Raw genomic sequence first — 144,179 nt, 5'->3', positions numbered from 1 at the left:
AAGGTATTTGCTTCCCACTAAGACGGATGGGACAAGTTACGTGAAGCAAGACATTACACTGGCCTTAGTGTAACCTCAGAGGATTTTGAGACGGAAGGTCTCTATCACTTTGTTGTTTCCATGGTGTTTTCAGCTACTGGGGATTTGTGTCGAATCACAGTAAGCGTCCTGACATTTTTCTTTACATTTTCAACAGCATCCCTGAGTTTGTTGTATTCTCCTCACTTCAGAAATTAGGAAATGGAGGCTCAGAGAGATCCAGTAATTTGCCAAATGTGATGTTGCTTGTGAGCGGAGAGACGGGCTCCAGCCCAGGTCAGTGGGAGTCTGGAGGGGGTTCTTCACTGGCTCTTGAAATGAGAATTCCAGAGACAGGGGCATTCGGGAACTGCCCTCCGAGACTCCACACCCTGGCAAGGGGACAGCTCTTCCTGACTCTGCGCTCTGCTGTACACCTCTTCGCCTGCAACTCCCAGCCTCAGACGCCCGCTGCTCCCCGGGGCTCCACGCTTTCCCACTGCACCCGAAGCCTTTGTGAGAATGGATGTGATCTCCCGGGGAAGACCCATCTCAGGCCCTGACACCCTGTAACCCCATAACCTGGTTATAAAAGTAAGAAAATGAGATCCATGTGGACGACGTGGGGTTTAGCTTGGGCCTGATGAAGGTAATATTCAGATAGCACAAGTACTCCTCAAAACGCCTTGATCCAGCGGCACCTGCAGCTCCTGGGAATCTGTTAGGAATGCATCTTCCCAGGCCCCACCCTGTCCTCCGGGGTGGGCCCAGCACCCTCTGCTTTGACAAGGCCTCCCAGCTCTAGATGGAGAGTCACGGGGTCTGGGTGCACTCAGGACCTCTGACCCGGGAACCGGACCACACGTGATGCCTCAGGGGGACCACAGGTAACTTATGGAAAGTAAGACGTGTCATAAACAAAGCAAGCCCGCAATCACCCTGCCACGCTGGTCCCTCACGTTTGTATGGCGGGTACCTGTAAAGCCGTATTCCTGTGTAACCACCGGCCACCGATGTACCCACGGTTCTCCTGCCCCAGGGAAAACCCAGCCTGGATGGAACAGTTGTTTCCTCCTTAAAACAGAACCATCTGAATAAATCACGCCGGGGATACAAAGACCACGTAAGACAGTGTTATGTTTGTTTAGTTCACATTTAGCACTCCACCCGCACCAATTAAATGATAAATTTGTTCAGATCCTGGGTAAAAGAGTGCGCTCTTTGAAAGTGGTAATAAGCCAACAGGTTTCAGAGCAGTAATGCTTAATACGTGCCTCCAATATGTTCCACGTACAGAATGTGTCTCATGATTAAAGAGGAGCTACAGTTAGTAATAAAAAATATGAAAATGAGTTCATTGAATTGCAGAGTTGAGGTGCATTAATCACAAAAAGTTTCATTTCAGAAAACCATTTGCACCATTTGAACAACCAGTAAGAAATCATTGAGTCAGAGGCGTGGCTTACAGCTTCTGGTACCCAAACGTGTGGGGTCGTGTCAGGGACTATAATTGATCTGTGCGTAAGAGGGATGACAAGGAAGCACGGCGCCCCAGTGAAAGGTCTTTTTCATTTTAGTGAGCTGGAGGGATCTAGCTTTTTTTAAAATGTCTCATTTTATTATTTGTTAAGTAAACTCTTTGATAAGATCTGTGTTTATTCAGCTCGTAATAATGTTTAAGGCTAAGTGTCTCCCTACTCAAGAATCATTTTGCCGATACTAAAAGAAAGAAGCTACAAGCCAAGGGGGAAGGGGAGTGGAGGGAGGGATAGAGTGGGAGTCTGGGGTCTGCAGATGTGAGCTATTACATATAGAATGGATACACAGCAAGGTCCTACTGTAGAGCACAGGGAATTGTATTCAGTATCCTCTGATAAACCATATGGAAAAGAACATGAAAAAGAAGGTATATATTTGTACAACTCAATCACTTTGCTGTACAGCAGAGATTAACACAACATTGTAAAGCAACTATACTTCTAGTAAAAAAAGAAAGAAAGAAAGAAGTTAATGCGGCAGTGTTGTAGTAAATACAGTAAAAGTAAATCCTATGGTCAAGGACCCACAATCCTGCCTGGGATTTTACTTCACGTGTCTATTTAGTAAATAGGATTTTGGAGAAGATAGCCAGCAGAGCTCTGGGAAGAAGCTAAACAGGATCTGACCAGTAGAAGTAAAAAGTGTCTTGTGTCTACAGCTGTGTAACTGCCATTATGTTATCTTCTGCTAAATTCTTTTCTTGCTTTCAGAGTAAACATACGAGAAGTTATCTCATATATAATACCTTCTTTACTCATAGACTTTAGTTTATTGCTTGTGCATTAAAATGCTATAATTTGACACAAATTATTTTTGAAAAGCTTTTGTTTCGTGTTGCCTAGCAGTTAGGAAATGTTCAGAGTGTACATTTTTGACTGGGTAAAAATTAGCCGTCACCATGCACATACTCTTCTTTAAAAATCAGGCATTTAACATGTAGCTTGTTGTATAGCTGTTAAAAACACCTTTTCAAGCAATTTCACAAACGTCCAGAGAACACCTAGTAAATGCAAACATATTCGTCTACTCATCTGAATAATCCTGTAATCAGAATTATGTTGTATTAGAATTCTGTAATTAGAATTATGTTTCCCAAATAAATAGCATGGTGTAACGTAGATAATAACCAGAAATTGAATCTAGGTTCTTTTTTTTTTTGATTAACCATACTTGTTTTACATACTTTGTAAGTTCGTTCAATTTATTCCATAAAGACAGAAAGAAATTTTTCTGCACCACTGGCAAAAGATATCAGCTGTTATGATCTATTGATTTCATGCTGTTTCTTTTCTTTGTGTCTTTTTCTGAAAATGCAGTAAATAATTCGGAGAAAGTCCACTAGGAGGAGTTCTTGCTGCAACTATAAAATAAAAGACAGCTCTTGCTAGCTGCCGACTGAGACCTTTGGTAGCTGTGTTAAATTTTTCTACTTCAATTGGCAAACACAACACACACTCCACAGACATCCGATGCAAATATTAAAACATTCAAGAAAAGAATTTACTAAATCAAAGAAGCAAGGATGGTAATCTAGGATAGTTTTAATAAAAGTTGTATTACTGTTGAAGGCAAAAAAATATGCATATCTGCAGGCAATTAAACATGACAAATACCTTCAAAAGAATAATATTTTTTAACAGCAGCTTATAAAGCTGTGAGTTTCTTAAAACTTCAGTTAAATATTTCTATTTCAAAAACACTCCAAAACACTCCAATTCTCTTTGCTGATGGTTCTTAAACTCTAGTGATCAAATGCACACCTGTCAATGCTTCTACAGAATCCCAAAGCTTACCTGCACCCCCGAGTTATTTTCACTCACACGACCTTGATGATTCTTCGCATTGTGAACGAACTGATTCTCCATCTCTTAAGTGAGAACGATTTTTATCATGAATTTTAGCTTGGCATTTATTTTTAAAAAATAACATGTACAGAAATAAGCTTTCACACACAGAGCTTTAGCGAGCTGTACCTATGGAAGATTTATTTTGAACTGCAGTGTGCGTGTGTGTTGTAACACGTTCCTGGGTGTCTATTAGGACCGTCGTGCTGGCCCACACTGATAGTAATGGGAAGACGGTCCATATTATTTCTTTCTCTCTATGTGAGAATTAGCCAAAGGCTTGGCCTCACCAGCAGGAGAGGTGGCCTTCAGTCCTGCGCGGAAGGATGGATGGGAAGGTGGTCCAGGGCGGCAGGAGAGAACGCGCAGCGGCACCCCCAGCCTGTCCTGGCGTGCGCCTTGCTCCCAGGCCCTGCGAAGGCGCCAGGCCTCCGAGAGCGCGGAGCAGATGGAACGCGCAGTCATTTGAAAATGACTCTACGAAGCCAAGTGGCCTGCGCGGAGTGGAGGGGCAGGCTGAGGCGACAGCAGCTCCTGACTTTCAGATTGTTCGGCAGGTGGCAAATGCGACCGAACGATGCTGGGATTCGAACCGCCGGGCCGGGGCTGCCGGGGGAGCGCGCGAGAGGACCAGATGCTCGGGCTCCCACCCGGGGCTGCCCGCGCGTCCTGGCCGCCTCTGCACACACAGCCGTTTGTTTTCCGCTCGGATCCCCGGCCAAAAGCTGCGGCGGGTCCGGCCCAGCCAAAGGCAGGAGCATCCGGAACGCACACGAGATGCTGTTCGGGCCGCACACGCAGGCGAGCATCCAGATCGTCCTCGTGCCCTGCGCGGCTCACAGTCAGGCCCAGCCACGTGCGCCCCCTTCACTTCCCGCAGCCCTGCCCCCCGGTGCCCTCAGCATTTCTGCTCCTGCGCTGCCGCCGCCCTGCGCCCTCCGTGCCCTTCCTGTCCACCTGTCAGGGCCTCCCAGGCGCCTCTGGAGGCCACGTCCTGGGAAGGCTCCTCCAGGCCAGATGCCCCAACTGCGCTGGATCATTCCTTCCTTACATCATTTGGGTAGGTGCTCAGGTGTAGCTGTTTGTCTCCCCTACCAGGGGTCCTCAGGGGCCGGCTGGCCGCCTGCTGGCTGGGGCAGCCCTGCTGTGGTGCCAGGAGAGACTCTCACCGTGGACACCCACCGCTTGTAGAGCCTCATTTTAACCTGTGCCCCACCCCACCTGCGCAGGCCTGGCTGCCTAGACTACCAACGCCTCGGCGACCCCTGCTCACGGGGCGAGAGTGCGGCACGTGACACAGATGCGTCATCTACAACATACATGACGTGCACTACAGTCGTCCCGCAGTATCCTCGGAGAACTGGTTCCAGGGACGACCCCCCAGCAAACACCAAAATCCTGGATGCTCCAGTCCCTTATGTAACATGGCCTAGTGTTTACGTGTGCTCTGTGCACATCCTCCCAGGCTCTAAATCGTCTCTAAATCATTTAGAATACCTAATACAACATAAGGGCCATGGGAGTGGTTGTCAATGTGGCTAAGTTATGCTTTGCTTTTGGGAACTTTCTGGAATTTTTTTTCCTATTATTGATGCTTCAGTTGGTTGAATCCACGGGTGCGGGACCTGTGGATACGGAGGACCGACTGTGTACATCTGTAACTTACACTGTGTGTCTGTTTCCTGGCCTATAGCACGGGCTCAAAACCCACTAACTGTTGTTTTTATTATTATTACTGCTGCTGTTTACTCAGCACAGTGATACTCTTAACATCGGTATGATCCCAACCTTTGGCCAAAGCCTTCCAGCAGTAAAGGTGGAGTCAGGGTTCACGGTCAGGCCCAACTCAGGAGCCAGTGCAATGCCCTCTCCATATGTTTAATATTGTTTCTTAAATAAAAGAAGAAGAATTTGTAATGTTTATTGAATATGTAAGAAATGAATTAGATTAACTGGCTTTAAATGATTTGTGTTAGGATATCAGAACCAGAAAAGACCTCCAAGATCATTAAATCTAAACTCTATTGTTTATAAATGAGGACATTCAGGCATATTCATGCATTTAGAAAATGTATCGAGCAGCTATTATTATTATTGTTATATGATTATGTAACATATATAACATCATTTTATATCATTACTGTTAGAAAATGTATCGAGCAGCTATTAACCATGTATTACTGTTGTTATATTATTGCATACCATATATAATGTCATTTTGTATTATTATTGTTAGAAAACGGATTGAGCAGCTATTAGTGTGAAACACTGATGTAGTCACTTGGCAGGAGAGCAAAAGATGTGATGCCTGTGTCCTCGAAGAGGTGATGGACAGCAGGAAATCTCCGTCTCCCACACCTGCGAGGGGCGTGACCTGTTGAGCTTGTTAGTAACAGTCTCGACCCCAAACGTCCTGGCTTCTTGCTCCGAACGCCTCCATTCTATCCTTGTGTTACAGTGTGACGATAAAAAAGGCTACTCAGATTAACATGGAAATTTTTCTGCGAAGATGTTTTGCTTTTCACAAGCCTCACATCCCAGGGATTCACCTTTCCCATAGCAACGTTGGTGGCCCTGAGTGTGCCTTGAACGAGGAACATGCCACAGGATTAAACACAACTACCATCTTCTCTCCCAAAGCTTCAAAGGCAAGAAAGACTCCACCGCATGGCTCCAGAAAGGCTGAAATTGCCTATTCCCACCTGCCTTTCCACACAGTTCCTCTTTCTCTGTGTATTGCCTATTCCCACCTGCCTTTCCACACAGTTCCTCTTTCTCTGTGTATTGCCTATTCCCACCTGCCTTTCCACACAGTTCCTCTTTCTCTGTGTATTTTTGTCAGTGAGTTCATATCCATTGCACGGGATCACATGAGGATTAAATAAACCAAACAGCTAATGAAGAAATGCCTGTAAATCAGTGAAGATTTTTAAATTTCTAATGAAGAAATTCTGTAAGTCAGTAATAAATGTTGATTTGCCTAGGAATAAAGGACAGAAGTCTTATAAGGAGATGCACATTAGTGCCCTCACTGAATTGACAGTGGAATACATCTGGGTATAGCCTCAGTCAGATTTTTGTCAGTGGAGTCCCCATGTAAAATGTAAAGTTGGGCACTATGCTGGCTTGTTCAGTGCATGCTAGGATTGACTGTAGGTCAGAAAATGGATACTAAAAGTATAATTTAATGTATCTTTAGAGTGATGTCAGCAAAACTGGCAGAGGAGGGACACCCAGAGGCCATCCCTCCCAAGTAACACTGAGTAACCTGGCAAAAACTGTCAAGATCAACCTTCTCAGAGCTCTGGAGAACAGTCAAGGTTTACGGAAGCTGGGGGGACACACAGCAGTGCTGGCAGACTGACAGGGTGGGAGACCTTCGTGGCATCACCCTAGCCCTCCTCTCCCCCCTGAATTTTGGTGACTCACCGAGATTGTGGTTGGTTTCCAATGTTGACAGAAGGTGTTTAGTCATCTGGTCTTTGTCTTGACACTTGGAAAAGATCCACTGGGTTAAGCAAAATGGAGTTCTGGGCTGAAATAAATAAATCAGTAAATTACAGGTTTCACATTTCTTCGGCATCTGTTGCTTAACTTAATGCTCCTGGTTTGTCATAAGTCTTTGGAAACTGAATACAGTTTTTAAAAAACACTTGGTCTAGACCAAAGTCCCTGCGTTTTGCAATTCAATTCTGACTTCAAATAGAAGTGACTCCTTCATTAAAAAAAAAAATTATACATATATATTTAGTATACTACTAACACTGCCTCCAAGTAGTAACAAAAGTTAATGATTCCTTGCACTTTTTTAGCTCATTTAAACTTATCGAAGATGAATGCCACATGCTGAAATTAGGAGCCCAGCAAATAATCATGAGTAACCATTGGCTTAGAACGTTCCAGGCAGAGGCCGCTGAGCCATAAAGCTCAGGAAGTTTAAGCCTTCCTGTACCTGGGCCCCCTCCTAAGGAAGCCCTGAGAAGGGTCCTAGCCCTGGGCTCACATGGTCATGTTTTCATACAATGTGTGAAATGGGATATTTTAACTGTAATTTATTATGACAACAGTTTGGGGATACAGCTAACTGGAAGTTGAGATTGGTATACATGTATTGGGGCATTAGTGGGATGCACTTATGAAGTCGGCAGTCACTTCTGTGTGTACTTTAGTATTCGTTCTCAAAATTGTATAAGCTTCAGGCTCCCCAAAAACCCGGGTTCTCCCTGGAGACCACTGCCACACGGGCTGTCCCACGTGGTTCAGCAACTCCGTATAAATGTAAAGGAGACAGAGGCTTGCAATGGCCCCAGGTCACCTGCCCCAGGTCACTCGGTCATCTGAGAGGCAGGGCTTGGCTGTGAGCCGGGGTCTAACTCCAAGGCCAGAGCGCTTTGTCACAGGACAGGGGCACTTCTGGGGAAGTGGTCCCCAGAGTGTGTCGGACCTGCCGAGTCAGAGCCTCCACGGCGCCCACCAGCCCTGTGGGTGATTCTGAGGCACTCGGGTCTGAGAAGCAGGCCCACGGCGTATGCTCAGACCTCTGTCTGGAGGCCAGCGGCCCGCCAGCCCCCGGCGTCACAGGCAGCCCTGCGCCATCCATCGGCCGTGACTGCCTCGGCATGAGAGCGGTGACCCGGGGACACTCCGAAATGTTCCTCGTCACTGGAATCATGCCTCTGTTTGCCTGCTGAGGATAAAGAATTACACCAGGGGGCGATCTACTGTGCTGTTTAGGGCTGGCCTCCGCTTCTACCCTTTAACCGCAGCGGGGCGGCCCCCCTCGGCCTCTCCCGCCCAGGATGCCCCCGCCTTTAGGAGCAACTCTGGCGCTACGGCGACGCCTGGTGGACAAAGGTGAGCACTGCATGAAAGTAGCACTGGGGGCAGACAAGGTTTCGAGGGGTTTTGGGGCGGGGGTTTGCTTTATTTGTCCTCCGATCTGTCGCGGACTAAGAATACTTTGGTAAAAGACAATGAAGTTTCAGAGAAATAAAGTGGAGAAAACATAGGTTAAAAACTAAAACTCAGCTGAGTACATTTTGAGATCTTATTGGCTTTATTCAAGGATCCATGGATGGGGCGGCATCCCATCCAGCGGACGGAAAGGCGCTCCGAAGGGCTGCACACAGTGACACTTTACAGGCAGGGAGCAAGGAGGTTACGCCAGCAAACAGCAGGCTAGTTGGGTCAAGGTCACTCCCTTCAGGGCACGCCCGAGGTCTACCAGGCACATGACCTCGCTGGTGCTGGACGGCCATTCCTGATTGACTGCTTTCAGATTCTATATCTGATTAAAAAAAAAAAAAAGAATGAAACTTTGCCATTTGCAGCAACATGGGTGGACTTGGCGGGCATTGTGCTAAGTGACGTAAGTCAGACAGAGAAAGACAAATGCTGTATGATCTCATGTGTATGTGGAATCTAAAACACACAAGAGACTAGTGAATATAACAAAAAAGAAGCGGACTCACAGACAGAGAACAAGCTAGGGGTGACCAGTGGGGAGAGGAGGGAAGGGGGGAGGGAAGGGGGAGGGGCACTAGAGGGATAGGGGGAGTAAGAGGTATAAACTATCAGGTATAAAATAAGCTACAAGGACCTATTGCACAGCACAGGGAATATAGCCAATATTTTAAATAACTGTAAATGGGGTATAACCTTTAAAATTGTGAATCACTATATTGTACACCTGTAACTTATATGATATTGGTACAGCCACTATACTTCAATTTAAAAAAAGAAGAAGAAAGATTCCATTTCTCGGAGAGCAGAGACTGTAATGAAATTAGGTCTCAGTTTGGTGATATGGCGCTCAGTATAATAACTTCATTTGGGGCTTGCTGTCTTGTTTTTTAACATATACAAAATGCACAAAGCATCGAAAGGAGGTTGTTTTTAGATTCCAATCGCTGTACATTTCCTACACCTTCCTCTCACCTCTGTCCTCCTCGCGGGCAGTAAATGATGCAGACCAGCTCCCAGCTGCAGCGTGAGTAGCCCTGCACCACTTAGCGTGCAGTTTTCCTCCTAAGAACCTTTATTTTTGTAGAAAGGGTTTCCTTTTCTAGACGGCTGAAAGAACAAACGTGCACGTCTGAATGCTGCGTCGGTTCTGAACTGACCACCACGGGGCCTCTCACCCATCATCGGGCAGACATAAGACTTCCAGTCTTTATTTACAATTTTTTTTGCTGTTTGCACTTTGTTTTGCTTCATTTCCTCGTATTAACAGAAAGACTTCATATTCTTAGGACAAGTTTCTGCTACGAGTTAACATGAGACTATATTTTTTAAACTCTCTGCGTCTGTTTTTTTTCTTCCCAGTATTTACTTTGCATTTGGCACTTCAGTGCCTTTTACACAATAATGATGAATTCGTGAGGAGTTAAAAATGCAATGCAATGGCTACAAGAAACATAGGTGTTTGGGTCTTTTGAAAAAAAAAAATCTAATTGACCAATCAGCTGGCTGGTTAGAGACAAGTGGCCCAGAAGGTGGGAATTCAGGCTACCTTGTGAAAGGCAGATATAAGTCTTTTTAGCTTCTAGTGGCCCCTGCGTTCCTCGGCTCACGGCCCCTTCTTTGGGTCACTCCAAGGTCGCATCTCCTACTACTTACTCTGATCCTCTTGCCTCCCTGCTTAAGGACTTTTGCAATTACACGTAACCCAGGATAATCTCCGCATCTCAAGATCCTTAACATAGTTAGAAAACAACTTCACAGCAAAACTTAGATTAATATTGGATTGAGTAACTCGGGCCTACGGCCTAGCCAAGCTTCCACGTGTCAGGATCACTCAAACTGGCATTATAGGTAGCATAACACGGTGTGGGGATGGAGGGCAAGTTACTAGGAGAGCAGGTGTCCGTGGCACTGTGGACACAATAGTGGTGGTAAAGGTGGTGGGACCAGGCTACTTCTCCCGATGGCCCTAGAGAGCGAGCGTACCGGGGGAAAGGGGAAGTGAAAAATAAAGCATGAATTCAAATGTGAACATGAATACGAATATGAGAACACGTTGAGAATATTGAGAGAACCAGAAAACCCTCCACACAGCTTTGAGTGGGTCCCCCAACCCCTAGTCACACAGTAGATAGAACTGACACATAACTAAGCCAGGGGCTGGTTACAGGATGAGCGGAGTTATGGCACCAAGGAAATGCTTGACCCCTTCAGGTGTGTTGCACTATTTTAAAATAAGTGAAGTGGGGCTCTGAATCACAGAATGGGAACATTAAGTCAGACATGGATCAAGTTAAAAACTGAGCTTCTAAGTTCACTGAAATCCCATTCTCTCCCTTCACCCCATTCTGAGAAAATCCGTCCTCCTCGGCATACAAGTCTTTCAGTGATACAGTCATAAAAGTTGGCTTCCAAACTAATGCCTGTTCGTCTCAGGACACACACCCACGACCTCCCATTGCCTCTAGGCCCTGATGAGTTAGATCCCCAGATATCCCAGAGGGGGAGGAATAACACCTGCTCTACAGGGAGATTGTCTGTACACTAAAGGGTCCAAAGGCCTGGCTGAGCTTGCTGACAGAGCCTGTGAGCATCGGTGGACGTGGATTCTACAGACGCAAGACCAAGGAGGCTGGAATGGGAGACTCAGCCTCTCTGAATTCACTGACGTGAGTCAATCTCATCTGGGATGTGCGATTCACTGGGTTGGTTTGAGCCCCTCTGAATGGTATGAAAGTCTGTTCCGCTGGCTAACTGAAGCTTGAACTTAGCCATGGACGGCTGTTAAAGAGGTCAGATGCCAGGACATCAGGAGAACGCTGAAGAGGATCCTGAAGGTTCTGAGAAATGGGAATTTTATATGATTCCACTGGGGGCAATCTGCTAGCCACCCCTTATGAGGGCTGTGAAGAAACGCCATTCACCAAGGCAACAAGAAGAGCTTTCCAGCTCTGTAGGCAGAGACTGTGGTGGCGGACACTACAGTGGAGTTAATGTACCTGATCTAGTGGGAATAATGGGATTCTGGAATGGTATGGACCAGGTGTAGAACTCAACCATCAGAGAGAAGCTGGGAAGAATCACCTGCTCTGTGAATGGGTCTGCATGTTACATGGGCTTAAGCCAGAAGTGTCTGGGTTCAGTCCACGGGAAGCAGCTTTTGACCGTCCGGAGCATCAGTTTTTGGGGACAGTCTACATATCTGAAATTGCACACCCATCAGCCAACAGCTTATAACTTCCCATTCCATCCACATCAAACCCATTTCACCACCTCTTGCTTTAGTCAACATACGTGGAACCACGTGGTTCCTTGGTCCAAGGACCCACCCCATTATTAGGAAATACAACCAAAATCCTTGGAATAAGAGATCCTAGCTCCCAAGCACCACAGGCAATACTGTCCAGTACCTGATTCAACAAAACAACTGTGGCTGGAGACATATATCTGGGATCTCATTTCATAGAAGCTTCCAGACACAATATGAATTCCCACCAAAAAGCCCCAGAGAAACCCTGGTTCTGTATAGTTTGGCAAGTTACAGGACATAGGAAGAAAGGAAACACCAGCTCCACGGAGCTCCTCTGAGCAGTAGATCCCACCCAATACATCTGCTCTAGTCCTGTTCACAGACTGTCTCTTAAATGTCCAAACTAAAGGCCCCATAAATCTCTGCTCTCTGCACTTCCTGGACACCAAGCTTCTGTCTCTGCTGTATCCTAGGCTCACATTTAAGGGTGCATGCTTCTGCCTTTTCTGGTGATGACTTTGTCTTTTTTTTTTAAATTGTATTTATTTATTTATTTATGGCTGCACTGGGTCTTCGTTGCTGAGCGCAGGCTTTCTCTAGTTGCGGCGCGCAGGCTTTCTCTAGTTGTGGCTCGCTGGGGCTACTCTTTGCTGCAGTGCGCAGGCTTCTCGCTGCGGTGGCTTCTCTTGTCGCAAAGCACGGGCTCTAAGTGAGCGGGCTCAGTAGTTGTGGCGCACGGGCTTAGTTGTGTCGCGGCCGGTGGGATCTTCCCGGACCAGGGCTCGAACCTGTGTCCCCTGCATTGGCAGGCAGATTCTTAGCCACTGCGCCACCAGGGAAGTCCATGATTTTGGCTTTTGATGTAACTCATCCTCTCTGTCCAAGCTGATTCTTGAGCCCCCCTTCCTGTCAGGTCTGCCCTGCAGACACCAGGACCCAAGCTCCCTTCCATGGACGGCGACACACCCAGTGGGCTCGTGTGACACAACGGGAAGCACTCAGACGCTACGAGTCATGTGGTAACATCCAAAGAATATCAGACTTAGAGTCAGAGAACCCGGGACCAAGTCTTCACTCTGCTACATGTTCTCCACACACACTTGAGGGAGTTATTAAAAACCGTGACGCTTCAGTCCTCTGCCTCTAAAATAAGGCTGAACACTGATGCTCCCTACCTCATAATTTAACTTTATAAGAATGAAATAAACGTGAGAAACAGCTCAGTCTTATCTTTTGCACACAACCCACATTCAAAAATAAATAGTTATTGTCTGTGCTTCACCCTCATACACATGAAATAGTTTCCATTAGAACCCGGTTCAGAACATCTTTAATTTATGGATATTTTCATAGTTAAAGTCATTCCACAAGTGCTTTGGAGCTGATGAACTAAAATTCTAATTTTGGAGGCTGCTATTTTAATAAAATGACAGAACCCCAAACAGTGATGGAGGTAGAGTCTAATTCTTTACAGCAAAGCAAGTACTTTCCATGAATCACTGAAGGCCCTTCTGCACACTGGTGATAAATCAGTGGGGCAGCGGAATTAGCAGAATAAACAGAACTCAGCTCCTTCCTCCTCAGCCCTATTGTAGCTTCTCTTCTTGGCTTTTAGTCAAACAAACGGATTAAAGAGATGTTCAATGTTTCACAGAAGTGAGAAGCTTTGACAGGCTGTTGAAAATATGGAACCACTAGGAGGCAACACAGCCAGTGAGTAGCAGACTGTTTTTCCCCATAAAGAAGCTCACTCAGTAAGTCAGAAAGAGAAAGACAAATACCGTATGCTAACACATATATATGGAATCTAAGGGGAAAAAAAATGTCAGGAAGAACCTAGGGGCAAGATGGGAATAAAGACACAGACCTACTAGAGAATGGACTTGAGGACACGGGGAGGGGGAAGGGTAAGCTGGGATGAAGTGAGAGAGTGGCATGGACATACATACATTAACAAATGTAAAATAGATAACTAGTGGGAAGCAGCCACAGGGAGATCAGTTCGGTGCTTTGTGACCACCTAGAGGGGTGGGATAGGGAGGGTGGGAGGGAGACGCAAGAGGGAGGGGATATGGGGATAGATGTATACGTATAGCTGAGTCACTTTGCTATAAAGCAGAAACTAACACACCATTGTAAAGCAATTATGCTCCAATAAAGATGTTAAAAAAAATAAAGAAAAAAAGATTAAAAAAAAAAAAGCTCACTCTTTGATGTCAGCACAGGGTCCGATCTGGGCTTGTCAGGTCCTCCTTATCAAAAACTTTTAACATTTGAATGGAAAAACATGGAAATTGAGCATTTTAAAAAGCTAAATCTCATCAGTGGCGGTCTTCTCGAGGGCAGTTCCATAAATTCTTTTTTTCAATATCTTCACTGGAGTAGAATGTTTTTAATCATAAATTCTTACTGTTAAGGTCCAGGGCCCCTGGATGCCTGTCTGTCTCAAGGTCAAAGTTGGAACCCATGAGTTACCCTAGTATCCTGCCATAAATGGTCTTTTCTTTGTTTAATCGAAAACTTGTTGTTTCTACAAGGACCTACTGTATAGCGCAGGGAAATCTACTCAGTACTCTGTAATAACCTATATGGGAAAAGAATCTGGAAAAGAATGAATATGTGTATATTATAACTGAATCACTTGGCCATACACCTGAAACTAACACAACATTGTAATTCATCTATACTCCAATATAAGATAAACATTTTAAAAAATAGGGCTTCCCTGGTGGCGCAGTGGTTGAGGGTCTGCCTGCCATGCAGGGGACACGGGTTCGAGCCCTGGTCTGGGAAGATCCCACATGCCGCGGAGCAACTAGGCCCATGAGCCTGCTGAGCCTGCGCGTCTGGAGCCTGTGCTCTGCCACGAGAGAGGCCGCGATAGTGAGAGGCCCGCGCACCACGATGAAGAGTGGCCTCAGCTTGCCACAATTAGAGAAAGCCCTTGCACAGAAACGGGGACCCAACACAGCAAAAATAAATAAATTAATTAATAAACTCCTACCCCCAACATCTTCTTTGAAAAAAGAAAAATATAATAAAAATAAAAAAATAAAATTTGTTGGTTCTGTTATTAGAAAACTAGATAATTTTGAACACATACACAAATATATTGATGAAATAAAAGAAACTAGCACTTATTTGTTTGAAATATTTTGCTGCAAAAATTAGAGATTGTTTCTTTCTGTCTTGGCAAGAAAATCCACGAGTGGGCAGAAAAATTTTCAGCTGAATTTTCTCCAACCCATGAAACGCAAACCACACAACTAATTTATGCTTAGTTTTCAATAGACAGCTAGTTCCATTCCAATTAAACAGAATAGCCATGATTACATTTTTTAGAAGAGAAATAAACTGATTTTGTAAAATAGAGTCTGAGGCTGTATGGTCAGAGCCCCCATCTGTGTATGCTCTTGTGTGCCCAACAGTGGGCTAAAGGGTTTGCAGGCATTATGAGTTAAGGGTTATCATTCCATTTGCAGACTGGAAACCCAGGGTCCAAAGAGGATAAATAGCTACCCAGGGCTACCTGCTGCCGTGGCAGAATTCAAGACCGAACATCGCGAGCCACGTTTTTAAACCACCACTCCACACTGCTTCCTTACAGCTACTGCAGACGTTTATGTGCCCATCTTTTCCCTGAAAAATATCTGTTACTTTGGCTTATAACCTCCATAAAGACAATTGACGAAAGATGAAAGACAACTGAGAAGCAAGTGGGGAAATGTCCCATCCAAGACAGCCAAAGCGCATCACTTTGTAAGTGATAATGACGTGGTGTGCAGTGCTAGGGACAGACCTCATAAACGCAGTGGTGAGCAAACGAAGGCCGAGACAAAACAGGAGGTTCTATGAGATTCTGTGCATAGAAAGTTCAGAAAGAAACAAAGCTAACCTGCAGTGTTAGAAGTCGGGAGAGAGGCTGGTTTTAGGTTGGGTTGGGGACAGATAATTAAGGAACTCAAAAGTCCCCTTAACAAGACTCCACTGCAGTTCTATCGGGGGAGGGTGTCCTTTCCTCTCAATGACCTTAACGGCAGGTGACGGTGTAGCCGGCCGGCTCGGGGGTCTCGGTCTTTAACTACACGCGGACTCCTGGGCTGCAGGCAGCTCTCCGAGCAGTTGACTATCAACGATCTGTTTCTCTCCACCCCACACAGACGAGAGGATGGAGTCCCAGGGCCTGGGGACTCCCCAAGGTCATGCAGCCATTAACAATTCACCTATTCAACACGTGGTCCCCCAAAATGCATACGGCAAATATGTTAACTTCGTTTATTCAAATGTCTACTACGAGCCTCAATTTTTCTTCTTTTGCTCCGGATTCCACCCCCTCCCACCTCCTCTGAAGCCGGGGCTCCTGATCTGTGCTTCTCTCACCGATATTTAAACAGCCCCAAGCATCTGGTATCTTACAAAGATCTCCCTGGACCTGCCCTCCCCTCCCACCTCCGCCGGGCGCCCGAGCTTCGCCCGCAGGCATCGGACTCCTGGCCTGAACGCCTCGTCCCCGTCCACCCCCCAGTCACCACCCTGGACCTCTTCCCCAAACTCACCACGGCCATAGCATCACCGGCATCTCCATCCTCCAAAGGCTGCTCCCCGGGGCTGTCTGAGGTCTTTTCTGCATCTCACACAATCCGTAGATCTCCGGGCTCAAGTCAGTTAAGTCGGCAGTTCTTAGCCTGCACGGGGTCATGCACGAGGACCTCTAAAAGGGTGGGGTTTCCTATTATTTTGTTTAGGTTTCTCATTTTTACATCACTGTTTTTAAACGAAACTGATTAAATGCGTCAGGCGTGTTGTTATTTTCTAAACAGAGCTCCCAGGTGCCCACACATTCTTCTCCCCACCAAGTTCATTTGGACTTCTCCTTATTTAAGGCAATACCATATGCTCCAAGTTCAAAAAGACATAAATGGTCTCAGGATCTCAGCTATCAGTTCAGAAAATGAATATTTACACATGTATACGTATATGGTAATCTTATTTCAATAGTATGAGCTCTGCTACAAATGTCTTTAATTCAAAAAAACACAGCTTTTCATATTTCAGTTTGAACAAAATTCACGTTTCAGATGAATGCAAATAAAAGTAACAAATTCTGAATAAATGTATTAAATATTATTAAATTAGAATTATAAAAGGGGACCGTGTACATGATTATTCAACAAACATGTTACAAAAAATCATATCGAAAATATCATTTCTCTTTGGCATGCTCAGACATAATTTACATAATTAAATATATAATTCATACATCTATGGAATGTTAACCATACAAGAAAATAATATATATAGCAAAAATAAAGTAGAATAGCATAAATTTTAATATTCTATTTGCAATATGTGAATTAAACTTTGTATTAAAAAATTTCAAATTACCATATACACCAAAATAAACCAAGGAAGATCGCATCCTATGCTAGGACACAGCTCACCAGTTATTTCTGAGAAGTCTCTTATTTTACTCATCTTAATACACCATAAAATTAGAAGTTTATCTCTTTTTTACAGTTAGTACGATTCCAGGTACTATTTTTCCTTCGAATTAGATTTACGTTCTTAAGAAATACCTGTGGGAGGGAAGAAGAAAAATGTCATTTATGACCTGGTTTTTAACATATTTAAACATATGCATAGTTTTAATATAGTTATACTTTATTTTATTTTGTTTAAAGAATCTGTGGACTTTTAATTTACAGTCAAATCCTGAGAATGTAGATGAATGTGTATGTGGAGGGGATTGATCGGTACTTTTAGAAAGTTTAAATGATGACTTCCACCGTTAATGTTTTAAGATATCTGCATAAGCCAAAAAGTGAACTTGACATCACCTAAATAACTCAAAAATATTCCTAAAATTTATTCATCTGTAATACTCGAATTCCTTGTTAAATACTTGGAAACAGATACTATCAGAGATGACTCCTCCAGAATAAAACTCACTAAATCTCCAAGCTCTGCAATTTTAAAGGGGCCTGTTTATCAGGTCTGTCCTCTATGAATCTTGTCCCAGGAGAATGTAAGTTTGCGTAAGATATTTTAAATTATAATACAGTACTTGTTTTTTCGAGAAGTTTTCCAGTTATTAGGTTGCTTTTTGGACTTTACGTACATTTACTCATTCGGATAAAATATATCAAAACAAAGAACAAGATAAACGTGGCTTGATTGATTGATTGATTTCCTTTTTAAACATGGCTTGACTTAGGTCACTTCAAGAGCCTAATGAGTTTTCTTGATTTATTCTTGTTTTGCATTATTCAAAAGGTTTGAGATGGGATGAGAGTAACTGATTTGAATATCTTGCCACTGAACACTGAAATGATCTCATTTTCTTAATCTAAAAAAAAAGGGAAAATTTTTAGTTCAGTAAATTTAAATATGCAGAATTGAGTGCCAATTATTATTATGAATTTATAATTGCTTTTTCAATAAGAATAAGAAAAGCAACATCAACAATAGGCCGGAATTGTCTCAGTAATTGTCACAGCAAACCTATCAGATCCTATCACATCCCCATGCAGTTACTGGGATAAATTAAGTTACATTGGCCAGATTGAGATATTCACAGATACTTCCAGACTACAGGTTCTCCAGACTTTGATTTCCACCCTAGAAAGCTGAGGAACTTTAAAAGGGACTTGTCCGGGGTACTGGAACGCTGACGACACCCCCCTTCCCCGCTCCCAGCCCCCAAATGTTGACTCTGTACTACACCAGAAAGAACCCCTGATTAGAAAGGTATTTGCAAAGAAATGAACGCCCTTCAGTCTTTTGTATAGACTCTACTTTTGTAAATAAATGTGAGAATTTGCTTTTGATTTATCTAGGTCATACAAATACTTTATTGCCCTAGGGTTCCAAGGGTCATTTAGCCAGAATGAAAATTCTGACTTAATTTCACTCTGGCAAAATGCTTACATGTTCACTATATGTTTGATTGTTTGCTTTTTCTTCTGTTCTTCTAATACTTCCTCTCTTATTATAGCCTATATAGCATAAATCAAAACTTTAGGGCCCTACTTTTATTATATCTACTTTTATTATACTTTGACCAGTTAAAAAAAAGGTAGACCTTTAAGTAGTTTTGTTCATCTAATGTGTATATGCATACGGTTTCTGCACAATAATGACATAACATCAAATGTTCAAATATTTTAAAAAATCACTGAGGACTCGTAAGGCTGCCAAAAAGCTGTTTCTATTAATTCAATCACTGTTGAGGACTTTTTTTATTAATTCAATAAACCATTTAGACCAAGCTTTAACACTAAGTGGAAAATCCACAGGTTAAATTTATTTGGTGGTGCTAAAATCAGCTTCCTGGGCTTTTTAAATTGTTCAAAATTTCTTAAGAGAGTCAGGCTGTTAAACAGAATAAGAAAAATTAATAAATACATACTCACACGTAGGTCTTCTATGCCTGTGAGCACAGAGGACTCACTGCTAATCTTTTGAGCAATCTAGCACATCTTTTGTAATCTAGGAGAAACATTTAAAAGTAAATTGTGTACATGGTTACTACAAATGTGGGGAAAACCATGTTAAGTTATTGCCGCTAATTCTTAATAATGATAGCCATAATTTAATAAACATCTAATATAGCAAGTACTTAACCTGGATTTTCTCATTGATTCTCCTGATGATGTAAGCAGCTAAGATGTCACTGTCATCTTCACTTCAGAGATGGGAAAACAGCCTCAAAATGTTAAGAGTCTCATAGCTAGTAAGCAGTTTCATTCCAAAGCCCAGAGTTTCTCCACCATATGCTGTGCTACCGCTTAGTCATTCTGCCTAGATGCCAACGAGGTTCATTTTCTCTAGTCATCAAACACAAGTAGTTTTTGAAAAAATCATAACAACTCTGACTGAACATCCCAAGTAAAATTAAATATCCCTCAAGATGACCAATTTAGTTTAAAAAAATACGAAACGTTTAAAGTTCATTTTCTTTGAAAGGAAAGTTTAGATTTCGAAAGGAATTTAAAATTAGCCAACTGAGTTGCCACACTTAATGATGATTTGGGCAGTTTAAAGGGGAGCGTTTAAATATAATGTTAGTTCAGTAACTTCAGAATCCCAACGAATTCTTTAGGCAACCTTTAAAACGCACGCTACCGTTATTCAGAAAAGTCTGTCACTCAGCATAGAAATGATGCGATACGAAACTACTTGTAAAGACTTAGGGGGAAATTTTGACTTACACTTCATGGTCATCTTTTTTTTTTTTCCATTTATATAAGAGAGTGCCTTCTTTATGCCAAGGAATTTGATAAATGATAAAAGGTTTATCATTTATCAAATGATAAATCCTGACAGACATTGTGGTCCTTAAGGAAATGTGGCTATTTTCAGATCTGTCTGAAATAGTCCCAGTTAGAATGTGGTTTCATTCCTCACGGTGTCAACAGAACGCACGCACCTTAAATTTAAGCACCGTCAATATTATAAACAGCACGTCATACAATGTTTAGTCTATTATTTCCCACTCACAGACAGCTGAAGTTTAAAATCACGTGCATTTACTGTTGGATAAAGATTTTTTAAAAAGGACAAAAATGACCCAAGTTACTTACAAGCTGGTGTTGAGCAATCCCTGGTGTTGTGGTAGAGCCTGTGGAAATGTTTGCTACACTCGGCTGAAAACGTGACCGGCCCTATTGGACAGGAAAAGAATGCTTACGATACACATAGGTGTGTTTTCCAATCAAATCTGCCAGCGCTTTATGGATAGAGATAATATAACTGGTTTACATCTTTCCATGCCCTTAAAAGACCTTGCCTGGGGGCACGTCTCCTCCCCCAGACTCTGGGGCAGGCAGTGAGGTGTAACCTGTGAAAAATGATCGAAATTCACTCCACATTCTCAACATCTCACATAATGGAACATAAGTCGATTTCAGGAGAACTCCTCAGAATAAGTAAGAGGGAAAAGCTCTAGACAGAAAAACAAAAAATCTGCAGAGAGCAAATCAAGCGGATGTGAAAGAATAAAAAATAAATATACACGGTCTCCACTTTCTGTTCTTCATTTTATTTAATAGGAATGAATGTTTTTATGCAGAGACATTTATTCCATTTTCTACTTAGAGTGAGTTGTGTCAAGGACCACTGTAAGGTGGACAGGGTCTTGAGACTTCCCTTATTTTCCCCACAAACCCAAGACAGTCCTCACCAAAATTCATCCCTACATCTGGAGTCTGCTTTTTATGGAAGTGGTAGAAGTAGGGGAGCTCACAGTGCCACTACCAGGGTTCTAGAAACATCAGGAAATTTCTTACACTTCCCGGTGCCTCAGGAGGGCCTTCACCCCCTCGTTCCAAAGTTAATTAACAAGGTGGCCCTGGGCTTTGGTCAAGGGGGAACCCACATCTTTCCCAGCTTATTGGCCTGAGATGTAAAACAGGGAAAGGCGGGGGAACGACTAGGAACAGAGTAAAGGTCAGGGTGCACACTTCGAATTAAGTGATTTGCTAGAACATGGGACACAGGATGTAATGATTCACCAAACTGATTCGAAGAACCAAGGAGTGTCGTGGGAGAGAAAGCCACCGGTGCTTACCATGTGACATATGAAGGGAATCTGCTCTGCCCTGTGAGAAACACTTCCTCTGTGTCGCCGGCTGGGAGCACAGCTAAATCCCTAGCACACCACGGAGGACTCATCGCAGTACAACTCCACCTGCCTTCCAGCCACACTCTGCCCAGTGGCCACACACACCCTTGCCTAAACTGGCCGCCCGGTCCTGCCCCAAACCACACCGTGTGTCCAAAGGATTGCTTCTGACCAGGATGCCTCTCTCATCCGGGAAAACCCTATTCATCCTTAGAGCCCAGCTTATATATTGTGTCCACGACAGCCTTTTCTGGTAGTTCTCGGCAAAACCGTCCACTTCCTGTGTCTCCCTAAAATTCTGTTTACACTTCTATCATTCACCCAGATCTGGTTCCCATCACCATTAAAACAAGCTAGTAGCATTTGCCTACCTCCCTGACAGGACTGTGAGCCTCTAACAGACATTTATTTTCATGTCCTCAATGCCTCATGGAGTAATGTGATCCAATCTTTTTAATTGAATCACTGATAAAGTTCATGCCTACCTGTGAAATGCTTTATGAATTTGTCTTTTAAGTTCAAATCTCTTGGGAATATTTCTGAAAAGAAAAAAAAAACTTTAGAATTTCTTGAATGCATTTCCATCATTAAAAAATATTCTTATAAACACTAACTCAGAAGGATATCTGCACCCCCATGTTCACTGCAGCACTATTTACAATAGCCAGGATACGGAAGCAGCCTAAGTGCTTGTTCACTGTTCACTCATGGATGACTGAATGTGGTATATATGTATACAACAGAATAGCACTCAGCCACAAGAAAGAATGATACCCTGCCATTTGTGACAACATGGATGGACCTAGAGGGAATTACGTTAAGTGAAACAAATCAGACAGGAAAGACAAATACTATATGATTCCACTTCCATGTGGAATCTAAGAAACAAAACAAATGAACAAACAAAACTAGGTTCACAGAAACAGAGAACAGAACAGTAGTTGCCAGAGGGGAGGGGCATTGGGGAGGAAGCAGAATAGGTGACGAAGGAGGTCAAGAGGTACCGACCTCTGGTTATAAAATAAATAAGTCATGGGGGTGCGATGGACAGCATGAGGATATAGTCAGTAATACTGTGGAGCACATTAGAATGGTGCCAAGGGTAAACCCTGAAAGTTAACTGTGCGGTGACGGATGGTAACCAGACTTCTCGTGGTGATCATTTTACAACGTATACAAATATCGAATCATTATGTTGTACGCCTGAAACCAAGGTAATGTTGTATGTCAATTTTGCCTCAATAAAAAAGTTTTAGTATCCTTACAGGTAGACTATAATGACAAGCACTAAACACATGAGCTTGTGGTTGTTCATGCAGCTGACTCCAAGTCTGTATGTCCAGCCCTGGCCAGGGTGACAGGGAGAGGTGAAGTGAGGATGCTCACCATCTTTATAAACTTTGTCTAAGGGTGAGGAGAAGGCAAGGATTTTTAGGCAAGGGAGTGATACCATCAAGCTTCATTTTTGAAGATCATCATGTCTGGTACGGAGGGGCGAGAGTAGATGCAGAGATGAGATAAAAGGTTTACAGAGAAGTTATCGTGCATGTGTCGAACAGCGCTGGCCTGTGGAGGGGTTAGCAAACTGCCCTCAGGACTCATCCTGCCCCACGCCTGTTACTGTAAATAAAGTTTTATTGGACCACAGCCATGCTCATTATTTACGTGTGGCCTACGCCTGCTTTCATGCTACGATGCAGGGGCAAGACATTGTTGCAGAGATTGTATGGCCCACCAAGCCCCAAATATTTTAAAAATGTTTGAAATAGAGAAAGGTTGCCAGTGCCTGCTCTGTAGCATCCTATTTGTATTCAGCTAAAATGGTGATTGTCTGCAGAGAGGCAACAGCGACAAGGATTCTGAGGGTGGGAGGGAAGAGAGATTTTTCAGTGCATACTCTTTTCATTAACATTTTTTAAAAAATTAATTTATTTTTGGCTGCGTTGGGTCTTGGTTGCTGCACGCGGGCTTTCTCTAGCTGTGGCGAGCAGGGGCTACTCTTTGTTGCAGTGCACGGGCTTCTCAGTGCAGTGGCTTCTCTTGTTGCAGAGCATGGGCTCTAGAGTGCAGGCTCAGTAGTTGTGGCATGGGGGCTCAGTAGTTGTGGCTCGCGGGCTCAGTAGTTGTGGCTCGTGGGCTCTAGAACGCAAGCTCAGTAGTTGTAGCACACGGGCTTTGTTGCTCTGCGGCATGTGGGATCTTCCCGGACCAGGGCTCCAACCCTTGTCCCCTGCATTGGCAGGCGGATTCTTAATCACTGCACCACCAGAGAAGTCCAACTTTAACTTTTTTCAACGTAAATCTGTTTTCATTTTTCAATAAGCAACTAGTTAATTGAAAATGAATCTGTATTTAGGGATTAGATGCCCTGGTGATAACTTTCGATCAACAAAATATTAAATGAAGAACTGAATAAGAGAGAACTACCCCCAACAAAAAATTAGACGATTGAGCTCTGACGGAAAACAGTCTTAACAATCGGCTTCCATTATAGAAATGGGAGCCACATATGTAATTAAAAATTTTTAGTAGCCACATTTTAAAAAGTAAAAAAAAAGTTGAAAAATTAAAATTAATTTTAATTAAATTAATACTTTATTTAATCCATTATATCCAAAATATCCTTTCAATATGTAATCAATATTTTTAAATTACTAGTAAGATAGTCTACATTTTTTATACTAAGTTTTCAAAACCCAAGGTGTATTTTACAATCACAGCACACCTCAGTTTGGACCAGCCACACTGCAAGTGTTCAGTACTCATAGGTACCCAGTGGCTACCATGCTGGATGGCACAAGAATAGAATGTAGGCTTTACCCCTCTGGTATCTAAGGACAACAGTATAGATTACATGTACACATGGATTGAAAATAAAAGGATCCCAGGACTTCTCTGGTGGCACAGTGGTTAAGAATCCGCCTGCCAATGCAGGGGACACGGGTTCGAGCCCTGGTCCGGGAAGATCCCACATGCCGTGGAGCAACTAAGTCCGTGTGCCACAACTACTGAGCCTGTGTTCTAGAGCCCGCGTGCTGCAACTACTGAAGCCCGCGTGTCTAGAGCCTGTGCTCCACAACAAGAGAAGCCACCGCAATGAGAAGCCCACGCACCGCAACGAAGACCCAACGCAGCCGTAAATAAATAAATAGTTAAAATAAATAAAAGGATCCCTAGGTAATGCTTGATGATTATCCTGGATCAACTTGAATAACCTATCATCTCATTCGTCCAACTTATGAAAATTTCTAGTTTTCATTTAACCAAAACAGTTACCATCTGCCACCCTCAACAATTTTAAGTTTACAATAACATATTTTTAAAGGAACAGACTTGCATATTATGTATATAATGTTGGCAAGCTTATCTCTTGTACCTACTTCTTGTTAAAAATGAGCAAAGGGGCTTCCCTGGTGGCGCAGTGGTTGAGAGTCCGCCTGCCGATGCAGGGGACACGGGTTCGTGGCCCGGTCCGGGAAGATCCCACGTGCCGCGGAGCGGCTGGGCCCGTGAGCCCTGGCCGCTGAGCCTGCGCGTCCGGAGCCTGTGCTCCGCAACGGGAGAGGCCACGACAGTGAGAGGCCCGCATACCGCAAAAAAAATTTTTTTAATTAAAAAAATTTAAAAATACAATTAAAATGATGTATTAATCTCAAAAAAGAATATTCATTTGTAATTGTTTGTAAGAACCTCTCCAAAATGGTCTTCACATTCCTGCCTTAAGCCTCATTGACAGCAAGGTTTTACATTAAAAACAAACAAAACCAAAACAACCCAGCAACACAAATCTGATTCCATGAAGCCTGCAGAAGAATGTAAATGTTCAGTGACATCTCTTGAAAAGGCAAAGCTTTTCCATCAAAACTTTCTAAAGGTCCCCCTTATACTTCCATCTCCCGAATTTCACACCAATTCCTTCTCTGTCCCAAATTCCTCCAACCCCCCTCTCCAGCCCCACCGCTGCCACTTCTCAGACATCTGACTCTGTTTTCATTTCAGTGACGAGTACCGCAGTGCTCCCTTTCTTTTGCAGAGTTCTGGGAACGATTCTTTGCTCCATTCTGCTGGTGTGATGGTCAGACAACAGAGGGGAGAAGGGATACAGGTTATGAAAACACACTTTCCATGCTTAGCCCAATGAGGCAGCCCAGCAGGGGGCGCTACCCGAGTTAGGGAGACAGTGTGACATTGTCCTGAGGCTTGAACCAGGGCGATGGGCAGGACGATAAAAAGGAAGGATCAGATTGTAGAGACATGGGGAGTGGGGTTTGGTCATTAACCTGAGCTCCTTCAGCACGAGTCAATAATGTTGGTTAACTTCGTATTCCCACGCCCATCAGAGCACGTCAGGTGTGTGCTGTGAGTGGCTAGATGAACTGATGGACGGGTGATACGTGAACAATGCATGGGGCGGGGAGGAAGGGGGGCCGGGGATGGTGAATCCTGAGGGTGATGGGTACCTACCTCTCGCATCTCCTCCTTCCCAGTGCCCCCCTCCAGTTCTAACGGCATCCTCACTGGTCACCCTCTCACCCGAGGCTTCCCCACTTACTGCTTCCCCTACATGGACCGATCCCTGCACCTCGAGCCTCACGGGAGTGTTTAGGGAAGCCGTTGACCTACAGAAAAGGGAGGCACCGCAGCCGCAGGTGCAGCAAGGGTTTCAGAGCCCAGAGCGCATGCGAAGGCCCGGTTGATGGTGTTTACTATGTCGCAGAATCACGGGGTCAGAATTCCCGAGGTACCTGGCAGGGATGACAGTCCTTAGCCTCCAGAGCCTGGGAGATGTTTCCTCCTGAATGAGCTGTGAACCCCGCCACACCCGAGTGTGCCTGTGAGGACCACCTGGATAGGGCCAGCTCACGTCCTTGTTGGTCCCTGACCCATGTCCGAGTGTCCCCTTCACTTTCACAGACTCAGATACGTATGTAAAGAGTCACCCTTCCTCCTCACGTCATCCAAAGACTACATCACAAACAGCTGGAGAAAGCAACCGATGTGGTGCACAGATCACGCTCTGCTGGGCTGTGTTGTTTTTTTAAACTTCGGATTGTTGCCACTTACATTTTAACTTTTAATAAAATATTCTTTCTCCCTAGAAACTCACTTCGGTAAAGCTTCAGCCTTTTACAGAGAAAAGATCTGTTAAACTTCAATGACACAGGTCTGAATTAATGTTACCACAAATGTTCAGTAGTTGGAGACTTTCTTCCACTCTTTTACTTTCCACAGTGACATTCCATTCCGAGATAAACGTTGGGGCCAAGAAGTTGCAAGTCCGAGGATGCGAAGGGTGTGGTGCTGTCACTGCATCACTGCGGTGGTCACCATCCCTGCCCAGCTCCCCTCCGGGAAAGCCCTGTGTGTCCCCACCACGCTGGAAAGCCCTGCCCAGCCCTGGGTCCTCCTGTCTCAGCTTCCTGGACCTTCTCCATCCCCTGCCTCCCCTTCAGTCCGTCACTGGCCTCCTCTTTGGGTCTACCTGCGCGCCAGCCTCCCCGCCTCCCCACCTAGAACGTGCCGTCAGAGCGCAGACACCTGACTGCCTGCTCCCCTGGGTGGCCTCGGCCTCTGCATGGTGACTGGCACGCAGCAAGTACTGGATGAAAATTTGTGCAGTGAATGTGTATATATTTATATCATAACTATCATGAAAGAAAAACGGTCCTAAGAAACCCCTCTCTGCTTTGTTCAAAGTGAAGTAAGAGGCAGAAGAGCGAGGAGATGACAGCAAGGCTGCCGTGGGCTGCGACCTCAGCCATTGGGTGCCGGGGGGGAGGCCCCCGGGGAGGGGCGCCTACTGCTGCCGGGCTGGGCGGCCAGCGCGTCCTCGCTCCTCAGGTGCGCGGGCTCCCAGCAGAGGCACGCCTGAGCGGCTCCCTCCTCCTGCCGCGCCCCGGCCTTCCTGCCCTAAGCGAGCCGCAACCCCGCCGCCCCGTCGGGCCGCTTCGCCCCGGGCTTCTCAAGTCTACTCCTCGTTCGGCCGCCGTCCTCGCCGCCTTGGGGTGTCTCAGGACCCCTCGTGTCGGCTACTTTTTCTCCCTTTTCTCATCCCCACCACTCGTTGGTTAGCGAAGCGCCAGGAACCTGGGCGCGCAGAGCTGATCCGGGAGCCGCGGCGGCGGGTGGAGCCTGCTCAGCTAGCCAGGCCCTGCGCCAGCTCCAGGGGGGCGCAAAGGGGCGTCCCGGCGCGCGACGCCAGGACCCTGGCCCAATCCCCAAACCCGGGCTGGCCCGGAAAGAGGCGCCGCCAGGTGCTAACCTGTCCGCCCCGCCTCGGCCGCTGGGACTGAAGCGCATGTCCTCGGGCTCCGGGCCCCCGCTTCCGAGGCCCGGCCTCTCTCACGGGGAAGAGGCACATCGAGCCGGTTCCTCCGCCAGATGGGTTTCTGGATACTTAACGTCTCGGCTGCGGTACGTCTCACCAGCTCATTGCCTCTTTCCCCGAGCGCCCGCCGTCGGCGGCGAGCGCTGCCGGCCTGTTCCCGCGGTGCGCGAGCCAGGCCGCCCGGAGCGCGCGCCTCTCCCGGCCGCACGAGTCCTCCCGCCCTGGGCTCGGCGCACGGGGCCGCGGGCGCGGGGCTGCTTACCTGCGCTCCGGGAGGCCGCGGGGAGCGACAGCCAGGGTTTTGGCTCCTCGCCCGCGACGCGCGCGCCCCTGCGGCCCCCGGGCCTCCCCTGGGGCCCGCGCGGCGACAGGACCAGCGCCAGCAGCAGCAGCGCGGGCAGCCAGGCGCTTGGCCTCGCCGGTCGCATGGGCGCGCGGGAGCGGCCGGAGGGAGATCAGGCGGGTCTCGGGCGGCGGCGGAGGGTCCGCGCCCCGAAGACGGACGGCGGGCGACACCTGCGCGCCTCGGGGAGGGACGCAGGACGAGGACACGGGCGGGGACGCGCGGCTGCCCCGGGGACCTGGGCGAGGCCCAGCGCGCAGATGCTCACAGGTCCGCGCGGCCTCCCCGACGGCCCCGCCTCGGCTCTGCGGGTGTCCGGGCTCCCCGCGCAAGGCCGGCTCTGCTCGCCGCCCCGTCCAGCCCACGGGGATCGAGAGAACCAACTTCGCGGTCGGGACCGAGGGGAGCGGCGCGGTAGCGGCGCGCGGCGGCGGAGACGCAGCTGCTGGGAGGGAAGGTGCGGGTCCCCTGAGCTCGAGCCCCGCCCCCAGCCCCTCGCCCCGCCCCCAGCTCGGAGCTGGCGGAAGAAGGGTATAGAAACGACCCTGGGGCAGGGACTCCCCATCAACTTATCCGTCAGGGAAAAACACCCTCAGACCATATTACCTTCTGGCTGAAAGTCTGTCCTTTTACTAGCCTCTCTGTTTCCCCAGCCCAGTCGACCACTTTTCTACTCTGTTTCTATCAATTTGACTTTTAAAAAATTCCATATGTAAGTGATATCATGCGGTATTTGTCCTGTCTGGCTTATTCCACTTAGCATAATGCCCTCCAGGTTCATGCAAGTTGTCACAAACGGCAGGATTTCCTTCTTTCTCATGGCTGAGTAGTATTCCAGTGTGTGTGTATGTGACGTCTTCTTTATCCATTCATCGGTTGTTGACTGACACTTAGGAGGTTCCGTACCTTGGCTATTGTAAATAATGCTGTCATGAATATGGGAGTGCACAAATCTCTTTGAGATACGGTTTCAGTTCCTTTGGCTATAAACCCAGAAGCGAGGCTGCGGGATCATATGGTAGTTCTGTTTTCCATGGTGGCTGCACTAATTTTGAACCAACTGTGCACAAGGATTCCCCTTTCTCTGCATGCTCACCAATGCTTAACTATTTTTTGTCTTTTTGATCACAGCCATACGAACAAGTGTGAGATGATATCTCACTGCGGTTTTGATTTGCATTTCCCAGATGGTTAGTGACATTGAGCATCTTTTCATGTATCTGTTGGCCATTTGTGTGCCTCCTTTGGGAAAATGTCTATTCAGTTCCCCTGCCCATTTTTTAATCAGGTTGTTTAGGGGGTTTTTTGGTCTTGAATTGTGTGTGTTTTTAATATATTTTGGATATTAACCCCTTAACAGATAGATAGTTTGCAAATATTTTCTCCCATTTAGTGGCTTGCCTTTTCAGTTTTTTGGATGGTTTCCTTTGCTGTGCAGAGCTTTTTTCTTTTTCTTTCTTTCTCTCTCTCTTTCTTTCTTTCTGTATGTCTTCTTTGGAGAAATGTCTATTTAGGTCTTCTGCCCATTTATGGATTGGGTTGTTTGTTTTTTTAATGTTGAGCTGCATGAGATGTTTATACATTTTGCAGATTAATCCTTTGTCCATTGATTCATTGGCAAATATTTTCTCCCATTCTGAGGGTTGTCTTTTCGTCTTGTTTATGGTTTCCTTTGCTGTGAAAAAGCTTTGAAGTTTCATTAGGTCCCATTTGTTCATGTTTGTTTTTATTTCCATTTCTCTAGGAGGTGGGTCAAAAGGGATCTTGCTGTGATTTATGTCATAGAGTGTTCTGCCTATGTTTTCCTCTAAGAGTTTTATAGTGTCTGGCCTTACATTTAGGTCTTTAATCCATTTTGAGTTTATTTTGGTGTATGGTGTTAGGGAGTGTTCTAATTTCATTCTTTTACATGTAGCTGTCCACTTTTCCCAGCACCACTTATTAAAGAGGCTGTCTTTTCTCCACTGTATATTCTTGCCTCCTTTATCAAAGATAAGGTGACCATATGTGCGTGGGTTTATCTCTGGGCTTTCTATCCTGTTCCATTGATCTATACTTCTGTTTTTCTGCCAGTACCATACTGTCTTGATTACTGTAGCTTTGTAGTATAGTCTGAAGTCAGGGAGCCTGATTCCTCCAGCTCTATCTTTCTTTCTCAAGATTGCTTTGGCTATTCAGGGTCTTTTGTGTTTCCATACAAATTGTGAACTTTTTTTTGTTCTAGTTCTGTGAAAACTGCCATTGGTAGTTTGGTAGGCATTGCATTGAATCTGTAGACTGCTTTGGGTAGTATAGTCATTTTCACAATGTTTATTCTTCCAACCAAGAACATGGTATGTCTCTCCATCTGTTTGTATCATCTTTAATTATTTCATCAGTGCCTTATAGTTTTCTGCATACAGGTCTTTTGTCTCCTTAGGTAGGATTATTCCTAGGTATTTTAATCTTTATGTTGCAGTGGTAAATGGGAGTGTCTCCTTAATTTCTCTTTCAGATTTTTCATCATTAGTGTATAGGAATGCAAGAGATTTCTGTGCATTAATTTTGTATCCTGCAACTTTACCAAATTCATTGATTAGCTCTAGTAGTTTTCTGGTAGCATCTATGTATAGTATCATGTCATCTGCAAACAGTGACAGCTTTACTTCTTTTCTGATTTGTATCCCTTTTATTTCTTTTTCTTCTCTGATTGCTGTGGCTAAAATTTCCAAATCTATGTTGAATAATAGCGGTGAGAGTGGACAACCGTGTCTTGTTCCTGATCTTAGTGGAAATGGTTTCAGTTTTTCACCATTGAGGACAATGTTGGCTGTGGGTTTGTCATATATGGCCTTTATTATGTTGAGGTAAGTTCCCTCTATGCCTACTTTCTGGAGAGTTTTTATCATAAATGGGTGTTCAATTTTGTCAAAATCTTTTTCTGCATCTACTGAGATGATCATATGGTTTTTCTCCTTCAGTTTGTTAATATGGTGTATCACATTGATTGATTTGCATATACTGAAGAATCCTTGCATTCCTGGGATAAACCCCACTTGATCATGGTGTATGATCCTTTTAATGTGCTGTTGGATTCTGTTTGCTGGTATTTTTTGAGGATTTTTGCTTCTATGTTCATCAGTGATGTTGGCCTGTAGTTATTTTTTTTTGTGGCATCTTTGTCTGGTTTTGGTATCAGGGTGATGGCAGCCTCGTAGAATGAGTTTGGGAGTGTTCCTACCTCTGCTATATTTTGGAAGAGTTTGAGAAGGATAGGTATTAGCTCTTCTCTAAATGTTTGATAGAATTGGCCTGTGAAGCCATCTGGTCCTGGGCTTTTGTTTGTTGGAAGATTTTTAATCACAGCTTCAATATCAGTGCTTGTGATTGGTCTGCTTATATTTTCTGTTTCTTCCTGGTTCAGTCTCGGGAGGTTGTGCTTTTCTAAGAATTTGTCCATTTTTTCCCGGTTGTCCATTTTATTGGCATGTAGTTGCTTGTAGTAATCTCTCATGATCATTTGTATTTCTGCAGTGTCAGTTGTTATGTCTCCTTTTTCATTTCTAATTCTATTGATTTGAGTCTCCTCCCTTTTTTTCTTGATGCATCTGGCTAACGGTTTATCGCTTTTGTTTATCTTCTCAAAGAACCAGCTTTTAGTTTTATTGATCTTTGCTACTGTTTCCTTCATTTCTTTTTCATTTATTTCTGATCTGATCTTTATGATTTCTTTCCTTCTGCTAACTTTGGGGTGTTTTTTTTTTTTGTTCTACTTTCTCTAATTGCTTTAGGTGTAAGGTTAAGTTGTTTATTTGAGATGTTTCTTATTTCTTGAGATAGAATTCTATTACTATAAGCTTCCCTCTTAGAACTGCTTTTGCTGCATCCCATAGGTTTTGGGTCATCACGTTTTCATTGTCATTTGTTTCTAGGTATTTTTTTAAATTTCCTCTTTGATTTCTTCAGTGATCTCTTGGTTATTTAGTAGTGTATTGTTTAGCCTCCATGTGTTTGTATTTTTTACAGATTTTTTCCTGTAATTGATATCTAGTCTCATAGCATTGTGGTCAAAAAAGATACTTGATATGATTTCAATTTTCTTAAATTTACCAAGGCTTGGTTTGTGACCCAAGATATGATCTATCCTGGAGAATGTTCCATGAGCACTTGAGAAGAAAGTGTAATCTGCTGTTTTTGGATGGAATGTCTTACAAATATCAATTAAGTTTATCTTGTTTAATGTGTCATTTAAAGCTTGTGTTTCCTTATTTATTTTCATTTTGATGATCTGTCCATTGGTGAAAGTGGGGTGTTAAAGTCCCCTACTCTTATTGTGTTACTCTCAATTTCCCCTTTTATGGCTGTTAGCATTTGTCTTATGTATTGAGGTGCTCCTATGTTGGGTGCATAAATATTTACAATTGTTATATCTTCTTTTTGGATTGATCCCTTGATCATTATGTAGTGTCCTTCTTTGTCTCTTGTAACATTGTTTATTTTAAAGTCTATTTTGTCTGATATGAGAATTGCTACTCCAGCTTTCTTTTGATTTCTATTTGCATGGAATATCTTTTTCCATTCCCTCGCTTTCAGTCTGTATGTGTCCCTAGGTCTGACGTGGGTCTCTTGTAGACAGCATATATACGGGTCTTGTTTTTGTAACCGTTCAGCCAGTCTGTGTCTTTTGGTTGGAGCATTTAATCCATTTACATTTACGGTAGTTATCAATATGTATGTTCCTATTACCATTTTCTTAATTGTTTTGGGTTTGTTATTGTAAGTCTTTTCCTTCTTTTGTGTTTCCTGCCTAGAAAAGTTCCTTTAGCATTTGTTGTGGAGCTGGTTTGGTGGTGCTAAATTCTCTTAGCTTTTTCTTGTCTGTAAAGGTTTTAATTTCTCCATCGAAACTGAATGAGATCCTTGCTGGGTAGAGTAATCTTGGTTGTAGGTTTTTCCCTTTCATCACTTTAAATATGTCCTGCCACTCCCTTCTGGCTTGCAGAGTTTCTGCTGAAAGATCAGCTCTTAACTTTATGGGGATTCCCTTGTATGTTAATTGTTGTGTTTCCCTTGCTGTTTTTAATATTTTTGCTTTGTATTAATTTTTGATAGTTTGATTAATATATGTCTTGGTGTGTTTCTCCTTGGATTTATCCTGTATGGGACTCTCTGTGTTTCTTGGACTTGATTGTCTACTTCCTTACCCATATTAGGGAAGTTTTCAAGTATAAACTGTTCAAATATTTTCTCAGTCCCTTTTTCTTTCTCCTCTTCTTCTGGGACCCACATAATTCAAATGTTGGTGAGTTTAATGTTGTCCCAGAAGTCTCTGAGATTGTCCTCAATTCTTTTCATTCTTTTTTCTTTATTCTGCTCTGCAGTAGTTATTCCCAGTATTTTATCTTCCAGGTCACTTATCTGTTCTTCTGTCTCAGTTATTCTGCTATTGATTCCTTCTAGAGAATTTTAAATTTCATTTATTGTGTTGTTCATCATTGTTTGTTTGCTCCTTAGTTTTTCTAGGTCCTTGTTGTATTTTCTCCATTCTATTTCCAACATTTTGGATCATCTTTACTATCATTTCTCTGAATTATTTTTCAGGTAGACTACCTATTTCCTCTTCATTTGTTTGGCCTGGTGGTTTTTTACCTTGCTCCTTCATCTGCTGTGTATTTCTCTGTTTTCTCATTTTGCTTAACTTGCTGTGTTTGGGGTCTCCTTTTCACAGGCTGCAGGTTCATAGTTCCCATTGTTTTTGATGTGTGCCCCCAGTGGGTAAGGTTGGTTCAGTGGGTTGTGTAGGCTTCCTGGTGGAGGGGACTGGTGACTGTGTTCTGCTGGATGAGGCTGGATCTTGTCTTTCCAGTGGGCAGGGCCGTGTCCGGTGGTGTGTTTTGGGGTGTCTGTGACCTTATTATGATTTTAGGCACCCTCTCTGCTAAGGGGTTGTGCTCCTGTCTTGCTAGTTGTTTGGCATGGGGTTTCTAGCACTGTAGCTTGCTGGTCGGTTAGTGGAGCTGGGTCTTAGTGTTGAGACGGAGATCTCTGGGAGAGCTTTTGCCATTTGATATTACGTGGGGCCAGGAGGTCTCTGGTGGCCCAATGTCCTGAACTCAGCTCTCCCACCTCAGAGGCTCAGGCCTGACACCCAGACAGAGCACCAAGACCCTGTCAGCCACATGGCTCAGAAGAAAGGGAGAAAAAGAACAAAATAAATAAATAAAATAAAGTTATAAAAATAGAAAAAAAAATTGAAAAATAAAAAAGTAATTTAAAAAAAAGAGAAAGAAAGAAGAGAGCAACCAAACCAAAAAACAAATCCACCAATTATAACAAGCACTAAAAACTATACTAAAAAAAAACAAAACCAAAACCCAAAAAAAATAAAACCAGTCAGTCAGAACACTAGGACAAATGGCAGAAGCAAAGCTATACAGACAAAATCACACAAAAAAGCATACACATACACAGTAACAAAAAGAGAAAAAGGAAAAAGGAAACATATATATATATACACATTTAAAAAAAGGATGAGAGCAGCCAAATCAATAAACAAGTCTGCCAATGATAATAAGCTCTAAATACTAAACTAAGATAAACATAAAACCAGAAACAAATTAGAAGCAGAAAGCAAACCCAAGTCTACAGTTGCTCCCAAAGTCCACCTCCTCAATTTTGGGATGATTCGTTGTCTATTCAGGCGTTCCACAGATGCAGGTACATCAAGTTGATTGTGGAGATTTAATCTGCTGCTCCTGAGGCTGCTGGGAGAGATTTCCCTTTCTCTACTTTGTTCTCACAGCTCCCAGGGCTCAGCTTTGGATTTGGCCTCTCCTCTACATGCAGGTCACCTGAGGGCGTCTGTTCCCCCACCCAGACAGAAGGGGGTTAAAGGAGCCGCTGATTCGGGGGCTCTGGCTCACTCAGGCCGGAGGGAGGGAGGGGTACGGATGCGGGGCAGGCCTGCGGCGGCAGAGGCCGGCATGACATTGCACCAGCCAGAGGCGCGCCGTGCGCTCTCCCGGGGAAGCTGTCCCTGGATCACGGGACCCTGGCAGTGGTGGGCTGCACAGGCTCCCAGGAAGAGAGGTGTGGAGAGTGACCTGTGCTCGCACACAGGCTTCTTGGTGGCGGCAGCAGCAGCCTTAGCGTCTCATGCCCGTCTCTGGGGTCCGCGCTGTTAGCCGCGGCTCGTGCCCGTCTCTGGGGTCCACGCTGATAGCCGCCGCTCACACCTGTCTCTGGGGCTCATTTAGGCGGTGCTCTGAATCCTCTCTCCTCGCGCACCCCGAAACAATGGTCTCTTGCCTCTTCAGCAGGTCCAGACTTTCCCCGGACTCCCTCCCGGCTAGCCGTGGTGCACTAACCCCCTGCAGGCTGTGTTCACGCCGCCAACCCCAGTCCTCTCCCTGGGGTCTGACCTTCGAAGCCCGAGCCTCAGCTCCCAGCCCTGCCCGCCCCGGCGGGTGAGCAGACAAGCCTCTCGGGCTGGTGAGTGCCGGTCGGCGCTGATCCTCTGTGTGGGAATCTCTCCGCTTGGCCCTCTGCACCCCTGTGGCTGCGCTCTCCTCTGTGGCTCCAAAGCTTCCCCCCGGCCACCCCCCATCTCCTCCAGTGAAGGGGCTTCCTAGTGTATGGAAACTTTTCCTCCTTCACAGCTCCTTCCTGGAGGGGCAGGTCCCGTCCCTATTCTTTTGTCTCTGTTTTTTATTTTTTCCTTTGCCCTTCCCAGGTACGTACGGAGTTTCTTGCCTTTTGGGGAGTCTGAGGTCTTCTGCCAGTGTTCAGTAGGTGTTCTGTAGTTGTTCCACATGTAGATGTATTTCTGATGTATTTGTGGGGAGGAAGGCGATCTCCACGTCTTACTCCTCTGTCATCTTGAAGGTGCCCTCCATATATATTTTGTACCTTCTTGGGTAACAAGATTATTTTTCCTGAGCAAAGTGAATACAAGTCCTATTTCATGTCAGCTGCGATTATCGATTCAAGGTTGTCTGTTAGAAATTCAGGGCCCCAATTCAGTTTTGAATTCAGGGAACAGGTTAGGACTGTAACACAAAAACCTGGGGGAACTTCCAAGACAAAGCGTGTCATGGAGTTCGTGGAATCAGGCCCTTTCTGATAGTAATAAAATCTTTCAAGCTCATTTCTCTCTAGAACTTGGTGTATTACATTTCACACTTACCTTTTTCTCTTTTTAACTATAATCTCTCACACAACTCTTAAAAGATTCCTTGCCCATATGTCCCTTTTAATCAAGTCAACGCCAGAAGAGAATTATACAGTATATTTGTACTACACGTTTCTCTTTGGTGACCTATGCTTCCTGATTCCACACTGATGGTCTCTGCCAAAGAAGGCAACACAGGAAAGCGGCTCTGGGTCCATCATGCAAACACACGTGACAGTGCTGTCAAGGTGGTCACTCTGAACACATGGGGGTCTTTAAAGATAGTAAAAATTATGTCAACAATTATAAAAAGCTTAATTTGTGTACTTTCTCTCATACATGTTTAGTCTGAGCTACCTTTATGTCACTTTTATGATTCTGAATCACCTAACTAGCATACTTAAGTGCAGTAGGAGGAAAAAGATAGTAGACGTAATTCTCTAGCAAGGGCATCATAGTGCATTCTATTCATATTTTTGAGTTGAGATATTCAGAAAGATAAAGAAACAAATTGCAATGTTCTTAGGTAAATATTTGAATCATTACAAACTTTTAAAACATTTATGTCATGGCTAAGTAGACATAAACCATCCAAGTGACTGGGAATAATTCAAAAAAGTAAAAGACTGGAATTTGAAAGTAATAAAGTTTTATATGTAAAATATTATACGGAGGAAAATGATAAGACACTACTCTGATCTTAATGGAAAAACAAGATAGTGTTTGTTAGACTGTGCTTAAAATAATACAAATTAGTCATAGTTCATGGTACCAGCAATTTAATAATGCTGTATCAAGTAGCTGCAGTTAACTCAAGTAAAAGTCGAGGAAACAGTCTAACGTGACATTTCCAGAAAAAGGGGTCCCAAATCAGCCTACTTGGATGCAAATCCCAGCTCTGCACTTCATAGCTGTGTGACCTTAGGGGTACCTAACTCTCTCCAAGCCTCTGTCTCCCACTCACTTTTGGTGATGGCCACATCTAGGCTAGACTTAATTTTAGTCTCCTTTAAAGTAAATACAAATCCCGGGACAGCCAGAGACCAGCTGCCATTTGATCCTCTAGTTTAGCACGAACAATTTTCAGTCCTTTGCTAGTGATGTGAATAATTTTTTCATTTCTTTGGATGCATCTGGGTCTTCTCCTTTCGAGGAGGTGGCCACAGCAGGCTCTTGCCTGGAAATGGTGTCTTTAAAGAAAGGAGATGTTCTTCTCCTCGTAGCATCTCGTACATCTTGGAAAAGTACAGCTGGCTCAAAGCCTGGGACAATTAACTCTCAAACCTGCTTGTTAGAAATGCCACTGGAGCCTGAGGCTGACGGTTCTCTAGGGCAGTGCTCCCCAACGTTTTTGGCACCAGGGACCAGTTTCGTGGAAGACGGTTTTTCTCTGAGGGTGGGAGGTGGATGGGGGGGGGATGGCTCAGGCGGTAATGCGAGTGATGGGGAGCGGTGGGGAGCGATGGGGAGCAGTGGGGAGCGGTGGGGAGTGGTGGGGAGCGATGGGGAGCGGTGGGGAGTGGTGGGGAGCGGTGGGGAGCGGCACCCGCCCACCGCTCACCTTCTGCTGTGTGGACTGGTTCCCAACAGGCCTCGGACCGCTACCAGTCTGCGGCCCCGGGGTTGAGGACCCCTGCTCTAGGGTGCATTGGACCTGGGGACTCCCCTTTCAGACCACATGTAAAGCTTCCGTCAGCGTGTGTCCTTTATGGATGGGCCACCTTCCACCGCCGTTTCAGCCAACAGCAAGCTAAATTACTCCCGTCCAATTCTCCCCCTGGGCCTCACCTTGCACTTAAAGAGATGAGTAGGTAGCTGTTTTGCATATATTATCTCTTGAACCATACCTTAAACTCTCCCAGCCTGAACACAGGGCATTTATTTTTCACTCCCCTCGGTACTTTGAACAGAGCTCAATAGATATTTTGGGGTGGGTTGACTGGAGTGAGTGAGAGAAATCAACAAGATTCTTGTCGGTGTATTTCTGTGCAGGACAACGTTGGAACCGGCGGCTTATTCACCAATAGATGGCAGTGGGGACTTAATTTCTGGACAGATGAGATTATACCAGAAAGGCAGTGAATTGCCTAAAGTGCCCAATTTCATTTTCCATCCCTGCATTGTGCTTTCTACCGGGCCCCAAAGCCCTCCCCATCTCTCTCAGCTCTGTCTGCCTCTGCCCTAAGCTATGGCGGTCAGAACAGTTGGAGTTGTAGGAATTCCCTCAGCTAGACTTCTCTGTCTCAACTCTTTAAGCCCTCTCTGGGATTTCTATTAAATCATGTTCATAAAAGCCGGTCTGATCGCGTCAGCCCCTGCTCAGCGTGGAGGGGCTCCCCATGGCTGACAGTGCCAAGTCCAAACAATCGTCCTGGTTCTCAAATGGTCACTGTCTGGGGCCTTTGTAATTTTTACTCTTATTTTATTACCTGGCTAAAGTAGTCTCCTCAATTGTTCTTCAAGCACAGGTGTCCTGTATGTATCCTTATGTCCCCACTCACTCCCTGGTGCCTGCTCAGTTGGGATTGATCTCCCAGTTCCCTATTCCCTCAGCACTTTGTTTCTTTAAGGCTTTCCTACCCCGCTAGGTGGTTTTCAAGATCAGATGAGAGACATGTGCTCTCTTTCAAAATACTGTGAGCTTCCAGGCAGAAGGAGGGAAATGTATGTGCTCTTGGGAGAGAGCAAAAGGTCAGCTGAAAAGTTGAACAAATGATCACTGTTCTTGATTATGAAATTCTTGCCAATACCATCACCAAGGAGCAAAGGCCATTCAGTGAAGAAAGGTAGTCTTTTCAAAAGCTAGTGCTGAAGAAACTGGACATCCATGTGCAAAAAAAATGAAAGCAGACACAGATCTTACCCCTTTCCCAAATATTAACTCAAAATGAATTATAGACCTAAAATGTAAAATGCAAAGCCATAGCCTCGTAGAAAAATCCAGATGAACATGGGTTTGGAGACGAGTTTTAGATACAACACTAAATGTATGGTCCATGAAAGAAAAAAATGGATAAGTTGGACCTTATTAAAATTTAAAACTTCTGCAGAGGACACTGTAAGAGAATGAAAAGAGAAGACACAGACCAGGCGAAAACATTTTAGAAACGTGTATCTGATAGAAAACTGGTTTCCAAAATATGAAAAGAACTGAACCTCAACAATGAGAAAACAAACAACCTAATTTTAAAATGGACAAAAGATCTGAACAGATCCCTCACAAAAGAAAATAATCAGATGGCGAATAAGCATACGAAAAGGTGCTCAACATCATTCGTAATTAGGGAATTGCAAACTGCAACAATAATGCTGTATCGATACACATCAGAACATCAAAAAACAAACAAAAAAACCCCGACAGTATCAATTCCTGGAGCAACAGGAACTTTCATCCATTGTTGATGGAAATACAAAATGGTGCGGCCACGGTGGAAGACAATTTGATAGTTTCTGCAGAGCTGAACATTGTCTTAAGATACAATCTAGCAATCACACTCCTGAGTATTTACCCAACTGATCCGGAAATTATGTCCACACATTTGCATGCAAATGTTCACAGTGGCTTTATTTATAATTACTAAAAACTGACCAAACCACCTCAGACAGCTGAGTGAGGTCAACAGAAAGAGACATGTCACGAGGAGAGTACATATCCCACTTCCAATGGGATGCAGTCAAACGGTATTAATACCTTACCTCTGTGGTCCTCGTCCTATAAACCCATCACCCAGTCATGAGACAAACCTTGGACAAACCCCAACCGAGGGACATTCTACAAAATTCTGAACAAAACCACCAAGGTCATCAAACACAAGGAAAGTCTGAGAAACTGTCACAGCCAAGAGGAGGCAAAGGAGACACAATTACCAAACATAATGTTTCCTGGATGGGACCCTGAGCAGGAAAGAGACAGCAGCTAAAAACTAAGGAACTCTGAATGAAGGATGGAGTTTTAGGAATAACAATGTTTAATACAGGTTCATTAATTGTCACAAGTGTACCATATTAATGCAAGGCGTTATAATATGGGAAACTGGGTGTGGGGTATACGGGGACTCTCTGTACTATGTTCACAGTTTTTCTGTAAATCTAAAATTGTTCTAAATTAAACAGTTTATTTAAACAAGAACCTAGATTGTGTATAATTTTTTTCCAGCGTCATTGAGATAAGTTGGCATATAACATTGTGTAGGTTTAAAGGTGATGATGTGATGCACACATATTACAAAATGACTACCACCATAGGGTTAGTTAACACCGCCATCACCTAATTATCATTTGTGTGTGTGTGGTGAGAACATTTAATACTACTGTCTTAGCAACTTTCAAGTATAACAAGGAAAATGAAAGCAGGGGACTTCGCAATGAATAAATTATATTTTGGGGACTATGTCTCATTACTGCTGTCATCTTTGATCATTCGTCTGACAGACATCCCCACTGTAAATTTACTAGTTTTCCCTTTGTAATGAACAGGTATCTTGTAGAGAGGTACTTCTTGACCAAATATCTTGTTTCTCATCATACTTTAAACATCTAATTTTAGCATCCATTGCTGATTCTTTTTTTTTTTTTTTTTTTTGCTGTACGTGGGCCTCTCACTGTTGTGGCCTCTCCCATTGCGGAGCACAGGCTCCGGACGCGCAGGCTCAGCGGCCATGGCTCACGGGCCCAGCCGCTCCGCGGCATGTGGGATCTTCCCGGACCGGGGCACGAACCCACGTCCCCTGCATTGGCAGGCGGACTCTCAACCACTGCGCCACCAGGGAAGTCCCATTGCTGATTCTTGATTGCAACAATTATTCCTGTGTGTTTGCTTAATGGTAATTTTCCACTTTTATCAATAGTCTACATTTATTAGTTGGCAGTGTATTTAAGGTAGAACCAGCCTTTCTCCCCCATTTATGTATTTATTTATTTTTGGTTTTGGATTTCTTTTTTGTTTTCGTTTTTTTTTGAAAATTCTTTTTGGAGTATAGTTGATTTACAATATTGTGTTAGTTTCTGCGGTACAGCAAAATGAATCAGTTATACATATATCCACTCTTTTTTTTAGATTCTTTTTCTCTCCCATTTATTTCCATACTTATTTATATTTATTCAATTCCTTGTCTACGTTTGAGAAACTCTGTTCTAGCATGTGTTCAGCCAATAGTTACTGAGCTTCTGTGATCACTTAGGCCATCTCTAAGCTCTGAGACACATAAGTGAGTCAGATATAGTCCCTGCTCTTGAGAACATTCTAGTTTATTAATCAGACCCAGGTGAGATGGATTAGCATCCCTTATTTTCCCCAAGCCTGCTGTATCAGGCTGAGGTGATCACTGGATTTCTGGTATCCGCCAGGCGCTCCTATAGAATTGCTTAGGAAACAAACATAGAGACCAGCTCCAGAGAACCTGGCTCAGGACAGCAGCCTGGAATCTGCGTTTGTCACTGTGGCTGCTCAATGACTGAGATGCAGGTGAGCAAGGACCACACCTGGGAACCGCTGCTCGGGCACGAGGGCTTCTCAGTCACTTTGACACCGTTCTAATCACGACAGGTGGTCTCGCTGCTTCAGAAGGGTTTCCCCCCTGAAGCATCAGGGGAATTATTTCACTCAGGGTCATCACTCCCCCAGGACCCATCAGCTTCTCTGCCCACTGCAGGAAAGCATTTGTGGGGGACGAAGCAGCACTGGTTTTCATTCAAGATTGTAACACCAGGACTTCTTAGCAGTATTGGGAAAGGGTTTTTGTTTTTCTTTTTTGTTTCTTAATCCTAGTCTTTGGAGAGCTCTGGATGTCCTGAGGCTTGCTGTATAAGGAACCATCGTAGAAAAACTGATAAAACACATTATTGTAGTTCAAGATGCTGTAAAAAGTTAGTATGTTTAAGTAGACCCAACAGCAGAGGTATGTATGTTTGTGTAACTTTGACTTCATTCCAAAGAAGGACCTGACACAGGAAGTCAGGAAAGAGAGTCGATTTGAAGTTTTGGTTAAAAAACAACAAAAACAGGGCTTCCCTGGTGGCGCAGTGGTTGAGGGTCCGCCTGCCGATGCAGGGGACATGGGTTCGTGCCCCGGTCTGGGAAGATCCCTCATGCCGCGGAGTAGCTGGGCCCGTGAGCCATGGCCGCTGAGCCTGTGCGTCCAGAGCCTGGGCTCCGCTACGGGAGAGGCCAGGACAGTGAGAGGCCCGCGTACCGCAAAAAACAAAACCGAAACCAAAAACACACACTAGGGTTTAGAAGCAGCTTCTCCACTTCCGAGCGTGTGAATTTGGGCAAATCGCTAACGAGCTGAGTCTTGACCTCCTCGTCAGCAGAAGCCCTCTTATCTCTTGTGCTAACTTCACAAAGACTGGAAGAGGTTCCGTGAGATCGGGCTGCAGGGGAGCATCTTTTCCTTCCACTGCAATAGCTCATGTAAATACTCTGTTACCACGAGCCATAAACAAACTAATTGATTGCCATCCTGAGCAATGAAGGAAATTCACTCTGGTTACTTGAGTCCTCTGAAGAAAGTACTACCTTCTACTTCGATTAAAATGCTTACAAATGGTGAGAATGAGGGAAATGGCTTTTTATGACTCAAAGGACTATTGACTTACTTGCTGTTCCTAGTTTTATTTATTTAGCAGCAGAAAGAATGCTCATTTATTAAAAAATTGAAAAATATAATTTGAGGTATACAGATAGAAATATTGGCTTTAAACAAACCATTCACAGGATGGTTTATTTCTTATGAATGGACTCGGTGCCACGAGTCAAATCAATGAATGTTTTCTGAGTGAGGTCGAAGGTTGGGCTGAGAATGCAGTGAGAGGGAAAATCTCCAGCTGTCCAGGGATGCTGCGCTCCTTAAACTTACTGTAAAGTTTGTTTCAATTTCCATCTTCTATCTTCTGAAACAGTCTTAACTATAAAACCAATCCAAACCCTTTAAGGAAACAGGTGACCTTATTTATCTGCTAGTAACCTTGTAAACCTCGTGAGGGTGATTAATATGATTACTAAAACCCACTGTCCAAAGAGGGTTTTTGACAGTTTTATGACGGTATTAGTTACTTTCTACTTTACAGCCGGTCTTTTTCCTCCCAGCTGCTCAGCGGCGTTCTGGGGCATCCGTGGGATGCTCCTGCATTCCCAGTCCGGGGCCAGAACCTGAGCTGTGTGTCCTCCACAGATGACGCCTTCGCCCCAGCCTTGCCTCCTTCACAGTTAAATCCCAAGGTCACGCCACGGACATCTCACCTGAGAAGACCTTCCTTCTATGCTCCGCCTCTCGCCTGCAGTTCTCTTTGGGGCAATTCAAAATTTATGCAGCGACGACAATGATTCTGTCCCTTGAGCCGTGTCACTGCTAAGTAGCCTTGCCTTTTTCTATCACACTGAACAGGTGTTTCTACACCTCCCACTCTGCCCAGAACCTCAGGGCTGAGAGCCCTGCGCTTTAGTTTGAGACGTTCATTCCTCTGATCTGCTCAGACATTACTTTTACAGTAAAGGTTTACACTTTTTCAACCCTGTCCTGGGTGGTAGTAAATTTTGCATCTCTGGAGCAATTCAACCTTCAGTTGGATAGCCCTAGGAAATTCATATATGCTACAGACAAGAAGCATCGTTTCGGATTTTGGTGATGATGGCCTTGGCAGTCTCTGATATTGATATTTTCTGATTTTATACAACTCTACTGATGAGTTATAATAGGTTTGAATTTTAGAATGCTGGAGCCAAGGTAACTGAATTCATGCTTTGTATCCAAATCACAGTGGAAAAGCTCATATGCTATTCAAAGGAATCATCTATCAAATTTTGATTTTCCTAAGAAGTTGCCAACTAATGAAGAGAATAGATTTTAAGTCATTAATTGCAGGAAGACTCCATCAAATACCTATTGTATGAATGAGGTCTAGATAGTTGAAAAAATTCCAGGTTTATATTAGATGTTTTCATCCATTATTCCTCAGCTCAAAGAGACTTGAGCGTAGCTGTATGATAAAGAGGCCTTGCTGCACCCTGCATGTAAATACTAGGCAGTTGCAAAGAAACACAGTTAATTTCACATGCTCTTTCGGTGCCCTAATTACTAAAGCAGTTGCCACCTTTATAACCAGTACTCATCGATGTCACGTGGAAGAGAGGAAATAGCGCATCATAAACTTGATGACCAGTCGCTGAAACACCACAGTCACTTTAGCAAGATGGTGATGGTTGTTTTCAGTGGGACCATCCTCGACAGTTGAGAGACTCTGCCTGGTCTCACCTTCCGTCACTAGGAATCACGTCCAGGCATATTTTAGAGGAGCAGATGGTGAGTAATAATATGTGTGTCCTAGCTGTGTCACTCAAACTCTAAATGCCCTTTCTCTTATCTTTGTCCTTATTGTACTGTTAGAGGAGTTCAGGCTACTTGGCTAGGGTTAGGGTTAGGTTCAGGGTTGGGTCAGGGTTAGGGTTTGAAATCACGTCACTGAGGGCATCTCTAAGTTACAGGATATCGTTTCAGTTGCTAATACATGAGCTTTTTTTTTCCTGATGCTGTCAGCAATTGGTGTTGAGGCCTTTATTGTACCTCCAGGCTAACATACTTTGGAACGTACATTTAAGGCCTTTTTGTAAATTGATCCTCAGCCTTTTAGAAGAAATTAGAATTAAAAAAAGAAACAAGAAAAGCTGTCTTAGAAGCACTAAATGTAAACTTCTTGTATGAAAATATCTTTCAACTGTGATGTAGCCCTATAAACTAGATGTTTAGTCATTATTACTGCTAAAATAATTTCATTTTAAGTATCACCTCTGAATTCAAAGAATTCTTTAATGGAATCATGAGAATATGGCTGTGAACGCTAGCTTGAGAAATCCTGCCTTATAACATGGTTTAGAACATCTTTAGGATCATAAAGGGTATCATTTTAAAGAATAAATGGCTATTTAGATCATGTTTGATTCAAACTGTTGTCAGTATTAAGTCTGATGAAACAAAACTGAGTTGCTAAGGCTGCTAAGGCTTTTTGCCACTGGTTCTGAGTCACAATTTCTAATAGATCATACTCTTGAAATAATCAATACTCACCAGTAAAAATTACTAATAACTCCTTAAGAGGATTAAGTACTTTTACTGAAATATATCGTAATTTATCCCCTCTCTTGTTAGTACGTTTGACTTTGGGGGTAATGTGCTCACTACAGGGAAGATAAACACCTGCTAGCGAGGAGGATGGAGGCCACGCAATGACAACAGCTCACATCCACCGTGTAGACCGCGCCAGCTTCGTTCCGAGCCCTTTACATCTGATGACGGCTTTAGTCCTCACGGCCACCTATGAGCTGTTAATACTACGACCATCCCCATCTGCATCGTATAGATGGAGAGACTGAATCCTGGAGAAGGTCACTGGTCCAGGGTCAGAGCTCGTGATCGGCAGAGTCAGGACTTGAACTTCCAGACTTCATGCTCTCTGTGCCCAGCCGACGCCATCGCCTTCCTGTTTCTTCCTTCTACACGAATTCATCCACCGAACAGAATCATCTGAACCAAATCCGACGTCACCAGCTTCGCCGGTCAGGAGGCTCTGGCTCTGACCTGTCTGGGGAGGTGTGCGGAGCTTGCTCTGAGCTTGGCTTCCCTCTCCAGGCAGCACGTCTGTGTCTCTGCAAAATCAGCAATTAGGTCCTTGGCTTGGCTGCAAGCATTCTAACGTAACTGCTGAGATAACGCACTCCCGCTTCCCCACGCGGAGAGGCGTCTGTGAGGATGCAGCAGCCCCGAAAGGGCCACCGTGGACAGTGGCCGAAGGACGGCGGCCCTCTGGGAGGCAGCGTCGGCTGGCAGCAGCCCTCCTCCACGTCCCCCGGGCACGGCCGGCACCACCAGGGCACACGGAGCCCTTCGCCTGGACCTCGGCAACCCCCCGGACGGCCTCCGATGGTCCTCTTGTTCCTGCCCCGAAGATGCTAATGAGGTAGCATTTATTTATGGCATGATTTCCTAATTGAAGGCAATTTTTAAGAATTTTAGTCTTAAGTATACACGAATCTAAAAACTGTTCATGAACAACACGGGACGTGTAGAAAACAGACGGTGCTTAGACGCTCACAGTGTCAGCCTTGCACGCGCAGCCCGCTTCAGCCACGCAGGAATAAGCACAGCGCCTCTGATGCTTAACGTGAGGGGGACGCGGACTCTCCCGGACCCCTTCTGGGGACGCTGCCGGTGGCCGTCGTGAGCTGCGCTGCAAGCCGCCTCTGCTCTCCGCGCCTCTTTAGTCAGCAAGGGGGCTGCTGGCGAATTCAGTGAAACGAGCCGAGCGTGAAAGAAGAGGCCTCGGACGAAATTTCCAAAGACAGAAAGCAAATGAGACAGCCTGGGCACCGTCCCCCAGTGCACTTAATGCAGCCCCGGGCCCCCAGGAAGGTCCGTCACTGGAGTTCAGTAGAGAGACCTGTAATTGCTGGCTCTTCAAGTTTGGGGAATTCGACCCTCTTGCAAAAAGGCAGTTTCCCGAACGTCTTCAAGGGTTATGACTTAACAACTCGTACTGGACAGATTAACCCAAGTTGCACGAGATTGCCACCGTACTGCTGAATTTATTGACATCTACTTATACTTTTTGCTCTCCAAATTCAGGCTGGGAGCTCTGAGATCTCCCACAAGCATCCATACCCGATGCACCTAGAGTGCTCACTAGGTAGGGAGCTCAAAAGCACGCCAAGCGCGACGCGGAAACACACAGATCAGGAGGAAGAAAGAAAGAAAACGGCAGGTGAAGGGCAGGCTTGAATCCATACATAACAACTCACGATTATCTAAGGCTTTTCAGTCACAAACAGAAATAAAACTAAACATTTTGATAGAACAATTTTGATGTGTCTGAAAAGTTGAAGTTCTCCTGAAAGAGAAATTAAAACCCACCAAGAAGTAGGTGGGATTAAACTGTTGAAGCTGCCGGTATATAGTGTGTGATTTAGGCCATGGAGACCGTTTTTAGTTTCAACGTTCTCTTTCGATACACTCTTTTTAAAAGGTAAAAAGTAAAACAGGTTCCAATTTGTTTAGAAAATTTCTTGGCATCTTTTGTAGTAACTGCACCCATTCATGTACTGTAACTTTCTTATTAATTTGTATTTATTTATAGTTACATAAGATAATAAGCCTTTATCGTAACTGTAGAAATAATATTTCTTTGTGAGCTGCTGGCCATTATTCCATTCACCGAAGATACTTTTCCATTAGCACAGACAAGTTTAGCTTTTCTCCTTTCCTTTGTGATTTCTTCTCTTTGTAAGATTAGAAAGTCTTCTCCTTTCCAGGGTGGTAACAAGTATTTAACTCCATCACTGGGCTGCTTTTTAAATGGCATCTACATTTTCTATCTTCAGTTCTTCTGGATGTTATTTTGGGCAGGAAACTAGGTTCATTTTTTTTTTGCAAGCGAGCCAGCTGCCTACATTTATAAAGTGTGCTGGTTTGGCTAAATGGGCCTCTTTCCTCCGCTGCTTTATAAAGGGGTGTGGGACTCAGCTCTTCCCTTGTGGTGTTTCAGCCTTGGGTGATGGGTTTAGCCGAGCGCAAAGAGAGCTGCTAGAGGTCTTGTTCAAGGACTGAGACGCAAGATGCTGGCGAGAGTCACTTTGTGGGGTTCCACCCGGTGCTACCAGGCACCCAGCAGTGACCAAGGAGGCCCCTCAATGTGGGGAGGGGCTTAGAAATGCAAAATAAATCATTGCTCTCTTGTCCTTTCCCATCATCGGATGTGGATCTGCCCTTCTCTGTTCACGCACACACCTCCTACAGGCTCACGCTACACCACTGAATTTGATTTAACTTGAATCTCAGAATCGGGCAAGATCATCTGTCCTGAGCCCCGAGTGTCCCGGGCACGCTAGCCACGGAGCACTGCATGCTCCATAAAGTACCGGCGACAGGAAAAACACGGCCCTCCCCCATTGTCTTCTTTTGAACTCCCCTCTCTGACCATGTTCCTCCTGTGAGTAGACATGGACCAAGGGTTCAGCAGTCTAAAATTGCATGAGGTTGCATACAGATGGCCAACAGGCACATGAAAAGATGCTCAACATTGCAAATCATTAGAGAAATCCAAATCAAAATTATAATGAGGTCACCTCGTACCAGTCAGAATGGCCATCATCAAACAGTCTACAAATAACAAATGCTGGCGAGGGTGTGGAGAAAAGGGAACCCTCCTACACTGCTGGTGGGAATGTGAATCGGTGCAGCCACTATGGAGAACAGTACGGAGGTTCCTTAAAAAACTAAAAATAGAACTACCATATGATCCTGCAATCCCACTCCTGGGCATATATCCAGGGAAAATTCTAATTCAAAAAGACACATGCACCCCAATGTTCACTGCAGCACTATTTACAATAGCAAAGACATGGAAGCCACCTAAGTGTCCATTGGCAGGTGAACGGATACAGAATATGTGGTACATATATACAATGGAGTATTACTCAGCCATAAAAAAGAATGAAATAATGCCATTTGCAGCAACATGGGTGGACCTAGAGATTATCATAGTAAGTGAAGTAAGCCAAAGACAAATATGATATCACTTATATGTGGAATCTAAAATATGACATGAACTTATTTACAAAACAGAAATAGAGTCACAGACATAGAAAACAGACTTATGGTTACCAAGGAGGTTGGGTAGGGATACATAAGGAGTCTGGGATTAGCAGATATACACTACTATATATATAACAGATACTCAACAAGGATTTACTGTATACCACAGGGAACTATATTCAATGTCTTACAATAACCTATAATGGAAAAGGATCTGAAAAAAAAAAAAAGTATGACTGAATCACTTTTCTATACACCAGAAACTGACACAACATTGTAAATCAACTCTACTTCAATAAAACAAAATAAAATAAAATTGCGTCAGGCTGGATTTAGACTTGAGGTAAAGGACTTCCCCAAGCCGAGGAGAAGGGAGCAAACTTGCTCTGAGCACCTCTGCCAGGCACCGTTCTTGCCTCTCTGGGGCTCACAGCCTGGAGGGTGATGAATGCGAGACAAAGACATACAACGGCAGACAATACAATTTAAAGTCTAAGACATCCTCCATGAGAACTGAACACCTCAGAGCAGTGGTCCAATATGATGCTTACTACGTTTGAATTTGGGGACCAACGGGAAGGTCGTGTCCACCGGGGACACACACTCTCCCCGACACACCCCGTCACCCTCATGATGACTTGCGTATAGTAAGTACTGAGCAAGGGTCTGAGGGACACATGGACCTCCCAGTGGAAGTGAGAGGGAGAAGGCGGAGTGAGGCTGCCTGCGGTAGGAAATGGGAAGCCAGGAAAAGGAGGTAATTGCGAGTATTTCCATTTCTCTGTAACTGTTGAACCGGTGAGTGATTGACAGAATTTGTGGTCCTGACCCTGAGCTACTCCATTAACCCCTGTGAGTATCACTGTCCTTGTGTGTAAAAACACAGAAAGAGATTTATTTCGAGGTTGGAAAAGATGGTGAACCTGGCTCTCTGATTCAGCTCAACCCTTGAACTTCTAGGAAAGAAATATGTTGTCAAAAAATTTGGAAAGGGACTTCCCTGGTGGCGCAGTGGTTGGGAAGCCGCCTGCCAATGCAGGGGACATGGGTTCGAGCCTTGGTCCAGGAAGATCCCACGTGCCGCGGAGCAACTAAGCCCGTGCACCACAACTACTGAGCCTGCGCTCTAGATCCCGCGAGCCACAACTACTGAAGCCCACGTGCCACAATTACTGAAGCCCACGCACCTAGAGCCCATGCTCCGCAGCAAGAGAAGCCACCATGATGAGAAGCCCGCGCACCGCAACGAAGAGTAGCCCGCACTCGCCGCAACTATAGAAAGCCTGCACTCAGCAATGAATACCCAACAGAGCCAAGATAAATTAAATAAATTTTTTAAAAACTTGGGGAAAAACCTCTGAACAACACTAATACAGGCAGTGTCAAGAGAAACAAAAGGGACTAATGAGCATGCTAAGACTTTATATAGAGGAAAGGTTTTATTTAGGGAAAAGCATAGATAGAAATAAATATAAATAAATAAAGCTTTAGACACTTATGGGAAAATGAAGCATATAGGTGGGTCTTAATAAATTACAATCACCAGAAATATCTTTTTAAGTGTATAACTTTTACATAAGTAGAAGTAAAAAGGAAGCAGAGTAAAATTCTGCCAATATCAGGAAAGAGAATTAAGTCCTAAAATAACAATATTTAAAGTAAATGTTTTCTAAAAATCCATCAATATATTTTCTACAAGAGACACTTATGTAAAACAAAATGCAAGAAAGGATAAAAATGAAGAGATTGAAAAAAGATGTCAGGCAAATATGGATTGAAAGCAAGCAAGCAAGGGTAGCTATTAAATAAGACAAAATATACTTTTTTAAACTAAAAGCATCATACTAAACAAAGAAGAATGTTGTATAAAGGTTAATGGGAAAATATATCAAGAAAATGTAACAATTATGAACGTAGATCTACCTAACAATATAGTCTAAAAATACATAGAACATATGGCAAAATAGTGAGAAGAAATACATAAATCAACCATTGCAGTTATTTTAAAAAGTTGAGGTGAAACACACATTTAGTAAAGTCTGTGAATACACCCACTTAACCCCACCCCAATGAAAATATATATTTCTAGCACCCAAGAAGTCTCCCTCAGGGCCCTTCTACAAAATTAACTTCTGTCAGCATGGTTCATTTGCCCATTCTTGAACTTCGTATAAATGGGATCATTCAGTATGAAATCTCTGTATCTGTCATTTTAATTCATTGTTATGTCTGTGATATTTCTTTATGTTTTTATGTGTACCAATAGCTCATTCTTTTAATAAATTGCTACATAATATACCACTGTGTGAATATACCACAATTTATTTATCCATTTCTTACTGAAAAGCATTTGGGGTGTTTCCAGGTTTTCTCTCTATACATTATTGTATGCATCTTTTGGTAAACATATGCACTTATTATTCTTGGGTAAATACCTAAGAGTGGGATTACCAAGTCAGTGCAGTGTGTAATTTCAAAAGATACTGCCGTGCTTTCAAATCTCTTCCCCCTGCAGTGTATGAGAGTTCCAATTGTCTCACTTCTTTGTCAACACTTGGTATTGTTAGTCTTTTGAATTTAAGCCAGTCGAGTGGGTGTGTAGTGGCACCTCATCGTGGTTTTGACTTGCATTTTCCTGATGACTAATGATATAAGCACTTTGTTAATAGCTTATTGGCCATTGGTTATCCTCTTTTGTGAAGAACCCATCAAGTCTTTTGTTCACTTTTAAATCAGCTTGTCTTTTTTTTTTTAATCAATTTGTAGTTCTTTATATATTCTAGATACTAGTCCCTTGTCAGATGCATGTAGAGCAAATATCTTCTCCCAGTCTGTGACTTGTCTTTTTACTCTAATTAAGCGGGTCTTTTGATAAATAGTAGTTCTTAGTTTCAATGAAATCCAATGTCTCAATCTTTTCTTTTAATGTTTTCTTTGGTTCTTCCCCAGAGGGGAAAAAAAGGGATATTTTTCTATTTTTTTTTCTCCTAAAAGCTTCACTGTTTTACCTTTTATATTTAATTTTATGATCCATTTCAAAATACATTTTTTGTGTGTTTCAAATACATTTTGTGCATAACCTGCAGTCAAGGCCAAGGTGCATTTATTTTGCATCTGGTATCTTTTATTAAGAAGACCATCCTTTCCCCACTGAATTGCAATGGTGCCTTTCTAGTAAATCAGGTGACTGTATATATGTGAGTCTATTTCTGGACTCTGTTTCTTTTCCATTTACCCTGTGAGCAGAAACCGTAACTGGATTGTGAGACTGGAGACAGTCATTTCCCAAGATGCTATTTTTAGGTGGAGACATGAATGCTTTTGCTCTGGTAGAGTTCTTTTGATTCTTTTCCCTGACTTACTTTCCATCTCTTTATAAGGCCAAAGACGGCAGAGAGCTGCAGGCCATGCAATGGCCATGGTGATCCAGACACTTTTTACTATAAATTCTATTACATCTACTTTTTCTAATAGAAAAAATAATACAAAATTTAATATGTCCTTTAACCCAATATCCAGAAAACAAAGTGAAATTACATGAACGCCTAAGGAGCCTTTATTTTGCATTGTTCATAATTCATTTTCTATATTCCTGGTTGTATATATGGATACCTACTAGAAATATTCTACAAATGAGATCTCAGGGAAATAAATAACAGCTAGTGCTATAACCTGGGATTTTAACTTTTCCTTTTCCTTTTATGAGTAAAAAAAAAAATATTACATCCATTTGTCTTTAATCTTGGCATTATAATTATAGATATTCATGCTGTGTTTGCACTGCAAATTATAAACTATCTTTTAATTAGAAAAGCACATTTTTAGCTCTTGATTGTGAATGGCAACAACAGCTACAAGAAGAAATATTTGTGTATATTTTGGCTGTGATATTTTTAAGAAATAAAATTACACATATTCTTCATACGATAACTAAAAAAAAAAACCTCCTGATGTAAGTATTGATCACAGTTTCTCTGATGCACCCAGTGGGACTAGTTTACCAAATTCAATTCTCTACAAGTACTTGGTCACTGAATACTTAATACCTTGTGAAAATGTCTAAGTCCATCTCAGAATGCACCTGGTTCCCATAAACATAGGTTCAGCAGTATGTGCGACTTTAATGGTGAAATTATGGATTTGTTTCCTCCTCTCCCTGCATTCACTCGGGAAGACTCCCCGTAGCAAAGCAGTTCATCCTGTTATAAGAGGATCATGAAGCAGGAAATAGTCAACACACTTCTTGTCGGACAAACCCTATCCTTACACGGCCTGCTTGTGCTCTTATATTAACGTACAGAACTTGCTCCCAGAAAGGATCACAGCCACCACGCATCACTTTCTGTAACATCCAACTTTGTTATTATGGGAAAATTGAATACAGAGGCTCCCCAAACACTGAAAAAAATATACGAGAAAATACTGAGCAAAGTAATTGTAATAAATTGATAGTCTAAATGTCAGTCATCTCCCATTTCGCAACTGCACCGCCCTAAGTAACGCTGCACGTGAAGTAGAAGGCATTTGGCTTTGGTCCTTCTAACCCCAATCAAACTTTGAATTTCGCTGTTGCCTGAAGAGCAGAATCATTTTGATGTCAGGCATTTATTTAATGGAAACTTTCTGAACTTCATTCTAATCATAAACTTTTAGCGACAAGCTCTGTAATTTTTTAACGAAATAGAAATAATATGGCAGTGAGCACTGAGCAGGAATTTTGGTATGTCAGAAGTGCTGGAATTGTCAAGATTTCTGTGAATAATCTGTGTATTTCTAATTTAAGTTTGCTTATTCTAATGGACACTGCAGAGGACACATGCAGGCATCCCTAGAACTTGAGTAAAATTAGAAAAGTTTAGAGAAAAAATGCATTAGTCATCTGGAAAAATAGTCTTAGAGGCTGTGGATGTGTGGCTTCCAACAAGAGAAAGACTTCATCTATTAGTACAGATCTTCCCTGACTTACATTGGCTTTACATCCTGATAAACCCAGCATTAAGTCGAAGATATTTCAAGTGGAAAAGGCATTGAATACACTTAACGTACTGGACACCGTAGCTCAGCCTCACCTCCCTCAGATGCGCTCAGAACACTCACGTTAGCCTACAGCTGGGCAAAATCATCTCACACAGAGCTTGTTTTATACCAAAGCGCTGCCTATCTCATGCGGTTTACTGAACACTGTACTGAAAGCGAAAAACAGAACGGTTGCCAGTGCATCAGTGGATCACCCTGAAGACCTCTTGGTGACAGGAGCTGCTGCTGCCCTGCCCAGCATTTACGAGGGGATCCACCGCATCTCGCTGCCCAGAAGATCAAAATCCAAAAGTCGAAGTACGGTTTCTACTGAATGCATATCGCTTTCACATGGTAGTCGAAAAGTTAGCCTGGACCATCGTGTATCCTATGTTCCCTTGGCAACTACATTACTCACCACAAATCAGCATGGTTTTGCTTTATACCAGAACCACGACCCCTGTGACATGGTCTGCCTTTATACATAATCATGGAAAAATTGGTACTACTGATTCTTAAATATATATCTATGTGTGTGTATATATATATATATTTAGCAAACAGTTTTGCATAAAGGTATTTAGAAGACAGCAGCACTGACATGCTTATAGAAGGAAAGTGATAAGTAATTCAAAGGGAATAAGAAGACAGCGTTTATGCTCCGAAAGTGGAGAAACTGTTTTGTCGTTCCAGTTATATGCAGAAGCCTCTGCCCACTAGGAATTATCATTTAGTTCATGCTGTGAGGTTTCAGCTACCTCAGCTGAGAATACCATGATTACTGATAACAGTAAATGGCCAGTTAGTTTTCCAAGAAATCAAAACTTCATGGTTTGAAAAGCCTCTCCAATGTCTTAAGGAGTACACAATGGTTCATATTATCACTGGTTAATACAGAAATGCTTGGGAAGTATCAGGCGCCAAGGCTGAAAGGTGGCCTCTGTCTAGCACTCTGGATCGCCACGGAAAAATCAGGATCAGAGTGATGAGAGAATTCTTGTAGAGTGTATAATTTTTGAATGCTCTTACTTATTACATAATGATACTATTATTTGTAAGGCATCTCAAAATATTTTAAATTATGCACAATTGCTTTTAGTGCTAATTGGTAAGAAGAGCCCTCTGGGAAGATTTCCAGAGCGTAAATGGCCATTGTCATAGTTGAAAAAGTTGTTCATTCATGCTCCCTTGTATTCTTCAATGCTACAGCCTAAATCTGAGTAACATTCATGAAAATGTTACTTTTTTAAAAGGACCTAATTCAGTACATGGTGGCATGAAAACATAGGGAAAAGTATGCATTTCGACTAGACCATGTACAACCTGTTTTAAAAGTAGTACCACCTAGGGGCTTCCCTGGTGGCGCAGTGGTTGAGAGTCCGTCTGCCGATGCAGGGAACACGGGTTCGTGCCCTGGTCCGGGAGGATCCCACCTGCCGCGGAGCGGCTGGGCCCGTGAGCCATGGCTGCTGAGCCTGCGCGTCCGGAGCCTGTGCTCCGCAACGGGAGAGGCCACAACAGTGAGAGGCCCGTGTAACGCAAAAGAAAAAAAAAAAAAAAAAAAAAAAAGGCAGCACCACCTATATAGACAGTGACATCTCCAGAAACCATACTTCTCAAACAGGTAGGATGAAGACATAAGCTTGTGTATGATTGTGACTGAAATTGCCAAGAATTCAGGCATCATATATGCTTGTAAGGTTAGGCCTTACACTTCTGTAGGAATTATTTAAGAACTCATTCTTTAAGAAACCAAGTTCACGTTAAAAGCCTAAGCTGGTTAAGCAGACACCCACTGGCCAAACAGAATTCCAAAGAGATTACGAGTGACACCTACGTTAATTATTCACTGAGTAACATTACTACTATGACCAGTGGGGGAATTAGTTGGTGGCATTCCTAAGTCGGTCTACGAAGTATTACAGCATCAATTCAGAATTAGACTGTCAGAGAAGCATCTGTGCTATTAGGGTCCACAAAACTGGAGAGATCCTTCTGAAGCGACACATTTAACGTTTGTAAAAATAGTCCCTGAAAGCCACTGAAAGTGTTGGAATTTCCTAAATTGCCATTAAACTCTAGTGACAGTGATGAGGGAGGATCCCTGCCTAGTGCCCTGCTCTGAAGGAAAAGGGTAACATCTGTTAAAGTGGTTTGACGGCCCAGCATTTTAGTGAGGCACAGACCCCGGGCAGAAGTGTCCCTACGTGACACACACACACACACACACACACACACACACACACGTACTGCTTTCACCACAAGGGTATGTAGAGGACTGACAGTCCATTTCGTTATATGGAGGCTTGTTTGCGCTAACACTGGAAGTGATGCTGCTAACTAAGCCTCATCTATCTTAAGGTGAGAAGGAAACAATCAGGTGGGGTTCAACCTCAGTGGTGTCTGAGACACCTAAGAAGTATGTAAACCAAATAGCTTACAGCTGACAGTATGTCTCATTACCACTATGTTAGGAATTGTTTGAATTTCCATCTTACCCTTAAAGATTATAAATTATACAAAGTGTTTTTCAGAATTGGCCAAAGATGGCTTGTTTATATTCTAAGAGTATGACTAACATAAAAGCCATCAATTAATGGACATTAATAACATTTTAAACTGCTTCCCAGTCATCACTAGTAAGTGTTTAAGTAAAAGGGTAAGTTTATGAAAACTAGATTTTAAAGCAAACAGTATTGGGGACTTCCCTGGCGATCCAGTGGTTAAGACTTTGCCTTCCAATGCAGGGGGTGCGGGATCGATCTCTGGTTGGGGAGCTAAGATCCCACATGCCTCACGGCCATAAAACCAAAACACAAAAGAGAAGCGATACTGTAAACAAATTCAATAAGGACTTTAAAAATGGTCCACATCAAAAAAATCTTAAAAAACAAAACAGTATTCAGTTTTGTGGCTTTAGGCATCATTAAATCACATGCTTTAAAAAGAAAAATCTTCAAGGACATTTATACCTAACATTAAAGGCCAATAGCTACTCCTATACTTTGAGTTGTGGCTCACTCAGTATGATCAAAAGACTGCGGTAGAAGTGACATAATTTGACTTCCAAGCCTCCGACTTTGTTGCCCCCTCTTTTAGGAATACTGCAGCCCTGCAGCCGCTGTTTAGAAACCGGGGCACTCTGACAGGACACATAAGGAACCAAGGCATCCCCGGTGACCCTAACTCAGTTCCAGCCAACTGAGCGATGTCAGCCATTCTGAAGTGAATTGACAGACAACTGCAGCCACGCCACGTAAAGCAAATGAACGATACTTTACGCCACTGCTCACTGAATGCGCAGTTACAATGTACTTGACACAGAAACTGGTACCCCAAACCCAGAACACCTGGCACTGCCTGACAAGCCTGGGAGAACAGGGAACTAACTGTCCGTGAAGGCTGGAAAAGCAAAACTGCTATTGGAAGCTGGAAAGGTGGTGAGTTACATCTCTAAGTAGCAAAACAACTGGCAAAACTAGCAAATGTGTGTTTTTGGCTAAGAAACTTTCTAAGAAATGTTCAAAGTGTCCACTGGTTTCCTTCAGCTCTGTATGAGGCATGGGAAGAGGCACATGAAAGAGAGAAGAAACTTTTCATTTGCAAGAAGAGTTCAGCAAAAATATAGAAGACGCAGGACCTGTAAGGTTGGGTCCACTCTCTCTCCAGAGCTGAAGATTCTCGAAGTACGAAATGGTTCCTGGATCATATGATCAAATCAAGACTGTAACTGCTATGCCCATTATTAAGACTTCAGGGTTACGCCAGCACCTAGAAAATCCTCTCAGCTCCACAAAGGAGTTCTTAAGCATCTTAAGAGATTTTTCCCAGAGCACTTCACTATTCCAGAGACGTCTGTGTGAATCACGATTTAGCTTTTAAAGGACATTTAGGGAACTCCAAACAGTTTTATAGGAAACCCACAGCATTTTTAAGGGAGTTGTACTTTGATAAACATATATGCACAAAGACATTTTAAAAATAAACAAGACCTCTCGACCCCCAACTTTGAGTAAGCAGGAAGGAGAATATAAACGATCCACTTCAGAGCACTTATGATAAATGTATAGTCCTAATTTCTAGCAAATATATATCTTTCCATCTGTGTTTGTTCTCTCAGGCCAATGCCTGAAAGAAATGGAATTCATGTAAACGACTCCAACCATCGGAATAAATTGAGCCATAAACCCAGGATTTTGGGGGTTTCCTCTCTCTCCCTCAACTGGAAGAACATTATGCTAAGTCAGGAGTGATGATGTGATTCTCACTGAGCTCCTAATTCTGAGACATTGGCCAAGTCACTAACCACTCCAAACCTGTTTTCTTGTCTTTAAAAGGATCAATCCAATAGTGACGTCACAAAAGATGGTGGATTAGTATCCAGAGAATGTGTCCCTCCACTTAAGATGCAAAAATCCTCAACAAAATTCTAGGAACTGAATTCAACAGATTAAAAGGATTACACAAAATGACCACCGGGTGGGGTGGGGAGGTCTATTCCAGAATGCAAGCATGACTCAACATATGAAAATCAACGTAACACATAACATTAACAGAAGGAAGGACAAGAAAAACACATGGCCATCTCAATTAATACAGAATAAGCATTTGACAAACTTCAACACCGCTTTGTGATTAAAAACATTCAACAAACTAGAAACTGAAGGGAACTTCCGCAACATGAAAGCCATACGTGAAAAACCCACCACAGTGAGTAGCATACATAATGGTGAGAGACTGAAAGCTTTCCCTCTAAAATAGGAACACAGAGATTCTCATTTTCACTGCTTCTTTTCAACACAGTATTGGATGTTCTAGCCAGAGCTATCAGGCAAGAAAAAGAAATAAAAGGCATCCAAATTGGAAGGGAAGAAGTAGAACAATTTCTATTTGCAGATAACCTGATAATTAAGGAAGCAATTCCACTTACAAAATCCAAAAGAATAAAATACTTAAAAATAAATTTAACTAAAAAAGGACTGTACACCAAAGGCTACAAAATGTTTCTAAAATAAAGAGGATATAAATAAATGGAAAGACATCATGTATTTATGAACTGAAAGACAATACTAAGATTGTCAATACAGGGACTTCCCTGGTGGCGCAGTGGTTAAGAATCCGCCTGCCAATGCAGGGGACGTGGGTTCAAGCCCTGGTCCAGGAAGATCCCACATGCTGCGGAGCAACTGAGCCCGTGTGCCACAGCTACTGAGCCCACGTGCCACAACTACTGAAGTCCACGCACCTAGAGCCCGTGTTCCACAATGAGAAGCCCGGACGTTGCAACGAAGAGTAGCCCCTGCTCGCCGCAACTAGAGAAAGCCCGCGTACAGCAACGAAGACCCAACACAGCCAAAAATAAATTAATTAATTAATTTAAAAAAAAATGATTGGCAGTACTGCCATAAAGTAACCTACAGATTTGATGCAATCCTTAACAAAATTCCAAGTCATTCTTCCAAAATGGAGAAACCAATTCAAAAATTCATATGGAGGGAATTCCCTGGTTGGTTGTCCGGTGGTTAGGATTCCATGCTTCTACTGCAAGGGGTACAGGTTCGATCCCTGGTCAGGGAACTAGGATTCTGCACGCCTCACGGCGTGGCCAAAAAAAAAAAGAAATCATGTGGAAACTCAACGTACCCTAAAGAGTCAAACAATGTTCAAAGAGGATCAAAGTTGGAGGACTCACAATTCCAGATTTTAAAACTTATTACAAAATTTACTATAAAACTCAATATAGTAAAGACTGCAGTACTAAGGACACACACACACACCCCATAACCTTAGTTAGAGTTGAGAGTCCAGCAATAAGCCCATACGTCAATGGTCAAATGATTTTCGACAATTCAACTGGAGTAAAAAAAGTTTCTTCAGGTGGTACTGGGATTACTGGATATCCACATACAAAAGAATGAAGTTGGACGCCTACATCACACCAAATACACAAGTCAATTTAAAATGAATCAACAGTCTAAATATGAGTTCATACCACAAAGCTCTTAGATATGACATCAAAAGCACAGGCAAAAAAAAAATTCAACTGGACTTTATCAAGGTGATAAACTTCTGCACATCAAAGGAGATTATCAAGAAACTGACAAGATGACCTACGGAATGGGAGAAACTATTTGTAAATCACATGAGCCTAGTATCCAGAATATATAAAAAACTCTTACGACTCAACAACAGAAAGACAACTGAAAAAAATGGGCAAAGTGCTTGAACTGGTATTTCTCCAACAAAGATATACAAATGCCCCACAAGCACATAAAACACCCACGTAGGATGGCTACTAAAAAAAAAGTCATGATAATGTAAATGCTAATGAACCAACTAGAAAGTAATATACAGTTCAGGAAAGGTTCTTGTGATGTAACTAAATCTTCGTATCCTATGAGAAAGTAAACTGATAATATAAATTGATTTATCGAGAAACACCGGTATAGTCGTATAGTCTGGCACATTAAAAAAAAAAAAAAAAAAAAAGGCCAAACAAGCAAAATTATTTCCACGTGGCAAAACTGCGAAATAGGACAGGGGTTTAAGGGCATATTAATTTTTTTAAAAGCACGTACATGTTTTATACCATGATAATTTTTTTAAATAAATAAAAATGAAAGTTTGTATAATTTTTGCTCATTCTGTTCTTAGGATATCCAAGTACTTTTGCAAAACTAAAACTATCCACGTAATTCACGAACGCTTAAAGTTTACTTGCAGTTAAATGTGACTTAAACTTTCATTCTCATAATAAAGAGAGCTACATTTCTACTCGAGTTTGAATAGTGAATTTACAGATTCTGATAAAGAAATCTTTATAACAGCTAATGTTTATTCAGTACTTAACCTGTTTATCTGAAACTGTTCAAAGCCCTTTATAATTTTCATCACTTAATTTTCAAAAATAACCCTACGAGGTAGGTCTTATTATTACACCATTTTATACATGAGAAAACTGAGGTTCAGAGTTTATGCAACTTGGCCAAAGTTAAAGTTAGATCTGGGACTGAAGCGTGGACATTCTGATGCCAAAGCTCACCTCAACGGCCCAATGGTAAGGACTCAACCAGGCTTCATTTTTCTTCCTTTTAACTACAAAAACTGCATTTTCTTTCTGTTCGCTTTGTGAAGGTTTATGTGACCACTGAGAGCATGGATATGAAATGGGATATAAGAAAAACTCTAAGCAACAGAAGCCAACGTTAAAGAGCGACACTCCTGAGATGTCACACGTCAGCCCACAGCCCCACGGCACAATGACCACGTGAAATCTCAAGTCAAACAGGCCCCCGGCAGATTCATTCAGACCAACCACATCTGCTCAGCAGGACCACTCTGCATATAAAGTTCTTCAGTGCTTTGATATTCTCTGTGAGAAGATGTAATGGAAGGATTGAATAGAAACATGTGAAATCATTTGTTCATTTATTCATTAATATGTTGTCAAATTCAGTTTTCTATACACTGTGGTGTTTATTCCATTTTCTGTACTATTAGACATACATGTTTAAAAAAATATTTAACTTATTTTTACGAAGAAATTAAATATTTTCTGAAAAAAAGCATCACTTTATTATTGTTCTCTAGCAACAAACCTGAAACAAGTCTCAACCAACTCAACTACTCATTTAAATACCCCTGCTCCGTGGCCACTTAGCTAAAGATCGGCTTCACACAACTCTATTCTACGTAACACTGTTTTACCCGGTTACATAGCATACAGTTAAAGAACATTTTTGTAATAAACATGTTTCTCTTTTGATATGATACAGAACAAGTTTTTCACACTTCCCAGCAATCACTCAAATATATTAAAAATGTATCCTTCTTTAAAAGGCACACACACTTACAGGTTCAAATCTTTATTGTTTTAAAATTCTACATGTCTTTTACAATACAACATTTTGTTATATTTAAATGACCTCTAAATGGTTAATGTACAATGAATATGTTTTTTCTGAAACTGAACCATGAATTACGACTTCATCAATATGATTATTCTAAACAGAATAATAAAGTGTTGGGAAGGTCTGTGTGCTGCTTGAGAAACCATCACTAGCACACTCCTCCCTGTAGAACCCAGGCGACCAATCTGTTCAAAGTGCTTTTGAAGATTGCTGATTATGGCTGATCGTAAAGTCAGTCAATCAAATTAGAGTTCCTTCTTGTTTGGAAACATCAAAGGGCATTAAAAAAATAAATGAAACGATTTGTTTTAGTAATCTACAGAGGCAAACTCAAAATTATGATTATCTGCATGCAGTGACACTCCTTAAATAGTTTTGAAGAATTTATACATTTTATAAAGAATGTGTTAAAGAGTGCAAGTTTTCTGATATTGATTTCACAAAAGGACAAATGCTGGTAATAACAACTAACACTGAATATCTAAGTTCAAGCTAAGGTATATGTAACAGGCAAAGAATATATGGCTGATCATAAACCACAGTGCACGGGGTGTGCCCTTTGAGAAAGTGAACTAGTTTGGTCCGCATTTCTAGAGTTACTTGGGTAGAAAAACAAAAACAAAACCATTTTAACTCAGCCAAGGGTTTTGATGAATTTATTGTTCCTAAAATGTAGCCAGGTAGAAAGTAAATGATATACATGAAAGAAGTATGCTGTCGTGTTGACTTGTATATAAAAAGATGGCCTGCTGTTTTTGGAGTGATGAATGAGCACTGTTGGGACAAATCAGAAAAACGTCACAGAATGTCTCAATTTCTTCCAAAATTATACTTTCTTATTCCATGACACAGCTTTCACTCTGTAAAACTTTGTCCCCAAAGGAACTTTAAATCTGTTTTGTGCCTAAGACAGAAAGAAAAGGGTGATTAAACCAAACTACAGAGGTACCATCCTACCACACTATGCCGTGCTCCATCCTTGTGGGAAGAGCGGCGTCTTTATCAAAGGACGCAGATCCGCCCCTCAGCCGATGGGCATATAACAGAGGAGCCGCTAATACTGACGGAAGGCTCGGTAAGCACCGCTAAATAACACAGTACAAAGTGAGCCATATGTTATTATTTTAAACATCAAAGAAACCTCAACAACACACAGGTCAAGTTCTATTGCTGTTTTGGCGCACAGGGTCCACAAACGAGCTAGGAAGACTGCTCACTGCTCTGACTCTACAGCACGGACACTGCCGACATCAGTCAGGTGCATTCTGAGCCATCAATATCTCACATTGCCTTTCTTCACTGGGGGTAGCATTATAAAAGTAAGGAAACATCAGCTCTACCTACAAACAGATCAATCACCAGTTATGTTGTGTTCCTTTTTTTGCACATGAAAACACTAGTAATTTAATACTCAGAACAGAAACTTGTTGTAGTTTTCCCGGATATGTGGATAGCTTGTTGGCCATCTACCTCTACTACTGGAAGGTAAATCACATAAATATTCATAAAATTGCTGGTGCAAACTCACACTCATTAAATTCAGGCCTAGTTCAAGTGAATCAGAAGGCCAAGAAGAGCACTGCTCTGCATAAAGCATCCTGAGAATCTTCTTAAACTCCTAGGTCCATGTCCCACGATGGGCTTACCTTTTTGGCCTGACAGTACTCCTTCTCCATCACTTTCCCAAGGACCCATGGTCTTCGAGATGCACCTGGAGCTATGGAATCAGACCATTAAATTCTTTTTGAAAGTACAACTATAATTACTCATGGAAGCGTAACTGCCCGAGTCACAGCAGTTTAATGACACTCTGAGGGTGAAGTCACAGAAACGCAGAGCCATTTATAAAACAAAACGGGATTCGCTTTACTTTTCAACCACTAATCTTGGCTTCACTTACTCATTAAGTGCAGATGGTAAGTCAAACCACAGGACTGACAAAGTTCAAGAAACAGAAACACAATCTGAGTACAAATCACGAACAAATAAATCTAGGAATTCTAAATCAGCTCAGCAATGCCACCTACTGAAAGTGCTAACACATGACCTTTTCTGCTACTGAAAGCAGACCGTGACACAGACAAAATTTATATTCTAGGTTCAAAGCAAAGCATTGTCTTCTTTTTTTTGGCACCGCAATGCAAACCCAGTCAGTGCACAATAAATAACAAACAAGGATTAAGGATGAAAGAAAGTCTAAAGGGCAGTACTTGTGTGGAGGGGAGATAAAAAAATGTGGAAGGAGACACGATGAAAAAGCTAGTTCTCACACGGCAAAGTATGTAAGAGATAAATACTCATTCTCTTTTAAAATTCATCGGAAGAGAAGTTGTCATAAAAGAGCTGATTCCAAAAGTATTCGACCAATAAATTATCTGTTAAGGGTAAAGCCTCTGAGAAGCTAAAACTGATTTTTTATTCCATAAACCTTACTTGGCATGATATACAAAAAAGATATCCTGAATAAACCATCTGAAATGAACATACAGATACTACCATGTGATACAAAGATAAAAAAGCTCCTGGACCACAGCATATGGCAAGTCTACTCTAAGGACTAATAGAGCCCTTCAAGGATAATTCACAATTTCTGAAAAGAATCATCTAACACTCATGTCCAAGGAGTGATGAGTCCCCGTCATGGGCATAACAACGCCCTGGTCACCCACACAACCCCAGGGCAAGGAGTCGGTAGGCAGCATTACCCCAACTGGCATCCTGTTCTGTATGTGTGCATGTATGTATGCATGTATGTATGCAGGGAGGGAGGGAGGGACGGACGGAGGAAGAGGAAAAAAGGGGGCCTGAGTTCTGTGGTAAAGTAAGACTATTAAATAAATTCTTTTCTGTGGGACTTGTGAGAGTCTTCACAATGCAAATGCGCGTGGTAGACAGCGAGCGGTTACTAGATGTAAACACTGAGCTCTTCCTGTGCTTAGGAAATGCAGAGTGAAGTAGTTAAAGGGGCAGGATGTCCTGCTTGTGTACAGCTGTGGAGCAGAACATTTAGACGTGCACAGGCAGAGGTAATGCAATGGGGCAGAACGTTAACAGCAGGTGACTGGGCGAAGAGATATCGGGCTTTTTTATACTGTCCTTATTTATGCAACTTTTTTGGTAAATTTAAAAATCATTTTCAAATTAGTCTAAATAAATGAAAACCAAAAAACCTACCAAAAAAATTAAAGAAAAAAAATCAAGTTCATTGTTTTCAAGGTACAAAACCAGTAAATTAAATTGCAGGCTTCTCTTCTCATTTTTCATGGTCACATTCTACATAACCCACCACCAACAGCCATGGTGGCGTGATCGTGTGCGGCCTACTTCAGAGAACGGGCATGTGACCATGTTCACAAGTCATTTCAAACAGGAACATCAAACCAAACGGACACACAGTCTTGTTTCTGAATAATTCTATTTAGCCTAAGTATCCCGGGGTACCTATTCTGTTCTTTTTGAGTTCTTTAAAGATTAGTGTAATAGATGATAGTAATATACTAACTGTAATTTAGTATACTTTAACAAAGCTTATTGCCTTTTTACAAAAAATTACTGACAAGTTCAATGAAAGAAAAAGGTAGAAACAGGATGATAAATAGGAGAGAAAAGACATCTTATAATTTAAAAGAATTTATTTTTGCCAAAACAAGTAATGCCCTTATAAACAAATGAGCATGTTATATTGAAGCTTAAACAGGTATGAAAATTTTAACAGTGTAACTCTGCTATTGCTAGAGTATGAGATACTTGACCCGACTGCATCAGCAGAGTCCAGGAACAATCATCTGGGTAATGAAGATTTTAGAAAAACAAACAAACAAAAACCTGATAAGGCAGAGTTCCTGCTCACCTATTTAATTCTGACATCATTAGACAACGTGGGAGAAAAATCTTTCATATATTCTCTCCACTCTAGGTTTATCGTTTTGGTTACAGATGTGACACTTACCCCCCTCACCTGGTTTGAGGTCCAGGGCAGGCAGCGACTCTGAGTGCAGGAAGTACAAGGTGGGACTCACGGTGAAGAGCACGTAATTGTCGTGGCGCTCATCCAGGATGATGAGGACCAGATCTCCCACCTGAAAGCTGAACAAAGGAACGATTTCATTGATCTGAGGAGTCACCCTGATTCTGCAATGTTCAACGAAACATTCAATTAACAATGCAATAGGAAATTTCATACTTACATGATTTGTTTTTTACTCTACCCAGGCCCTATACCAGGTCTATGCTGGACACACACAGACGCTCAAAGGCTAACGCAAGCAACCGCCAAAGACCCAAAATTTTTAAATATAAAATTTCCAATAAATCTACTGTTTAAAAGAGCACAACCCAAAACAGGCTTGGGTGAGGGGGAGACAAAGAACACCCATTATAGTGCATCTAGCTATAGAAAGAAGGCATTCATCCTCATCTTTCATTTTACAATAAAAAACATAAATCGGGGAAGCAAACTTAGTCACAGTGGGAAGGAAAGAACTACCTTATACTACTTCTCCGGTCTCCAAGTAGTCTCCTCAATGTGAAAGAAAACCCAACTGAACCAGCTGCATGTACTTAGTTAGGCTCAAACAAGTCAACAGCCCGACTCGGGGTGAAGCCAGCAAGGAGGGAGCAGAAGGAGAGAGTAGGTGTGACCGCCTAGGGTGTCTCAGCTGGTGTCTGTCTCTCCAGGGTCCTTCGGAAGTGTCGTTTGGAATATCAGTTCAAAGTTAACCTAGATCTAAGATAACTTAGTGGGTCCTACACCTAATCATTAACATCACTGGGGAAACTTTAAAAAGTTAACAGTCTATCATCCACTAATTATTTATTCTACACTTAACTGCCTGCCTAAAAAGATGTGACAGGCACTGTTTTGGAGGATAATACCTTAAAAAAGGAAGACAGGGCCTCTCTGAGGCAGTTTTTTTTTTTTTTTAAGCTCATCTCTCTCTAATCTTTGAAAAACCTTATATTGATTTGACTTGACATACAGCTGGTAGATAAAGACTGATACACCCAGCCCTTCCAAATCACTGAGAAAAGATAAAAGTCTAATGAGAAGTTAAAGATCAGTAACTGGGAGTGCCTGATAACCGGACATATGGTCGATGGATCTATTACGGACAAAACAGAGGGTCTTATTTATTTTTAAGTCAGTCCTGACAAGTAGAGAAGAAATGACCAGTATTCACGAGCTGCTAACAATGCTTTATCAGACACCCTCCTTTCCAGTAGCCCATGCCAAAAACCAATACATTACTATGGGGTAATTTGGTCCTGGAATATTGTCTATTAAGTTATTCAAGTGATAATTTTAACAGTGTATTATGGATTTGTAGCATATCAATAAAATGAAGTCTGAGAAATAAAAATGAAGAAACACTCCAACTTCAAATTATCAAGATTCTCCAATCTAAAATGAAAAAGACTAAGGTGATAAATGGGATTTAAGAGAGGTGGCACCAGCTGAAAAGGCTTCAGGAATGTATGTGTGATAATTAAAGCTATGATAGGAAGGACTTTGAATACAATCCTAATGTTCCCAAAATAATTTAGAAAAACCTTGCTTTTCAATAAAAAAAAATGTTAACTACGAATGAGTACAAAACACTCAGCTGACTGAACCTGAAGTTGAAAGATTATAGCCATTGAAATACATTTTCATTGACAATTCAATACTACTCAGTTCAGTATATTATTTTCACAGAAAAGAGCACAAAATACAAATCAAATACTTACTCTCTAATAGCTATCTTTTCCGAATGCCTTGGGGACACGGACGACATGCTCTGAGACATCTAGAAAGAGAACAGTTCACAAAGCTTACACAAGTAACATGTTCTCTCGATGCACTTACTAGGTCCACACTGCAAACGTTTCTTCCAACGTGACACACATTCACGTCTGTGTCCCAGCTTTCAGGGTCCAAACTTCTCTGCTCCATTAATGTTATTCCTTTCCTTCAACAATTACTTTCGGTGGACAAATTTACCTACACTTTTACTTATGTTATTTCTTAATCAGGTTTGGCTGGATTAAAGACTGAATATAGAATTTCATTTATAAATACATATTTAATCCTAAAAAATATCACTAGGAAGGAGACATGTTTTTCGAGAAGAGTTTAAAACCCACTCTTCCGAGCAAGCATGACACAAGGAAGGGGCTGCCCCCCCCCCCCGCCCGCCCGTGAGCATCGCAGGGGACACGACGGAACGGGACAGGCTAACTGGTCTGTGGCTGCCTCAGCTCGGCCAGGACTCTCCACTCCTCAGTCAGGCTTCAGCACATTTCTCACAATGTCACATGATACATGGGACACGGGTCTCAAGGCATCCCTCCCAAGCAGCGTGGGCCCAATCATAACCACACAAATCAAGGACAGAAAAAATGGATTTCTCTTTGTTCATAAGTTTAATTCTGACGCTCAGAATTTCTTCCATTTCCCTCTGAACACTACGAAGGGTCTCAATTAATGTTTAAAAACAAAAGAGAAAGAAAACAACAAATACTGACTAGAAAGACCTAAAAGTGTATTCCAACCTGTCTTCAAAATCATCCAAATAGTCTACATGCTGCCAGTGAGAACAAGTTTAATGATCCATTTTTCAGACTGTATTCAACTCTGTTTAGATTTTCTTAAAAAACCTTGAGCTCTCCACGTATTTGTTACAAACGAGGGCTTAGACCTGAGGGAGCCCTGGCTGAACACAGCCGGCAATCGATAGGAAAGTGTGAGTGACCCGGAGGCGCGGCTCGCGGGGGAGCGGGTGCGCTCTGGACCTGAAGGGCCAGACCCTTTCCCTCGTAAGCCTTTCCCCAGCATCTACTGTGTGCTGTGCACCACCTACTATTCCGGGTGCCAGGAGCACACCTGTGAACAAAGTGCCTAAACCCTCGCCCAGCACAGCGTCCATCCCACTGGGGACGCTGCATGGAGCACACGTGGAGCATGCCTGTTCTGTGCAGCGTCCCCAGTGGCTGCAGGCAACTCCTCCAAGGCTCCTTGAAAAGGGTTTGCTTCACTCACGGAAACAGCAAATAGCCTTCAAAAAATTGTTTTGGTGATAAATTCATGACTGACAGTCTGGCAGAGCCATGGAATTAATACGTAATTTTTGCTGTTCCAGTTCAGAAAGGCAAACGAAAGAAAGCACAGATGTCTCCCTACAAGACACTTTATTTAAAAAAAAACACTCAATTCTAATCTGTACCTTAAAATTTTTCAAAAGTCCTGAGCACAGGCCTTAAACTGTTCCTATTTCCTCACGAGCTGTCACCATCAGAATTTGAAAAATGAAGCAATTGCTTTATCAAAGCAGGTAAGATTGACTGTAAAGCGGACTCATCGAGCACTCGGCTAGACTCACAGGCTAGAGGAAAGCCAAGGCAATTCAGAGGGCCACGCAGGGTCTCAGGCAAGGTGTCAGGTTCAAACACCTTGAGTTAAAAAAAGAAAGAAAAAAATCCGTGACGGACAGAACGTGCTGATTCCACACACCTCCGGGCAGACGCGCCAATGAGAGCCTCGTGAGGAGCCGTTCTGACTACCTGCGCACTTAACCAAGAGCCCCAACCTGACATTACAAACACATGTAATTATGCAATCCGAAGAGATTATAGCTTATTAATAATCAGAAAAGACAATCTGGATTTTGCCGGCTGCTTTTAACATCGTAAGACTGAGGCAGTGCATGTGGTCAGGCTTAAGAGTCACCTGTCATCAGTGACCAGCGCAGCTCAACGAAAACTACCAGGAAGGAACTAATCACGCCACACAGCCTTCTGATCTTTATAATGAAATGCAATGCAAACAGTTTAAATGTCAAGATCAACTGGGCGAGAAGACCTTACCAGTCTCTGATTCAACCGCTTGTTTTCTTCTTCTTTCAACTGTAGTGTCTGCAGGGGTGGGAAAGAGAGACCCCTGGTTTATGCTCGAAAATATAGTCTGCGTGCTCAAGTCTGGTTCTACTATAAAAGGTTTGTGGGGACATTCTTTTCTAGGAATCCTTTCCAACTGTCTTATTTACCGGCTTAAAAGAGAATAAGAACAATTTTAGGTTTATTTCCTTAAGCCAAGGATTCTCAAAGTTTAATATGCATTAGAACCACTTGTGACCTTGTAAATACGCAGTAGCTATCTGAGATGCATCCCCAGAGGCTCTGTTAGGAGGTCGGGCCCCAGAGGAGGAATCTGCAATTATACTACTCATGCCAGCAGATGCTTCACTAACAAGAGCACACGCGCAAGAGCACAAATCTGTACAATTCTGACTCTGAGTCCTTATCAGACGGTTATCTTGTAGGGAGCTAAAGTGTTAAAAATCTTCAAAGCCTAAGCAATGAAAAGTGGTCTCTGAACAAAGATGTGTAAAGTCTGCAGCTGAGAAGAAACCCCTTATTACCATTTTTTTCTCTTCACTCCAATTAATCACTATAAAAACCCGAACTTTTCTTCATTATTCACATATTCTACTTGTGCCCTATTTTGGAAAATAGTTAATATTTTGTTTTTTGAAATTAGTATGTGAAATTCACACTTCTATTGCATTGCTGAATCCTGAACTGTTCCTGGCCACTTGGATCAGAGATGACAGGACTTCTCGAAAGTAACCACAAAAATAACCGTTAAAAAAGATCTAATTTGGGGAAGTCCCTGGCAGTCCAGTGGTTAGGGCTCAGCACTTTCACGGCCAGGGCCCGGTTTGAGCCCTGGTTGGGGAACTAAGATCCTACAAGCCACGCGGTGCAGACAAAAAAATTAATTTAAAAAAAGAAAAGAAAAGAAAAAAAAAAAAACCCTAATCTAAAAACACAAATCAAGTCTGCTTTCAGCGTAAGGTTTACTTCACTGCATCCCGGAGTGAGCGTATTTATTAAACCCTGTGTTCCAAGGAAACGATGCACTTACGCGTTCCAACAGCATTATCCTCCGCCTCTCTTCAGAGAGCGTGTGGGCGTTTTCTCTAAGAGAGAAGAGGGCTTATTTCAGTTTAGGTCTTAAAATTCTGGACGTCACAGTCTCCAACAAGGTTTTGGAAACGTAACTGTTAATACAGAGCACTTTACAGATTTAAGGGTTTGTACTAAATTTTCAGAAGCAGCCTGTTTAAATTAGGACACATTTTGATGGTGTAGGATGGTATAAAATTTATACCACAGATCCTGAACCTAGATTGATAAACCTTTTGAAATTATGAGCAAAACTTTGTGCATGCATTTTTCTAGGGATAATGTCTGAAATTTCAAGCTTTCTCCCAGGGACCATTCTTCTTATCCATGTTACAGATAAAACGGTCATTCTTGGGCGGCTTCACCATTAAAACTAGAAACAAACAAAATGCCACAAGTCCTTGAGTGAGCTATAAAACTCAAAGCTTCACTTCATAAAGAACAAACCAAATCTATATAAAGACTACAAAAGTATTCCTACATGTCTACAAAGCGCTAGTCACTGTCATGTGTGAATCTGCCCATCACACTGAGGTAGTCAGAAACTAATCAGAAAAGAAAACAAGAGCGAGCATGCAGGCTTTTATTTCATTCTTTTAAGCTGAGCCGAAACTGACAAGTAAAACCGTAATACATCTAAAGTGCGCAGCGTGATGGCCTGATACACATGCGCGCTGTGGGAGGAGTCCCTCCATCAAGTTAACTAACACACCCATCACCTCACGTCATTTACCCGCCTCTTCTTCGGTGAGAACACCGCCCATGCTCCACCCCAGCCCCTGGCAGCCACTTTCCTGCTCTCTGCTTCCATGAGTTTGACTTCTGATTTTACTTCAGTTTCCACACAGAAGTGACAACTCCCTCCCCACAGCACGGCTTCAGCACGCTGAACGCACCGGCGACCCTAAGGAAGCCCTGCGCCCCTGACGCCATGGCCTCAAGGCCTGGACCCCACTGCAGGGTCCCCGCCCGGCCGCCTACACGCTGTGGTGGCACCTGGGCACGGTATGAAAACGTGCCGAAGTGGATTCCCGCACACCATCAGTGGCGCTATCACAGGCCGTGGCACGGAGAACTCACACGCGCAGCTCTCAGGTCCACGGGCCGCGGCCCCCAGCGAGTAGGACGGGCACTCACCGGACAGACATCGTGCTGGTCTCCAGCGCTGAGTCCGGCCTGCCTTCGCCGAGGGCATCCGGGGCCTCCGCCGGGGGCTCGGGCGCACAGGCCCCATACAGCTCGGGGGCGGCGGCCACCCCCGGGAAGGGGACAGGGCCGCCGCCCCGCAGCCGGCTGACCTCCTCCTCCAGCCTCTTCTTCTCCTCCAGCAAGCGCGCGCGGTCCTCGGACAGGGACTCGATCAAATCTGCAGCCCCGGGCGGACGTGAGCGTTACAATCATTGAGTGTGACACGGAACTAACAACGCTGCATTAGGAAGCGTCACTGACCTTTGTCCCGCTCTTGCTGCTGCATCATGCTTTTCAGCTTGTCACTGAGATCACTGATTATGTTCTCTTTTCTCATTTTCTCTCTTGTTAAAACAGTATTAAAATTGGTCTGGAACAACAGAACCATAACTACTTAAATTATCTGCATGCACAGGGCAGCCAGAGCTAAAGAAAATACGTCTATTTTTGCACGGTGCGTCTCTATGGGGAGAAGAAAAAGCTAATTCACAAGTGATGTTTATTTTGAAATAAAAATGCCACGCTGTGGTAAACACATTCGATTGTATTTTCCTAGTTCTGTATTAAGATACGTTCCAATTTAATATCTTGAAAATGAACGCTATTTTCACATTATTGTCCACATATTTATTGTCAGAGGAAAAGCATCAGTAAATATGTCTTAAACGTGGGGGAAAGAAATAAAATAACCAACACTTTAACCAGTGCTGTTATATACTTAACTGTTCCTTTTAGTGATCTCCCTGCCTCTGGAATCTTCCTTCTGTCCTTAGCTAAATCTCGATTCCACAGTCACATTTTGGACATGACTGTATCCCATCTCCTCCTCTCATCTGGATATCTGCTGGTTTATAATGGCTGGACCTGCCACTCCTCGACTTCTAGGAAAGCCTTCTCACTGCGGATCTCATACATACCAGCTGCCTGCAGAGATCCCATGAGCCAATTTCCACAATTAAGAGTCAAAGATCCTCCAATCAATCATTAATGCCAATGATGCTAGAAACAGAGACATTTAACAAGAACGTGGCATTCTTGGGCCAAAATTAGTGAATTTGTTAAATACTGAGTTAAACTCATTTCTAGCCAGAAAGCAGACAGGAAGGTCCCCTCAAAAAGAATATTTATGATATGCCTTTGTATTAAACCACTGCTCTGTATCATTTATGGTAGAAAATTAACAAATACTTATAATAGTACATTAGTTACTTTGTTTTCATAACCTCTGGCTGTCTCTGCAATATCAAATGGATTTTCAGAAAAGTTAACACAATTTATAATACACATATTAGAAACAAGACTAGTTAATGCAAGAGCCAACTAGGCCCAAGGAGCCCTTATAAAGCTAGTTACAAATCAACTCAAGTAACTACCACTTGACATCCAAACACCACTTAAAATTGGCAGGTACCTTAGGAGTCACCTCCCCTCTCGTTTGACAGCTATTAAAAGAAGAACTACATTTGGATCAGATGGCTGGCCGCTTTCCACGCTGGTCTCCATCTTACTTCATCCCCCCTTAATGCTGGAAGTCTGCAGTTGCACAGGCTCACAGGAGCACAGAGACAGGCAGCAAGAAAGCGGGAGAGAAAGACCTAGCTCACGGAGGAGGAGACGTGAAAGAATGCACAACTTCAGACTTCTAAAAACAGACCTGAATGGCCTCTTCGCTTTAAACCTGGTGGCTCCTCCCAGCCCTGGGCAGTTCATTTCCCTGGTTTCCGTGAAGCACACTCTGTTTCTGGTTACTCTTTCTCATTCCCCCTTTTCCAGGCTCCTCTGTCTTTCCCCAGGCCTTAACATTTAAAGTTCCTAAGTGTTTGGAGCTTTACTTCTACATTTTCTTTCTGTTCTGTGGTTGACATTTTTTTTTAACTCTAAAAAGACAACAAGAAAAGGAAAACTGCACCACACCACATTAAATGTGCACGTTAACTGTAACATGCCTACCAGTCTCAGAAACGTATTCCTCGGGATAAAAAAGGATGTCGTGCTACCCCTGGCCTGACTTAACACCTGCTCTCACACCGGTCTGGTCTGGCAGCCCTCGCTCTGCCCCACGCCCCAGCCAGCGATCCCGATTACGTAGAAATCCAACCGCGTCGCTCCTTTATTTCCTCTCCCACTGCCGCCCAGCACCTTAGCTGATGTAATGCTCCCTCACAGGGCATCTTGACCCTCAGTGGACTGGCCGCTGCTGACCTCACAAGCGTCAGCTCTCACCACTGATCCACATTAATAAGGGAATCACCAAAGTTCAACAGTATTCCACCATAACCTACCGCCAGCCTATCACATGGATAAGAATTATCAGCATGTAATTTAGAACAAAATTTTAGAGCTTAGAAAAAAAAATTCAAATATCATCTACGCAGTAGTACAAACACTTTCATTTGCAAAAAAACCAAACTGATGTGAAGAGGTTAAATGATGTTTACGAGATCACATAGGTAGCTAGGGAACAGAATTTACATTTCCTCCTTTCTAATCTAGCACTGCTTCATTCTGAAGCACCTATGTGACATAATGACCGTTAAAAAGAAAATGCTTCTATCACGAAGAAGATATTTAATAATAAATACCATCAGGATCAATGTGGGGAAACCACATTTAAGATATAAGAAACCTCAGCTACACAAAGAAAATTTACTTGTTAATGTATGTTCATCTCCTCTAGACCTAAAATGAATGCAGTAAGGTGGGAGACCTACAAACCTGTTGTTCAGCAATCAAAGATGTTCGCACATTCTGCATTTCTTCGTTTTTTCTTTTCTCCTGCTCTTCAAGTTGTTCTAGAAACTTAGCTTTTTCTTCCTGGAGCTTTTCCTGAAGTTCAGCGACTAGGCTTGAAGAATCTTCTTTGGTAGATTCAATGGTATGACTTTAAAAATTAAATACAGCATTAATTTTTTCAAAATTACACAGAACTAACACAACATTGTAAATCAACTATACTTCAATAACTTTTTTTTTTTTTTTTTTTTTTTGGCGGTACACGGGCCTCTCACTGCTGTGGCCTCTCCCGTTGCGGAGCACAGGCTCCAGATGCGCAGGCTCAGCGGCCATGGCTCACGGGCCCAGCCGCTCCGCAGCATGTGGGATCTTCCCGGACCAGGACACGAACCCGTGTCCCCTGCATCGGCAGGCAGACTCTCAACCATAAAATTTTTTTTAAAAAGTAACCAAATGTATTTTAAGTACAATGTAAAGTCACTGAAGAATTTTGTCTAGAAAGAATGACATATAGTGAATTTAGATTTTTAAAAGACTGTTGTAAAGATCCTGGTCAGAACACTGGGGCATGTCTGCATGAGAGGTTTCAGCTGACACAGGACGCTAAGTAATAAGAATCCTGTAGGAGTGCAATTGTGCGCTCACATCACGTGTGCGTGCACAGGCGGGAAGGACCTTCCTTCCTAGGTGCCCTGCACCTGTGCGCTGCCCAGTGCACCGAGGGGAGTGCTGTTTCTATTTCAGGGTCAGTGCTATGCAAGGATGAGGCAGGAAGGACAGTTCAGGCACAAGGACGTTCAGACACTACTGACTCTGTAAACACACGGTCATCCCCAACACCCAGGATGAGCACCCGTGACATCAGCACAGGGTATATGCTGACCCACAAGGTGAACACTTTGGCAGTAAAAACAAAGAAAGGAGAGCTTACGGGGCTTCCCTGGTGGCGCAGCGGCTAAGAATCTGCCTGCCAGTGCAGGGGACACGGGGTCGATTCCTGGCCCAGGAAGATCCCACCTGCCGCGGCGCAACTAAGCCTGTGCACCACAACTACTGACCCTGCACGCCACAACTACTGAGCCTGAGTGCCACAACTACTGAAGCCCGTGCGCCTAGAACCTGTGCTCCGCAACAAGAGAAGCCACCGCAATGAGAAGCCCACGCACCACAAGGAAGAGCAGCCCCCGCTTGCCGCAACTAGAGAAAGCCCGCGCGCGGCAACGAAGACCCAACGCAGCCAAAAAAAAACAACAAAAAAAAGAGCTTTTAACACAAAGAATGATCGAGAACCATGCTGTGCTGGGGCAGGGCTTCTCGTGGCTTTATGGGCGGCCCTCCTTATCCTTGGGTTCCGCATCCACGGATTCAACCAACCACGAGTTGAAAATATCCCAGAAAGTCCCAGGAAGCAAACCTTGAATTTGCCTGAGGGCTGGCAACTATTTACACAGCACCTGCCTTGTTAGGTATTACAGGTGATCTAGAGATGCTCTGACGTGCACAGGAGGTTATATGCAAACACCGCACCACTCTATACAAGCTGACTTGGGCTTCGGCGGGTTCTGGTATTTGGGGGAGGTCCTGGAACCAATCCCCATGGCATCGAGGGACTGTTATTATTAGTCTGACCCAAAGTACACACTGTGTCACACTGCTGGAGGCTCCCATAGAAAACGCTCCAGATTACCACCAGCCCCATCATTCAGCTTCAGTTTGCAGGATTCTAAGGCCCCAAACGGCTCTGACCTCAGGGGGCATTAACCCTAGCAAACTGAGTGGTAAGTAAGAGCTGAATATTTTAAGTAGTGTTTTTAACAGCATCACTGGTGGGCTTCCTCTGGGGAATTAAGAGCCATGTTTGTGTTGTGTGGGGAGAAGACATAAAAAAGGGTTCCAGTATCTCACAATTTAGTTAAAGCTGTTTCTGATCCAGCAGTACTACCATGGAAATCTAAGAAATTTATCAATAAAGGTTGCCCTCCCCCAAAAGAGAAACTTACACAACCCTATCTTTCCATATATTAATTTAAAACCTTAAAAAGGCCCTGAACTTAAAACTGAAGGAAGCAAGGTATATCTGTTACCAGCTGGGAACGTCATCCCATCACACAGAACTTGATAAACAGAGCAACTCTGGTTCCCCCACGTCCATGAACCAGTGTGTGCGAGCAAAGCTATTACACCCAGTGCTCCTAGTAACTAGGAAACCTGCACTGAACACACACCAGAGTGGCCTCTCCCCCATCAGTGACTGTATTAGATTTGGACCTAGTAACTGAGTAGTTGATCGTGGGTTTTTAAAAACTCTTCTGAGATCACAGAATAAGAGATTCGAAACGACACCCTATTCCAGTGTTCCCGTCCCCAGGCAGACCCACAGCAACTGCTCCTGGACACACGCCTATGAGAGGCACGGGAGGCAGGCTTCCCGACACATGCAAACCACACACACGTGTCCTGCATGCGTGTTCCGTGTACACGGGGTGTGAGAAAGCCCTTGCCCTCAACTCTCAAAATAATATATACTACTGACTTCATTTTTCCCAGTGATATGGAGAAAAGCTACCCACTTTTAATTCTGCATTTCCTTAATCCCAAGTAGACAGAGCAGCTATTCGCATCCTGGCTGGCTGTCTCCTGTCTTCTCTGATCTGTCGATTCACATCCTCTGCCCATTTTTCTCATGGATTGTTTGCCCTTTTCTCTCCGATCTGCGGGACCTCTCTGACATTACAGACATAATTAATACTCCCATTTGTATCTCGCCAGCGTTTCTCCCAGGCAGGTGGCCTCTCAACGCTGCTGCTGGCAGATGGACAACCGGCCGAGTGGGGACGGCTGGGAGAGGAGCTGGCCCGGGTGCCGTCACATCAGCACCACTCCCTTCAAGTCTCCTCACTCCTTTTCAAGGGTTTCCTCTGTGCGACGGCAGCCGAGAACGACACTATCCAGAATCCCCTTCCCAGGAAGCTCTGGTTTCAAGTTTGGCAACAAAAAGTTACCTGCATGAAGGAGTGCTGAAGAGTCTATCACTCCAGAGGGGGCTGTGACCAGACAGGAGGGCAGTGAGGGTCACAAGGGGTTTCCTGGGTCGACGTCGCAGTAGACACCTGGCAGCAATCTCCAAAGAATCTGTAACGGTTTCCTGACGAGCCACCAGCTTTGTACTTAAGGTGACTGTGAACCTACCAGTTCCCAGCCCTTCAGCAGCAACGCTTACCCTTCGCTCCGCCAGCCCTCCCCAAATTCATACAAGTTCTAAACCTAGTATTAAACCCTTCATTCTTGGAATACTTAAAAGAGGTTCTATTTTTCTAAGCTCATACCAGACAGATATAAATACGGCCCTAGGGGAGAAAACCATCAAGACAGGGACCTGGAACTGATTCTCTGACCGGCTCCAACCGGAAGGCAGCAACCACCTTGGCGCCAGGGCAATGGGCGCTCCAGTGGAGCCAGGCCCCCACTGCAGAACCGGACAGCTGTGTCTTCCGGGAGCGAGAGTCTGGAGACATCCAGCGGAGCCCCCGGTGCCCACCAAGCTCCCCTGCCCCCTTCCCTGGAGAGATCAGGATCACCTTCCTGAGGTCACTTCTCAGTTAAGCTGATCTTCCTTCTCGACAACCTCTCCCACCATTTCACTACTACCAGACCCAGCGCGGCTTTCAAATCCCCAGATCCCAGGGGAGCTAAAGATCTAACCAAGGAGAAAATACAATTGCAAGGTTTTCTTCATGTATTTTGGCAGAATCGTAGGAAGTGTGCGCACGGAGGGACCCAATGAGAGTTAGAATGGGAAGAATCAGGCCAAGATTTGCGTGGGTGTAAAGACCAGAGATTCTAGATTCAATATTAGCTATTATCAGTTTGCTATGGTGATTGCCTGAAACGTGGACCTAACGGGTAAACCACGGCCTGCGGGCCAGATCCGGCCTGTGACCTGTTGAGTTTCAGCGGAGCACAGCCGCGCCTGTTCGTTCATCTCTCTCACTCCTCTTGATACAACAGCGAAGCTAAATAGCTCAGAGACCACTTAGCCCACAAAGCCTAGAATACTGAAAAGGAAGCCTTCACAGAAACCGCCAACTGGTTCTCTATACCAGTGACTCTCAAAGGGTGATCCACAGAAACTGGAGGTAACTAAAACACTGTCAAGGGATCACTAAGGTCAGAACTACTCACACGATGACGCCAAGATGCTGTCTTTTACTCCCTGCTGGCGTCGCACAGATGATAAAACTGTTGACCCCTTAATGGAGAGACAGTAGCACCCACTATACTCTCAATCAGTGTATCCTGCACTTCAAGGCGCTCCAACTGAAGGCAGGTTTACTTTGGAATATCCTTCATGCAGTAACATTATTAATATTACTGGATCCTGACCACTGAGCCTACGTCTTTTAATCCTCTGTGTGACAAAACGAGAAGTACCTACGAAGCCCTTCTGCATCACGAGGTACGTCTGTCTCACGGCAAAGCACCTGCACAGCTGTTCTGTGTGCGCCGAAGGAGCACCTTCTTTCATGGTGCGCTACTTCTATTTGAAAAATGACAAGCTTTGGTTATTTAGACTTGCGTTTTTGATAGATGTTTACTCAAAAATGATCAACATTACTTCAATGAATAAGTGACATAATTTGTTACCACTGACAAAATGTGACACTTTAAAAAGAAACTAAAATCTTGGGCTTTATTATATACCCCCCGGTAGGGCCCAGAGAATGCTCCTTCACCAAGGCTTTCAGAAACACCACCCCAAAGGCTCTGCAGGGCGCCTGCAGGACAGGGAGAGTGGCGGGACAAGCCAGTAAAATTCAACGAGCTTCACGGGCAGGACAGGTTCTGGAGGGGAGAGGCCGACCAGCACCACTTAACCAGATGCAGGACGTGGTGCCCTCACAGGCAGCAGAGCCAGAGCAACCGAAAGTCTGACCCAGAAGAACCTCTGGCAGTGGCTGTCACTAGGGCTCTAACAGAATGGGCCGATAAAGGCTTTTAAACTGACTTTTAAAAAACCCAGTAGCTGGCGTTCAGAGATCTAACTTCCAGAGAATCGCCATCTTTCACCCAATTCCAAGACCTGAGTCAGTCACCAACTACGATGCCAAAATTTTATACAGAGTTTTCTTTCTAACCTTCAAAGAGACCCACGGCCATTTTCCAGGCTGAGTGTGTATTCAAGGAAGGTAATTAATCAACTTTTGAGGGAATCCTGAGCACTGGCTCTCACGTGACTCTAATGCCGCTGTGGTCCACCAGGACACCACTGACAACCATACACGAGAGACGCGTCCTTCCATCCAGGACCTGAAATGGAACAGATGTAAAAGCAACTGTTGGCGAATCACTGCTGGTCCCCCTACTGATGGAACGAGGACCATTACGGCAGAAAGAGCCATAAAATCCCTGAAACACAGAGATTTCTACCACAATCTCGCTCAACTTAAGTATGCGTCCTGTCGGAAACATATAAAAACAAGCAACGGGTTATCATAATTTAATCAGGTAGTGACTCCAATAAAACTGCTATTTCATACATAACCTCTTCACTGGAGCAAATGAACAAGACCACTACTACCTGACATGTAGCTACTGATTCGGTGATTTCTTCCCCCTTTATTCTTATTAGTACAGACCAGGGATAAACACACTTTTCTCTGTAAAGACAAATACTGAATAGTATAAATGTTACTCAGACAATCTCCGTCACAGCTACTCAACTCCGCTGAAAGCAGCCACAAAGCAGAAATGGCCTCTCTGTGAGCCAATACAGCTGTGTTTACAAAACCAGGCTGTGGGCTGGATTCCCACAGGCCACAGACTATCAATCCCGGGTAGAGACCACAGGAAGCAGCGTGATTTCACCAATGGGGACCGCAATCGACTCTGTCTTATCCAGGGTTAGATCAACTCTCCGGTCCTCTGTTGAAGTCTCGTTGGCAGGCATTATCGATCTTCCTGCTATCCCTCAAGAAATCACACTAATGCAACCCACTTATGGCAACATGCTCCTCAGGCCTGGTAAACAGGAATTAGCCACTACCTGAGCTACCAGGGCAAGACACGTGAGTGCCGGTGGGGTGAGCAATGAGGGCCGTGGAAGCCCACAGGCCTGTCAGCACAGCGAGATTTCTGAGTGCCCAGCGGTCCAGGCCTGCGAGACGCCCGTCCAGGGTGTGGGTGAGGACCCCGAGGGCTGCGGGCAGCACCCAGTACGCTCAGCTCCTCCTGGACACCTGCCCAGCCTCCTGCTGTGTGGGAGCCCCTGCAACCCGTGCCAGCTGCCCTGCGGCGGGGCCCGTCTCCCAGCGGGGGCCAGACGTGTCTGCGGCAGAAACGGGCAGTGTACGGAGCCTCGGCAAGTCCTACAGGAGAATCGCGGCTGAGGCCCTCAGGATTCTGAAGCAGGTGAGCGTTTCCCTTCCGTAAGATGGCTCAGGGCTCGCTCCTGGGTCTGAAGAGGCCGAGAGCCTGACCGTGCTCTCCCCAGTTACCGCGTGACCCGAGCCGCCTGTCAGGAAGAGGACACTGTCTCGCCCACTCTGGTGACGACGTGGTGGGCGCGAGGCGGGCGCACACGAGCCCCAGCAGCGCCAGGCGGGCACAGGAGGTGCTTCCCTTCCATCACAGCCACGGCGAGCCCGGCAGGGAAGCGGACTGGCGGGCCCGGCTCCAGAGCCCAGGGGCAGGACGAGAGCCCGGCGGGCAGGGGCGCCCATGATCAGCAGTGAACTCGAGGACGCCCGCCCCGGGGGAGGACCGGCCAACAGAGTATGGGAGAGAGGCCGTCCGTGTGGAAAGGTGAACGAAGAGCCGCGCATCCACTCCGGGGTGGCGGGAACGCTCCAGGGAGGGGAGACGGGGGACAGAGGCCGCGTCGCAGGAGCCTGGCTCCGGCAGGTCAGTGCGGGTGAGAGAGACGCGGGAGCCGCGGGAGGCCAGGGTGCTCGGTGCCGGGCGGCCGGCCGTGCTGTGCCCACCCCAGTGCCAGAGCCTCACCTGCACCGGATTATTTCCGGAACCCCCTCTGCAACCGGAAATCCGCCAACGAGGAGGACGAGCGTGGAGTCCGGAAGGAGAAGGGCGGCTGGGCCTGCTCCCCGGGGCCGCTCCTCGTCATCCAGGAACACAGTCCCGGGCCGAGCCGCACCCCGAGCCCATCGCTGGGCCCCGCGGGGACGCCCGGAGCCGCCGCGCCGTCCCCGGGGCCCCGCCGGCCGCCAGCCGCGGTGGGCGCGCCCGCGTCTGTCCTCCTGCTGTGTCACCGGTGCCCTCCCGGCCTTCTGCGGTGACTGCCGGGACCTCGGCGTCCCCCAAGCTCTGAGAAGGTTCGAGTATGGCCTAGTTCCTCTAAGAGCCCGCCATCCTTCCAGAACACATAAAGGCTTTCTGTCTTCAAAACAGACGCGGAGGGTGAACTGCACACCAGGGTATGACCACCACACAGCGGACAGTCGATCACAGGAGGCGGTGTAAAAGTCCCTTTAACCTCCGGCCAGAGGTTAAAATAGCCAATGCAAATATACCTATACATATGTTCCCTTGGAAAAATTAATGATAGAACCAACTGATAACGTTCTAGAAATTGTTTATTAGGCCACAAACCCCTTCAAATAATTTTAACGAGTGGAAATGCGGAAGCCCAATTTCTCTCAGCCAAGGCAGTAACATCCGGCAGCAACAATAACAACGCAAAAACCCTCACCACTGTATAAACCCAGCATTTAACACTACCTTTTGAATCACAGAGGAAATAACTGAAATTGTAATATCAAGAAAATAACCACCAGAAAGCTACACAGCACCAACCCAGAAGTTACTAACTGCTGCTCTTTATACATACATACATACATACAGTATTTTAAAAGAATGAAAATAAGTAACTTTCAAATGAAGAATTTAGGGAAAGAACTACAAACAAACCAAAAGGAAATTTATAACTTAAAAAAGGAATAAGAAGATCCCGAAAACATAGGAAATTTTCAAAAATTGTTCCTCTCAAAATCCAAAATACGAATCCATTTTTAAAAGCCATCCTAATGGATTCACATAGCCTGTTAATTTTTTTTAGATGTCTGTGAGAAACACTACTTTCAAAAGTACGTTTTTACTTCATAAAGTATCTCCACTGTTACCTTTACCTAAGGTATTACCTAAAGTAAATGAGTAAATCAAGGTACTGTGATTACACTCACAATTAAAATCTCCATCACTGAGACTTTAGTTTTATGAGTGCAGACTAAAGTTCATCCTTACCTTTTCGCTATTTGACTCTCAAGATGTTTAATGTTTTCTAACAACTCCTCCTCAGCAGCTTCCCTCTCCAAGCTCATGGCTTTGCGGGCAGTCTCAACAGCTGCCTCTTTTTCACGATTAAGCCTCTGAATCAGCTCTTCTCGGTCCTGTTCGTGCCACATGACACATTCCTCTTTGTCTTTTTCAAGGTTCTGGATAATAGCTCTGTACTTCTCTTCTTGCCGGGTGATCTTCTCATCTTTTTCCTTCTCAAGAGCACTCAGTTCTGAGTCCAGTTTACTCTGCAGTTCAGCCAATTCTTCTTTCAGGCCTTTTTCTACTTCAGATGCTTGGTGATGCAATGATGTCACTTTGTTTACCTCGGCCCTAAGCATATCAGATTCTTCTTCATGTCTACTAATTAACTCTGAAATGCACTGATCTTTTTCAATTGTCATTAAAGTTCTTAGTTCGGCCAAGCCCACCTGGTAATTTTCATTATCATCTTGAATCTTTTGGTTTAGTTTACCTATCTCTGTTCTCAAATGTTCTGTCTCTTGTTCGACGAGAGATTTTAAGGCCTCCTTCTGCTGGGCTCTGCTTTCTTCCAGCAAAATTTTTATTTCATCCGTTTCTGCTTCCTTCAGGGCAAGTTCAACCTCTAACTTACATCTCATGTCCGACAAATCAGAAACCTTGAGTTTTAATTCCTGGAGCTGCTGTTCTTTTTCCTGGATGGCTGTGGCATGAGAATCTTGCATCTGCTCGATTCTCTGTTGATGTTCCCTTTCTAATTTCTCCAAACAGACCTCGTGGCCGGTCATGACCTTCTTGAGCTCCTGAGTGTGCCTGACTTGCAGAGTGTCCTCTAAGTCCTTCAGGTGGCTCTGCTCCAGGCACTGGAGCTCCGCCCTCAACAGCTGGAGCTTCTCATCGTTCTCCACGCGGAGCCTCTTTAAGTCTGCTAGCACGGTCTCCCGTGACTGCTTCAGTTCTTCCATCTCGCAGTGTTGCGTATGCATTATACTTTCCATCTCTAACAACTTCTGATCCTTTTCCTTCTGCAGGCAGATGACAGCTTCCTTCTCATGTTTAACCGAAGCAAATTCGTTATCTTTATTTTGTAAAACCTCCTCAAGGCACACCAAGTCTCCTTTCAGCTTTGTGATTTTGTTTTCACTTTCTTCACTCTCCTTTACTAGTGCGGCAAGTTTGCCCTCATATTCACTTTTTAAAGACTGTAGTTCTTTTTGGTGTCTTTCATTTAGTGTTATTTCCAAAGAGCATTTTACTTTTTCAATAATGTTTCTTATTTCTACTGCTGTACACTTTAAAGAATTTGAGAAGTCACACTGTTCCTTCTGCACAAATGTTCGGAAGTGGCAAAGGTCCTCCTTTATGGTCTGTACACTGAGGTGCGAGTCGTGGGCAGTGACACGGCACTTCTCCAGCTGGACGCCGAGAGACGCGTGGTGGCCCGATTGCTCCTGACCTCGGGCACTCGTGTCCTGCATTCGCCTGCTGTCGATGGCATTGATGACTGAGGAGTAAAGGGATTCCACCATCATCTCTGGACTCTGTGGATCACTGATAGGATTGGGAGATGACAAGTTTTCCTCTATTACAAACTCATTCACTGCAGACATGAAATCTGATTCAGGACTTTCTGCTAATGAATCCAAGTCTAACGAAGCCTGGTGAAGAGTCTGTTCTATGTTTGGATGGGGGATAGTTTCAAAATCAAATGTATGTGCATCAATGCTATCCGGAGACAATTCTTCTAAGGGACAGACTGCAGGACACAAGGGGCCCTGCACAGTGAGTGGAGGGGGTGTTCTGGGTGAGGTAGTAGTTGTGATTCCTGTCGTGCTTTCTATCCGGGGTGAGGAAGCCGCCTGTGGGGACGTCTGACTCGCGGATGCCTGGAAAAGAGAGGGACAGGCTTACAGAGCTGCAGCAACACAGGCATTTACGCTAACGGGCGAACCACTGGAAAGAACGGGATTTGCCTTTTGTTCACTCAGTAGGTCTGTAATGGTCTGTGACATTTCATCCAAACTTTGTGCTGCTTTTACCAAATTATGTAGAGCAAGTACATGCTGGTGTAGAGGGTCAAAGTCACAAAGTAAGGGCACCCTGAAACAGAGCACAATCAAATTAGATTTCTAATTTCTCAATGAAAAATGGATAACTGCAACCAAATACTATAATCTATGTCAAAAGCAACTCACCATCGTCTTTCAGTCAATACCAGGAATAGTTTAAGCAGACTAAGACATATCATTAAATGGGGGGGGAGGAGAGGGTGGGACGAATTGGGAGATCAGGATTGACATATATACACTACCGTGTGTAAAATAAATAGCTAGTGGGAACCTGCTGTAAAGCACAGGGAGCTCAGCTCAGTGCTCTGTGACGACCTAGATGGGTGGGAGGTCCAAGAGGGAGGGAATATAGGTATACATATGACTGATTCACTTCACTGTACAACAGAAACTAACACACCATTGTAAAGCAATTATACTCCAATTAAATAAATAAATAAATAAATATATATAGTAAATAAAAGTGATAAATCAGAAATCTCTCACAGTATGCAACAACGTCAGATCACTACCAGAAAAGAATTAACTTCATGTAAGGCGTTAATTCCCTCCTAGTTTATCTTCTTCATTTTTTTTCTGATCACTTTTATACTCCCCAGAAACTTCCCAGCAGCCAGCTCTCACGATGTGCTCCTCTGCTCCGGCACCCCTCGCGGTGCTGCTGCCCTTCCCACAGCTCCAGAGTAACGAAATCATCACAAGACAGTAACTAAAGCTAAAAATATGAACTGTATTTACCTGAGGAACGGCTGAACTTCGGAAGGACAAAATGATTGCAGAAACTGTAAATCTTTTAATGAAATATCTGGAAGTTCACAGTCAAACTTTCGAGGCTTCTGTGTCTATATTAAAAAAATGGTAATTTACAAAAAAATATACAGTATAATTTTGTAACTGATTTCTTAGTATAATCAAATTCAATAACCCATAAAAATGCTTCAAATGATCTACTCACACCTAAGAAACTGAATAAAATAATAAAATGCAAATGAAGGACTATATTCAGTGAGGATGGGGAGACCACTTTTCTGAGTCTGAAATAACAGGGACGTGCAAGCTGTTGGTGATCAACTGCCGTGCTCACTCCCCACTTCTCTGTTCTCAGCGTCTTTTCATGGGAATTCTGGTATTCCCGCCAGCATTAAAGGAACCCATTTGTCTCGCTGTTACACAGGCTATTCCCAAGTTCCTACCTGACCAACAGCACAGTCGTGACGACAGCCCCAGCCCTCTGTATCTATTCCTGTCACCTACTAGCGTGCTGTGCTGTTTTAATGCAGTAAAGATCGTTTTTTCTTACGCAAAACTTCCTCCTTGCCCTTTTCTTCACCTTTTCATTACATTTTCCAAAATACAAAGTCTTAGCCGATTTCAGATTCATAAAAAAATTATTTACCATTTCTTTATAAATACTGCCAAGAAATGCACCTTTTAGGATAACTCCAATGGTCTGAGTCATCACTTACGCAGATTTAGAGACATCAAGACACCCTTCATTAAGCAGGGTTCCTAGATAAAGGAGTGTGGGAAATCCTGCCTATTACAACACTCATTCACAGATACACAAAAGCACATACATTTAAAGCCCTAAGGAATCCTGCAGTACAAACACATGTTTAACAGTTAAGCAGTGTGTCTGAAGAGAAAACAACAAACCTACAGGATTTCCAAAACTTCTTTGATCACGGAATCATATGTTTCATGTAATAAAATTAGTGGTCCCCAGACCACTCTGGTTTAGAAATACAGCAACCTTATTTTTCATTGTTTCAATGAAGATGACTTGATGGGTCACCCTATTCTGATTTGTGCAACATGAATGATAGGGGAGGGGAGGGGAGGGGAGGGAAAGGGCGGCAGGGACAGGAGGGGTGGAGACAGATAAGGTGAAGGGGAGAATCTGTTCCCACCCATCTTGACACTGTAGTAGGCTCGACAGTGTAGTAGGACTTCATCGTCCCATGCAGTGAAGGCTCCTGACCAAAAACTATGAATTCATCTTAAAGCCAAAAACATTTTGATAAAAAATTTGTTTCTGATAAATATCTCTACTTCTGAAATAAAGGTCTGAACACACACAGAATTTAGTCACATTAGAAAATAAATTACGTACACAAAAGGATGGGGGCCAGGAGTCCAATCCCCTAAACAGACGATTTCTTAAAAAGGACTTCCCTGTGTAAAGAAATTAACAATATGGTTATTTTACAACTCATGCTATATAATGCTATTTATATCTATGAAATAAAAACAGCATTTTTTTCTTAAAAAGTATAAGTTATTAATAAAGAACACTTACTAAATAACTTCCCAAAGGATTCCCTTTTTGACTTTTCAGCCTCATATAATCGCTTTCCGTCTTTGACTAAAGCACCAGTCCACTAAGAAAAGGAAAGCCTCTGTTAGTGTCACACACCAAGTCACTGAGGCTCAGGCACAATCAAAGTACAGTCCAACCTGCATACCTCCCTGTAGTGTTTTATGAACATTTTTCTCCTGACAACCTCAACAGCAGCTAAGCAGTACATCTGAGGAACTGTACTCAGAGCTTCAACGATCTTGACTCTCTCTAAGAGCTCTATAACGAGGCGGAGCAAAGCCTGCAACTTCTCTCCATCCTGATCAGCATGAAGCATCACAAAGCAACACCACCTACAGAATGAAATCAAGACACACAAACTCTGTAAACATCATCCAAGCCCATGTTAATCAACCAGTGAAGTATGTCAACATGGTGATAAGATTACGCCATCACTTGGGAGAAATAAAAAAAAAATCAACTCTCAACAACCCAAATTAGATACCCTAGAATCACTTACTTCAGTCTGACATGAAGGTTATTTGCTAGTTCTTGTTTGGCAGTGGTGCACTTCTGTTTAATATCCAACAGTTTTCTATGATTTTGCAACATAATCATCAACTGATTTGCATGACTCAGGCACAAATCAGGTAACACAGACGCATCTTTCAAGTTTTCAGCTCTCATCTGATTAGCTAAAAATCCCTTTGGGAGAAAATATTTTAAAGGATATTAACTTTCATTAAAACCATGAGCATTCATCTAAGAGGAAAAGCTTTACGTTAGACATGAACTGTTCTACTTTCAAATAAGATTTTAAAATCTCCTACTTTTCTGAGTGTAGTAGGTGTGTCCATAGCAAAGATTCAGAGTTCTTAAGAAATGTATGCTCATCTAATTCTGTTCCATTTTCGTGCTAGAAAAAAAAAATGAGACCCAGGAAGCTAAAGCAACATATCCAAGGACACAGCAGGCAAATCAGAACTAGAACCTATGACTGTAAACTCCTGTTACACCACAGTTCAGTCAGAGCACAGGTAAATAAAAACAGGGGCACTGACTTGAAGCCCTGTGAAAACTAACAACAGATTTAATCTAATCAATGATATTCAATAGCATATTATACACTTCCCCCAATAAAAATCAATCAATCGACTTTGCACTACTCCCTGAAAAGTCATTCCTTCCTCTGGTATTCCTGGGCTATTATATACTTTGTTCCACTGATCTGTGCTCATTATCTTTAGAACAATGACTTCTACAGTGTATTTTATTGTTTCATAGGAAAAGTAATTATCACACTTTTTTATTAGCTATCCTTATTTATTTTCACAGGTGAACCTTGCATCTTTTTGTTAGGCAGGGATTGTTTTTAGGCTATAGATTAATTCAGACAGATGGGCCAAAGCCAAGAGCAAACACTTAAAAAAAAAAAAAGTCCAAAGACATCTTGATGAGACATCTTGCTGATCACTGTATTCACAGGTTCTTTCCCTACTCTACTCACTAGTTACCATGTTACAGAAGTTTTAGGATCTGCACACCCATCTCGCTGTCACACTTGCTACTATAGGTAATTATCCTGGTAGGGCTCAACCACACAACCAACAAAGGACAGCAAGTGTGTCTTCTTACTTTCTGGTAGTTCTCTCTCTCTTTTCTGTTTCATGTTTTTTCTAAATATCATGAAAATATTTAAGTTTAAATGATGTGTGTTAAAAAAAAGTCGAGATGATTCAATATATGAAAGTAAGATAATTTTAGTAATTATTTTACATCTTACTTTTCTTTCAATATCCTGCGTGCTTAACCGTGGCTGTGCTTTTTCTGTAACTTAATCTATTTTTAAAAAGTAACTTACTGCTTTATTCTCCTTTGATAAAATCTTAATAGGTTTTCAATTGCTTTTTACTGAATCCAAGAAAAATATGGCATCAATCCACAATTCATGAAGTACAAGCCCAATGCAGGAGAAATACAAAGAAAGCCACACCTCACCACATCACAGTCAAACTGCTAAAACCCAAACCAAAGGCAAAGTGCTACAAGTAAATCAGTAACAGCCTAGAATTCTCTATTAAGAGAAAATATCCTTCAGAAACAAAGGATTTTCAAATGACAAAACCTGCATTTGCCCCTGGAAGGAAATACTAAAGGATATTTTAACGTATGATAGACTTTAATACATCAAGGATGCATGCATTCCTTAAAAGGAATACAGCTAATACGTTAAAAAGACAATGTACTATTACCACATTGAGCTTATTCCAAGAATCCAAGGATGGTCCAAGATTCGAAGCAGAACGTACCTTTCTTAATCTGATAAAGGGTTTCTATTAAAACAAGGAGGAAAAAAAAACCTACTACGAACACTGTAATGGTGAAATGTCGATCATTTTTACAGATCAGGAATTAACCAAGGACACCCAGTATCACATCTATCTTAGCATTACACTGGGAGGGCTCCATTCGGTGCAAACACAAGATAAAGAAATTCAGTTCACAGTAAGGGGGCCGGATCCAAAATCAAGAGACAGAAAAAGAGAATCTGGTAATTACAAGATGAATTCAGTTAGTAAACTATAAGAATGCTATAAATATTTTAAACATGTTTAAAAAGAACACAGCAAGGCTCTATCTACACGCTTTATCTACCTCCCCGATACTACATGTCCTCGGCCACGCAGGTGAAATACAACATTTGTACCCATTAAAGTGACCACTCTGACGTTCTAATGAAAGAAGACATTTAGAGGAAAAATGGTGGCAGGGAAAGTTGAACCAGCAAAGCGTGTGTGAGCGTCAAGGTTAGAAAAGTGGCCTCTTTTGGCTCCAGGCTGTTCTCACAGAGTGCTCTCGCCAGGGGAGGGGCACACAAAGCAGTCGAGAGTCACAGCCAGTCACCACGTGGAAAACTCCCCTCGAGTCCACCACCTTCTTCTGGTCATCCACCTAACCTGGCAACAGGGCTCCTAGAACACTGCATTAAACGAGACCTAAATTTTCTGAGGTTCCCGGCTTCCTCAGGAGGGAGCAGGGGGCTGCTCGGGTGGCGAGCACGGGGCTGTCGCGTGCGCAGGTCTCCCCTGCCGCTCACAGCGTCTCCGGGCCGCCTCCCCGTCACCCTCCGCAGCCTCAGCTCACGTGGTGCTCTCAAACCCGAACGCGAAGAACTGGCCTCCACCTTTACTACGTGGAACCAGTAATACCGTGAACAGCATTCATGGGTGAAGTGAAAACACGGTGCACAGCAACTGACATAAAAGACGGGTCTAGAAAACCGCGAATTCCTTTTCCTAAGAGAAGTCTGCGACAAGCACCTGAGCGAGTTCTTTCTGCTCGTTGACGAGTCGGCCGCAGCTGGCGATCATCTGGTCCAGGGCGTACAGCCGGTCCTCCAGCCCCTTGATGGCCTTCATGTTCTGATTATCCAGATTGGCAATAGTCTGACGGCATTCTGCTATAAAGGGCCGAATGATCCGTGGATCAAGCTGAATGACAAGGAAACACGTGCGAATGAAATTTTCTGCAAATAGCTTAAAAAGTATTTCACACTATTTTGATACACAGCTTTAATGAAAAACAGTAATAGTGAAAAATACAGAAAAGCAAAAGCACGAGAAATCAAGGTTATATCTCCACAAGAAGGTCAAGAACAGGGTAATTATGGTGTTAATAAAACACAATTATTACTGATTATATTGGGATACATAAGTAGGAATCTAGTTCTAGACATTACATTTTTTTTTTTTACTTTTTTAAAAAATTAATTTATTTTTGGCTGTGTTGGGTCTTCGCTGCTGCGCACGGGCGCTACTCTTTGCTGCGGTGCACGGGCTTCTCATTGCGGTGGCTTCTCTTGTTGCGGAGCACGGGCTTTAGGCGTGCGGGCTTCAGTAGTTGTGGCACATGGGCTCAGCAGTTGTGGCTCGTGGGCTCTAGAGCGCAGGCTCAGTAGTTGTGGCGCACAGGTTGAGTTGCTCCGCGGCATGTGGGATCTTCCCGGACCAGGGCTCGAACCCGTGTCCCCTGCACTGGCAGGCGGATTCTTAACCACTGCGCCACCAGGGAAGCCGCATTACACCTTTCAATTCAAGCCACAATTCATTCAATTCTCAATATCCCACCGAAAATGTTATTTTCAAGGTCTTATGAAGTAGAGCAGAACTAATAACGAAAACACATTCTTCGGTCATTACCTGTCTGATCGATCAACTTCCCCCTAAAACAAAGCAACACCTTCAAACCTCCCTCCCTCCTGGAGAGACCTTTATTCTCAGTCTGAAGCTCCTCAAGGAAGCTGCTTGATCAACTACACTCTCTTACTCTGCAATCTCTCCTGTTCCCGGGCTTTAATTCTCCAAGATTTCTGGGATTTAGGTAATTCAAGGAACCCCCAAAATTCTCTCCACCCTGCTCCACTTTCCCCCGGAAGAACACTGCACACTGGCGTCTTCCGTGCACTGGCTTCCGGTGGGGCTCACAGTGTAGCCCACCTACCCGTGGGAGGGAGACCACCCCTCGCAGCTTCGGGCGCCCCCTCCGCTGGGTCTGGCTCCTCTTCTGTCTCCTCCATAAACAGGCAAGATCCCGCAGGACTCTGGGCTATGGCCCATCCTTACTGTTTCTTACAGGATTTCGAAGGAGGTGAACTCCCCGCGCCTGTCCAACCCTTCATCCTTCTCACAAATGTTCAGCCCGGGTTTCTGCCTGCCCGCTCACACCTCCACGGGGACATTGGCCGTGACTGCTAAGCTGTCCTCTGCCGGAATCCCGAAACGGCTCCCTCGGCCCCCAGACGTGTCCCCAGAGCACAGAGCACTGAACTGCAGACAAATGCTACTTCTCTAGCTTGATTTTTGTTCACACGGATCGTCCTGCCAGCTGCTGAAGCCCACCTCAGCCTCCCTGTGAGGGGCCTAGTCAATACCACCTCCCTCGTGTCTTCCCTGATCACCACAAAGGGACTGTAAATTACTCATTTTAGGTACAGTGTTAGGTTCACAGACAACATACGAAAGCAGTTAAAAACGAACTGTTATCAGGAATTCAGTGTAGTCAATAAGAAGCTGCATTTCTAACATCACAAAAAAGTTAACACAGCCATTATTTAACACGGGCAGCACCTGCTTCACACAATATTAACTAAAACTTGTGCATATGTGAACATCTCCTCATTTCCATGGTGAGTCCAATGTGCACACATTTCCAATCCAAAGTATTGACTAGTTATAAATTATGAGGGTGATAAAAGGCTAAAAAAGATGACTAAAATAATTCAAAATTTCAACCTGGGCCAAATTACAGCTATACGTAAAACACAGCAGTGATTTAAGGAAGAAAAAACAAACTCCAAACCATGGCTCCTGGTTCTAATGCTTCTGTATCTCATAATTCACTCAGAGTACAACACAACTACACAGACAAGCATGGAAGAATATTTTAAGATTCACTGAATTCTGTAGGTATAAATTATTGTGAATTTTCGTTATTAAGCCAGAAGAGGATCACTGTTTCTTCTCTCTTGTCATATAAAGTGAATAAAACTTATGGCTTTGCTAGATTTCATTTAAACATGCAAACACAAAGCCAAATGCAAGCCCTTTAAAAAAGTGGTTCTCGTGGCCTAGAGCCCTGTTCTCTGATTCACGTGGAATTATAAAAAATGACGCTTCAATCACCCTATCGCAATCATGTGGTTGATTTTCCACAATCACAGATGGAATTTTTAGGCTACTAAAATGTCAACAGTTTGAATAGGAACACTAGTTTTCATTCATTTTTGGCAGTAATCTTTGCACAATATATTCCATGCTTCCCCGCCCTGGCAAATGTCTTAATTGAAGCGTTCTTTGACAACAAATAATAAATGGTCAAAATGAAAGAAATGCCTAAAGGATGTCATCAAGGAAATGGGTGTACTGAGAGAATTAAGAATAAACTCTGGAATGCATTCCATTTCTACTGTCCAACAACTTAAACGAGAAAACATGCTGCTATTTTCCGGGCATCCCAGACAGTGTGCTGCCTTTCCCCCAATAACCAACCAAAGATTTATAAGCCTCTTTTCCAAGTCAAAGTTTACCTTTGAGAAAAGTTTAAGTATTCTGCCCATCACCTTTAAACAACAGCAGCCTTCAAAATATTGTTTCATACGGTCTGCATCACTGACGCATGTGCCTCAACAACTTCCTCTCAGGCCTCAAAGATTTTCTATCCACTTACTGATCAGATCTGAAGAGGTTTATTCCAGATTTATTCCCCAGGTTTAAAAGTTTTTATAAGTGTACTTGGGGGAGAACTTAATCCAAAACACAAGTCACTATGGTTACAAACTAAAACTAAAAACACAATGTCTAGGTTTTGAATTTTAAAATATCTCAGGCAGATACTGTATCTAAAATTACTTCTTTTAAACCTCAGAGATGAGTTCCCTGGGAGGGGGTGGGGCGCGGGGGGGTTGGCGGGGGGAGTGATGCAAAAGAGGCCCGTGGGGGTTTTCCGGGAGGTGGAAAGGTTCAATGTATCTGCCTTTGGATGTTGGCTACTCCCGTGAACTAACCACTCAAGACTTGTGTATTCCATCGAACGTCAATCATTCTCAGCGTAAAAAACTGTTACAGATAAAAACGAAATTATATCATTAATATTTTCCCCCCAAAAGCTTGAAAGTTCTACAGCATCTGTAAATGTGAACATATGCATCATTATTAAGTTAATGTAAGAAACAGCGATGGCCAAATGTTACCATTTTATCGATTTACTTTTAGATTTACTTGTAGAGAGTGCTCAGTGCTCAAGGCGCAATAATGAGAACCAGCAAGACTGTCCAAGTTTTACCTAGCAGATCAAAGAGCCTAACTGTAGGGACAAATTAGAGGATAGGAGATATTAAAAAGTCCAAGCAATATTACAGAATCAGGGGAAAAAAATTCAAAGTACCACCACCACCAAGACCATCCCCATTGGAGTGGACACCTCAAGGCTCGGCACTGCATAGAGATTTTACCTATATTACTTCTAATAATCTTCCCAACTTTACTATCAGTTCATAAATAAGGTTATGCATTAAATGATTTGATTTGTCCAAAGTCTTAGATATGGTTATAAAGTTTTATTCCAAGGCTCATTATTTCCGCTATAACATGGTACTACCCCCGCCCCTTCTCCCATTACTGTACAGAAAATATTTAGTACACGTAACATAATTTCAAGTGGTTAAATGACAAGAAAAATCAGATGACTCTTACCCTGCTCATGGAATCAAAGCACTTCCTGACCAGCGATTCCACGTCATTAGGCCTATCCTGCACATTGATCCAGTCTAACAAAGAAACATTAAAAAAAGGCAGGTCACCGTCTTTAGCATCTACTGCAGGTTCGTCCCGCTGGACAGGACTTGGACAAGGTTCCCTCATTTCTTTTCCACTTTCAGCATCTGTGGTGTCTGGGGCTACATGTTGCACGGACTTGTGAAATGAGGTCAAGGAGGGTTTGTTCATTGTTGCAGGCATATCGGGAGAGAGCACCAGTTCAGTGGAGGTTTTCATATCGGCCTTTTCTGAGCCTTCACATTCAGGCAAGGAATCCAGTCTTCCCAAACATTCCCTGTAACTATGTCTGGTTAGGCACTCCAACAGTGGAATCTTGGCCATGACTGAAACCGCAGTTCCTAAACTTAAAAGTACAAAAGACCTGTCAGTAAAATAATGGGACTGCTCTAGTCAGAGGTTAGCATTTTGAAAGAAATAATGTTATTATCACACACAGAAATCTCACCACCTCTCTGTTAGCACTACATGCATCTAAGTAGTCCATGAGGTGTTCTTTAAAAGAAGACAGAGAGAAGGAGGATATCGTTCACACGCTGAAACGCCCGCTAAAGATAGCAAGTTTACACTAGACACGTGGACACTTGGTTTTTAACAAACCTTAAGGTATAAAAAATTGGAACTTATAAAAAAGATTTACCATAGAAAGTTTAATGTTCGATTAGCTTAAAGATAAAACTTTTTTGATATATTGAAAGCAAAGCATAAAATTAACACTCTTATTAGAGATTAAGGTTAACTCTTGCATTCATCCCTCCCTGAAAATAAACAGGTAGATAGATGTATGCTGTCAAAAAAACATGGGGGGGCTTCCCTGGTGGCGCAGTGGTTGAGAGTCCGCCTGCTGATGCAGGGGACATGGGTTCGTGCCCTGGTTCAGGAAGATCCCACATGCCGCGGAGCGGCTGGGCCCGTGAGCTGTGGCCGCTGAGCCTGCGTGTCCGGAGCCTGTGCTCCGCAACGGGAGAGGCCACGACAGTGAGAGGCCCGCATACCGCAAAAACAAAACAAAAACAAAAACAAACAAATAAAAAAAAACATGGGGAAAAGATGAAATCTTGATGATTTGACTTCTGTAAAAACTATGTAAAATGATTCAGGATCCTACATTAAATTAACATCTGAGAGAACTACCCAGCCCCCAAAACACAGTTACTTGAAATCTCAGGTTATAAAAATTGTAAATGCTCCTTCCAGTCTTCATTAATCATTCCTTCCTTCCCAAGATGCACCCCATTGTCCACTTAAGGCCAAAAAGTTCTAAACATTCATGCCACAAAATAGAGAAACTTGAATTAATACAGTTCACTTGAAAGAAGAAAAAGAAAATACTTCCCTCCAACTCTAGTTAAATAAAAAGTTTAAGAAGAACCAAAAAAAAATGAATACAAAACACTGAAAGCACAAACACACACACAACAAAGGGCTACATTTGTGTGGAATTATTGCCGTATTGTTTTACATTCATTACAGCCCTTTTAAAAAAGAGCCAATGGGTATCAGATGGGCTTATATGCAAAGAACCAGGAAAACATCTAAATGAGAACCAGAGCACAAAGGCTTTTTTCCATCTCAGCAAGCCTGCATCATATGGCAATATTTAAGAAGAAAAATATAATTTTCCTTGACTGCTTAATGTTTGAAAACTTTTCCACTCCCATTAGATTGTTATTTCTGCATTTTGCTTTACTTTATGGTAAAACTGGTAGCAAGGCAAGAGACAAAGGTTCCTGGTTTCTAAATGATTTCAAAAGTATTTTGAGTCTTTTACATAAAGAAAATACAAGAAAAAGAAACATGGGAGATTCATAAAATATATGGATAAAACTGTCCATAATTTTAAAAATTGTACAGTCCATAAAAGTCATCATAAAAGTCTCAAAAACATGAACCTCAATTATAATAAATATATGGCCTACTAGGAACGAAATTACTGTTACTAAAACTACTGATAAATTGCAAAGGTATTTTAAACAAACATCTTATTATCCATTTTAATAGCATACATACTGAGTAAGTTTTAACTTGATGTCCTCTACGGATTGCAGATAATTCGAATAAATACTTTCAAATTTGAAAAGTAGCTTTTGGTAGGAATTTGAACAATCCTCCAGATTGGCCATGATTGCAGCCCAGCCTTGGTGTTGAAGATGTTCATCATGGACCAGACCTTCACAGAAAGAGCAAAGTTTCTTGGCAACTTCATACATTTCCTATATTGGAAAAGAAGAAATAATCGGTAAAAGAAGGTAATGTTTGTGTGCACGTCTGCATATGTGTACTTACGTACATGCATGAATGTGCTCTGAACTCATTTCAAAGGAAGCACTGCTACAGGAAAGTTTCCGTTTCTGGTTCCTGCTTGTTGCCGTGATAATGAGGAGGAACTCATTGCTCCTGGGAGTAAATGGCCGCTAGAGGTCCACACAGGGCAACACAGCAACAACCATCAAAAGTAAAACTGTGAACTTTCTATGGTGGAATACTACACAGCAATGAATACAAACCACTAATACACGTGATTACATGAACGAGTCTCAAGAACGTAATGCTGAGTCCAAGAGGCCAGACACAAAAGAAAACAAGCCGTTTTAGGAGTCAGGATATTGGTTAACTTCATGAAAGAAATAATGGGTCCTGAAAGGGAGAAAGCATGAAGTGGGGCTTTTGGGGTGACACCGTATTTTAAAATTTGCGTTCACTTTGTGAAACTGCACTAAAAATTATGAATGTGTAATTGTGATATGTCCATTTTCAAATATGTTTATCAATAAACAACACTCTACTTATTAATTTCACTAGCAGTAAAGACAACAGTCCAAGGTCACACAAGTAACTGGGAAATGTGACTCTGGAGACCACGCTCTGGATGGTTAAAAGACAAGAGGGCTGGGGACTTCCCTGGCGTCCAGTGGTTAGGACTCTGCGCTCCCACTGCTGGGGGCCCAGGTTTGATCCCTGGTGGGGGAACTAAGATCCGACAAACCCAGTGGTGCAGCAAAAAAAAAAAAAAAAGACCGAGCCTCTAATTGCTGACATGATGGACAGTTTGACTGTGGGTCTCTGTCTTGGTTAGAGTAGCTCTGGGTGAATGTTACAAACTGAGAGGTACATTCTTCCCTCCACTTCCCATTCTTCTTTCTCATCACTTTCTTAGCTATTCCTGGACAGTGATCCTTCCAAGCAAACTTAATATCCACTTTATGTAAAACAAATAAAACAAACAAAACAACCAAATTCCCCTCACCCCCCCAAAGCAAAAATGCTTCATCGTAGCAATTAACTGTAACTAATTAAGCTAGTGAACAGATAGTAATTAGAATATGATCATGAACATTAGAATATATCTTTTCATTTGATTATGTTTTATTGTTAATAAACTATGCTCCATTATAAAATAAAAATTTTTTTAAAGATTAAAAAAATAATAAGTTTTTATGTTCTGGAACTTTATAGACTTTTGTTGTTGCTATTGAGAATGCAATTTATTTCCCATTTCTATTCTAAAGCAGTGCCAATATGGAGAAAGAGGAATGATGTTTATATATTTAGCAAACACCCAATCAACCTTAAAATTCCTTCCAGTGGGCTTTTATTAAATTCTCTCAAATTTCCCAAATATGCGATCATATCATCTAAAATGGATGTTTTTCGCTTCTTTTCCATTAACTTCACCACTTACTTGATTTTTTTTATTTCAGTATATTTCCCAGAAGTTCCAAAAGAATACTGAACAGGTTTATTCTGATTTATGCAAGTGACTCTAGCTTTTCACTTATTTGAAAGCTGATTATCTTTTTATATTTGGTCAAGTCTGTGTTACATTTATTTTCTCCCTTCTAGGGCTATTTAATGAATTAGGAACAGCTGCTGAATTTTAACACATGCCTCTTCCAGACAACATTAATATGATGCTCTATGTTTTCTCCTGTAAAGTATTAGTGATTGAGGCAATTAATTATATTAATACATATCCAAATATTGAACCATCCTTGTATCCCTATAACATCTGCTTTTTGCTATTAATATATTAGTCTTTTGATACTCTTCTGGGTTATTATCTATAAGGAAAAAAGTATATTCTATATTTTCAGGATTCAGAGAATTCAATCTAGTCCACAAGATCCTTTTGATTATGAGAGAAATGTATTAAAATCTCCCTTAAAAAATTTTTTGTGGTGAAACACACATAAATTTTACCGTTTTAACACATCTTTAAGTGTATGGCTCAGTACCATGAACTCATTCACATTGCTGGGCAACCATCACCACCACCCATCTCCAGGATTCTTTCATCATCCCAAACTGGAACTCAGCATCCATTAAACAATTAACTCAACATTCCCCTCACTCCTCGGTCCCTGGTAACATCTATTCTACTGTCCGTCTCTATGAATTTGACTATTCTAGGGACCTCATATAATTGGAATGATACGCTATTTGTCCTTTCGCGTCTGGCTTACTTCACTTAGTATACTGTCTTCAAGGTTTCTCCATGTTGTAGCTTGTATCACAAATTTCCTTCCTGTTGAAGGCTGAATGATATCCCACTGTATGAATATACCGCATTTTGTGTATACATCCGCTAGACATTTGAGCTGTTTCCACCATCTGCTATGAACACTGACGTACGTCATTATATTAAAAGTTCTCCTGGGATTAATATTGTTATCTTTAGCCTGTGTTGATAGGCAAATACAGATGTGGCTTGGCTTTTTCACAAATTAAATCTTTTATTATTAATTTCACTTTTTTCTGTTTAATGCTTTTAACAACCACTATCTATCTACTAGCTCCGCGCATATCTTTCTTCTCATACTTTAGCAACCTGTTTTAGCAGTATTTCTTGCGATGGCACAGTTGTTTTCTGTTTTGATCATACCATAAAATTTCTTTTAATAAGAGAAAAGTTGGCTAATTAATAACCAAATACTGGACTGTATTAATCTATTTTATGTTTAGTATTCACTTTATTATTTCTATTATATCCTATCTAGATTTTTGCTAGTTTAATGAAGATAGTATCCATTCCTAGCTCTTCTCTGCTACTCATTATACCCCCTTCTCTTTCCTACTTGACTTAATCCATGCCTGGGTTAAACCTTTACAATTCTTTAACTTGTCACCTGGCATCACTAGATACTGCAAAGATTGTTTACTGCTACACTAATCCTCTCTCTCATTTCATCTGTTTGATTTTTAAATCTTTTTATCAAGTCTTATTTGTTCTTTTGATTTTTTACTCTAATCACTTAACAATTATACGTCCTATTTGGTTAGCCTATAATTTTTATATCTAATATTACATTTTTCTATTAGCATGTAGTATCTATATTTTTCAATTAAATCAAAACTATTGCTTTTTAAGTGGCATGCAACTGTGTTATTAGTTTTATTAATTTATTTATAGACCAATAATCAGAAAACAAATCTCAAGGACTCTATTACATAAATTCAGTTTACAGAGTTTGTCTTTTTAAAAATAATTTTGCTTTCTAAAAATCATCTTCAGACTCTTTAATGTTTATTAAGCATATTCCAGAAAGATGAGGTTATTCTATTTTTATGTTGTATCCTGTGTGGAAAATGGTATAGTTTCACAAATGTATGTACTACATTAAAACAACCTGCTCTGAAATTTCTTTTAAAAACGCAAATATTACTACTTAATAGTTTATTTCATTAATTTATTTTTATAAAAGGTAAATACTCTTTTTCAGTTGATTCTAAAAGATAACATTTTTTTTTTTATGTCTGAAAGCAAAATGTGTCCCACGACTGATAGCTTACAGCCAGTATTACAGTAAAGTGCCAGCAAGTCAAAAACAAACACAAAAAAACAAAAAATAAACCAAATGGCTGGGAGACAATGCATGGGGGCTGCAAGCAGCAACACAGAGGTGTATGTGTTAGGAAGAGACTGGGCGCTCCTCCAGGACCTAAATATGGATGTGAGAGAAAAGTCACAATCTTAAGAGTTCTTTAAGCTCTCTGTGCCTATGTCTGTCTACTCAAACATAGGTACTGCACTGATCAAAGCAATGTCCTGAAGTCATTAACTGCACACCATCATCTAGGAAAGAGTAAACAAACCATGTTTAAGACAGTTGTTCCACCCTAAGATTTTGTAACTGTTTGCAAACGTAGGATGACGAACAAAGCACACGCCTGAAATTTAAAAACCAGACAAAGTAATCACAAAATATTTTTTCAAAGTTTGTTATTTTTCATGTTTTTGGCATGTTTCCTCTATAATTTAGACTACTCTGCTATTTAGATTTGAATGCTTTTATTTTTTAATAAATTTATTTATTTTGTATTTATTAATTTTTGGCTGCATTGCGTCTTTGTTGCTGTGCACGGGCTTTCTCTAGTTGCAGCGAGCAGGGGCTACTCTTCGTTGCGTGCGCGGGCTTCTCACTGTGGTGGCTTCTCTTGTTGCGGAGCACGGGCTCTAGGCACGTGGGCTTCAGTAGTTGTGGCACGTGGGCTCGGTAGTTGTGGCTCGTGGGCTCTAGAGCTCAGGCTCAGTAGTTGTGGCGCATGGGCTTAGTTGCTCCGTGGCATGTGGGATCTTCCTGGACCAGGGCTCGAACCTGTGTCCCTGGCGTTGGCAGGCGGATTCTTAACCATTGCACCACCAGGGAAGCCCAAGATTTGAATGCTTTTAGAAGCAATCAATTTTTTAGATCATTCGCCAATGCCTAGTAAGCTAATAGTCCACAAAAACATTACCAAGCATGTGAATAAGACATTATTCTGTTAAATAATGCCAATTTTTACTTTTAAACTGTACTAGGTATAAATAAATATTACAATTACCACTGCAAGTTGTGTCCTTGAAGCAACAGTGTGAAAAACTGCAGGCATCATAAGGGACTCTTCAACTTTTATTTCCATGTCATTTTCTGTTGAAAAGGTAGTTTTAGGAATAGCAGGTAGACGTTCAGATAAGATCATTTCCTTGTTAAAAAGAAAAATTGGATTTGTGTCCTATAGAAGTAAAAATTCAAAAAAAAAGAAGTAAAATGTTACAAATACCGAACGTGCACACTGCCCTCCATACACCAATCAGATACACATTCCTTGCGACCACGAGCCCCGAGCCCCTCCGTGAAGCTGGAGTGCGTCTGCATGGAAGGAAAGGCCCTGGACACCTACCGTCCCGGCACTGTAGGTGCACACTCTCCGGTCTGCAGCCATGCACTCTCCCCCGTTGACCACCAACACCTGGTGCTGAATAGCAATCTTGTACTTGCTGTGGATGGCATGCTTCAGGTCAGCCACACTTTAAAAGAGGGGGGGCGGGGGGCCAAAACATCAGCTATTTACATTTGCCCAATGACAACTTTTTTCATTATCCAAGTGGCACTATGTAAAAATACCTGACAGATAAATGAATTTCACTCTAAAAATTTCCCCAAAAACAGTAGTAAAGACTACAAGCTTCTTGTTTCTGCAGCTGGATTCCATAATCAACCAGCCAATCATAAATAACTAGAAGGTCAACGATCACCCGTGTCCCACACCTAAAAGTGAGCTTATGAAATGCAGGCAGTAGAAACATTTATTTTTGTGATCTTTATATAACGTAGCAAAGGAACATGCTCAAATTAGCATCAGGTCTGTTAAAATCCTCAGAACAAAGAATGTGTGTTAAAATCTCCACATCACATTACACAAAACACATGAAGTCTACACCATATGGAAATCGCTTCCTTTTCCTAGTCTTTCAAAAAACCATTCCTTTACAGGTCAAATCAGATTTTATAAAAACTAGAACTTTCAAAAAAATAATTTCATAATTCCATTAAAAAATAAGATTAATTCGAAATTTTATTCTATCATTAACAAACAAAACAAACACTATTGACTTTATTCACATAAAATAATAAAAACAATGACGAAAAACCACAGGGCTGGTACATGCTGGTTTACGTAGCTATAGCAATAACCCCCTCAGCAGCGCCCTGTGCAACTCAGAAGAGCAACTAGCTATGAAAACTTGCTTCTATTCGACTGCTTTGGTTTGAAATCAGTATGTTTACTCTGAAAAACACAGTCACACAAACAGAACAAAGCACAACTTAACAAATTTATCATTAGCGCTTTAGAGGAAGATGACAATTGTATACGTAATATGCTGAGGATAAAAAAGTGAAGACTTGCCATACTGCTACTCTTATTTAATAAAGGAATAGTATTCTCAAAATCAAATCTTTCTTTAACTTTTTACATGTACAAAATGCAAAACTGATGAGAATCAATGAAACCCAGCTCACGTTTGCACTGTAAGTTCAGTGTCAAATGTCAGGGTGGTTCCAGTGTTCACCAGAAATACATACAACTTCATGATGATTTCTCTGGATTCTGTGAGCTTATACCTCACTCTGATACGATTACTGAAAGAAACAGACAAGAAAAGTGGTCAATTTACAAACGCAGGTACAAAGACAATTATGCTCACGTAAGACAGAGCACAGTTATACTACATAAGCAACAAAAAAACGGAATAGGTTTTGATGTCTAGAACGGCTAACTGGACAATTCAGTAAACTTGTTGCTTAAAAAACAAAAATGAACAGTAATGAGGCTCATGAGAAGCGTAACTTCTATCATAAGGGAAACAGTTTGTTCTGAGGAAGAAGGGAGACGGTAGTTAGAACAGTTTGGTGTGTATCTCACACTGCTCTCATGCACCGCCCTACATTAAGAAGAAAAACAAAATTAAAAATTTGGTCCAACATCATCCTAACTCCAAAAGTTCTTCCCCTGCTTCTACCTTGTAACAATGAAAAACTCTCAAGGTTAAACTTACTAACAGCAAACAAGAAGAGCCACCACTTGCAATAGGAGGGAAAGAGTCAGTCCCTATTCCTTCCACCAGGTGCCTCTTACTCTGAGTTCCACCTCCACGCTGAGTTAGAAACACTTCACGTAAGAAACTCTGGCCCTTACAGTGGAACAGCAGAAAGTGCACAGGTCTGGAAATCAGAATATTTATAACAACCCTGCCATCACCTAGTTGTCCAAGTCAAAACCCCATATATAAAATAAAGCTTCCTCATCTATAAATAAAAGGGACAGATGTCAAGAGCTAGCGTTTTATTTTTAACAACTGGAGGTAAAAATCCCCAATAGCAATGTAAGTGATGAAAGATGACAAATACATTTCCAGAAACTAGTAGTTATCTTTCTTTATGCTCTCTCCACATGAACTTAGAGCAGATGAGGGAAGAAAAAAGCAAATAAGGCTTTAAAATTAATGTTTCCAAAATCGCTATTTTAAATGCATTAGATCAAAACTCCGTTATAAAGGCAGGAACTGTGACTTACCGTCAGGCACTGTGAAAAGGATTACCACTTTCTTAAAAAGCAGATTAAAAGTGGCTTATGTTTGCTTTGCTTGATATTGGCAACTGAATGGCATTACTGGTTAAACTCAGTGAACTGGAAAAGAAAAATTTCTGATTATAGAGAGAAATAATTCAATGTGACTACAAAAAACGGTTAAGTGCTCTTCCTTTTAACATTACCTTCTGAAAGAGTAATCTCTACTCAGCTTCTCTTCCTACCTGCACATTCACTGAACCACAAGCATATGACCTTGACCTACACCACTGCATTAAAAAGACACCAAACAAAAGTCCCCAAAGAACTCCCCAACACTGTCAAAGCGTACAGCCATTTTTCAGTCCTTAAAATATAACGGCCCCACTACTTGCATGCTTAACTGTTTCAGTTTCTTCTTTTGTAAGACAGGAATAAAATGGTGCCCGTAGCACTGGGCCTCTGAGGCAGCCCCTCGGCTTCCCCAAGTCCCCTTGCACGTGGGCGGAGCCTGTGATCTGCTTTAACCACTGAGATTCGGCCAAGGTGATGGGGTGTCACTTACATGATGGCTACTCAGGACCATGACCTCCCTCCTGCCAGCTTCCATGGAATGCGCTGTCATAGGGAGAGGCCCACGTGGCAAGAAACCGAAGCCAACAGCCAGCAAGAAGCTGAGGGCATCAGTCCGACAGCCTGCGAGGAACCACCGGTTCTTGACAACCACAGCGAGCCCTCGGAAGCGGATCATTCCTGCTGAGCCTCAGACAAGACCCCGCCCGGGCTGAGACCTTCACTGGAGTCTTGTGAGAGACCGTGAAGCAGAGGACCCCGCCGAGCCGTGCCCACAAACGTGGAATAATACGTCTGTGCTGTTTTAAACAGCGAAGATCGTGGTAGTTGTTCCTCAGCGACAGGTAGCGCGGCAGCCCACCACAGGCCCACAGGACAGCGCTGGGCAGGGCCGCCGCCATCCTGCCCGGGCCCCTCGTCCTCCTAGGCCACCTCCCTAGCGCTCGGCTGGGACCTCACCGCCCCCCCGGGGCTGCAGAGGCACCACTGCCGACCACCGAACCCAGCCTGAACCACTCCCTGGCCCCAAGTTCTCTACACAACCCCTCTCGAATCCGCTCTGCCACCTGAAACTCTGTTCATTTTTCGCTTCTCTTTGTTGATGGAACCGACATTCACCCACTCTCACGTGCTGCCCTAGATCTTCCGTCTTCCTCACAGATCCATAAACGTCGGTAACGATCCACGTCTGCTTGGTTCTGACGCAACATCTACGCTACCTACCCCTGTTCCTGTGGCTACCCAAGCCCTCGCTGACTCTGGACTTTCTCAACCGGCTCCCCACCTCCTTGACCCCACCCCCACCCCTGCATATACCCTCCCACCACCCTCAGGGAGGCCGTTCTCAACCCGGGTGGTCAGGCGCTTCTGCTCCGGGACACCAACCAGGGTCAGGATGACCTTAACAGCAGCGGCCACCGTTTACCAGTATTTACTATGTCCCAGGCGACTGCTCTAAACGCTTTACTAAATGAAACGTTTTCATTGGATCCTCACAAGAATGCTTTACAGTAGATACTACCATCATCCTCACTTTATAGACAAGGAAACTAAGAATTACGGGCTTCAGTAATGTCACAGGGTAATGAGTGAGGACTCAAACCCAGACAGTCCAATTCTGTCTTCTCGGGTCTCTAACCACAATGATAACACCCAGGAAAACAGCAGACGCTGCGTGGCTTCTTCCTCTCCACCCGCAGCCTCCCCACCGCTTCCCACCCCTCCCCAGCTTGTCACTCCCAGATACCACCCTGCCTACCTTCCTGAACAAAACTAGCCCTTTCAAGTCTCTGAGCCTTCGTGAGGGCTGTTCCCCAGCCTAGAGCCTCCTTCCTTGGTCTGCTGTGATCACCCTCCCCCTGCCCGCCCCCCCCCCCCGCACACACAGTCTTTCACAGAGTTAATCACACAATCCTGCCATTAGCTGTGCTGACTATGTACTCCACGTGTGCTTCTACGCTGCATACATTGTGATGTTTCTTTACAGAGTTCTCACCTCTACTGAACGGCAAGCTTCTTTAAAGCAAGGACCCTGTATTCCTGGGAACTGGCTCTAAAATACTCACTCAATAAAATGAATGACTGACCTTACACCAGCAAAGGACTTCATTATGAAGACTGCTAAGAAGTCACATGCGTGGCACTGACCACAGGTTCTTTATCTCCGCCAAGGATAAGTAAGGCTGCATTTCACCCGCCACCAACACACTCGCCCCACTACCGATTATGGGTGATGCAACTGCTCTACAAATGCAACTCCAGGGGCTCAGCCCAACTAAACAGATACCTAACTTACGCGAAGAGATATGCTCCCGTTACACTGCAGTAGAGCCAAACCTTTTAATGAATAAAGGAAAGTGACTAGGAAGCCAGCAGACTGAAGTGATAAATAAAGAGCTGATTATCAGGACATCCCAAGCAGCAGAGCTGGGTCTCTGGGTAGTAATAAGCACGGTCCCCTGCCCACCCCTGTGGGGCTTGTAGTGTGACAGAAAAACATGTGAAAAATCACTGAAAGTTTAAATGAGAATTTCATACCAGAATATTATCCAGACTATCTTGACTTATCTAAATTACTTGTCCATCCCTTAATAATCATCCTTCCACACCATTACAAATACTTCATAAACATCAATATTGACGGCCAAAAAGCATTCCAACCTGTGAATTCACCACAGTCTATTTACTATCTCCACGTGTTTGTTTTTTAATCTCACAGGTACACATTTGTTCTTATGCTTAGGATCATTCCCATGAAGTAGATCCTAGAAGTAAAACCGCTGGGTCAAAGCATCCAAAGATTTCAAGGCTGTTAGGCTTGCTTCTCTTACCAATTTATACTCCTCAGGCAATGCACCCTGTCAGCAAGGTCGCTGTACCCTTGCCATCACCCTGTTTTCAAATGCTTGCTAAGAGTATTTCATTATTTTACATGTAAACCCTGTCTCTGATTATTTGTGAGTTTGACTCTATTCATGCATAGGTTGCCTACTACGTACCATGCACTATGTTAGACGTGGGATGTAACAGTAAATAAGACCAGCACAGTCCCAGAACTTCTGTGAACCTCAATTACCAGAAAAAATGGAAACTCATCTTATCCAGTGAGCTTAAAAATTAAGCAACACGATATATATATAAACATCCAATGCAATGCCTAAGACAAGCACTTGAGAAACGTACTCAACATTAGATTCTGTAGATTCTGTACATTCAAGGGCTGAGCATTGAAGATACAGAAACAATGAAAAAAAATGTAACATCTGCCGCCAGGAAAAGTAAGCAGAATGACCATAATCGCAACACTGTCTAAGAAGTATGTAGAGAGTGATAGGGAAACAGGAAAGGCACTCAGATTGACAAGAAAAGAGTAGCCAGAGGGTGCATCCCTAGGAAAAGGATGCAGACCTGAGCTGTTATCAAGAGAGGAAACTAGAGATAAGCAGGGGATCACATGACTGCAGTCAATGAAGATTTCATGGATAAAAGGGCGAATTAGTTAAAAAATGTCAGTGAATGCACAAACTTTATCTTACAGGTGAAGAGGAGCCATCTTGTTTCACGACAGATTATATAGCTGAAGTATGTGACTAAAACAGAAGTATAATAACACTGGTGGTGGAGATGACTCATTCATTCACTCACTCATTCATTCATTCATTCATTCATCCAAATCCACCCAATGCCTATGAACTTAGGCGCCAGGACTGGGAATTTTGTGAACAGAACAGATACGGTCTTTGCCCTGATGGAGTCCACCGTCTTGAGGGAGAAGAAGGCATCAAACAAGAAGAAAGCAAACATGATGTAAGTTGTGATGATTACAATGAACGAAGAACAGGCAGGAAGGAGGACCTGCTTTAGGTTGGGGTGATGGCAGCAGGCCTCTGTGTGGGTCCATTTAGACAGGGTCGCAGGGGGTGAGAGGAAGCCTGTCCTGGGAAGGTGGGGAAAGCACTACAGGAAGACACAACATTTCTCTGAGACTAAACGTAAAGTCTTTATAATAATCACTATATTATTCTAAGTTGTCTTTTTTTGTTTCCTTTTCAATATTATTTACCTTTTTTGTTTTGACGTAGTTTCACACATAAGAAAAAAGGTAACAAAAATAGTACAAAAAACTCCCTTCTGCCCTTTGCCCAGATTCACCCACTGTGCTCCACTGCTTTACCATTTGGACCAGTTCATGCTACGTGCACGGTTTTCTTTCTTTCTTCCTCTCTCTCTTTAGATACATATAAATATTAGATATATTTTTTCTAAACTATGAGAGTAATCTGAAGACAGAACAGAATGTCTCTTTATCCATAAATATTTCAGAATGTGTATCTCCTAACAGCAAGGATTTTCTTGTACATAATCAAAGTACCTTTATCAAATCACTGATCACTACTGTTTATCTAATCCACAGTCAATATTCAAATTACTGCCCCAACAATATTCTTTAAAGTTTTTTTCTCCCAATACAGGATCCAACTCAGGACCATGTGTGGCATTTAGCTGTAAATTCTATTTAATCTCCTTCCATCTGGAACACTCCATCTTTCCTTTTCCTTTTCACGACCTCACTCTCAGTCAATCAGGAGCATCAGAGATTAGCGACCGACCTCAGTGTCGCTGCCCTCCTCCACAACACCTGCAGCAAACGAGAGAAACTGAGAAGCTGCAGCAGCTCCTGTGTCCTTCAAACAAACACCAGTCTTCTTTGGGCGCCCGCCCAAAGCCGCAGCTCAACCTGTGACCCGCAGTCATTCACAACACCGACAAAAACCTGAACAAAACTTATCTGAGACTGAGTCTGTCTGCACACCTGATGAACAAGGTACCAATTTCAAGGACAGTTCTGATGTCAGTGGCTCTAGAACTCAGCAGAACTCCACTCCACTGTATCGGCACACTTAACCCCATCACTGCGCATTCAGCTCATTTCAACAGCTCCGAAGCCCACCCACCCCGACAGGATGTCCCATGTTTTCATCCCCTGACTATGGTTTACAGCCATCAAACCAGCAGCGTGAACCAGAGCCCCCTTCTGAATCTTCACTCCGCACTCTCACCGTCAGCCCGCACCAAGGGCCTCCCCTGAACAGTGTGCAGAAAACCCAGCTGGCGAGGCCAGTCATCATTCCCGGGGTCCACAGCACTGAGGGTCTGCGTGCAAATGTCAGGCTGCTGGCTGCCAGGACCACAGATGCTATTTATCCCGCTGTCCTGAGGAGGCGGCACCTGAAATCATCATTGCTGGTGCTTATAGGGTGCACCATATGCGGTCATCAGGCTCAGCATCACTTCACTCACTTTACACAACACGTAAGATACCTATAGTATTACTGTCCCCCTCTGCAGATGAACAAAAAGACTCAGAGCTTCCTCAACTTGCCGAAGGCAGAAACGTAGTAAATAAACGTTCCAGGGCCTTGAACCCAGGTCAATGAATAACATTCATTCAATAAAAATTCACCTGAGACTCTAGTACATCCTAGGCATTTTCTTGGCTTTGGGAATAAAGAGAAAACAATATGATAAAATTGCCTTCTCTCATAAAGCTTACATCTTAGTGGGCAACATGAAAATTTTATATCTAAACACAAACTCCATGATATCTACTTTCAGAAAGAACAGCGAAAGAAGAAGAAGAAAAAGCACATTATTTTTAAGTAAAAGCAATTCCAACATCTACGCTAGCTCTTTTCTGTTTTATTCCTTCAACTGTGTGTACAGCTGGGAAACACGGCATCAGTCCCAATCCCCAGAGGAAATGGGGAATGAAGATGTGTGTCTGGCCTCCAGGAGCAGCCAGAGACTACAGGCCAGCCACGGGACGCCAGGTGAGGAAGCCTCAGTTACAACTCTGCCCAACGACTCGGGTAAGCCCCAGGGCGCCATACTCTGTGCTGCGGCAGAGAGGGCAGCACGGAGCCTCCCTCGACCCCGTGGTGGGCACCACCAGAGCTCAGCTCCTGGAACCCTTCCAGACTCCCCTCCGCGCGGATCGGCCTCTGTCTGCTTTTCATCTTAATGTGTATCCTTTCACTATAATAGAACCGTAACCATAAGCACAGCACTTTCCTGAATTCTGTGAGCTTGGGGAACGCCAGACTTTGCAGTCAGCTGGTCCGAAGTGAGGGTGGTCCTGGGCACCACCAAACCTGTGGCTGGTATCCCAAGCGAGAGCGGTCTTGTGAGGACCACTCCATCTAAGTCCAGATTCGACCAAACCACGCACTTCCCTGGTGGTGCAGTGGTTAAGAATCCGCCTGCCAATGCAGGGGACACGGGTTCCAGCCCTGGTCCAGGAAGATCCCATATGCCACGGAGCAGCTAAACACATGCGCCACAGCTACTGAAGCCAATGTGCCTACAGCCCGTGCTCCACAACAAGAGAAGCCACCGCACTGAGAAGCCTGCGCACCGCAAGGAAGAGCAGCCCCCGCTCGCCGCAACTAGAGAAAGCCGGCGGGCAGCAACGAAGACCCAGCGAAGACAAAAAATAAATACATTAATTAATTAACTAAAAAAAAAAATCTATATAATACGATTCCTCTTTTTGGATGATAATAGCATTTTGGTTATAAAATAATAGTTGTAAAAAATAATTAGTTCTAAAAAAATTCATGTGTAAAATGATATTTGAAATGTTCTAAAATAGTCTAGCAAAAGCAAATTTAAGAAGGAAGAAAGAGAGGGAGGGAGGGGAGAGTTTAGCTAGACAGGGGGATAGTTAAGATTGGCAAAATACTGGTAATCATTAAAGCACACAAGACATTCAGCATTCATATATTATAGGTGGGAATCCACTATAAATAATTATGACCTTCCTGAAAAGCAACCGGTGTTCCTGGGATAGGTAAGTAAAAGTTTAATAAACACACACCTCTCTCATCTCAAAAGCAGAGATAATACCTTCCTTGCAGAGCTATCGGGGGCATATCTGTTCTTCAAAATTTCCAAGATCAAAGTAGTGAGACAAGGGGAAGTGAGGGGGGGAAACATACATGAAGCAAGATTGGCCATGAGATAACTACTGAACAAAATGACACTTACATATGCCTGTGCAAGGGTTACACGCACACCAGAAATTATGAACCTGATCTCCCACCGTTCATGCTGGACAAAAACTTAATTCCTCCCACACCTTTTGGTCATCCTTTCTCATGTTGATGGATACAAGTCACTGAAACACTTTTGGAGCAGCCTTTCACTGTGGTAAGACAGAGCTAAGAAATTTTCTTTTCCATAATTTCTCCAAGGCAGTCTTCATCCCACTTTCAAGTAAGTCTGGACCCAGCATCTCCTATCAGCTCTCAGCATATCATATTCGCAGCCAATCCATGAAAATGAGCAAAATATACAAATAATGCCTGTACAGAGGGACTCTGTGGCCACTGTGTCCACGGAAAGGCATAAATATTATGCTTCACTACCTAAAAGGAACAGTAACAACTGCCAGTGAAGTGAAAATCCTAACTTCCTACAAGTGAGCATAAATATACAGAAACACACAGACCAAACTTCCATTGTGCACCAACACCTGATCCATATACAGTATGAAGGTCAGTCCAGGCTTTCTTATTCTCAAACTACAGACAGGAAAAATGAAATTACTTCTGAGCTAAGAGTTCCCCAAACCTGTCACTGCCCTGAGAGGAAAGACGCCCTGGACGACACCCACAGTACCGACCTACTCGAGGGAGGTTCTATAAGGTAAATTTTGTGTACATGGAAACAGACAAAATTGAGTCTCTGTCCTGAAGGGTGTACCATCTTGCAGGGGTAACAAGCAAGATGTAACTAACAATTCAAAGAGCCAGATGTGAAATAAACAGTAAACGAGAAAGATGTTCCATGACTCTCAGGCAAGCACTCTGTCCCAGTCCAAGCCAAGGCGTATCACAGAGACCCCTGCTTTTCCACTACTTGCATTTCCTCATAAAGCTGCCTGATCTCAAGTTCTCTCTCCTTTACCTTAGCTCCTCTAAGACTAAAGTCCTTTAAAACAATCTATTTCTATCTTGAGCTGTAACTTCAACCTTGTATGACTAATTTTTAGGTGGTCATGTCACGGCTTCACAGCAAGCTAAGTTTGTTTGGTAGAGGAAAGATTTTATTTCTACATTTAATTTTATTTTTTTCATAATCTGCAGACTGGACACAATAACAAGGGAATGGAAATAGGAATCTGTATGTGAGCGAAATAAAAGCTCTGGTCAGATTCTAACTGAAAAGTATGGGTTATAAAATTAAATGTTCTAAAAAGGGTAACAGAATGATCAAAATATATTTACTCATGCTAATATTTTAAATTATTTTAAAAGAAATGTCATAAGACCTATATAAAGACCAATTTTGTTTAATCTAAATCAAAGTTATAAAATTTTACTGAGTTACATCTTCTCCAGCCAATCCATGAGCCACATGGCTTCACTGTCAAGTAAACAGAGTTAAAAACAAAAAAAAACCCAACGTCCTCATCAGTACACATCCATCTGAATTTCTATTTCCTAACCTGTAAAGTAGGGATATTAGCAATACCTGCCTCATACTGCTTTTGTAGAAAACAAGTAAAATAATGCCCACAAAAGAGCATATTCAGCACACTGCCAACTCCACAGTAAATACTCCAAAATGCTGCCTAGGGACAGGAAATATCTTGTGACATAACACAAAGTACTCAAGATTATCTGTTGAATGAATAGGTCCTCACAAACAAAAACTCCACTACTAGCAAAGCAGAGTTCAAACAGTAACTGAGAGAGATCACATCCAAGTAGCTAATTTTTGGTAGTTTCTTTAGCAGCCAACATATTCCAAGGTTCCTTAATAAAAAAACAAAACAGTAATAATCACCTCAACCTTAAACATATCCTTCTTTATAACTACCCCTCCTACCCACCTCTTTGTTTTTACCAGTGGTGATCAGTTTGGTTTAACATGTCTTATGTGAAGAAGTACTCCCTGGCACAGACCTAACAGCCCCAAGTCTGTGCGCCCCTCTGTCCATTTTACTCCCAGGAAGCGATCTAACTCAGCACTGCTACTGCACACCTGGGCCAACAGCCTAGCTCAGCTCCTTCTACCCGCAGCAGTCATGTCAAAGCCATCCTGGAGGACATCACCAACTACGCAATCTTGGTCTCATTTTAATGTCACTGTACTTCTCCCCAAACTAAAAACGCCTGATAACATCTACGCAATCATCTAAGTTCCTTGGACTAACATTCCAGCATCGCCTTTCTACAGCTCGCTACATAAAGCTGCACACCGTTTCCGCTGACCTCCTGAACAGGGAGGAATAAGCTTCACCTTTTGTGCCCTGGCTCCTATCATTTCACTGCCTCCATTTTTAAGCAAAGAGGTCAAAGACATCCTTCCTTACATGCAATTAATTATAAAGTACCAGCACAGAAGCCAACTGCTGCTGAAGGAATTACAAACTAACTTTATGTGCCTCATATAAAATATAAGCTTAGTTCATAATGTAACATTACTTTCCACCCGTCAAGATTTTCTAAAATTTGCCATGTCTTTTTATATAAACTTTTTCATAATTTCTACAAGATGAAATCATACTCGGTATTACACAAGTTAACACAACGCAATTCTAAATTAAAACCAAAGGGTCAGGGGCTTCCCTGGTGGCGCAGTGGCTAAGAATCCGCCTGCCAATGCAGGGGACACGGGTTCAATCCCTGGTCCGGGAAGATCCCACATGCCGCGGAGCAACTAAGCCCGTGCGCCACAACTACTGAGCCTGCGGGCTATAGCCTGCGAGCCACAACTACTGAACCCGCGTGCCACAACTACTGAGCCCACGTGCCACAACTACTGAAGCCCGTGCACCTACAGCCCGTGCTCCGCAACGAGAAGCCACTGCAGTAGAAGCCCGCACACCGCAACAAAGAGTAGCCCTCGCTCGCCGCAACTAGAGAAAGCCCGCACGCAGCAACGAAGACCCAATGCAGCCAAAAATAAAAATAAATTTTTTAAAAAAAGAAATAAAATAAGCCAATATTAGATTTAAAAAAAAAATCAAATGATTAGTAACTCAACCACTGACACAAAATTTTCTTAAAATTATGTGGCCCTTTGCATAAACACTGTCTTTAGTTTCTGTCGGTTGAGAATACAACTTACCAGCCTGCTGTACATATATTGAGACACTGTAGGAAAGAACATCGATCAAAACACATCAGACATACTATAACAGCAATTAAAACTAGGATTCTGGCCCATTAATAGATAACACATGGAACAGAAGAGATTCAAACATATCTTTAAACACATACACACACATACACAATAGGAGAAATCCAAACTGAGAGAAAGTAAAAACTGTTCAAACAAAGTATTATACTAAATGGCTATCCACAGCATGCAGAAAAACAAAGTCTATTTAAATACCATTTTTACACTTCAGATTACTATTAATGATTAATGAATAAAACTGCTGACAAGGTAACAGTGAGCACACTGGCACAGTTCTGACAAGAATATAAATTGGTATACCTTTTAAGGAGATTTAATCTGGCGATATGCACCAAAATTTTAAATGTGCAAACCAGAAATTCCACTTCTTGAAAGGTATCGGAAGCAGATAACCAGGCAAGTGTACAAAGGTATATATTCAATGATTTCCATTACACCGTTATTAACAATGAAACATCAGAACAATGACTATCATAGGTGCCGGTCAAATAAACTACAGTTCAACTACATAATGTGACATTACTCAGACATTTTAAAATGTTCATTAGATCTAGACCCATCGATTAGTGATATATTTATCATTTAGTTACAGAAGGCAAGTTACAGAATATATCATGTGATTCTGTTTGTGGATTTTATTTTTATTTTATTAACTAATACTGAGGGATATATACGCAGACACAAGCATTAAAAAAGTTTGGAACAACTTAACATCAAAGTTTTTAACAAAGGCTATCTCTGGATGCAGGACTTTCACACTCTCTGGTGTCTTTAAAATCACATTTATAATCTGAGGTTAAAAATACTTGCTTCCATTTCGAAAAAGAAAAAAAGACAACACTCTACACGTTCCAAAGAAATAAAGGACCTGAAGATACTGCCCTATAAGAGCTGGTCCAGCTAAGAGACAAGACAACCCTCCCCACCTGCTGGTCCCAGGCTGGCCCCCAATCGGGGCCCCAGGGGGACCCACCCTGCTTACTTTGCACACTTCCCTAGATGGCCATTCAAGTTTCATTCACTGTCTTGATGTGCACATAAGAGGGAGAACTGTGAAAAGAACGTGAGATCACGAGTCAGAAGACCTACATGCAAGTCCCGCCCCCACTACCGACTGTGTGATGCCGATGGACCTCAACTAACCTGAATTGTTCTGATACAAAAAGGAAGGAGACTCCCCAACTCACAGGTTGTGAGAATGCAGAGAAGAATATACACAGGAGGGTTATGCAAACCGAGTGCAAGACAGTTAACTCTCCCAGACCTCCGTCCTCAGCTCAGGACCAGCGCCTGGCCGCTGCTGTCTCCAGTCAGAAACCACACTGTTCCTCAAACTCAACACGTCTACATCTCAACTCAGTGCTTTTCCTTTAAAGCTATTCCCTAAGTTCTTTTGCGAACAAAACGATGGTTCTCCTGCTACCCAAGACTTCAGTTATTTCTGTCTAAATCCTATCCCTCTTCCCCTTTATAATCGAACCCCTCATTCTCCAACGACATAACCCTTCTTTCAGAGCCTGGAAGCTCTCCTCATCCGGCTCCAGCCCTTCCTGAACACGCCCTCCACTTACAACACTGCGGGCAACGCCACCTCGCCCCTCCACCCCGGAGCCTCACTGTTGCCAGAGCAGCTGGCACACCAGCGGCCCACCGTGCCCCGCCGTCTGTGACCTGGGTGCAGGACCCGGTTGTGTACACAGACAGTCTCCCTGAACTTCATCTTCTGCCTGCCCCGTCAAACGTGTGAAGCCACAGCTCTGGCCTAAAGCTAGATTCGCAGGAAAACGGCAAGAGCCACCTGTATGTATCTGAGTGCCAGCTCCCACGCTCAGTGCACCTCTTCACATCAGTTTATGAACTGAAATCATACCTTCTGCAGAGTGTATGAGAGGGATAGCAATAAAGCATTTCAGATTATGGTGTAAGGAATATAATAAAAGCTTCTAAAATGGTGCCAATTGTAATTTTAAGTAATCTTCAACATTCTAGGACTTCATAATCAACCCCAGTTTGTCTTTCTTAAAAGTATCTCCAGCTACTCTCCTACACGAAACCCACACTCTCACTTTATCTATACATAGTCTTACCAGATAAAATACTCGCCCCCATTTCATCTCATCTGAACTTTATTCATCCAACTGTGATCAAAAGCCCTTCTGGGTGGTTCCGTGGTAAAAAAAAAAATCCACCTTGCAATGCAGAGGACGTGGGTTCGATCCCTGGTAACAAAGATCCCACATGCCGCAGGGCAACTAAGCCCACTGTGTCACAACTACTGAGCCCGCGTGCCGCAAACTACAGAGCCCACATGCCACAACCAGCGAGAGAAAATCTGCAGGCCACAACTAGAGAGAAGTCCGTGCACTGCAACTAAGACCTGAGGCAGCCAAAAATAAATAAAATAAATAATTTTTTTTAAAAAGCCCTTCTGGGAAGTCTTCCCTAGTCACAGGTGGCCCACAGTCTTCCCTTCCCTGCCTTGAACTAACAGAGCTCTTCACTAACTATCAAGTGGTGTGAATTATCTTATTGGTGGGGGGGATAATCTCACATCATGAAAGGACATCTGTTTCTTCTGGATCCTCCTGGGATAAAGTCAGCTATAAATGAGGGGGAAAGGAGAGACATATTTTTAAAAATACTGATTCTGCTGCATTTATTCCCAGACATACAGGTGTTACAATTGTACTTTCATGCCCATAAAAACAAGAAAGCATCTCTCATACTCACGAAAAACAGTGTCTATCATTTATCATTGGAGATTAATTTGTAATTTCCTCTGTGAGAGATTACCACCACCATGATCAGGTCAGTCACTCCAGCTTACTGTCAACCGGTCTAATCCATTCAAAACTCAGAATCAGCTTCCCTACTTGGGGAGACCAAGGGGAAAGCCCCAGACAACAACTCTGCCCCCCCCAACTGAACAAAGCCAGTCATTATTCACCCTACTTTTATTGAACACCCGACATAAGCCAGACACTATGCCAGGTGCTGGGAGTACAAAGACCCTCAAGTTGCTTTCAAGTCTAGCAGAACACAGGAAATGTGGATGACGCTGGACAAGGTGGACCAAAAGCTTCATAAAGAACAAGGATTAGGAAAACTGATTTGCAATTCTGCAAATTGTAATTCAGCAGGTGGACCTCAGTGAGGGCCACAGGTGCTACACCAATGAAACTAGTAATGTTCACCACAAATGGAGTTGTCCGGGTTACCCAGGGACTGCAAACTGGGCTTCAACCTCTTCAGATCAGATTTATTCCCATCTGATCCTCCTCTTTCTCTGCCAAGAAGAAAAGAAAAGGAGAAAAAGAAGGAAAGAAGAGTAGGTCAGCCATCTTCCTTACACTCCCCGAAAGAGAACCTTTCCATAAAGGCCCAGGGCGTCCTAAATGAATGCCTTGCCTGCAACTAGATGGGCCACCTGACTGAAGGGCAGCACGACAGACAAGAATGGAGGCAAGAGGAATACTCTCAGCAGTGTGGAGTAGGTGCTTCAGGTTTTTCCTACGTGTGCAGGAAGTTCATGTCTATGTGTGGACAGTGTGGTTTCTCAAAAATGAGATAACATCGTGCATACGTGCAATTTGTTTCAGTTGAATAATATAATATCACAGGAATCTTTCCATATCAGTACATATAAATGTATTACACACCGTGATGTCCTGACACTCATAAAAACTGCATAAAACACATGACTTAAAGATAATTTGGAATTGGAAATATTACTAAATACACAGTCTAAAAAATTAGTCCCAATAGAGAGTATCATTCGATTTCATCCTTAATACATTTAAAAAATTTTCATGTGTCATTTGATAGATTCTCAGAATAACCATTAAAATGAATTTAAGTCAGTCTGCTACAAAATAGCTCTGCGGCCTCCAAATATCAACCATGGAAGCCACAACCGTTTTTTCAGTATTAGTGTCATCGTGATGATGCTAAATCCAGGGCTGTGCGTGGTACAATTTTGAAATATCAATATCGACTTATGACACCTTCTTTAAATATGAATTGTTTAACTCTAAACTCTCACACAATAGTATCTACAGCAAAATTTTCTACTTCTATGCTTCAATTTATAATAGATCCTAAGAGTAAAGAAATGGAACCAAAACTATCTTTTACAGCAAATGTTGAATTAGTTTCATTCTATTAAACCAGGACTATATGTAAATATACAGCAATACCAAAAAAGGATGTGCACATCTGGAATTTGCAGTATAATGGCTAAAACAGCCATGGAAATATGAACAGGTACTGTACTGATGCGACTAACATTTCGATATTCTGCTGGTTACTAACCAGTTATGTGAGGCACATGAAGGAAAACATGATGCAAATAGTCCTGAACCAGCAACCAAAGGAGGGGGAGTCACCATTATTTCGTCTCTTAGCCAATAAAGTATGAGATTTCGACAGAGAGCAAAATTGGGGGAGGGGGGCGGTTGCGGGGAGATACTGTGTAACCCTCTGGGTCCCCACTGGACGGCTGTGAAAGCAGACGCTAACCGACGGAGGAAGGGACCCTTGCAGCGCTCCAGCCCCGTACCTGCAGAGAGATTTAACCGAACAGCAACTTCACCGAGCCATGGAAGAAAGGCCCCCCCTCCCAGGGCCCTGCACAAGGGGTCCAGGTTACAGACAAATTAGCTTTACTGGGTCCCCAATATGGAAGAATCAGAGTCATGTAATAATGAGAATATGCATCCTTTTCATCACTACATAGAGACGGCAAGTACTCCACAGTCTGCTCCCCCAGCACAGTGTCTGCTTCAGCATCTCGGAGCAGTCTGCGTTTGCAATTTATCTTCCTGAAAACTTCCGGTGTTTCACCATTTCCTACAACCTTGTATACAAAGCTTACATATAAAGTTCCTTTTGTTCACTGCTCGTGTTGCTGGAGCTAAAACTGGGTCCTGCTGGGGTTTAACATTTCACGAGCAAAGGAATGACTCTCAGCCCAAGCTGCTTCCCAGCTCTGCCAGGTTTACTGAACAAACCTCTGTGCCTTTGCACGTGGGGCTTAGAGTACGCTACCTTCCTTACTCAGAGCCCCGAAACCTGAGTATCTGTGGAGCCTCTGCTACCACCACACGCTCCTACTGGGCTCCCCTCCCTCGCCCCGCCCACCTCAGCAACCTTCTCCCCTTCCCTCGTATATGCCAAGGTCCTCAGAGCCTTTGCATTTACAATTCCTTCTTTCCCCAGACAGTCACACAGTCAGCTTCCTCACTTCTCTTGGGTCTTTCCTTCAGATTTCCAATTAATGCTTAAATAGTAATTAACTGTATACAGGACTTCAATTTTCTTTCGTTATAAAAGGCAAAAACAATATCAAACATATTCCTGTATTCCTTGCAGTAACTGGTTCAACGGTCTGCCTTGGTAAGGAAATACTAACCATCTAAATGAGTGTGCGTGGAAAGGGACTGCTAGATTTTTACCTGAGTTGCCTGAACCAGTATTTTCTGAACACAGGAAGCTTAACTGGGGTTACAGAACAGCATTACCTGAATGAGAAAATTTCACTACCCACTACTTTTTTTGAAGAGTTATATACAGCTGAAAAGTAAAGCATAGGGCAGGTGTTCAAACATTTGCTTGAATGCATGACAATTAAAGATAGTCTCAAAATCAGAGGCTAAATAAAAGCTCCTCAAGCTTACATAATAAAAATTTTAAGTTCAAAAGTGTGGCTTTTCAAAAACAAAGGTCTTGGGCCCTCTGCCCCTTCTGACTTAATGAATTTCATCTGCTAGGAGTCAAATCTTCCATGTGTTCTGACCTTGTGCTTGTTGGCAAGGGCCAGAAAAACACTGTCCTCAGAGACGAGTTTCGCCTCCTCGCCTTCCCTGTCATCCAACATCACCATATAAGAATCAGGCCCCAAACTAACCCTGTGACTAACATAAAAGGTTCCAAACAGATGAAATAAAATTACTTTTTAAAACCGTGGTCTGAGTCCATGTCCGAGGTCCATCAACAGGCATTTGCCAACACAAACGTTTATCAACAGGAAGCATCTCTTTTCTAAAACTCTAGGTTTTAAACACAATATTAAACACAAAAATGTTGCTGAGAAAATGTGTTCACCCAGACCATATTCTACTGTTGCAGCATTAAAAACAGAAAGGAAAAAGAGATCTTCACCTCGCCAGCAAGGGTCTCCTTACGGATCGCGTCAGCCACCTTCCTCAGTGGTCCCTGGCTGCCCCTCATAGTAACGTCAGGATCGGAAGCGCGCTGCTTATATCAAATACGGACATACAACGGCGAGATTCTTCAACAAACAGGCTGTCTGTCTGCTTAAGCTGAGTACCCTGCTCCTAAGCGGCTCACCTTCCCACCCTCGGGAGAAACCACACAAGCACCACCCACACACGAAAACCTAGAAACTATACAAAACGGCGGTTAGGCCCTGCTCCTGCGGCCCAAATCACTGCTCCCTGCCTGGCGGACGCTCTTCTCCGGCTTCGGGTCTCGCAGCAACGCGCCTCTTTATCAATAGCGGGCACCTGCGCCTACCCAGGGCCCCGCGGGGCGACTACGCTTCAGACGGAGGGGACGCGGGCACGAAACCATCTACAACGAACGCAGCGCACGCGGCAGGCGGTGGGAGGCACGGCGGCGATGACCCCCCACGAGGGCCGTCCGGCTCCGGCCGCGGAAGCTGTGAAACCCGCACCCGCGCCTCGTCCCGCGCCCGCCCGCGGGGCGGCGGAGGCTGAGTCATTCCCGGGAGTAACTTTATCCGCATCGTGCCCTCGGGGAAGCCTCGCGCTCCGCTGCGGGACGGAGCCGCGTCTGGGACCCTCGCCCCGTCCGGCCTCCGAGCCTGACACCTCGGGGCTCAGCCCGGCGGCGGCGGCGGCGGCGAGGGTGCGTCCCTGGGCCCCGGCGCTCCCGACGCCGGCGGGAGGCACCGGGAGGCCGGGGCTGCACAGGCCCCCGCGGAGCCGCCCGCCCCCGCCTCCCCCGCCCGGGGACCCGCTCCCTGGGCCGCGCCCGAGGGGCAGGACGCCGCACTCACCGGGAAGCGCCTCCTCCTCCGCCGGCGGCAGCAGCAGGGCCCGCGGCTCCCGGCACCATCTTCCGCCGCCGCCTTGTCTTCGGCGGCTGCTACCAACCGTCCATCGGCGCCGCCAACCGACACAACCGCCGCGGCCGGGGCCGCCGCCTCTGGGCGGCGGGGACGGGCAGGCCCCTCGGCTCTGGGTCGGGGGCCGGGGGAGGGCGGGCCGCGGCCGGTCAGAGCCGAGGGGCCGGGCGACGGGGAGCCGAGGCAGCGCCGGGTTCAGCAGGGCCGCGGACACGGCCGCCGCGGGTTTGTTATTGTCGACTCCGGCCCTTCCTGCGCGGGGCACGCCGGGAAGCGGGCGGGGGAGGGGCGGCGCGGCGGGCGCAGGGCAGCTCTGCGCAGGTCCGGAAGTCGGCGGGCCGCCGGGAAGGGTTGGACCCGGCTCCGCCTGGTGCCGGTGCTGGTATTGGTGTTTCCCGGCTCGGGGCCCTGGCGTCCTCGCGTGACCCGGGAGACTCCGCTGGGCGGCTCGGGGCGGTGCTGGCCCCTGTCCGGGCGCGACTGCCCCAAGGTGAGCCTGACCTTCTCGCTCCAGCGAGTGGGCCTGCGCTCTCCGACCCACCGAATCCTGGGTTACCCGGGCGGAAGAGCTCGGCCCCCTCGGCCTGTCGCGGCCCCTGGGCTCCCGCCACCGGCCCAGGGCCCGTGAGGGGACGGGGCGCCGGGGAGGGGGGCCTGCGTGTCTCCCCGCCGGGCCTGCAGGCCGCCGGCCAGGGGCCTGGCAAGCCTGAAGGCGCTGGCGGCCCAGGCTCAGATGAGGGAAGGGAAAGAAGGCAGTTAAGGCTGGGTCGGTGGGGAGGAGGTCGAAAGCGCCGCGACCACCGCATTTTTCAGCTCGAGCCTGAGCTCTCTAGTAGGTTAGCACGAGCCCCCTAAGGAAAGCAGTGTCGGGGGTCCTGATGCTGTGAAGACGGTGAGTCACGGGCAATGGAGCCGCAGCGCGCAAGTATTCAAGTGTGAGGAGCGGGAGTTGCAGGTAGAGTAAATACGTAAGACTTCTAGGCTTCCTGTTGGGTCCAGGAATCTCTGGTATGAGTAACAGCTTGGAGGTGCTACCGCTGAGTCACTAGAGGGCTTTTGAGTTGCGATTGCGTAAAGAGGCGTGTCAGCACCCTTTTCGAGGGCGCCCAAGCAGAACTCACGCTACGGGCAAGCGAAATCTGCGCTCCGTCGTTTGTAATGGTAGGAACTGAAAGAAAACGTCGAACAGCTGGTAAGCATTACGGATTTTCAGTTTCCATGGCGCTGACCCGGTATCTGAAAGTTATGGCTGAGACGGGCTAAGACGTGTTACCACTTGATTCTTAAGTTTACACTCCTGCCGATCCTGGAGAGGTCTTGTTTTTGGCGAGTGATTTTTACTTTTTTTTTTTTTTTTTAAGGGTGGAGTTTTATTACACCACCCCAACAAGGTACTACTGCAGGGAACCGAAAATTAAGAGGCTAAACCGTTGTTATGCCTTGGGGGAAGGTGTGAACTGGCAAGATGAAGAAAGGAGCTGATTTTATCAGGCACGGCATCGTAACCAGCATAAAGAAAGTAAGTGGTCAGAAGGGATTCAGCCAGAAAATTGGCAAGCGGAGCACAGCATTAGGCCTCTAAAGAATGTATTGGTGCTTGACTTTCCTCTTAGTTATCAGTGACGTCTGGCAGTACAACTTAAATACACCGTAGAGTGTAAAATCATGACTGGAATATGCCAATGATAATCTATTAAATAAAATGTTTTAAATGTTACTTGCCCGACTTCTTTATTTGGGGGAAAAAACAAAACCTAATTCATTCCTCATCTTCCTCTTCTCCAGAGTGTGAATAGTAAGAGTTGATATGCCTCATGTCCTTTCCTAGCGATAAGTGAAAATGTATCGACATTCGTTTTTTGACATATATCTAGCTCTCTAGAGAAAACACTGTTACAGTTTCCTGATGCTGCGTGTGTCCATAATAGTTCTCAGTAAGTCACATTTTCCTTCAAACCAAGGATATTGAAAACCCTCTGCACTCTCCCTTAATAAATGAAAACAAGAACAAACGATCCTCATGCAGCGTTCCTTCTCACCCAAGCTTCTTCATAGGAAGTCCTCGATCCACAGTCTCATTTTTGCCAACTGTACTTTTCTTGCTGAAATTGCAGGTTAATAAGGACCCCCAAATTATTGTATTAAATGGGCGACGCTGAGACTTAATTTGAACCTTCTAAACCATTTGCCCTGTTACATTTTTAAATCTTTTTTTCTCCCCCTTCCCTTTGTAGTGTCTCCCTCTTGGCTCTTAAATCTGTTCTTTTACTTGGACCTCTTCCAAATTCTCAAGTAATTATAATACGGATGCAAATGATGAAAATATAAGGTGCTGTGGGCGCGGAGATAAGAGACTTGATCTTGTTCTCATCACACTACTTCGTTAATTTGATAAACATTTTAGGTCCTTTGATAGATTTCCCATGAGGGCAAAAGACAGTGGTTCTCTTTCTGAGTCTGTAAGAGGAGTAGGAAAAGTCTATTAAACACCCTAAATACTTCACATCAGATCCAGCCTTTAACACCTCTTTTTCCTCTAAGTCTCAACTTCACTGTCACTTTCTCAGGGAGTCTTCCCTGACATGCCCATAGTTCCCCTAGATCCTTGTACCTTTCAGCATCTATCTGACCTGCTGAAATGTAAGTCCTTAAATGGAGCTGTTTCCCCAAATGCATGCTGTACAGTGCTGAGCACTCACACATTTGTTGACAGTGCCCTACAGATTTTTTTAGTTGATAGCTCACCACCCAACTCATCTTTCGTTATTTACTCAATCTAAGACCAACCTCATCCTGTCTCTAACCACCTACAACCTTCACTGATTTTGTTTGGTGTTTTACATACAATTTAAGCTTCTTAGCATAAGAATCTCTTAGGTCCCAACCCACCTCTAGGGTATCTCCTGGCACTTGTCACGTTTACACATGCCTGGTATGAGTTTCATCATCCAGGGATGTTCTTTCACTCTTGTTCATCTTTCAAAGGCATCCTTTAAAACAGCCAGCTGCCAGCTTCTAGACAACATAGCAATCACTCCCCCTTCCACCACCTCTGCTTCATATCACACAACTGTAAATTGTTGGCTCCCCATCTAAATCTGAAACCTTTAAGACAAGGAACTATGAATTACTCATTTTTAAGTTCCTAGAACTTTATAGAGAGCTGGGCACTTAGCAATTAATAAAATATTGAATGTAATAAATCATGCAAATGTTCAAGTTGAAGGTTGAGTAGGTAAGGTACTGTGGAAAATTTCTGCCCTCAAGTATCTAAAAAACTCAGACAGGGCATCATTCAAAAATCATTGTAGTGGCAAGTTTATGACATTAATCTTTTAACCAAAAATACATCAGGATACTGGGAAGATCACGGTACACAGCTTAATTTTGTTCACTCTGCCTGATCAGGGATTTCATTCTCCATTTGTGTCAGATTTTTCTCAGACAATTTCGTGTCATTAGGCTGATTTTTTAGATTATGTTCAAACAGCAGTAACCACGACGGACATGACTTAAAGTATGAATCATAATTTTCCATTTTCAAAAGTTAGCCCCTTTAAAAAGTCTCGGACTTTGTTTTGAAGACCATAGCTATTTGGTGTGTAAGGTGTGGTCACGTACAATACTTGGAGGCTTCTGGCATTATTAAGTTAATCTGTCCAGTGCTATTTACAGACCTTAAAGCTGCCCCAGTCAGCTGCTCTGCTGGTACTCACATGTTATTAATGATGATCATAGTTAATTTACAAGTGAGGATCTTCAAAGCTAGTGAGGAGCTTTGTGAGCTGTTTCTCATGCGACACCCACAAGAAAATACAGCATCCTTCATTTTCCAACAGATTTAAACCAATAGATTGAGACAAAACAGTCATTTTTTCACATCGAGTTCCTGTCTTTCATTATTTTGACAAAGAACTTAAAATGTCAAAAAGTAGAACTGGGTTGTCTTAGATCTATTAAAAAAAAAAAAAAAAGCAGAAACTACTGCTTCCTCAAATCATCCATTTGTTTTAGTGAACCCTACCTGCTGCCCATACATGTAAAACTCTTCCCAGTAGGCATCCTTTTTAATATGGTTTATTAAAGAGAGCACTAAACTGGGTGTTTGGAAACCTGGTGTCCATTCCTGCCTCAGCCATCTGTGCTATGTTTGTTTCCCTAGTAGTGAACTCTGCTCGCCATCAAACTGCACTGCTCTTAAAGCCCTAATCCCCACTCCTTTGCAATTTCTCTCTCTTGGTCAGTAATCTCACCTCCTACATCACAAAGAAGTGGAAGCTGTGAGAAAGAACTCCGCTCTCCTGCCAAGTAATCTGCAAACCTATTGATGCCTACTGTTGGTACCCCCTCCAGTCACTCTTCTGTCCCTTCTACTGAAGGGAGTGGTGAGCTCTGGACTCCATCCCACCATCTCATTCAGTCATTCCGTGGGACCCCTTGGTAAGTGCCAAATTTAGTGTACATGGCAAATGTTTTACAGAATTTAAGTAACATCTTTTGAAATTGGAATTCGTCCTTAATTGCCTGTTGTTCCACTTAAAACGAAAATCAAGTAAGAAAGCATTACATCAGCAGTATGATTTAGTAGTTACGTAAGATATCTTTTGATCTCTCAGTTTTATTAAAATTCACTTATTACTTGCTAGACAGTTATTTACACGAAATGTCATGTTGATCTCTTAACAAAAGATTAATGTTAAAACTCTTAGGCTGGGCTTCCCTGGTGGCGCAGTGGTTGAGAGTCCGCCTGCCGATGCAGGGGACATGGGTTCATGCCCCGGTCCGGGAAGATCCCACATGCCACGGAGCGGCTGGGCCCGTGAGCCATGGCCGCTGGGCCTGCGCGTCTGGAGCCTGTGCTCTGCAACGGGAGAGGCCACAACAGTGACAGGCCCGCATAATGCAAAAAAAGAAAAAAACTCTTAGGCAGATATTAAAAACTATAGAAAAATTGTTTTCCTTTTTGTTTCTGTAATATTTATTTTCTAACTTTAGTTTTGACTGCTTTGATTATATGAATTTTCAATAAAAACTTTCAGTCTTAAAAAAATTTTTCAGTGTTTCTTTCTTTTTTGGCCATTATTATTATTTCATGATTGTTACTTAAATTAATTTCATTATATGGGAAAATGGAGTATTAGAAATTTATCCACTCTTTAATACACTAGATATATACCAGTGACAGGGTCCAAGACTTTTTTAACATGGTCTAAAGGGAATTCTAATGCAGACGATGGCCTTGAGAAACAAAGGACTAAATCTCTACAGCCCCTTGCAGTCCTACAAAATATTCCTTCTCCTTTTAATCCATAGTGCTACCCTCTCTCTCAAAATGAATTCATCAGATAAATACTAATTCATTCACAACTTTCTATATCTTTGTACTGTTGAAGGGATTCATTTGAAATCACTTGTCATTTTCAAATGTGCCCTAATTGTTTTTTGAATTTTACTTTATTTATTTTTTATACAGTAGGTTCTTACTAGTTATCCATTTTATACATATTGGTGTATACATGTCAATCCCAATCCCCCAATTCATCCCAACACCCACCCACCTGCCGCTTTCCCCCCTTGGTGTCCATACGTTTGTTCTCTACATCTGTGTCTCTATTTCTACCCTGCAAACCGGTTCATCTGTACCATTTTTCTAGGTTCCACATATATGAATTAATATACGATATTTGTTTTGCTCTTTCTGACTTACTTTACTCTGTATGACAGTCTCTAGATCCATCCACGTCTCTACAAATGACCCAATTTCGTTCCTTTTTATGGCTGAGTAATCCATTGTATATATGTACCACATCTCTTTATCCATTTCTCTGTCAGTGGGCATTTAGGTGGATTCCATGTCCTGGCTATTGTAAATAGTGCTGCAATGAACATTAGGGTGCATGTGTCTTTTTGAATTATGGTTTTCTCTGGGTATATGCCCAGTACTGGGATTGCTGGCTCATATGGTAATTCTACTTTTAGTTTTTTAAGGAACCTCCATACTGTTCTCCATAGTGGCTGTATCAATTTACATTCCCACCAACAATGCAAGAGGGTTCCCTTTTCTCCACACCCTCTGCAGTATTTGTCATTTGTAGATTTTCTGATGATGCCCATTGTCTGGTATTACATTTAGGTCTTTAATCCATTTTGAGTTTATTTTTGTGCATGGTGTTAGGCAGTATTCTAATTTCATTCTTCTACATGTAGCTGTCCAGTTTTCCCAGCACCACTATTGAAGAGACTTTCTTTTCTCCATTGTATATCCTTGCCTCCTTTGTCATAGATTAGTTGACCATAGGTGCGTGGGTTTATCTCTGGGCTTTCTGTCCTGTTCCATTGATCTATATTTCTGTTTTTGTGCCAGTATCATATTGTCTTGATTACTGTAGCTTTGTAGTATAGTCTGAAGTCAGGGAGTCTGATTCCTCCAGCTCCGTTTCTTTCCCTCAAGACTCCTGTGGCTATTCGCGGTCTTTTGTGTCTCCATACAGATTTTACGATTTTTTTGTTCTAGTTCTGTAAAAAATGCCACTGGCAATTTGATAGGGATTGCATTGAATCTGTAGATTGCTTTGGGTAGTGTAGTCATTTTCACAATATTGATTCTTCCAATCCAGCAACATGGTATATCTCTCCATCTGTTTGTGTCATCTTTGATTTCTTTCATCAGTGTCATAGTTTTCTGCATACAGGTCTTTTGTCTCCTTAGGTAGGATTATTCCTAAGTATTTTATTCTTTTTGTTGCAATGGTGAATGGGATTATTGCCTTAATTTCTCTTTCTGATCTTTCGTTATTAGTGTATAGGAATGCAGGAGATTTCTATGCATTAATCCTGTATCCTGCAACTTTACCAAATTCATTGATTAGCTCTAGTATTTTTCTGGTGGCACCTTGAGGATTCTCTATGTATAGTATCATGTCATCTGCAAACAGTGACAGTTTTACTTCTTCTTTTCCGATTTGTATTCCTTTTATTTCTTTTTCTTCTCTGATTGCCGTGGCTAGGACTTCCAAAACTATGTTGAATAATAGTGGCAAGAGTGGACAACCTTGTCTTGTTCCTGATCTTAGAGGAAATGCTTTCAGTTTTTCACCATTGAGAATGATATTTACTGTGGGTTTTTCATCTAATCCTTTATTATGTTGAGGTAGGTTCCCACTATGCCTGGAGATATTTTTTATCATAAATGGGTGTTGCATTTTGTCAAAAGCTTTTTCTGCATCTACTGAGATGATCATATAGTTTTTATTCTTGTTTGTTGATATGATGTATCACATTGATTGATTTGCGTATATTGAAGAATCCTTGCATCCCTGAGATAAATCCCACTTGATCATGGTGTATGATCCTTTTAATGTGCTGTTGGATTCTGTTTGCTAGAATTTTGTTGAGGATTTTTGCATCTATATTCATCAGTGACATTGGTCTGTAATTTTCTTTTTTTGTAGTATCTTTGTCTGGTTTTGGTTTCAGGGTGATGGTGGTCTCATAGAATGAGTTTGGGAGTGTTCCTTCCTCTGCAATTTATTTTAAGAGTTTGAGAAGGATTGGTGTTAGCTCTTCTCTAAATGTTTGATAGAATCCACCTTTGAAGCCATCTGGTCCTGGACTTTTGTTTGTTGAAAGATTTTAAATCACAGTTTCAATTTCATTACTTGTGATTGATCTGTTCATATTTTCTATTTCTTCCTGGTTCAGTCTTGGAAGTTTATACCTTTCTAAGAATTTGTCCATTCCTTCCAGGTTGTCTATTTTATTGGCATAGAGTTGCTTGTAGTAGTCTCTTATGATGCCTTGTATTTCTGCAGTGTCCATTGTAACTTCTCCTTTTTCATTTCTAATTTCATTGATTTGAGTTCTCTCCCTCTTTTCCTTGATGAGTCTGCCTAAAGGTTTATCCATTTTGTTTATCTTCTCAAAGAACCAGCTTTTAGTTTTATTGATCTTTGCTATTGTTTTCTTTGTTTCTATTTCATTTATTTCTGCTCTGATCTTTATGATTTCTTTCCTTCTACTAACTTCGGGTTTTGTTTGTTCTTCTTTCTCTTGTTCCTTTAGATGTAAGGTTAGATTGTTTATTTGAGATGTTTCTTGTTTCTTGAGGTAGGCTTGTATTGCTATAAACTTTCCCTTTTAGAACTGCTTTTGCTGCATCCCATAGGTTTTGGATCATCATGTTTTCGTTGTCATTTGTCTCTAGGTATTTTTTGATTTCCTCTTTGATTTCTTCAGTGATCTCTTGGTTATTTAGTAATGTATTGTTTAGCCTCCAAGTGTTTGTGTTTTTTATGTTTTTCCTCCCTGTGATTGATTTCTAATCTCATAGCATTGTGGTAAGAAAAGATGCTTGATATGATTTCAATTTTCTTAAATTTACCAAGGCTTGATTTGTGACCGAAGATGTGATGTATCCTGGAGAACGTTCCACGTGCACTTGAAAAGAAAGTGTAATCTGCTGTTTTTGGATGGAATGTCCTATAAGTATCAATTAAATCTATCTGGTCTGTTGTGTCATTTAAAGCTTGTGTTTCCTTATTAATTTTCTGTCTGGATGATCTGTCCATTGGTGTAAGTGAGGTGTTAAAGTCCCCCACTATTATTGTGTTACTGTTGATTTCCTCTTTTATAGCTTTTAGCATTTGCCTTATGTATTGAGGTGCTCCTATGTTGGGTGTATATATGTTTATAATTGTTATATCTTCTTGTTTTGATCCCTTGATCATTATGTAGTGTCCTTCCTTGTCTCTTGTAACAGTCTTTATTTTAAAGTCTATTTTATCTGACATGAGTATTGCTACTCCAGCTGTCTTGATTTCCATTTGCATGGAATATCCTTTTCCATCCCCTCACTTTCAGTGTGTATGTGTCCCTAGTTCTGAAGTGGGTCTCCTGTAGACAGCATATATATAGGTCTTGTTTTTGTATCTATTCAGCGAGCCTGTGTCTTTTGGTTGGAGCATTAGTCCATTCATGTTTAAGGTAATTACAGATATGTATGTTCCTATTACCATTTTCTGAATTGTTATGGGTTTGTTTTTGTAGGTCCTTTTCTTCTCTTGTGTTTCCCACTTAAAGAAGTTTTTTAGCATTTGTTGTAGAGCTGTTTTGGTAGTGCTGAATTCTCTTAGCTTTTGCTTGTCTATAAAGCTTTGGATTTCTCTGTTGAATCTGAATGAGATCCTTGCTGGGTAGAGTAATCTTGGTTGTAGGTTTTTCCCTTTCATCACTTTAAATATCTCGTGCCACTCCCTTCTGGCTTGTAGAGTTTCTGCTGAGAAATCAAATGTTAACCTTATGGGAGTTCCCTCGTATGTTATTTGTCAATTTTTCCTTGTTGCTTTCAATAATTTGTCTTTAATTTTTGCCAATTTGATTACTATGTGTCTGGGTGTGTTTCTCCTTGGGTTTTTCCTGTATGAGACTCTCTGCGCTTCCTGGAGTTGGGTAGCTATTTCCTTTCCCATGTTAGGGAGGTTTTCGACTATAATCTCTTCAAATATTTTCTCAAGTCCTTTCTCTCTCTCTCCTCCTTCTGGGACACCTATAATGCGAATGTTGTTGCGTTTAATGTTGTCCCAGAGGTCTCTTAGGCTGTCTTCATTTCTTTTCATTCTTTTTTCTTTATTCTGTTCTGCGGCAGTGAATTCCACCATTCTGTCTTCCAGGTCACTTATCAGTTCTTCTGCCTTGTTATTCTGATATTGGTTCCTTCTAGTGTATTTTTCATTTCAGTTATTGTATTCTTCATCTCTGTTTGTTTGTTCTTTAATTGTTCTAGGTCTTTGTTAAACATGTCTTGCATCTTCTCGATCTTTGCCTCCATTCTTTTTCCGAGGTCCTGGATCATCTTCACTATCATTATTCTGAATTCTTTTCTGGAAGGTTGCCTATCTCCACTTCATTTAGTTGTTTTTATGAGGTTTTATCTTGTTCCTTCATCTAGTACAAAGTCCTCTGCCTTTTCATTTTGTCTATCTTTCTGTGAATGTGGTTTTCCTTCCACAGGCTACAGAATTGTAGTTCATCTAGCTTCTTCTGTCTGCCCTCTGGTCAAGAATAGCTTTATTGTTTTGCCAGGCAAAGGGGAGCACAGAGAGCTCCTGCCCTCTAAAACCATGTGTCCCTGCCCTAATTTTTTTAAATATGTGTATATTTCTACATAACTAGTTCATAAGGTTGTTGGCATTTAGGAGGTGGAAAACCTGAGATCTCATTTGGATTTGGAAAATCTATGATCTGAAGTTCCTCCTGTTAAAATGGTGTTGGCAATACCTATTGTAGCTACTCCACATTAACTCTCTAGGTTAAAATTAAAAAAATATCATGTAGGGAATTCCCTAGCAGTCCAGTGGCTAGGAATCCGCATTTTCACTGCTGAGAGCCCCAGTTCAATCCCTGGTCAGAGCAATTAAGATCCCACAAGCCATGCGGTGAACCAAAAAAAAAAAAAAAGGGCATGTAAAATATACTGTAACTCAAGACATTTTGTGTTGGCCCAGAACGATAATTATATAATGGCCACTTGATACATTTTGAAAAATTCAACTCTATCATTTCTTGAAATTAATAAAGTGTTTGTCAGTACACACATCTAGGTACATTTAAAACATAAAAGAATTTCCCAAATCTCTTTATTTTACATCATGTCACATTCATATTATAGGCTTTTTACCTCTTCCCCTTTTTCCCTTCCTTCCTTTATACCTCTAAATTCCTAGAAGCTGACCCAAGAGAGATCTTTGTGTGAAATGCTTGTCTTTTCCTTTCTATACAAGGCTCCCGAGAATACTTTTTACTCCTGTTTCAAGAAGATTATTGTTTTGTTGCCGCTGTCACCTTCTGAGGTGGCCCACACTCTGTCTGTGGAGTGTGTTTCTCTCTAAATCACTTCTTACCTGTCAAAAAAAAAAAGAGTATCATTTTGAAAAATGTCCAGCAACACCAAGAAATAAGCTGAGAATCACAGGTTTCCTGAAAGTTCATCCAGCCTTTTTAAAGAAGTTATGGAATGGATGTCTTCAACAGAGCAGATAGTACACATTCAAAAAAAGCAAAAGTCCACACTAAGTGATTAAGAAACGTCCTTTTCCTATTTCATGTGTCTGCCTCAGTGGTACTGTTTACTTAAAAACATTTTTATTAGATTTCTGTAATGTAGCAATAAATTTAAAAAAGGAAATAGAGAAATCAATTCCATTTTAATAGCATCCATTTTAAAAGCATATAATAGGAATAAGTTTAACCAAAGAAATGTAGGACTTGTACACTGAAAATTACAAAATGTTGAAAGAAATTAAAGACATCCCCTGTGCATGAATTAGAAGACTTACTAAGATGGCAGTGCTTTCCACATTGATCTAGAGATTCAACATAGGCCCTACCAAGATCCCAGGTAGGTTTTTTTGCAGAAACTGGCAAAAGCTCACCATAAAATTCAGATGGAAGTGCAAGGGACCAGAATAGCCAAAAGAATCTTGAAAAGAACAAATGTGGAGCATTCATACTTCCCAGTTTGAAAACTTACGACAAGGCTATGATAATCAAGACAGTGTGGTACTGCCATAAGGTTAGACAGATTAAAGGAAAAGAATTGAGAGTCCAGAAATGAACTGTTAAAGTTAATTGATTTTCAAAAAGAGTACCAGGACATTTCAATGGAGGAAGAATAGGCTTCTTAACAAATGGTGTTGGAACAACTGGATATCTATATGCAAAAGATAAAGTGGGGCTCCTACCTCATACCACTTACAAAAATTAACTCAAACTGGATCAAAGACTTAAACGTAATAGCTAGAATTATAAAACTCTTACGAGAAAGCATAGGAGTAAATCTTTATGACCTTGCATTAGGCAATGGTTTCTTAGATATAACACCAAAAATGCAGGCAATACACATACACACACAAATTAGATAAACTGGACCTCATCAAAATTAAAAACTTACACTTCAGAGGATACCATCAAAAAGTGAAAATAGGGGTTCCCTGGTGGCGCAGTGGTTGAGAGTCCGCCTGCCGATGCAGGGGACATGGGTTCGTGCCCCGGTCCGGGAAGATCCCACATGCCACGGAGCGGCTGGGCCCGTGAGCCATGGCCGCTGAGCCTGCACGTCTGGAGCCTGTGCTCCGCAACGGGAGAGGCCACAACAGTGAGAGGCACGCATACCGCAAAAAAAAAAAAAAAAAAAAAGTGAAAAGACTACACAGAAGGTGAGAACATATTTTCAAGTTACATATCATATAAAGAACAAGTACCCAGACTCTCTAATGAACTCTTACAACTCAATAATAAAAAGACAACCCAGTTTTTCAAATGGGCTGAAGATTTGAATGTACATTTCAACAAAGATATACAGATAGCCAATAAGCACATGAAGACATCCTCAGTTTTGTTAGTTATTAGGGAAATGCAAATCAAAATTACAAGAAGATACCACTTCATATCAGCTAGGGTGCCTAAAATCAAAGACAGGCGATAACAAGGCTGTGGAGAAATTGGAACTCTGTATGTTGCTGGTGGGATTGTAAAATGGTGCAGCCACTTCGGAAAACAGATCGGCAGTTCCTCAAAAGGTTAAACATAGAGTTATCATATAGCCCCACAATTCCATTCTTAGAGAAACAAAAGCACGTCTCCACCAAAAACTTGTACACAAATGTTCGTACCACTTTATTCGTAACAGTTAAAAAGTGGAAATAATCCTAACATCCACCAGCCGATCAATGGATAAACAAAATGTGGCACATCCACACAGTAGAATACATGTGATGCAAGAAGTTCAGTTCCTCACGTGACCCAGAAATTCCACTCCTAGGTATATACCCAAGGTAATTAAAAACCTATGTCCACACAAAGATGTGGACACAAATGTTCATAGGATCCTTAGTAGCCAAAAAGTGAAAGCAACCCAAATATCAACTGATGAATGGATATACCAAATGTGGCTTATTCATACAATGGAATATTATCTGGCAATAAAGAGGAATGTACTGATACTTGCTACAACGTGGATGAACCATAGAAACATACTAAGTGAAAGAAGCTACTCAGAAAAAGTCACATACTCTATAATTCCACTTATATAAAATGTGCCAAATAGGCACTTTCCTAGACAGAGAGTAGATTAGTGGTTGCTAGGGGCTAGGGAAAGGGAAGAATGAGATATGAATACTTATGTGCATGTTTTGGGACTTCCCAGGTGGTCCAGTGGCTAAGACTCCACGCTCCAGATGCAGGGGGCCTGGGTTCGATCCCTAGATCCCACGTGGCACAACTAAAACAGATCCCGTGTGCCACAACTAAGACCTGGCACAGCCAAATAAATAAATAAATATTTTTTAAAAAGATTATGTGCATGTTTCTTTGGGGAATGATGAAAATAGGAATGATGAAAATATTCTGAAACTAAATAGTGGTGATTGTTACAAAACTTTATGACTATACTAAAAACCACTGAATTACACTTCAAAATGGTGAATTTTTGCTTTGTTTTTTTAAAATACTTATTTATTTACTTTGGCTGCACCAGGCCTTAGTTTTGGCATGCGGGATCTAGTTCCCTGACCAGGGATCGAACCCGGGCCCCCTGCATTGGGAGTGTGGAATCTTACTCACTGGGCCACCAGGGAAGTTCCAAAATGGTGAATTTTTGGTATGTGAATTATATTTCCATAAAAAGTTCACAACATTTTTAAATTATATTTTTAAAAGTCAAATGAGATAAGTAGTAAACAAAAACATAGCCACGTGAATCACCTGTTGCTAAGCTCTAGTTCACTTAACTATCACTGAAGTGCTTTAAAAGTACTTTGAAAGCAGAAATATGATTTAGCCCTCACTTGAAGTGGCAGTCCTTTAGAAGGAGAAATCTAATGGAAATCTAATGACTGGCCCTGGGTGCAGGCAATAAGGTAGCACTGTTAAATATTGTTAATTATTTAACAATAATAAATATAACTTTAATCAGTCTGCTTTTATTATCACTATGTGTCATCAGTCTTAAACAATCCTCCAAAAAAATACTTCTCCCCCAAAAAATCTTTTGTTAATCCAAGTCAGGTTTTCTCAATCTGTTGTTATTTTTGGCCAGATAATTCTTTATTGTAGGAGGCTAAAAAACCTAAACATAAGAGAGGAAACCATAAAACTACTAGAGGAAAATATAGGCAGAATACTCTTTGACATAAATCATAGCAATGTTTTTTTAACCTGTCTCCTAAAGCAAGGGAAATAAAAGCAAAAATAAATAAATGGGACCTAATTAGACATAAAAGCTTTTGCACTGCGAAGGAAACCATAAAATAAAAAGACAACCTACTGAATAAGGGAATTACTTGCAAATGATATGACCAATAAGGGGTTAATATACAAAATATATAAACAGCTCATACAACTCAACATCAAAAAAAAAACCACTTTTAAAAAATGGGCAGAAGACCTGAATAAACATTTTTCCAAAGAGGAAATGCAGAGGGCCAACAGGCACATGAAAAGATGCTCAACATCGTTCATCATCAAGGAAACGCAAATCAAAACCACAATAAGATATCACTTCACACCTGTCAGAATGGCTACCATCAAAAAGTCTACAAATAACAAATGCTGGTGAGGATGTAGAGAAAAGAGAACACTTGTACACTGTTGGTAGGAATGTAACTTGGTGCAGCCGCTATGGAAAACAGTATGGAGGAACTAAAAATAGAATCATTATATGACCCAGCAATTCCACTCCTGAGTATATACTCCCAAAAAACAAAACACTAATTTGAAAAGGTACATGCACCCCCATGTTCATAGCACTATTATTTACAATTGTCAAGTTATGGAAACAATCTAAATGTCCATCAACAGATGAATGGATAAAGAAGATGTGGTATATGTACAGTGGAATACTACCAAGCCATTAAGAAGAATGAAATTTTGCCATTTGCAGTGACATGGATGGACTTGGAGGGTATTATGCTAAGTGAAATAAGTCAAAGAAAGACAAATACTGTATGATCTCACTTATATGTGGAATCTAAAACACAACAAACTAGTGAATATAACAAAACAGAAGCAGACTCACAGATATAGAGAACAAACTAGTGGTCACCACTGGGGAGACGGAAGGGGGAGGGGTCATACGGGGTAGGGGATTAAGATGTACAAACTATTATGTATAAAATAAGCTACAAGGGGCTTACCTGGTGGCGCAGTGGTTGAGAGTCCGCCTGCCGATGCAGGGGACACAGGTTCGTGCCCCGGTCTGGGAAGATCCCACATGCCACGGAGCGGCTGGGCCCGTGAGCCATGGCCACTGAGCCTTCACGTCCGGAGCCTGTGCTCCGCAAGGGGAGAGGCCACAACAGTGAGAGGCCCGCGTACCTCAAAAAAAAAAAAAAGCTACAAGGGTATATTGTACAACACAAGGAATATAGCATATATTTTATAATAACTATGAATGAAGTATATTGTGAATTACAATATTGTACACCTGTAACATATAATATTGTACATCCATTATACTTCAATAAAAAAAATTTTTTTAATGGGTACACCACTGATTTCAGAGAAGGAGAGGGAACTAATAAAATGGAATGAGCATGTGTGAGGTATCATGGTAGGTGCTTTATATACAAGCTCAGGCTTACTTAAGTCGCCATTTTTCCTCAAATTCTATTTAAAATTCTAAATAGCATGAATAATTTGTATTAGCAGATTTGTTGCTATCTCAGTCTTGGGCTGATTATTGCTCTCTCAAAACCAAACAATATAGTAGCACACTATTTATATAATTAGTAACTTTTAAACTTCTGTACTTTCTTAGTTCTTAATAAGAATACCTTTCCAGGACATTAGTATACTTCGTGGCAAGACAACTGTCTCAAGATTATGGAAATATTAGTACATACATGTATTTTATTTTATTTATTTATTTTTAATAATAGAACATACTTTATTTTTAAAATTATTTATTTATTTATTTTTGGCTGTGTTGGGTCTTCGTTGCGGTGCGTGGGCTTCTCATTGCGGTGGCTTCTCTTGTTGCAGAGCACAGGCTCTAGGCGCGTGGGCTTCAGTAGTTGTGGCACGCGGGTTCAGTAGTCGTGGCTCGCAGGCTCTAGAGCGCAGGCTCAGTAACTGTGGCGCACGGGCTTAGTTGTTCCTTGGCATGTGGGATCTTCCCGGACCAGGGCTCGAATCCGTGTCCCCTGCACCGGCAGGCGGATTCTTAACCACGGCGCCACAAGGGAAGTCCTAGATGCTTAGTCTTGCATTTAATTAACCCTTGCCAAATGAATAATGTATTAAGTTTGTAGCTTGCCTAGTCAACACGAACTCAGCTCAAAGAAAAATTGTCCAGAAATGGCTATTTCAGGAAAGTCTTGGTGCACAATTTTATTTTGAAAGACAGGTAAATAATAAGAGGATATAGAATCATTAAGATAAAGTACAATTCTAAAATATAGGACAGGAGAGAAACAAAACTAGTGTCTTTTAACATACTCCTAAAATGTTCTCTCCTACCTACAATTGTAAAACTTTTGGAGTGAATTCTATTCCCATAGTAGAAAGCTAGATACCAGCAAGAAAGATGTGTGGCATTTTGCCATGGAATCAGAAATTTCTAAGCTTGGCCTCAGTCGACCACATTTCAGTGTTCCTTTGCCCCAGCACAAAATGCATCGTTCCCACATATTAAATAATGTCCTATGCCAAAACTTGCCATCACTGGATGGTCAGTGTTGTAAAGTTCTTATGTGGAAGCTGTCCCTTTGTCGTGATATAAAAACCAGCTGGTGAATCAGAATATATGAACTCGAACTTGAGCTTCAAATAACTGGTCTCGTTTTAACAACAAAGCAACCTAAGCCACACTCAGGTTGTGGTGGCCTGTAGCTAGCTGGGTGTGTCCCTACAATTCCAAAGATCACTAATAAGGTACTGTTTACATTTAAAAGTAGAAAAATTATCCTTAATATACACTTCGATTAAGTGATAATTGAGGATATTAATGCCAGTTATGAAAACTGAAAAATTATACAGAGCTTAAAAGCAGTGAAAGGCTATTCTTCCCCAACCCTTCCCATCCACCTCTAAGGTCTTGAAAAGACAGCAGGTAGCTGGGCTTGGAGTTTCTTGGGCATCCCTTTGACACTGCAATTTGTAGTAGGGATTCTCAACTACAGTCCATACCAGATGTCTAGCATACTTTGCAATCAGTTTCTTTGTTACTCATTGATTCATTAGTTTATTTATTCACTCAACAAACATTTATCATGGACGAGGCACTCTGACAAGGATAAAGTGACATGGGAAAAACATAATTGTCCACTAGTGGAGATGTGGATAAATAAATAGCAGTATGTTTAAGTTATACGATTGAATACTATTCAATGCATGAACTAGAGCTATATATATCTCCAAAATGTAGTATTTAAGTAAAAAATAGTGTTGGAAAGGAGGTGAGAAAGTGGGCACATATTTATTTCTGGGAGTGTAAGTGTATTACAACCTCAAAGGAGGGCAATTTGACAATCCATTGTGATTAATGTTACCATAGAAGTGTCAATTCTAATTTATTCTATAGACATAACTGCACGTATGGGAACTGAACAAGAACACATGAACAAGAATAATTATTGAAATATTATTTGTAGTAGTAAAGTATGGATTGTTCATTAATAGAAGACAAGTTAAACAAATTATGTTTATACATCCATGAAGGATTTGAGGTGAACATTTTGTTTTCATTACAATAGCATATCCAGAGATAAATGTTCTAGTGTTCAGTATGAGTTACTTAGATTTATCTCATATTATTACATAGACAACTGATTTCTTAAATTTGCTCTTCTTGAGGGAACACCTAATTCTGCATAATTGTGGATTTTAAGGGACTTGAAAAATATCTATGTTTCTCCTTTTAGATATTGCCTTCCACTAGATTAGATAAGTCTGAATTCCTATAATCACTTTTAATTTTTCCTATTGCTTTAATAGTTTTGAGTTGATAAAATGAATTTATTTCCCAAATGGTTTTATTGTAAAATTTTAAAATAGCATGTGCAGGTATTACCTAATACAATGTTGCTCTTTTGTATGTTTAGTGCACAGAATCTAATTTCACGTGGATAAATTTGCTATTTACCCCATGGGTCACCAGGAAGGAGGAGCTTTCTGTACAGTTTGCCCACTCCGGCCAGTAGACCATCAGTAGATGATCTTAAAGATCTTAAGGATGATCTTAAAGATATGAATAGCATACTGCATATTTTTCAAAGAAACACCAGGGGTCACTATAAGCTAGAAACCTTCAAATGTTTTAAAATGTTGAGTTCATGTCAATCACATGATTTTTATTTGAATATTAAGCCACAACAAAATAAATTCGGTATTTATTATTCAAAATAAACAGGCAAATGAAGGATAAGGACAACAGGAAGAGTAAATTCAGGTTGAAGATTAGATAGAATACTTTTCAATTTTGGGGTCAGGTGGGATAGGGTTTATACAGGAAATAGAGTTCCGGTTACCAAACTATAGATTTTAGCATTTTAGGGGATCATTAACCCCTTCTGGAATTTGCTTATAGCTACAGACATTCTGACCCAGAAAGATGCACAAAATTCAGTGTTTACCAATAAAGAACCAAGGATCTTAGGTTGAGAAACTCTACCATAGGAATTTCAGTCTGATTTCTCTTATTTGTAAAGGATAAGCAAGGATGGGTTGTGTTGCAGGTTTGCTTTTAGCTACAGTTAGATCTGTGCTGGGGTAATTCAGCACCCAGAAAACTTGCCCCACAGAAGCCACTGGCCAGTTTTTTTGTTTGTTTGTTTTTTTACATCTTTATTGGAGTATAATTGCTTTACAATGGTGTGTTAGTTTCTGCTTTATAACAAAGTGGCCAGTCAGGATAAGTGCAATTCTGCTTATTAGCAGCCTAACCTATACATGAATCAGTACCTTCACCCAAAAGAGCCAGTGACACTGAGGCTGAATGCTTGCCCTCATCCTCTGGATTATTTATGAATTGCCCCTCCAGAGGCTATAAGCTAGGGCGCAACAAAATTGTGAACGAAAATGCGTGCAATTTTCAGTCACAAATAATCATTACCGTGAAGTTCATCTTAAGGATGTGACTACTTCACCATCATGCATATTTCCATCATGCATATTTCCTCACTCCTGAGAAGGCAAATTTAAAAAGACACTGTGGGGACTTCCCTGGCAGTCCAGGGGTTAGGACTCCGCACTTCCACGGCAGGGGGCGTGGGTTCGACCCCTCGTGGGGGAACTAAGATCCCTCAAGTCATGCGGCAAAAAAAAAAAAAAAAAGGCACTGTAGACTCTTGTGTATTTCATTATAATGTAGACAGGGAATACATTTATTACTGCCTTTGCACGTCCATCCTTCCTTCAAGGGAAAGCAAATCAGAATGTGGAAAGGACTTGTTAGATTTCCACTTGTTTGGGGAACCAAGGAGGTTTGCAGCTATGACAATTAAAGGGTAGAGTGTATTAGAGAGGACAGTAGTATTAAATGAAGAAAACTTGTTTAAATAGAAAAGATATTTAAAACTTTCCCAACACCACAGGGAATAATTTGTGTGCAAAATCGGTGGGATTTAGGGCGTGACTAAATCAAAGGGGAGAGATGAGCTGTGAATAAAGTCAAGCTACGCTGCTGAGACTTCATCTTCAAGGAGGTATTGAAGGGGTTTAAACACAGGAGTGGCAGAAACGGTTTTGGCTTTTTGGAAAATCACTCTGGCAATCAGGGAGCAACGCATAGATGAATAGAGGCAGGAGGTGCAGATGGGAACTAGGATGGTGGACGTGGGAGTGAAGAAGGAAACACTGGGAGAGGCAGGACGACTGGCTGGATGTTGTTTACTTTTGTCTCTGTGGTGTCCTGGTGCCAACCGCGCCTACTACTAGTTTAGGCATTAACAATAAACTTATATTTATAATAATTTTTAACAAACGAGGGGCCTTTACATAACAATGTATGTTTCAGGTTTCTGGTTTGGCTGTTGAGCCATTCACTGAGGTAGGTAAATAAGTCTTTCTAAGCATCAAAGGGATGGCAGGCCTCTGAAGGGAAACGGTAGGGAGATCTGACTATAAAAGATCTAAATGTCTATACATCACAATGGCTGTGAATTGATTGTGAATAAAATGAGAGAATAAAGTAGGAAATAATATTCATAAAAAATGATTGGATGCTTATTAGCTAAACAGCTCATACAAATTTCTAAGAAAAGCATGAAGAACTCAAAAGGAGGAAATAAGACAAAATGACACTAACAGGTAACTAAAGAAATACAAGTGACTAAAACCCATCACATAATTCATCAATTCAACCTCTGGCTATATATCCGAAGGAAATGAAGACAGAATCTCTGAGAGATATCAGCACTCCCATGTTCATAGCAACATTATTCATAATAGGCAATATATGCAAGCAACCTTAGTGTCCGCTGATGGATGAATGGATAAAGATGATGTGGTAATAATACACAGTGAAATATAGCCCAGCCATGAAAAAGAAAATCCTGACATTTATGGTCACGTGGATGAACCCTGACGACATTATGCTAAGCAAAGTAAATCAGAGAAAGACAAATACTGGATGATCTCACCTATATGTGGGATCTAAAAAAGCTGCACTCACAGAAACAGTGGTGGTAGCAGTAGCAGTAGGTGGGGGAAATGGGGAGAGGTTGTTCAGAGGGTACAAACTCCTAGTTATAAGATGAATAATTTCTGGAAACCTAGTATATAGCATGGTGACTACAGTTAACAGTACTGTATTATGTACTTGAAGGTTGATAAGAGAACTTAAATATTCTCATGGAACTGCTATCAAAAAAGATTCTGGATAGATTTCTACTTCTGGCCATGATGGAATAAAGGGAATTGGATTAGCTCTCAGGACCACCTTTCCCCGCCCCCCCAGCTATTTGGTTATAATTGAAATCAGATTAAACAGACTATTTAGCTAGGTATCATACATTCATAGTTTGCATTAATAGAGCTAGACAAATAAGCCTCAAAAGGATCACATGGATTTCAAGTAATTTAACTGCATTTTAGAACTGAAACCCTAACATATTTAAAGGAATTGTTTTTTAAACCCAACATCCAATCGCATATAATTGACAGCATTGGCATCTAATCATATATTTCCAGACATACAATTAAGCAGTAAAACATGTCCCAACACCAAGAGGAAAAAACCAGGATGCAGATACAGAAATGACATAACTAATATAGTCAGCAGACAAGATATTAAAACAGCTATTAAAAATATACTTCTTATGCTCAAGGGGATTAGAGAAAAGACATGCACATTGTAAAAAGATCCAAGTTAAATTTCCAGATGTGAAAAATATCACATCTGAGATGAAAAAAAACAATGGATGAGATTAACAGCATGTAAGACACCATAAGATGCTGAAAAAAAGGCTTGTGAAATTGAAGACAAAGCAGTTGAAAATAACTGAAATGAAACTCAGAGGAAAAAGGTTTTACAAAAATGAATAGAGCAACATAATACAGCTTAATATACATCATACATATAATCAGTCTTAGAAAGGAGGGAGAAGGGGTTCAGACAAAAAATGTTTGAAGAGATAATGGCTGAATATTTGTCATATGATGAAAACCATAAAACGAACAGGTCAAAGCCCAAGTAAAAGAAACAGAAAGATTAAACATAACAAAGTACATCTCACTGAGAAGTAAATGGCAAATTAGTACATGAAAATCTGCTCATGGTTATTAGTCATTAGGAAAATAAAATCAAAATGAGAAGCCACTCCATACCTACTAAATGCAAAATTTAAAAAGGCTTCCAATACCAAATGTTGGCAAAGACACAAAGCAACTGTAACTCTCATACATTTCTGGTGGGAATGTAAATTGGTAGAGCAACTTTGGGAAAAGTTTAAGTCTTTTACAAATTAAATGCTTAGGACTTCCCTGGTGGTGCAGTGGTTAAGAATCCGCCTGCCAATGCAGGGGACACGGGTTCCAGCCCTGTTCCGGGAAGATCCCACATGCCGCGGAGCAACTAAGCCCGTGCGCCACAACTACTGAAGCTCGTGTGCCTAGAGCCCATGCTCTGCAACAAGAGAAGCCACCGCAATGAGAAGCCCATGCACTGCAACGAGGAGTAACCCCTGCGCGCCACAACTAGACAAAGCCCGCGCTCAAAAGCGAAGACCCAACATAGCCATAAATACATTAAAAAAAAAATTTTAAATATTAAATGCTTACCATACAATTCAGTAGTCCCACTCTTGTATTTAGCCAAGAGAAATAAATCCCTATGTCCACACAAATACTAGTATAGCAGATCTTTAAAGAAGCTTTACTCACAACAACCAAAAACTAGAAACAACCCAGTGTCTATCAACAGATGGACTTAATAAAACAAATAACCCATTAATATCACCCCCTCTCACTCTCAAAAGTGTACCAGTTCAGACAGAAAATTACAATAAATTACACATCTACCTGTCTAACCCTCACTTATCCCAGGGCAGAACTTTTTTAGTACATGGTTAGTGGCACATGTACTGAAAGAATGTTGTAAAGTGTTTACCCTGAAAGACCCAGAGTAAATCCTCTAAACCAGTGCTTAATGTAAACAGTTCTTACAGTTGATTAAAAACCACTGCTGCTCAGTGTGGCTTTGATTTCCATTTATTGGTCATCTACAAAGGAACTCTCAGGTGGGATAGAAACAATTGTTTTTATATTGCTGGGGGATAAGTCCCTCGGAAACATTCCATACCCAACAATTCAGCTTCCTTGCGTCTTGGGTTGGATGACTCTGAGACTTGCGTTTTGTACTTTTCCCCAGAATTTTCTTGCCTGGTGTCACTTCTTCTCCTCCTGGTGTCACTTCTTCTCTTCCTGGTGTCACTTCTTCTCCTGTGTCACTTCTCTCCTCCCGGTGTCACTTCTTCCCTTCTCTACCAGTGTTTCCAGAACCTTCCAAATACACTCTTTGCATTTAAATCCTTGTCTCATCTGCATGGGACGGGGGAGGGGGACCCAAACTAA

At 42.6% G+C, this 144,179-nt stretch overlaps 2 protein-coding genes across 10 annotated transcripts; both read right to left on the bottom strand.

Annotated features, from left to right (window-relative positions):
* Positions 1-16,660: 16,660 nt before the first annotated feature.
* ALKAL1 (ALK and LTK ligand 1) lies at positions 16,661-28,164 on the bottom strand. Its single transcript, XM_089899175.1, is given in 4 exon segments — positions 16,661-19,101; positions 20,196-20,276; positions 21,721-21,774; positions 27,826-28,164. Coding segments are annotated over 4 exon segments (381 nt in total). The 5' UTR covers positions 27,992-28,164; the 3' UTR covers positions 16,661-19,021.
* A 31,939-nt stretch (positions 28,165-60,103) lies between these two features.
* RB1CC1 (RB1 inducible coiled-coil 1) lies at positions 60,104-121,228 on the bottom strand. 9 transcript variants are annotated; one of them, XM_089899167.1, is made up of 23 exons: positions 121,047-121,228; positions 102,679-102,798; positions 101,558-101,684; positions 101,219-101,389; positions 96,407-96,609; positions 94,316-94,760; positions 90,386-90,556; positions 87,586-87,770; positions 87,232-87,418; positions 87,066-87,147; positions 86,880-86,941; positions 85,505-85,608; positions 84,671-84,797; positions 82,683-84,583; positions 74,409-74,574; positions 71,955-72,063; positions 71,643-71,871; positions 70,465-70,519; positions 69,405-69,452; positions 67,290-67,348; positions 65,512-65,648; positions 63,209-63,279; positions 60,104-62,466 (listed from the first exon to the last, which is right to left on the bottom strand). In XM_089899167.1, the coding sequence occupies exons 1-23, from the start codon at positions 121,103-121,105 to the stop codon at positions 62,389-62,391; spliced, it is 4,896 nt and encodes a 1,631-aa protein (XP_089755293.1). In that variant the 5' UTR covers positions 121,106-121,228; the 3' UTR covers positions 60,104-62,388. The 9 variants fall into 9 exon arrangements, with proteins under 9 accessions (XP_089755293.1, XP_089755294.1, XP_089755295.1 ...); XM_089899168.1 differs by having other exon boundaries at positions 65,521-65,648; XM_089899169.1 differs by having other exon boundaries at positions 94,316-94,742.
* Between the last annotated feature and the right edge of the window lie 22,951 nt (positions 121,229-144,179).

This window comes from Delphinapterus leucas, chromosome 17, assembly GCF_059928025.1.
Source record: "Delphinapterus leucas isolate spDelLeu-1000000601 "Yukka" chromosome 17, BTC_Dleu_Yukka2, whole genome shotgun sequence".
In the NCBI taxonomy this organism is placed as follows: Eukaryota; Metazoa; Chordata; class Mammalia; order Artiodactyla; family Monodontidae; genus Delphinapterus; species Delphinapterus leucas.
The sequence above is the reverse complement of the archived record's forward strand: the minus strand, read 5'-3'. Positions and strand labels throughout refer to the sequence as shown.

Excerpts from the sequence above, each read along its gene's own strand:
- RB1CC1 (XM_089899167.1), bottom strand. The coding sequence starts at position 121,105 with ATGGTGCCGGGAGCCGCGGGCCCTGCTGCTGCCGCCGGCGGAGGAGGA. Across the intron at positions 101,685-102,678 it reads ACTGAACTTACAGTGCAAAC|TGTGGCTGACCTGAAGCATG; the intron begins GTGAGCTGGGTT and ends CCTCTTTTAAAG. Across the intron at positions 70,520-71,642 it reads ACCAGCACGATGTCTGTCCG|AGAAAACGCCCACACGCTCT; the intron begins GTGAGTGCCCGT and ends CTTCTCTCTTAG.